Consider the following 142,455-nt stretch of genomic DNA (forward strand, 5'->3'; position numbering starts at 1 on the left):
TCCTTATACACAGTTGGACTTTCCTGAGAGATGAAAGCAACAAAGAGTCTTTTATCATGTGAAGGAAGTGAATAGTAAAGCCTCAACCTAACCCAAGAATGGGGATTTGTTACCTGGGGAAGCAACACTTGATTAGGGGGTCAGAATTTTCTTTCCCCCTTTCCCCTTCCCCTGCCTCCACACCTCAGGGTGGGGAGAGGGGCTAGAGGTTGAATCAATCATAAATGTCTAAAGATTTAATGCATCATTATTTGTGATGATGCATTACATAGTAATGCATAGTACTTCAACAGAGCAATCACTCATGTTATCAAGAGAACTGAGATAGACCCCGGGACCAACACAAGTACACACTCCATCTTGACTCACCTGGACCACTGCAGCAGCCTGCCCAGGGTCCTCTGTCTCTGCCTTTTGCTCCCTAGAGGTCACTCTCCACACTGCAGCCATGGGACCCTGTTAAAACTGGAGTCCTACCCCATTGTTTGGCTTCCATAATGGCTCAGAGGGTAAAGAATCTGCCTGCAATTAGGGAGACCCAGGTCCGATCCCTGGATTGGGAAGATCTCCTGGAGAAAGGAATGGTAATCCACACCAGTATTCTTGCCTGGAGAATTCCATGGACAGGAACCTGGTGGGCTACAGTCCATGGGGTTGCAGAGAGTCAGTCACGACTGAGTGAGTAACACTATCCCATTGTTCCCATGACCAATCCCTCATGATTTCCCAGCTCTCTCAGAGTCAAATTCTGATTCTTATGAGGTCTTACAAGGTTCCTCGTGACCTGCCCTCATGGCCTCTCTGCCTCATCCCCTTCCACTCCCCTCCCCTCACCCCCTCAGCTCCAGCCACCCTGGTCCTGGGCTCTGTTCAAACACACCAGGCTCATTTTTGGCAGCCTCTGCTCAAGGCCTCCTTATTACAGAGGGTTTCTTTGACTTCTACATCCTCCAGTATCCCCATCACTCTCCTTCTACAAAACACTTATCACTACCTGGCATGGGATTTTCCGGACTTTATTGTCTATCACCCTCTTATAAAGCATATTATCTTATTACTTTTTTTTTCTGCTGCTTTCCTACACCAAGAGATATAAGTTTTATGGGGGGGAAAGCATAAGTATTTGATGAATATTTGTCAAGGGGATGAATTTCCCATTTCATCCTCATGCCAAGTGCACAATCATTGAAGAGACTGGATTTAATAAAGCTCCTGTTAGTCTATTTGATGATGAGGCTTGTTTATATAATTATGAGTCTCTTCTAACATCCTATATCATGATAGGAAGATAAAAATAATAGTCTGACTGGAGGAAAGAAGATGAGCCTTGAGTTTTGACTAACATAGGGCCAGCCTGGAAAAAGCTGCCTTGGCCCCATGAGCAAATCACAGAAGTTCTGCATTTCCTACTCTGCCTGCAGTTGCCTCTAGAGGGAAGAAGCTCAGCTGTCACTCAGCTTTCTGATTGATTTCATAACAGACAAATGATTATTATTTCACACACAAATTTCTATTTGGGTAGATAGGAGACATAGGTAGACAAGTCTTCTGGACTAAAACACTTTGGTGGAAAATGGACTTCATTGACCATGACTGTGTAAACTCTTCATACTCATGACTGGTAACTCTTTCAAAAAGCTCATGTAGCCTGGTGCCCCATTCAGGTGAGGAAATTGCAGAGGACACACAGCATGTGAGTAGCAGGACTGGGTCGGGACAAGACACTCTCCTGTCACAACCCATTGTATAAACTACCTGAATATGCCAGAGATTCTGAAAATGCAGAGAAGTGGTAAGGGATTCTGAGTGCACTGTCCCTAATACAATAGTCCCCTCTCCAAACCTCAACACAGACACAAATAATAAAGAGTGGGGGGAGGAGCCAAGATGGCAGAGGAATAGGATAGGGAGACCACTTTCTCCCCTACAAATTCCTCAAAAGAACAATTGAACGCTGAGCAAACTTCACAAAACAACTTCTGATCGCTAGCTAAGGACATCAGGCGCCCAGAAAAGCAGCCCATTGTCTTTGAAAGGAGGTAGGACAACATATAAAAGATAAAAAGAGAGACAAAAGAGCTAGGGACGGTACCCATCCTGGAAAGGGAGTCTTAATAGAGGAAGTTTCCAAACACCAGGAAACCCTCGCACTGGCGGATCTGGGGAAAGTTTTTGAATCTCGGAGGGTAACCTAACTGGGAGGAAAAATAAATAAAACCCGCAGATTACGTGCCTAAAAGCAACTCCCAGCAGAAAAGTACCCCAGACGCCCGCATCCGCCACCAGCAAGTGGGGGCGGAACGGAGAGGAGCGGGCTGCATTGCTTAGGGTAAGGACCGGGCCTGAGTGCCCTGAGGACAATTGGAGGGAACTTTTGTGAGATAACAACTTAAACTGTGGGATAGCAAAAGAGAGAGAGAAAATTAACCGGCCTGAACACACTGCCGGCCGTTGGCAGAACAAAGGACCTGAGCAAGTCCAGAGAAGAGCTAGCCAGCTGCGGAATGGCCCAGTCCCGCCGGAGGCAGGAGGCAGGGGGGAGGGGAAAGGGGCAAACTTGGCCCCAAAGACCGCTTCCACTACCGCACTGCAAACAGGCCTCCAGTTTCTAACCAAAGACTTCCTGAGATTCTGGATGGTCGACATCCGCCGCTAGGAGGGTCGCGGCTAAACACAAGGCGCATGCACCCAACCGGCGCGGGTGGGGACCGAGGCTGGGGCTGCGGAGGGGAGAAGGCGCGCCACACCCGGGGGAAGTGCGCCTGTCAAGCTCCTGGCTGCCTGAGTTGCTCGGCAGGGGAAGGCACAAAACGCAGCCGCAGTCGCGTCCGCGCTTTTGTGGAACACCCGAGGGCTGGAACCGCATGCAACGCAGGGCACGCTCCATATAGAGCAGCCGGGAGCCTGAGCAGCATAAACGGGGAAAGCAGCGCCCCTCCCTCCCCGCAGCGCTACTGAACTAGCGAACCTGAACAAGAGACCACCTCCGGCCCGCCTGTGTCAGGGCGGAAATTAGACACTAAAGAGATCGGCAAACAGAAACCAAACAAACAAAGGGAACCGCTTCAGAAGGGACCGGTACAACAGGTTAAAATCCCTGTAGATAACATCAACTACACCAGAAGGGGCCTATAGATATTGAGAAGTGTAAGCTGGAACGAGGAGCTATCTGAAACTGAACCGAACCCACACTGACCAAAACAGCTCCAGAGAAATTCCTAGATACATTTTTTTTTTTTAATTAAAAAAAGGTTTTTTTCTTTTCTTTTTTATTTTTTCTCTTTTATTTTCTTTCAAAATCCCCTATTACTCCCCCATTACTCCTTAACTTTCATTCTCATATATTTTTATGATTTTTTTAATTAGGAAAAAAATTTTTTCTTGTTTTTTTCTTTTTTCTTTTTTTTCTCTTATTTTCTTTTAAAGCCCTCTATTACTCCTCTACTACTCCATAATTTTCATTTCATTTCACTATAACCTTGCAAAAAAAAAAAAAGAGAAGCCCTATTTTTAAACCAAACTTCATATATATTTCTAAAATTTTTTGTTTTTGTTTTTGTTTTTAATGTTGTATTTTTAAGAGTCTAACTTCTGCTGTAGATTTTTAATCTTTGTTTTTCAGTATGTGATATAAATTTTGGACATTTAAGAATCCAATATTCAGTTCCCGTTTTTGTTCAGGAGTGTGTTGATTACTCTCTCCCACTTTTGACTCTCTGTTTTCTACCTCAGAACACTTCTATTTCCTCCTTTCCCCTTCTCTTCCAATCCAATTCTGTGAATCTTTGTGGGAGTCTGGGCCATGGAGAACACTTTGGGAACAGACAACTGCATAGATCTGTATCTCTCCTCTTGAGTCCCCCCTTTTCTCCTCCTGCTCATCTCTATCTCCCTCCTCCCTCTCCTCTTCTTCGTGTAACTCTGTGAACCTCTCTGGGTGTCCCTCATGGGGGAGAATCTTTTCGCCATTAACCTAGAAGTTTTATTATCAGTGCTGTATAGTTGGAGAAGTCTTGAGACTACTAGAAGAATAAAACTGAAATCCAGAGGCAGGAGACTTAAGCCCAAAACCTGAGAACACCAGAAAACTGACTACAGGGAACATTAAGTAATAAGAGGCCATCCAAAAGCCTCCATACCTACACTGAAACCAACCACCACCCAAGAGCCAGTAAGTTTCAGAGCAAGACATACCACGCAAATTCTCCAGCAACGCAGGAACATAGCCCTGAACGTCAACATACAGGCTGCCCAAGGTCACACGTAACACACAGACCCATCTCAAAAACTCATTACTGGACACTCCATTGCACTCTAGAGAGAAGAAATCTAGTTCCATGCACCAGAACACCGACGCAAGCTTCCCTAACCAGGAAACCTTGACAAGCCAATCGTCCAACCCCACCCACTGGGTGAAACCTCCACAATAAAAAGGAACCACAGACCTCCAGAATACAGAAAGCCCACTCCAGACACAGCAATCTAAACAAGACAAAAGGCAGAGAAATACCCAACAGGTAAAGGAACATGAAAAATGCCCACCAAGTCAAACAAAAGAGGAGGAGATAGGGAATTTACCTGAAAAATAATTTAGAATAATGATAATATAAATGATCCAAAATCTTGAAAACAAAATGGAGTTACAGATAAATAGCCTGGAGACAAAGATTGAGAAGATGCAAGAAATGGTTAATAAAGACCTAGAAGAAACAAAAAAGAGTCAATTAAAAATGAATAATGCAATAAATGAGATCAAAAACACTCTGGAGGGAACCAACAGTAGAATAACGGAGACAAAAGATAGGATAAGTGAGGTAGAAGATAAAATGGTGGAAATAAATGAAGCAGAGAGGAAAAAAGAAAAAAGAATCAAAAGAAATGAAAAAAACCTCAGGGACCTCTGGGACAATTGAAACGCCCCAACATGCAAATCATAGGAGTCCCAGAAGAAGAAGACAAAAAGAAAGGCCATGAGAAAATACTCGAGGAGATAATAGCTGAAAACTTCCCTAAAATGGGGAAGGAAATAGCCACCCAAGTCCAAGAAACCCAGAGAGTCCCAAACAGGATAAACCCAAGGCAAAACACCCCAAGACACATATTAATCAAATTAACAAAGATCAAACACAAAGAACAAATATTAAAAGCAGCAAAGGAGAAATAGCAAATAACACACAAAGGGATTCCCATAAGGATAACAGCTGATCTGTCAATAGAAACCCTCCAGGCCAGAAGGGAATGGCAGGGCATACTTAAAGCAATGAAAAAGAATAACCTACAACCTAGATTACGGTACCCAGCAAGGATCTCATTCAGATATGAAGGAGAATTCAAAAGCTTTACAGACAAGCAAAAGCTGAGAGAATTCAACACCACCAAACCAGCTCTTCAACAAATGCTAAAGGATCTTCTCTAGACAGGAAACACAGAAAGATTGTATAAACGTGAACCCAAAACAACAAAGTAAATGGCAACGGGACCATACCTATCAATAATTACCTTAAATGTAAATGGGTTGAATGCCCCAACCAAAAGACAAAGATTGGCTGAATGGATACAAAAACAAGATCCCTATATATGCTGTCTACAAGCGACCCATCTCAAAACAAGGGACACATACAGACTAAAAGTGAAGGGCTGGAAAAAAATATTTCACGCAAATGGAGACCAAAAGAAAGCAGGAGTCACAATACTCATATCAGATAAAATAGACTTTCAAATAAAGGATGTGAAAAGAGACAAAGAAGGACACTACATAATGATCAAAGGATCAATCCAAGAAGAAGATATAACGATTATAAATATATATGCATCCAACATAGGAGCACCGCAATATGCAAGGCAAATGCTAACAAGTATGAAAGAGGAAATTAATAGTAACACAATAATAGTGGGAGACTTTAATACCCCATTCACACCTATGGATAGATCAACTAAACAGAAAATTAACAAGGAAACACAAACCTTAAATGATACAATGGACCAGCTAGAACTAATTGATACCTATAGGACATTTCACCCCCAAACAATCAACTTCACGTTTTTCTCAAGTGCACACGGAACCATCTCCAGAATAGATCACATGCTGGGCCATAAATCTAGTCTTGGAAAATTCAAAAAAATTGAAATCATTCCAGTCATCTTTTCTGACCACAGTGCAGTAAGATTAGATCTCAATTACAGGGGAAAAAAATATTAAAAATTCAAACATATGGAGGCTAAATAACATGCTTCTGAATAACCAATAAATCATATAAGAAATCAAAAAAGAAATCAAAATATGCATAGAAATGAATGAAAATGAAAACACAACAACCCAAAATCTATGGGACACTGTAAAAGCAGTGCTAAAGGAAAGGTTCATAGCATTACAGGCTTACCTCAAGAAACAAGAAAAAAGTCAAATAAATAACCTAACTCTACACCTAAAGCAACTAGAGAAGGAAGAAATGAAGAACCCCACGGTTAGCACAAGGAAAGAAAACTTAAAACTTAGGGCAGAAATAAATGCAAAAGAAACTAAAGAGACCATAGCAAAAATCAACAAAGCTAAAAGCTGGTTTTTTGAAAAAATAAACAAAATTGACAAACCATTAGCAAGACTCATTAAGAAACAAAGGGAGAAGAACCAAATTAACAAAATTAGAAATGAAAATGGAGAGATCACAACAGACAACACTGAAATACAAAGGATCATAAGAGATTACTACCAGCAGATCTATGCCAATAAAATGGACAACTTGGAAGAAATGGACAAATTCTTAGAAAAGCATAACTTTCCAAAACTGAACCAGGAAGAAATAGAAGATCTTAACAGACCCATCACAAGCAAGGAAATCGAAACTGTAATCAGAAATCTTCCAGCAAACAAAACCCTAGGACCAGATGGTTTCACAGCTGAATTCTACCAAAAATTTAGAGAAGAGCTAACACTTATCTTACTCAAACTCTTCCAGAAAATTGCAGAAGGCGGCAAACTTCCAAACTCATTCTATGAGGCCACCATCACCCTAATACCAAAACCAGACAAAGATGCCACAAAAAAAGAAAACTACAGGCCAATATCACTGATGAACATAGATGCAAAAATCCTTAACAAAATTCTAGCAAACAGAATCCGACAACATATTAAAAAAATCATACACCATGACCAAGTGGGCTTTATCCCAGGAATGCAAGGATTCTTCAATATCCACAAATCAATCAATGTAATACACCACATTAACAAATTGAAAGATAAAAACCATGTGATTATCTCAATAGATGCACAGAAAGCCTTTGACAAAATTCAACACTCATTTATGATTAAAACTCTCCAGAAAGCAGGAATAGAAGGAACATACCTCAACATAATAAAAGCTATATATGACAAACCCACAGCAAGCATTACCCTCAATGGTGAAAAATTGAATGCATTTCCCCTGAAATCAGGAACAAGACAAGGGTGCCCACTCTCACCACTACTATTCAACATAGTTTTGGAAGTTTTGGCCACAGCAATCAGAGCAGAAAAAGAAATAAAAGGAATCCAGAGAGGAAAAGAAGGAGTGAAACTCTCGCTGTTTGCAGATGACATGATCCTCTACATAGAAAACTCTAAAGACTCTACCAGAAAATTACTAGAGCTAATCAACGAATATAGTAAAGTTGCAGGATATAAAATTAACACACAGAAATCCCTTGCATTCCTATACACTAACAATGAGAAAACAGAAAGAGAAATTAAGGAAACAATACCGTTCACCATTGCAACAAAAAGAATAAAATACTTAGGAGTATATCTACCTAAAGAAACAAAAGACCTATACATAGAAAACTATAAAACACTGATGAAAGAAATCAAAGAGGACACAAACAGATGGAGAAACATACCATGTCCATGGATTGGAAGAATCAATATAGTGAAAATGAGTATACTACCCAAAGCAATCTATATATTCAATGCAATCCCTATCAAGCTACCAACTGTATTTTTCACAGAACTAGAACAAATAATTTCACAATTTGTATGGAAATACAAAAAACCTCGAATAGCCAAAGTAATCTTGAGAAAGAAGAATGGAACTGGAGGAATCAACCTGCCTGACTTCAGACTCTACTACAAAGCCACAGTCATCAAGACAGTATGGTACTGGCACAAAGACAGAAATATAGATCAATGGAACAGAATAGAAAGCCCAGAGATAAATCCATAAACCTATGGACACCGTATCTTCGACAAAGGAGGCAAGGATATACAATGGAAAAAAGACAACCTCTTTAACAAGGGGTGCTGGGAAAATTGGTCAACCACTTGTAAAAGAATGAAACTAGAACACTTTCTAACACCATACACAAAAACAAACTCAAAATGGATTAAAGATCTAAATGTAAGACCAGAAACTATAAAACTCCTAGAGGAGAACATAGGCAAAACACTCTCCGACATAAATCACAGCAGGATCCTCTATGACCCACCTCCCAGAATATTGTAAATAAAAGCAAAAATAAACAAATAGGACCTAATGAAACTTAAAAGCTTTTGCACAATGAAGGAAACTATAAGCAAGGTGAAAAGACAGCCCTAAGATTGGGAGAAAATAATAGCAAATGAAGAAACAGACAAAGGATTAATCTCAAAAATACACAAGCAACTCCTGCAGCTCAATTCCAGAAAAATAAATGACCCAATCAAAAAATGGGCCAAAGAACTAAACAGACATTTCTCCAAAGAAGACATACAGATGGCTAACAAACACATGAAAAGATGCTCAACATCAATCATTATCAGAGAAATGCCAATCAAAACCACAATGAGGTACCATTACACGCCAGTCACGATAGCTGCTATCCAAAAGTCTACAAGCAATAAATGCTGGAGAGGGTGTGGAGAAAAGGGAAGCCTCTTACACTGTTGGTGGGAATGCAAACTAGTACAGCCACTATGGAGAACAACGTGGAGATTTCTTTAAAAACTGGAAATAGAACTGCCATATGACCCAGCAATACCACTTCTGGGTATACACACTGAGGAAACCAGATCTGAAAGAGACACGTGCACCCCAATGTTCATCACAGCACTGCTTATAATAGCTAGGACATGGAAGCAACCTAGATGCCCATCAGCAGACGAATGGATAAGGAAGCTGTGGTACATATACACCATGGAATATTACTCAGCCATTAAAAAGAATTCATTTGAATCAGTTCTAATGAGATGGATGAAACTGGAACCCATTAGACAGAGTGAATAAAGAACATTACAGCATACTAACATATATATGGAATTTAGAAAGATGGTAATGATAACCCTATATGCAAAACACAAAAAGAGACACAGATGTACAGAACAGACTTGGACTCTGTGGGAGAAGGCGAGGGTGGGATGTTTCGAGAGAACAGCATGTATATTATCTATAGTGAAACAGATCACCAGCTCAGTTGGGATGCATGAGACAAGTGCTCGGGCCTGGTGCACTGGGAAGACCCAGAGGAATCGAGTGGAGAGGGAGGTGGGAGGGGAGGTCGGGATGGGGAATACATGTAACTCCATGGCTGATTCATGTCAATGTATGACAAAACCCACTGAAATGTTGTGAAGTAATTAGCCTCCAACTAATAAAAATAAATGAAAAAAAAAAGTGAATTCCCAGAGGTTCAGGAGGTCTGGGTCATGAATACAGCCAAGGATGAAATATGGATGTTTTTATTACACTACAGTGAGGATCAGAGACACTGACCAGGAATAGAGGTTCAAGGATGTGGTCCCTGACTGGGTACTTTAGGCAGGACATATATTTTTTTAATTTTAATTTTAATTTTTTTCCCCATGTTGAGAGTGGTGAAATGTTCCCAGAGTTAAAGCTAGCCAATTTCCGGGGAGAAATCCAGAAGCGGCTGGCAGCACCCACCCTACCCCTGCTCCCCAGCCCCTTCTATGGACTCCCCTCATTTCCCTCCAGTGTGTAGAGGAGAGGTGAGCCTGGACTTCCCTGGGTCCTGGTTATGGTATATATACCCCAGGGTGCTGTCCAGCAGGATAACCAGGAGGAAGAGAAGGGCTGCAGAGAGGCAGAGTCGGTTCATCTTTGTGGCTTTGCAGGAGGGCTCCTGAGGATGCTGGGGATGGACTGAGCTTTTAATATCCTGGCTGAGTGGTGGGGTCAGGCCATGAGGAGGGGAGTGGGCAAGGGGAGAAGCTGGGTCAGTCCCTACCTAACCATACCTCCTGTTTCTCTCTGTAGGCGCCAAATGTTGAAAAACAGCAGTTCTCAGACCTGATGATGCCTGTGGGTCTCATGTGAACATAGATAGTGATCTGACAGGTGGAATTTGTCCATCTGAGCACCTAGAGCCATTCCTGGCATATGATGGATGGTCAGTGAGTGGATGAGAGCCGATCAATGGGCAGATAAGTGATCAGCAGTGTGTTAGAGCACGTCCACCTTTTCAGCCTCCTGCACATGTCATCTCACCTGGATCTCAATGCCCTGACCCCCCACACCCACCTCAGATGACAGGTGTGACACAGGACACCTTCCTGCAACCATTGTCACAGCTCCTCCACTGGATGGATGTGTGCTATTTACCAGGCACTGGTCTACGTAGGAACTTAGGTGGGAAAGGTGACTGTCCTGGGCTGTAACCCTGTTTATGTTTCAAAAAAGGGGTAAAGAGGGGGCAGCAGAGGGGAAGCAGGGAGCTGAACACAGGTGGTGTCCACAGCCTGACCACCTGCCATCCCCCACCTGGCTTCACAAACAGGAGAGCGGTCTGCCTGAGTGGACTTCAAGGGACCTTGGAAGATCAGCTGCAACCTCCTCCTTCCTCCTTCTTTCCCTCAGTGGCGATGGGGCCACAGGACCTCGGCTTGGGTACCACCTCTGCATTTTCCTAACTTTGTTCCTGAGGATTTAAATCTCCCAGAGTCCTGTGTCCTCAGGTATCAGATGAGATCCACGCTGCCCACATCATGTGGTTGACATGGAAGCAATGGAGGTAACAAGCATAAATTCCTTCTCCCTGAGGAGCCAAAATCCTTTGCAGTGTTAATAATAACAATAATGAGCAATTATAGCATACAAAACCTAGCATTTCTATGTGTTACATGGTATCCTAAGTACTTGACATACATTAACTCAAATAGTCCACAAAAATCCTAAAAGAGAGGGTGAGAAGCTATTGATACTTTCTCATGTTACAGAGGAGAACCTGAGGTAAAAACAAGTAAAATAATTTGCCTAAAGCCCTAGAGTGGTCAGAGAGTTTTTGAACCCAGGATTCTGGCTTCAGAGTCTGTGCACATGCACTCTGCTGCATTGTAAGCTCTAAACTATAGTGCACACGTGAGGGGGTGACAGACCCACAATCCCTTCACTCCCATATATTCACTCCCAGTTACAATCATGAAGTACAAGTCTCTTTACTCATCCACACACAGACAAGCATTTCCCAATCTCTCTCTCTCTCTCTCTCTCTCTCTCTCTCTCTCTCTCTCTCTCTCACAGACACATACACACACACACACACACACACACACACACACACACACACACACACACACCGTTCTCCACTCCAGGCTCAGGGAGGAGGGAGCCGGGCTCAGTGCCCAGAAGCCCGAGGAGCAAGTCCAGCCAAACATCAAGCAGGCTCAGAGCTGGGTGATGAGCTGAGAGCACACGGGGGGGCTGCCTTCCTGCACACACACCCTTTCCCTTGAGAAGGGCAGGAGCTCTCAGTACCGAGCTGCCCCAGGACAGAAGGGCTTCGTGAGCCCGTGACTCACCAAACAAGCCACTGTTCGAGGAGGGTCTACTCTCTCCTCAGACATCCCACATACATGATTTCATGTAGCCTCCTGTCCATCCTACAGCATCTGCGATTCTCATCCCACTGTGTCAAGGAGAAAGCCAAACCTCAGAGAGGTGAAGCCACTTGCTCAGGACACATGAACAACAGAGGTTACAATGAGGATTCTAGTTCAGGAGGCCTTCTGATCCTGCCCCTCTTCCCCTCAGTTTCTCCACCTCAGACCAGGGAGCAGCAGAGACTCCCCCTAACAATGGAGACATCTCTTTTCTTCCCCCTTCCTCTCTCATCTGTCTTTCTCTCCCAATCGTCTCCTTTCCTGGTCCTCTTCACTCTGACCCAGGTTAGAAGCCCCCAGACCAGAAGCCCCCTGATGGGCTCAGCCTCCTTCTCCTCTCCCCTCCAGCTTGTGAGTGACTGCGGTCTCTAATTACAAACCTTCTGCGGTCATCTTCAGAGAAATAAGAAAGCGGGAACATCACAGGCATTGTATTCTGGATAAGATCCAAAACTGTGGGACTCCAGATATTATCTCTGCTTCTATTCCTTGGTTCTTCCCTCTGAAATTAAAGAATTTTAGATTCCATGCTATCTAACTGGATAGATAGACTGAAATGGATAGACTGCACTCAGAGTAGACACATGATGTTTAGATTTCTGTGACGTAATTCCCTCTGAGAGGGGCATTCATATCCATGTCATGCTTGGCCTCTTTCTTACTATGTGATATAACAATTTTTGGACCTACAGAATCTTCCTCCTTAAAAGTACTACCATGAATACTGTTATTTAAGGATTATTTTAAGCATTAAAAGGAAGTGCTTGCTGGGGGTGTTCTGTTGTGAATCCACCTCTCAGGTCACAGTAACTTGTTATTTAACCATGTTAGGAGTTAAGCTTCATTATTCTTATTTTAGAGATAAAGAAACTAAATTACAGCTAAAGAAATTGACTTGCTGAAGGAGAAACAGCAAGGAAGGAAGGAAAATTCCTTCAGAAATTTCTTCAGAAATTTCCTTCAGAAATTCCTTCTTTCAAAATCAGAAGGAAGACAATTGCCAGGAACTGTTAGTCACGTGGGTCCCCAGTTATTTCTACGTTACTAATAAAAAAAACAAAGAACATCTAGGCAATACTATCAGAAATTAACATACATGATGCATCAAAGAATTTGGAAGTGATTGTCTAATATTAAATTAGATATGGCTTCTCTGGTAGCTCAGCTGGTTAAGAATCCTCCTGCAATGCAAGAGACCCTGGTTTGACTCCTAGGTCGGGAAGATTCACTGGAGAAGGGATAGGCTACCCAATCCAGAATTCTTGGACTTTCCGGGTGGCTCAGACAGTAAAGAACACAGCTGCATTGTGGGAGACCTGGGTTTGACCCCTGGATTGGGAAGACCCCTTGGAGAAGGGAAGGGCTACCCACTCCAGTATTCTGGCCTGGAGAATTCCATGGATCACAAAGAGTCAGACATGACTGAGTGACTTTCACTTTCATCTAATTTTTTTTTAATTCATGTTGCTTTTTAAAGACAATTTTTTAATTTATTTTAATTGGAGGTTAATTGCTTTACAATATTGTAGTGGTTTTGCCATACATTGACATGAATCAACCATGGGTGCACATGTTCTCCCCATCCTGAACCCCCCTCCCACCTCCCTCCCCATCCATCCCTTTGGGTCATCCCAGTGCACAAGCCCTGAGCACCCTGTCTCATGCATCAAACCTGGACTGGGGATCTGTTTCACATGTGATAATATACATGTTTCAATGCTTTTCTCTCAAATCATCTCACCCTAGCCTTCTCCCACAGAGTCTAAAAGACTGTTCTATACACCTGTGTCTCTTTTGCTGTCCCACATATAGGGTTATCATTACCCATCTTTCTAAATTCTATACATATGCATTAGTATACTGTATTGGTGTTTTTCTTTCTGGCTTACTTCACTCTGTATAATTAGCTCCAGTTTCATCCACTTAATTAGAACTGATTCAAATGCATTCTTTTAATAGCTGAGTAATATTCCACTGTGTATATGTACCAAAGCTTTCTTATCTATTCATCTGCCGATGGACATCTAAGCTGCTTCCATGTCCTGGCTATTATAAACAGTGCTGTGATGAACATTGGATACATGTGTCTTTCAATTCTGGTTTCCTTGTTGTGTATGCCCAGCAGTGGGATTGCTGGATCATATGGCTGTTCTATTTCCAGTTTTTTAAGGAATCTCCACACTGTTCTCCATAGTGGCTGTACTAGTTTGCATTCCCACCAACAGTGTAAAAGGCTTCCCTTTTCTCCGCACCCTCTCCAACATTTATTGTTTGTGGGCTTTTGGATAGCAGCCATTCTGACTGGTGTGAGATGGTACCTCATTGTGGCTTTGATTGGCATTTCTCTGATAATGAGTGATGTTAAGCTACTTTCATGTGTTTTTTAGTCATCTGTATGTCTTATTTGGAGAAATGTCTGTTAGTTCTTAGGCCTGTTTTTTGATTGGGTTATTTATTTTTCTGGAATTAAGCTGCAGGAGTTGCTTGTATATTTTTGAAATTAATTCTTTGTCAGTTGCTTCATTTGCTATTATTTTTCCCCACTCTGAAGGCTATTATTTTCACCTTGCTTATAGTTTCCTTCGTTGTGCAAAAGCTTTTAAGTTTCATTAGGTCCCATATGTTTATTTTTGCTTTTATTTCCATTACTCTGGGAGGTGGGTCATAGAGGATCCTGCTGTGATTTATGACAGAGAGGGTTTTGCCTATATGTCCGTCTAGGAGTGTTATAGTTTCTGGTCTTACATTTAGATCTTTAAACCATTTTGAGTTTATTCTTGTATATGGTGTTAGAAAGTGTTCTAGTTTCGTTCTTTTATGAAGAACTGATTGACCAGTTTTCCCAGCACCACTTGTTTAAGAGATTTTTTTCTCCATTGTATATTCTTGCCTCCTTTGTCAAAGATAAGGTGTCCATAGGTGCATGGATTTATCTCTGGGCTGTCTATTCTGTTCCATTGATCTATATTTCTGTCTTTGTGCCAGTACCATACTGTCTTGATGACTGTGGCTTTGTAGTAGAGTCTGAAGTCAGGCAAGTTGGTTCCTCCAATTCCATTCCTCTTTCTCAAGATTGCTTTGGCTATTCAACGTTTTTTGTATTTCCATACAAACTGTGAAATTATTTGTTCTAGTTCTGTGAAAAATACCATTTATAACTTGATAGGGATTGCATTGAATCTACAGATTGTTTTGGGTAGTATACTCATTTTCACTATATTGGTTCTTCCAATGAACATGGTATATTTCTCCATCTATTTGTGTCCTCTTTGATTTCTTTCATTAGTGTTTTATAATTTTCTATATTAGGTCTTCTGTTTCTTTAGGTAGATATATTTCTAAGTATTTTATTCTTTTCATTGCAATAGTGAATGGAATTGTTTCCTTAATTTCTCTTTCTGTTTTCTCATTGTTAGTGTATAGGAATGCAAGGGATTTCTGTGTGTTAATTTTATATACTGCAACTTTACTATATTCATTGATTAGTTCTAGTAATTTTCTGGTGGAGTCTTTAGGGTTTTCTACATAGAGGATCGTGTCCTCTGCAAACAGTGAGAGCTTTACTTCTTCTTTTCCAATCTGGATTCCTTTTATTTCTTTTTCTGCTCTGATTGCTGTGGCCAAAACTTCCAAAACTATGTTGAATAGCAGTGGTGAGAGTGGGCACCCTTGTCTTGTTCCTGATTTCAAGGGAAATGCTTTCAATTTTTCATCATTGAGGATAATGTTTGTTGTGGGTTTGTCATATATAGCTTTTATTATGCTGAGTTATGTTCCTTCTATTCCTGCTTTCTGGAGGGTTTTAATCATAAATGAGTGTTGAATTTTGTCAAAGGCTTTCTCTGCATCTATTGAGATAATCATATGGTTTTTATTTTTCAATTTGTTAATGTGGTGTATTACATTGATTGATTTGTGGATATTGAAGAATCCTTGTATTCTTGGGATAAAGCCCACTTGGTCATGATGCATGATCTTTTTAATATGTTGTTGGATTCTGTTTGCTAGAATTTTGTTAAGGATTTTTGCATCTATGTTCATCAGTGATGTTGGCCTGTAGTTTTCTTTTTTTGTGGCATCTTTGTCTGGTTTTGGTATTAGGTTGATGGTGGCCTCATAGAATGAGTTTGGAAGTTTACCTTCCTCTGCAATTTTCTGGAAGAGTTTCAGTAGGATAGGGGTTGGCTCTTCTCTAAAGTTTTGGTAGAATTCAGCTGTGAAGCCATCTGGTCCTTGGCTTTTGTTTGTTGGATGATTTCTGGTTACAGTTTCAATTTCCATGCTTGTGATGGGTCTGTTAAGATCTTCTATTTCTTCCTGGTTCAGTTTTGGAAAGTTATACTTTTCTAAGAATTTGTCCATTTCTTTCAAGTTGTCCATTTTATTGGCATATAGTTGCTGATAGTAGTCTCTTATGATCCTTTGTATCTCTGTGTTGTCTGTTGTGATCTCTCCATTTTCATTTCTAATTTTGTTAATTTGATTCTTCTCTCTTTGTTTCCTGATGAGTCTGGCTAATGGTTTGTCAATTTTATTTATCTTCTCAAAGAATAAGTTTTAAGCTTTGTTGATTTTTGCTATGGTCTCTTTTGTTTCTTTTGTATTTATTTCTGCCCTAATTTTTAAGATTTCTTTCCTTCTACTAACCCTGGGGTTCTTCATTTCTTCCTTTTCTAGTTGCTTTAGGTGTAGAGTTAGGTTATTTATTTGACTTTTTTCTTGTTTCTTGAGTAAGCCTGTATTGCTATGAACATTCCCTTTAGTACTGCTTTTACAATGTCCCATAGATTTTGGGTTGTTGTGTTTTCATTTTCATTCGTTTCTATACATATTTTGATTTCTTTTTTTATTTCTTTTGTGATTTTTTGGTTATTCAGAAGCATGTTGTTCAGCCTTCATATGTTGGAATTTTTAATAGTTTTTCTCCTGTAATTGACATCTAATCTTACTGCATTGTTGTCAGAAAAGATGCTTGGAATGATTTCAGTTTTTCTGAATTTACCAAGGCTAGATTTATGGCCCAGGATGTGATCTATCTTGGAGAAGGTTCCATGTGCACTTGAGAAAAAGGTGAAGTTGATTGTTTGGGGGTGAAATGTCCAATAGATATCAATTAGGTTTAACTGGTCCATTGTGTCATTTAAGGTTTGTTTTTCCTTGTTAATATTCTCTTTAGTTGATCTATCCATAGGTGTGAGTGGGCTATTAAATTCTCCCACTATTTTTGTGTTGTTGTTAATTTCCCCTTTCATACTTGTTAGCATTTGCCTTACATATTGCAGTGCTCCTATGTTAGGTGCATATATATTTATAATTGTTATATCTTCTTCTTGGATTGATACTTTGATCATTATGTAGTGTCCTTCTTTGTCTCTTTTCACAGCCTTTATTTGAAAGTCTATTTTATCTGGTATGAGTATTGCTACTCCTGCTTTCTTTTGATCTCTGTTTGCATGGAATATCTTTTTCCAGCCCTTCACTTTCAGTCTGTATGTGTCCCTTGTTTTGAGGTGGGTCGCTTATAGACAACATATATAAGGGTCTTATTTTTGTATCCATTCAGCCAATCTTTGTCTTTGGTTGGGGCATTCAACCCATTTACATTTAAGGTAATTATTGATAATTATGATTCCATTGCCATTTACCTTGTTGTTTTGGGTTTGAGTTTATACACCCTTTCTGTATTTCCTGTCTAAAGAAGATCCTTTAGCATTTGTTAAGAGCTGGTTTAGTGATGCTGAATTCTCTCAGCTTTTGCTTGTCTGTAAAGCTTTTGATTTCCCCTTCATATTTGAATGAGATCCTTGCTGGGTATAGTAAACTTGGATGTAGATTTTTCTGCTTCATGACATGAAGTATGTCCTGCTGTTCCCTTCTGGCCTGAAGAGTTTCTACTGAAAGATTAATTGTTATCCTTATGGGAATCCCTTTGTGTGTTATTTGCTATTTCTCCCTTGCTGCTTTTAATATTCATTCTTTGTGTTTGATCTTTGTTAATTTGATTAATATGAATCTTGGGGTGTTTCACCTTAGGTTTATCCTGTTTGGGACTCTCTGGGTTTCTTAAACTTGGGTGGCTATTTCCTTCCCCATTTTAGGGAAGTTTTCAACTATTATCTCCTCAAGTATTTTCTCATGGCCTTTCTTTTTGTCTTCTTCTTCTGAGACTCCTATGGTCTCTGAGGTTGTCCTCATTTCTTTTAATTCTTTTTTCTTTTTTCCTCTCTGCTTCATTCATTTCTGCCATTCTATCTTCTACCTCACTTATCCTATCTTCTGCCTCCATTATTCTACTGTTGGTTCCCTCCAGAGTGTTTTTAATCTCATTTATTGCACTAGTCATTATTGATTGACTCTTTTTTATTTCTTCTAGGTCCTTGTTAAACATTTCTTGCATCTTCTCAATCTTTGTCTCCAAGCTATTTATCTGTAACTCCATTTTGTTTTCAAGATTTTGGATCATTTTTACTATCATTATTCTGAGTTCTTTTTTAGGTAGACTCCCTATCTCCTCTTCTTTTGTTGAAAAATGGGTATTTTTCATGTTCCTTTACCTGCTGAGTATTTCTCTGCCTTTTCATCTTGTTTAGATGGCTGTGTTTGGGGTGGCCTTTCTGTATTCTGGCAGCTTGTGGTCCCTCTTTATTGTGGAGGTTCCTTACTGTGGGTGGGGTTGAACGGGTGACTTGTCAAGATTTCCTGGTTAGGGAAGCTGTGTCGGTGTTCTTGTGGGTGGAGCTGGATTTCTTTTCTCTGGAGTGCAATGAAGTGTCCTTAGTTTTGAGATGTCTATGGTTTTGGTGTGACTTTGTGCAGCCTATATATTGAAGCTTAGGGCTATGTTCTGCGTTTCTGGAGAATTTGCGTGATATGTCTTGTCTGGAACTTGTTGGCTCTTGAGTGGTGCTTGGTTTCAGTGTACGTATGGAGGCTTTTGGATGAGCTCTTGTTGATTAATGTTCCCTGGAGTCAGAAGTTCTCTGGTGCTCTCAGGTTTTGAATTTAAGCCTCCTGTCTCTGGTTTTCAGTCTTATTCTTACAGTAACCTTAAGACTTCTCCACCTCCTTTTGAAGACAATGGGCTGCCTTTCTGGATGCCTGATGTCTTCTGCCAGAATTCAGAAGTTGTTTTGTGGAATTTGCTCAGCGTTCAAATGTTCTTCTGATGCATTTGTGGGGGAGAAAGTGGTCTCCCCGTCCTATTCCTCTGCCATCTTAGGACCGCCTCCACTTTCATCTAATACTAACATAGACGATGTGGCAAAGAATTTGGGTGTGACTTCATGAATGTAAAATCATATTTATCAAGAAAAGGAGGCAGGTCCCAGCAGTTCCAGCTGAGAGAGGAAGGGCAGGGTCCAAGCATCTAGGTTCCAGAAGGTTCTGGAGATGATGGTGGGGTGGCAGATGAGGATGCAGAAGGAGGAAGAAGATTAGGACCAGATCCTGGATTCACTCCAGTCATGAGGAGCTTTTCTCCTGCATTCCTTCCTTCCTTCCTTCCTCCAATATTCATGGACTGTAACCTTTGTGCCAGAAACTGTGCAAAGTTCTAGGGACAAAGAGAAGGCTTGCTCTCATGGTGCTTAGAGCCAACTGGATGAGACAGAAATAAAGCAAGCAGGCCCATAGAGGGAAGGAAAGAGGCAGATTTCTGCTGAGAAGGGGAGGGTTGAGAAGGAAGGGGAGGAGGCAGAACTTTTTCAGAAGCAGCCAGAGACCAAGCCTGGGAGGTTCTTCCTTGACCTTCAGCATCTCCGGGGAGCACAGTCCACAGGTTCTCTGAAAAGAGAGAGGATTTTGCTGACTTACATCTCTAAAGACCCAGATGTGGACACCATACACCCTGACCATCCCAGAAATATGCAACCACAGTCCTCCCAGGCCCGAGGTGACCAACAAAGAGGAAATGAATTTTGCAGGTTAGGTGGGGCACTCAGGAGCACTGTGACCTCCTCTGCAGAGTGACTGACTCAGTGTTCCCATCTGAAAAATGGGAGCATGTGACTAGAATCAGATTATGATGATGGGGCTTCTAGGGGTGGCCTTTTGTCACACTGGCCCATGGAGGACATGCCTTGTACATGGACACTACAGCCACTCCTCCGGGGAGGCATTGAGGGGAAAAGTCACTGGGGGGGGGGTGAGGAGTGTGTGGTCCCCTGAGCTCTATCTCTTTCCCCTGCCCTTCCCTCCCTCCTTGCCCTGCCCCGAGTCTTACCCCAGGATCCGATAGCACTACCACAGATCCTCATGCAGTCCTCCCCCATTTTAAAGTTTTTGTTCTTAGTGTTGCAGCCACCATGTACAAAGGTCTCACAGAACCTGGACTTGACAATGTAGAAATTGATTATTTGGGCCTTGCTGGGACTCTTGCAGAAGGCCAGGCAGAAGTTAGGTTGCAGGGTTGCAGACACGGAAGGTTCAAATAAGAGGATGGTCATCAAAGTTCAGTCTACAAGATGAACAACTGTTTGCAACAGAGCACTCTGTTGGGGTGCAGGGAGGTGAAATGTGAAAAGGTTGTTTGATACTCTACTTCCAGGACATTATTATTAATGTGGTTAGGCATGACAATGATAGGATGATATTGTAAATAATTCCATATTGTTACTGAATATTTATAGGTGAATTGGCATGATGCCATTGATTAGCATCAAAACACATCTAAAAAGAGGATACATTTTAAGACTATTCTCCATATGCTGATAATGATTGGAGCTGGACAAATGTCCATAGGTTTACAATACTATTTTCTGTACATATGTGTATGGTTGAAAGTTTTCACCATTGAAAATAAGTGAGAAGGCATGGGAGAAAACACACCAGAGTGTTCACTTTGGTTACATCATGGGCAGTGGAATATTAGAATATTGAGGAAATATTGATATTGCAACTTTGATAAGAAGCATTAATTTGGTCTTCGTCCCATTCCCACCGCAAAGCTCCTAAGTGTTAGTTGCTCAGTCACGTCTGACTCTTTTAAATCCCATGAACTGTAGCCCGCCAGGCTCCTCTGTCCATGGGATTTCCCACTGGAGTGGGATCCTCCTTCAGGGGATCCTCCCGAGCCAGGGATCCAACCGATGGCTTGTCTCCTGCAGTAGCAAGAGGATTCTTTACCACTGTGCTACCTGATGAGGTGGTCGTATTTTTCATTCCCACATTCCCCCTCTCCTCATCCCCACACGGGGAGGTTGAATCTATCACAAATGGCTAAATACTTAATGATTCATGAGGTGTGATGAAGCTTCCACAGAAACCTCCACAGAGCAAGTCATTCATGCTATTCAAGAGAACTGAAATCCACCCAGGGATCAACACAGATACACACTCCAACATGCCTCAGTGGACCACTGCAGCCGCCTGCCCAGGGGCCTGTCTCTCTGCCCTTCGCCCCCTAGAGGCCGCTCTCCATACTGCAGCCTCAGGGACCGTTAAACCGGAGTCCTATCCCATTGCTTGCTTGACCAATCCCTCAGGACTCCCCAGCTCTCTCAGAGTCAAATTTGGATTCTTACAAAGCCCTATAAGGCTCCTCACAACCTGCCCCCACGGCCTCTCTGCCTCATCCCCTTCCACTCCCCTCCCCTCACCCACTCAGCTCCAGCCACCCTGGTCCTGGCTGCTGCTCAAACACATCAGGCTCATTTTGGGCAGCCTCTGCTCAATATCTTCTTATCACAGAGGGTTTCTCTGACCCTCTACAGCCTCCTATATCCCCATCATGCTCTTTCTTCATGACACTCATCACCCCCCGCCATAGGATTTCCCCCTTTTTTAGTCTGTCACCCTCGCAGATGTCATATTATTTTAATATATTTTGTTTACAGCTGCCTCCCTGTTTCAAGAAATATGGCTTTTGAGGAAAAAAAAAAAGAAGGATTTAATGAATATTTGTCAAAGGAGTAAATCTCCTTTTTCATATTCAAGCCAAGTGTATTGAAGAGACTGGATATAATAAAATTCATATTATCTGATGATGAAGCCTGTCTATATAATTATGAGTATACCTATAACGTTCTATATCTTGATAGGAAAATAAAATAAGAGCCTGACTGGGCAAGAAGAAGGGCATTAGTGATGTGAAGTGAAAATCGCTCAGTCGTGTCTGACTCTTTGCAGCCCCATGGACTATATAGTCCACGGAATTCTCCAGGCCACAATACTGGAGTGGGTAGCCTTTCCCTTCTCCAGGAGATCTTCCCAACCCAGGGATTGAACTCAGGTCTCCCACATTGCAGGCAGATTCTTTACCAGCTGAGCCACAAGGGAAGCCCAGAAGGGCATTGAGTCTTGACTAATATTTTACCAGCCGGGAAAAAGCAGTCTTGGCCCCAACGAGCAGACTCTTGGAAGTACTGCATTTCTTGCTCTGCCTGCAAGTTACCTCTGGAGGGAAGACACTCAGCTGTCACTCAACTCTCCGATTAACTTCATAACAGAGAAATGATTGTTATTTGACATTTAAGTTTCTTTCGGGGGAGGTGGTAAGGTTTAGTCTTTCAGACTAAAACATTTTGGCAGAAAATGGACATCATGGACCATGACTGTGTAAACTCTATATTCATGACTGGCAATCCTTTCAACGGAGAAGGAAATGGTAACCCACTCCTTGCCTGGAAATGGGTACTCTTGCCTGGGAATCCCACGGACAGAGGAGCTTCACGGGCTACAGTCCATAGGGTTGCAAAGAGTCAGACACGACTTAGGGACTGAATACAAGCCTTTCAAAAAGCTTATGTAATCTGGTCCGCCCCCGCCCAGTTCAGGTGAGGAAACTGCAGATAACTTGCCCCAGGACACATAGCATGTAGGTGGTAGGATCAGAACAAGACAATATCCTGTCATAGCCCATTTAATAAACTACCTGATTTTGCCAGAAATTCTGAAAATGCAGAGAACCGGTAAAGGTTTCTGAGTGCACTGTTCCTAATACAGTAGTCCCCTGTCCCCGAATCTCACCTCAGACCCAAATGATAAAGAAGAGTAAGTTTGGGTTTTGTCACCAGACACCAGACATGTGGGGTCTCTACCAACAGCGACTGATTCCCCCACACCTACTGGGCATCCAGGAATCAATTCCCTTCTGACACTAAATCCACAGAGGTGACCCAGATGCCGTGGGGTGAGGACTCCCTCCCTGAGGGCAGCCCACACTTAATGATTACAAGTTCCAGGGTCTCTCATAAGGGTGACCAACTCACTATAAATTCATAGATTCCATGACCCACCTTCCAAGTTCAGCAACTTATTAGAACCATTCACAGAACTCAAGAAACTCCTTTTACCCAGGGACAGCCAAATGGAGAAGAATAGGACAAATGGGGAACCGAGGGTGCTGAGGTTCCAGGGCCTCACAGAACTCTCCCCACCTCACAGTCCCCTTGTGTGTTCAGCTCCCCTGAAGGTCTCAGAATCTAATGTTTTGGGATCTTAACTGAGGGTCAGAGCTAGGCAAGTTGATTGAATCATTGGCCATTGGTGATTGAACTCAATCTCAATACCCTCTTCTCTGCCCATAGGCAATGGAGGTTGATAGTTCTAACCTTCTAATCATTTGATGGTATCTGCTGGAATCCAGTCCTATCCAGACACTGTCTAGGATCCCATCCTTGACTCATATCATGACTTACAGAAAAACAGTAAATCCCAAGAGTTTCAGGAGGTCTGAAGCATTAACCAGGACCCAAAATAAATAAATAAATAAAGGTGGATCTTGTTATTATACAACACTGAGGTTTAGGGACAAGATAGTGAGCAGGAAAAGGGAGTCTCAGAAGTGGGGTCTCTGATCTGGTTCAGTGAGGTGGGATACTTTTGTTTAAAAGCTGAACACATGTCCATTTGTTAGGGTCCCAGAAGAAATCCAGAGAAGGTTGGCTGCACTCACATCAGCTCTGCTCCCCAGCCCCTTCCATGTACTCCCCTCATCACCCCCACCCCCCAGCCTAGAGAGGAAAGGTGAGCATGGACTTACCCTGGGCCTGGTTTCTGGTTTCACCCCCTGGGTTGCCCCCAAGGAATAGAAAGGCTGCAAAGAGACAGAGCTGGCTCAACTTGGTGACCTCGCAGGAGGAGGAAAGCTGGCGGTTGACGGAGCTTCTCAAACCTGAGCTGAGGAGTGGGGATAGCTGACAAGGAGGGGAGTGGGGAAGGGGAGGAGCTGAGGTCAGGCTCACACAGTGTGTAAACTCCCCACATGGCCCGAACTCTTGCTGCTTCCTGCTGGGGCCAAATGCCCCAATATCAGCATTTCTGAAACTCAGCTTCACCTGTGGGTCTTGTGAAAACAGATTGAGATTCCACAGGTGCCAATTTTGCTCACTTTGTCGCTGACGGAGCATCCCAGCACCGAGAGCAGCGCGTGGCGTGCGATGGATCATCAGTGAGCAGAGGAGAGCAGACCAACGGGCAGGTAGGCGCACAGCTGTGTGGGGACTCAAGTCCTCCTTTGCAGCCTCCTGCAGGACTCTTCACACCTCAACTCCACCTACTTTAGTAGAAGGTGTGATGCAGGTAAGGTTTCTGCAACCACTGTGGCAGCATCTCTACTGGACAGACACCAGCTCTTTAGCTGGCAGTGGCCCAGGCAGATGGTGAGTCGGGGGGAAGAGCGTGTCCATCTGGGGCACAGACTCTGCTTTTCTGGGGAGAAAAGACTAAGAGGAGCAGGACATGTCTCCACAATATGACCATCCCCTGCCCTTCACTTTGTTTGACCAAAAGGAGAGCTTGCCTGCCTGAGTGCACTGTGGGGGACTTTGGAAGATCGCCTGCAACATCCCCCCAACTCTGGTCTCCCCACCAGTGGCTTTGGGATCGGGGGACTTCGTTTTGAGTCCCAGCGCTGACTTTGCCTAACTTGGTGACCTGGGGCCAGAACTTTCTTTTGTCTTCACATGTTATGTGAGATCCTGCGGCTCATATCACAGGGTTGCTGTGAGAGCAGTGGAGGCTAGAGACATATATTCCTTCTCTGTAAAGTCAAAGTCTTCTGTAATAATAATAATAATAATGAGTCCCAGGCTGGGCTCCCTGCTGTTGTACAGGAGAAACCAACCACAAAATCTAAGGTAATTATCTTCCAATTAAAAATATAAAGTCACTATTTAAAAAAAAAAACCATGGTAAGACTCAATTTAAAAAAAAATGAGTGATCGTGACAGTTAACACTTACCTTCTTTGATCAGAGGGTTAGATAAAGGCAAGGTGGGGTGGGAAAAGGGTTGGACCTGGGTGAGGTCAGTCACTGAAACAACAGGGCTTTCTGAGGAAGAAGGAGACCTATTTGAAAGAGAGACTATGACTCTGGCACTGGGGGAACGTCCTGACCCTGTTATCTAGAAGATAACACTATAACAATCAGTGTTAGTTTTTCCTTTCTTTACAACAGTTGATAGAGCATTTAAAGAGCAGTCAGGAGCAGAGGAAACTAAAACTCTGTGTGCTTCTAGACAATTTGCTTTAGTCCTTGGTGTTCAAGGAACTTTAGCAGCGTAATCAACATGGTTCTCAAAAATCACCACAATATTATAAAGTAATTAGCCTCCAAATAAAATAAATTAACTAATTTTTTTAAGTACCCAAACCTGGGGATTGCTTAAAACAGACACCAGCATCCTCTTTCACAAAGAAAGAATCTGTGATTCAGAGAGGTGAAGTGACTTGCCGAAGATCACAGAGCAACATAGTGAGTTACAAAGCCAATCTTTTCTCCTTAATACCAAATCATTTTTATTAATTGTTATAAATTAATGATTTTTCACAATAACTAAGCAACTGATTTTTATGGTATTACTCTTATCAGATCTGACATTCATTAAAAGGTTACTCTTGTGAATACCTATACAAAACATTTAGCAGAGATAATATCTTTTCAGTCCTCACCACAATTTTACGAGATTGATAGAGACAGAGAAAAACAACCTCTGAGTTTTAAGACCTGACCAGGCACCCCAGTGGGCCTTATGCTCTCGTATTCAACGTAAACATTTCACAAAACTTCAACATCAGACAAGGCCTTTTTGTGTCCATGATGCATGCTAAGTTGCTTCAATCATGTCCAATTCTTAGTGACCCCAGACTCCTCTGTCCATGGGGACTCTCCAGGCAAGAATACTGGACTGAGTGGCCATGCCCTCCTCCAGGGAATCTTCCCGACCCAGGGATGGAACCTACATCTCTTATGTCTCCTGCATTGGCAGGCGGGTTCTTTACCACCAGTGCCAGATGGATTAAGACCAAAATAAGTCACTCAGTAATCATGTTTGAGCACAGACAAAAGGAGCTAAATTACACAAAGCACCAGTATGACTGAGCACTTTCCTATCTTAAATGACAGCTGCTTAGACCCAGTGAGCTCTAGCCTCTATCTAGTCTTCCTTTCTGAGAGTTAAGATACCCAGTCAGAGAATAGTCCCACTTCCTACCAACATCCAGAGCAAAGCCAGCTTCCTGAAACCCTCCCCAAAATAACCTAACACAAGCCCACGTCTTGTCAGTTCTTCCTAAAATCCTCTTAAAGAGAAACTACATGGTTTCCCAGGGTGTGTAATGAGTACAACTCATTCAGCTAGCACAGGAGCATTTCGGGTGATCTGTGGTTGGAAACACTGACAGGTATAAGCATTATCCTCTTTTATTACATAAGGAAAGTGAAACTCAGAGACATTGAGAAGTTTGCGCAAGACTTCAAAGTAGTGAGGACAGAACCAGCTCTGTAAAGGTCTCTCGTTTCTTTAAAAAAAAAAAAAAAAACAAAAAACTGCTGTTTGAAGTCTCTAGGCCTCGGTTGTCTCATCTCTAACGGGAATTTAGGTTTTGCTGTATAAATGTTGCTCAAGCTCATACTGCCCAGGGCAGTAACATGAAAACACTGTTAAACTGGCCTCACTTGGGCAAGCTGGGATATCCTTTAAATGGGTACCCAGTGGAGTCTTAAAAAGTTGTCCCATAATCCCTTGCACCCAGGGGGCCTTATAATGACCTAGAAGAGTGATGCATCCTGGGAAATACTTCCCTGAGCCATGGACCCGTGCTCAACGTCTACTCCTACCCCTTCCTCTCTGTCATCTTCATTCATTAGTTCACATTCCCACAGTATCTGATTTCCTTGTGTGTACTAAGTAACTCAGTCGTGTCTGACTCTTTTTGTGACCCCATGTACTGTAGCCTTCCAGGCTCCTCTGTCCATGGGATTCTCCAGGCAAGAATATAGGAGTGGGTTGCCCAAATCGGGGAAGCAACTCAGAGGGTGAATTGGGACCTCTAATCCTACTGATTAGCCTTCCCTTTTTCCACTAACCTCTCTCATCCAACTCAGTAATGGGGCATCCTGAGGGCCCCATGGGGCATCCTGTCAGCCTCTGCATAAATTGTCAGAAGTAGGGAAGAGGGATTCCCCAAACTTTGAGGACTAATATTCTGAAGCTGATAGAGGGGACTCAGCAAGTATTGCACAAAAATCTAAAAGATACATTTATTTTTTTGCCACACCACATGGCATGTGGGATCTTAGTTCCCCAACCAAGGGCTGAATCCATGACCCCTGCAGTGGAAGCATGGAGTCCTAACCCCTGAACTGCCAGTGAAAGTGAAAGTGAAGTTGCTCAGTCGTGTCAGACTCTTTGCGATCCCATGGACTGTAGCCTACCAGGCTCCTCAGTACATGGAATTTTCCAGGCAAGAGTACTGGAGTGGGTTGCCATTTCCTCCTCCAGGGGATCTTCCCAACCCAAGGATTGAACCTGGGTCTTCCACATTGCAGACATACACTTTGCCATCTGAGCCAAGACTGCCACTGAAGTTCCCCTAAAAGACCGTTGTGGGAGAGAAGGAAACTGCCTTGATTGCCATCTCCAAGTCTCTGTTATGGCTGTTTTAGGACAAAAACAGTAGAATGGTTCAATTGGTTTCCTGAAATTAGAGTCAAGACAGAAATGACAAGGTTGAGTCAGAGGGAAGGAGGGGTTTTTATTGGGTGAATGGGACAAAGGATTGTTCTCATGATGAATGCTGTCACCTGGCGCCTGCTGCCCACGTGATAGTCAGCTCCCTGTAAGAAGAGGTATCAAAACTGAGGCTGCCTGAGAGTTACCCTCAATGAAATGCTAGCTTTTAATTATTCAGAAACCTTCCTCAGATCGTCTTCCAGCACCAAGTCCCTCGTTATACCAACATCTCCACACCTATGTTACTCAACTCTGATGTGTCTGTTTCTCAGGAAGGCTAAAGGCAGGTGCTAAAGGCAAGCTAAAGACACCCTCACCCCACTCAGGCATTGGTATTGGAGGGGGGAGCAAGAAGTTCAAACTGTGGGGCCAGGGCTCTTGTGTAAGCAAGGTGGTTTCCCCACAGCCTGTGACATTCCCGCCATGTAATTTCTCCAAAGATGTCTGAGGCACTGGGAAGGTAGATACATCATCAGGGGAAGCTTCAGGGTCAAGAGGTCTCCAGCCTGGACTAGATGGAGGAGAGCCAGAAGGAGAGGAGGACACTGGGAGAGAAAGCCAAAGGCAGATGGACAGATGAGAGACACGCCAGGAGAAAAGAAGAGCTTCTGTTGTTAGGGTAGGAAGTGGGCTTTCTGCTGCTTCCTGGTCTCAGATGGACAGACTGAGGCAGGAAGAGGAGCAGGATCAGAAGGCCTCCTGAACTAGAATCCTCACTGTACCATCTGTTGTTTGTGTGTCCTGAGCAAGTGACTTCACCTCTCTGAGGCTTGGCTTTCTCCTTGACAAAATGGGATGAGAATCTCAGATGTTGTAGGATTGACATGAGGCTAACTGAAATCATGCATGTGAGATGTCTTAGGAGAGAGTAGACTCTCCACTCATAGTGACTTGTTTGTTGAGTTACTGGCTATTGATGCCCTTCTGTCCTGGGGCAGCTCGGTGTTGAAAGCTCCTGCGCTTCTCCATGGAAAGGGTGTCTGTGCAGGAAGGCAGCTCCCCATGTCCTCTGCAGCTCATCACCCAGCTCTGGGCCTGCTTGACATTTGACTGGACTTGCTCCTGCGGCTTCTGGTCACTGAGCCCATCTCCCTTCTCCTTGAGCCTGGAGTGGAGCACAGGGTGTGTGTGAGTGTGTGTGTTTGTGTGAGTGTGTGTGCGTTAGTGGGAAGATGCCTATCTGTGCCTGGATAGGTGACTGTGTAATGGTGGCTTGGTGCACCATGGCTCTAACTGGGAGTGACTAGATGAGAATGAGTGAAGACATTGTGGGTCTCACCCCTCATATGTGTCCTGAATCTTACATTTTACAAAGCAGCAGAGTGCACGGGGTGCAGACTTGAAGTTAGATTCCTGGGATCAAACCCTGTTTCTACCATGTAGGATTTTAAGCAAATTTCTTAACTTCTTGTTGCCTTCAATTTCTTCATCTGCAACATGAAGAAATAGTAACAGCTCTTCACCCCCTGTTTTAAGACTATCATGAGGATTAGGTAAGTTAATATGCAGCAAGGGCTTAAGGATAATGCCTGTATCTAGAAGGAGCTAGGTGTTAACTGTCACAATTACTTATTATTATTATTGCTATTACTACACAGGACTTTGACTTCTCAGGGAGAAGGAATATATATGTCTGTTGCCTCCATTGCTTCCACAGCAACCTTGTGAATGTGGTCAGCACTGATCTCATCTGACACATAAAGACACGGGGCTCTGGGGGATTTACATCCTCAAGTACAAAGTTAGGAAAAGGCAGAGCCAGGACTCAAACTGAGGTGCTCTGATCCCAAAATCCCTGGGGAGAAAGCAGGAGGAAAGCACCTGTGTTTACAGGTGATCTTCCAAGGTCCCCTGAGGTCCACTCTGGTAGACAACCCTCCTGTGTGTGAAGCCAGGTGAGGACCAGCAGGTGGCCTGGCTGTGGAGGCATGTTCAGCTCCCGTCTTCCCCTTTGCCCCCTCCCCTTACTCCTTTTTCTTCCCAGAAAACAGGCTTTGTGCCACAGATACAGGCTCTTCCTCTAGCTCAGCCTCTGCCTGGACCAGTGCCAGATAAGCAGTATACATCCAGGCAGCTGAGATGCTGCCTCAATAGTTGCAGAAAGGTGTCTCTGCAGTCTGAGTCAAGTGGTGGTGGGGGCACTGATGCCCAGAGGTGATGAATCTGCAGGAGACTGAAAAGGAGGACTTCAACTAACACACTGCTGTTCACTTATCCATCTTTTGATTTGCTCTCATCCACTCACAGACCATCCATCACAGGCCATGCACTGCCCTAGGTGCTGGGATGCTCCTGAGTGACCATATTGGACAAGATTCCACCTGTGGAATCACAGTCTGTGTTTGCACCAGACCCACAGGCAGAGTCAAGTCTGGGAAACACTGTTACTGGGCATTTGGCCCCAGCAGGCAGAAATAGGAAGTCTGGTTCTGTGGGGAGATTACAGACTGTTCAAGCCTGACCCCAGATCTTCCCTTTCCTCACTCCCCTCCTTATCTCCTGCTCCCACCCTTCAAGTGGGGTGTGTAAAGCACAGTCAGCCCCCAGCTTTCCACAGGAGCCCTCCTGCAAGGCCACGAAGATGAGCCGGCTCTGCCTCTCTGCAGCCCTTCTGGTCCTCCTGGGCACCCTGGTGGCCAGCATCCCAGGGTATGGCACCAGCAACCAGGCCAAGGGTAAGTCTTGGCTCACCTCTCCTCTAGAAGTTGGGGTGAAGTAGGAGGGTAGTCCATAGAAGGCACAGGGGAGTAGGGGTGAGGTGAGTGTTGTCAACCCTCTCTGGATTTCTTCTTATAAATTGGGCAGTTTTCACTCTAGGGACATTTTGTGACTCTCAATAGATATCATTGTGTGTTAAGTTTGGGGGGAAAAAAGCATTCCACCTGACTCTACCAGATCAGGGACCTCATCTCTGAGACTGTCTATTCCTGGTCACTGCCTTGCCCCTGAATCTCGCATAGCATCATAACAAAATCCATATTTGATCCTTGTCTCAATTCATGCCCCAGGTCTTCTGAAACTCTAGGAATTCACTGCATTTTTGTAAGTCATGAGATGAGTGAAGGATGGGACCTTAGATAGCATCTGGATGGGACTGGATTCTAGAACATGCCATCAGGTGATTAAAGGGTTAGAACTATCAATCCTGTCCCTCTGGGGAGAGGAGAAGTATTGTGTTCAGTCAACAATGGCCAGTGATTCTATCAAATTACCTACCTCCAATCCTTAATCAAAACTCATAAACATTGGGTTCAGAGAGCCTCAGGGGAGGTGAAAATATCAAGGGATTGGGAGGGGGGAGAGTCCTAAGAGGGTCTGGAGGATCAGCACCCCCAAGTTCCCATTTGACTGATATTTCTTCTCCATTTGTCTGTCCCTGGATTTTATGCTTTATAACAACTGAGGACAGTAAGTAAAGGGTTTTTTAGAGTTCCATGAATGACTCTAATAAGTTATTGAAAATGGGAGGTGGGTCATGGAACCTCTGCTTTTACAGCCAGTTGATTACACATGTAGGCGACTGCAGAAATTGTTATCAACACTTGAGGTGTGGGTGAAACTCAGGGAGCCAGCCCCCACGCTGTGGGGTCTGGGTCTCCTCTGTAGATTTAATGTCAGAAGTGAATTGACTCCTGGATGCCCAGTGGGTATTGGGGAACTGGTTGCTGTTGGTAGAGACATATGCGTTAGGGTCAGGGACAAAACCCAGACTCACTCTTTTCTATCATTGGTGTCTGGGTTGAGGTTCAGAGACAAGGGTCTATATTACGTGGAGCAGAACAGTCATAACTCCTTACCAGTTCTCTGCATTATCAGAATTCATGGTAGAATCAGGTGAGTGAGTGAGTGAGTGAAGTCGCTCAGTCATGTCCGACGCTTTGTGACCCCATGGATTGTAGCCCACCAGGCTCCTCCGTGGGTGCTTGATTAAATGGGTTGTAACAGGATAGTGTCTTGTCCTGATCCTAGCATTCATATGGTGTGTGTTCTGGGATCTGCAGTTTCTTCACCTGAACAGGGGGACCAGGTTACATGAGTTTTTTAAAAGATTATCAGTCATGAGTATAAAGACTTTCCTGATCAATGACGTCCATTTCCTATCAAAATATTTCAGTCCAAAAGACTCATCTATCTACATTTCCTCACCATGCCTCTAAAAAATTTATCTTTCAAATATGATCATTTCTCTATTATGAAATTAATTAGAGAGCTGAGTGACAGCTGTCTTCCCTCCAAAGGCAACTGCAGTCAGAGCACTCCAAAAGCAACTGCAGTACTTTTCTATGAGTTTGCTTGTGGGGCCAAGACTGCTTTTTCCAGGCCGGTACAATATCAGTCAAAACTCAAAGCTCTTCTTCTTGCCTCCTGGACAGACTATTATTTTATTTTCCTATCAAGATATAGAAAGTTAGAAGTAGACTCATAAGTATATAGGAAGGCCTCATCATCAAATAGACTAACAGGAATTTTACTACATCAGCCTCTTCAACGACTGTGCACTTGGCATGAGGATGAAATGGGAGATTTATTCCCTTGATAAATATTCATCAAATACTTATGCTTTTTGCCCCTAAAAAGCATATTTCTTGGTATAGGAAAACAGCTGTAAACAAAATATAGTAAAATAATATGCCTTCTAAGAGGAATACAGACAACAAAGATGGGGGAAAATCCTATGCCAGGTCATGATGCATGTTGTGAGGAAGGAGAGTTATGGGGATTCGGGAGGCTGCAGAGAGTCAAGGAAACCCTCTGTGATGAGGAGACATTAAGCAGAAGCTGCACAAAGGAGCCTGGCGCGTTTGCGCAGCTGCCAGGACCAGGGTGGCTGGAGCTGAGTGGGTGAGGGGAGGGGAGTGGGAGGGGATGAGGCAGAGAGGCCGTGGGGGCAGGACGTGAGGAACCTTCTAGGACTGTATAAGGACAAGAATTTGACTCTGAGAGAGCTGGGAAGCCACTGAGGGACTGGTCATGAGAGCAACGATACAGCGCTCAAGTTTTAACAGGGTCCTGTGGCTGCAGTGTGGAGCGTGGCCTCTAGGGGGCGAAGGGCAGAGACAGAGGCCCCTGGGCGGGCTGCCGCAGCGGTCCAGGGAGCCAAGATGGAGGACATACCTGTGTTGTATCCTGGGTTGATTCCAGTTCTCTTGAAACACCTGAATGACTTGCTATGTTAAGATACCTATGGAGGCTTCATCACAAATCGTGATTCATTAAATCCTTAGTCATTTGTGATTGATTCAACTTCCAATCCCTCTCCCCCTCCTGAGATGTGGGGACAATGAAAGAGTGGGAAGGTAGAAATGAAAATTTCCACAGCCAATTCAGGCAGTCGGTTCCCCTAACAACTTATCCCCATTCTTGGCTTTGGCTGAGGCGTTACAAAAGTCATCTCCCTCACATGATAATAGACTCCCCTTTGCTCTCATCTCTTAGGAAATTCCAATGTTTTAGGAGATCTGTGCCAGAAATGGGATGCAGACCAAGTTAATATTTCTTTTATAAGTCACAGTGTCAATATTTCCTCAACACTCTATCATTCCAGTCTCCATGTGGCAACTGAAGTAAACACCGGTGTGTTTTCTACCATGCCTTTCTCCATTTACGGCAGGATTTCCTCACACTTTTGTAATAGTGATGGGTCACGCAGCCCTACTCGACCATTGGCTGGCATCCAGGTGGGCACCTTCATCAAGGGATAACTGCAAATGAGCGACCCTTGGTGGTCCACTTTAGCCATTGCCACCATCGTTGCCACCGTGGGCTCTTCGCCCTCCCCCTCTTTTGTGTAAAAGGAACAGGAATTCATGCTGTGGGAAGGTGGTTTTCTTGAGACAGTAGCATGCCATCATCTCTGTGGGCTCAATTTCCAATTAAAACATTATTCCTAGTTTCAGCAGCTCTTCTCCAGATTATTGGCTGGTCCTGAGGTGAGCAGAATGAGACTGGGCTCAGTAATGCTTTCTTTTTTATCGGTGGAAGTTTCAACTACACACATATGTAGAAAACACAGTATTGTAAAAGCCATGGATCCATTGTCCACCTCCAATAATTTTTATACATGGAGAATATTTTTATATGTGTCCCCCTTTTGTGTAACTTTTGAAACTAATCAGTAGCATCATGTGAATTGATCCATAAACATTCATTAATGGCACGTAATTATTTATACTGTTGCCCTGTCATTGTCACACCTAACAACATTAACAATAATGTCCTGGAAAGCAGGGTATCAAAAGGCCTTTTCACATTTCACACTTCTGCCCCCCCATCACTCTCTATCACAAACTGGTTGTTTTAGTTGTCTCTCTTGTAGACTGAGCTGTGATGACCTTCCCTCTCTTTAACTGAGATCCTCCCATCCCTGCAGCCCAGCGGCCTGACTTCTGCCTAGAGCCTCCATATACGGGTCCCTGCAAGGCCAAAATGATCAGATACTTCTACAACGCCAAGTCCAGGTTCTGCGAGACCTTTATATATGGCGGCTGCAGAGCTAAGCGCAACAATTTCAAGAGTGCAGGGGATTGCATGAGGACCTGTGGTCGTGGTACCAGGCCCTGGGGTAAGACGGGGGCAGGGCAGAGGGAGAGGGGAAGGGCTGGGGAAAGTGATGGCGCTCAGAAGGCCACACACCTTTCCAAAAAAAGTGATTTTTTTCCTTGCTGCCTCCCAAGAGAAGTGGCAGCAGTATCTATGGATTGAGCGTGTCCTCCATGGACCAGCTTGGTGAAAGGTCACCCCCTAGAAGCCCCGTCATCATAATCTGAGCCTACTCACATGCTCCCATTTTTCAGGTGGGAACCCTGAGTCAGTCACTCTGCAGAGCAAGTCTGGAGTGCTCCTCAGTGCCCCACCTCGGCCTGGAAAACTCCCTTGCTTTTTGTTGGTTACCCTGGTCCTGGGAGGACTGTGGTTGCACATTTCTGGCATGGTCTAGGACCTGTCAGGGTGTTCAATGTCCAGGTCTGGGCCTTCAGAGATGTCAATAAGCAAGTTCCTTTCCTTTTACAGAGAACCTGTGAACTGTGCTCCCCTGAGATGCTGAAGTACAAGGAGGACCCACCCAAAGCTGGGCTCTAGCTGCTTCTGAGAAATTTCAGCCTCCTTTTCTTTCTTCTCAACCCTCCTCTCCTCAGCAGAAAGATCTGTCTCTCTCCTTCCTCCACAGGTCCACTTACTTTAGCCCTATCTCATCCAGTTTGCTCTAAGCACCAAGAAAGCAAACCTTCCCTTTATCCCTCACATTTCCCACAATTTCTGGCACAAAGGAAACAGTCCAGAAATACTTGAGGAAGGAAGGAATGAATGCAGGAGTAAAGTTCCTCCTGACTGGAGTATCTGTAGAGCCTGAGATTTGAATCTGGAATTCTTGTCCACAGCGTCCTCACCGTCATCCTCCACCCCACCATCACTGCTCTCCCTATGCTGGCAAAAGTAGAATTTCCGTCATCGAGCTTTCAGCTCAATGGTGGAGAGGTCCTTTCATGAAAGAAGCCTCCTCCTCACATTGATTTGAAGGTCTGTGGCTTCAAAGAGTCTGGCCTTATCTTTAAATAAATTCATATTTTAGTTAAACTAACTGGAGTGGATTGTGTTGTTTGCAACTAAGAACCTTAACCCATAGGTTCCATGGAAACAGTGGTCTTTCTCATTTATGCAGATGGGTGGGCACCTCCCCACCACCTCTCCTCAGACTGAACCCTACCAAGTATAAGGCGCCAAGCCCTCATATTGACATCTACCTCTTAGGCCACGCCAGTGTACACGAAAAACTGGATGAGAGACACCTCAACAAGAAAACTTTTGTCCTTTACTTCTTGGGCCAGGTCAAACTTTAGAGCATGTTATTTTCCTGGATTCTCAGGAGAAAGGAAGGAGCATGAGGCTCAATTGTCAACTTGTCCTTCAAACCCCCTTCCCTGTCGTTGTGTTGGGGTAGGGGACTTCCAACTCTAACTAAAGAGGACCAAGTTCACATTTAGTGAGCACTGGCCATTTGCCAGGCTCTGTGCTTGTCAACGCCCCCAAATTATTATTCCTTCCCCTTCCTTTCCCCTTTGGTAACCATAAGTTTGTTTTCTATGTCTATGAATCCAGTCTTATTTTCATACCACATTTCTTAAGCCAGTCATCTGTTGATAGGCACTTGCATTGTGCACATGTCTTGGCTATTCGTAAACAAGGCTTTTATGCACCTTGAGGTGCATGTATCTATCCAAATTAAAGTTTTCTTTTTTCCACATATATACCCAGCATAATATAGTAGTTGATGATGTAGTAGTTCTATTTTTAGCTTTTTAAGGAAATTCCATACTAGTTTCATGGGAGCTGCACCAATATACATTCACACCAACAGTATACAAGGTACTTCCCTTTTCTTCACTCTCTCTTCTGTATTTTTTATTTCTAGAATTCCCAATGATAGCCATTTTGACTGATGTGATGTGATCTCACTGTCATTTTTTAAATTTATTTATTTTTAAATTTAACGATAATTGCTTTACAGAATGTTGTTGCTTTCTGTCAAACATCAGCATGAATCAGCATAGTTGTACATACGTCCCCTCCCTCTGTGCTGTGCTTGGTCACTGATTCGTATCTGACTCTTTGCGACCCCATGGACGGTAGCCCGCCAGGCTCCTCTGTCCATGGGGATTCTCCAGGCAAGAATACTGCAGTGGGTTGCCATTTTTTTATTCAGGGGACCTTCCAACCCATGGATCGAATCCAGGTCCCCCGCATTGCAATTGGACTCTTTACCAGCTGAGCCAAGAGGGAAGCCCAAGAATACTGGAGTGGGTAGCCTATCCCTTCTTCAAGGAATCTTCCCAACCCAGGAATCAAACTGGAGTCTCTTGTGTTGCAGGCGGATTCTTTACCAGCTACCAGGGAAACCCTTCCATTCTTCTAAGAATTAGAAATGTTGATATCTTTTCATGTGCCTGTTGGCCACCTCTATGTCTTCTTTAGAAAAATGCCTCCTTAGGTCTTCTGCCCATTTTTAAATTGGATTTTTTTTTTTTTTCTCAATGTTGAGTTGCAAGAACTGTTTGTATACTTTTGATATTGACCTCTTATTGGTCCTGCATTTTGCAAATATTTTCTCCCACTCGGTAGGTTGTCTTTTTGTCTTGTCACTGATTTCTTCCTCACTGCCAAAGCTTTTAAGTTTGATTAGATAGGGCTTCCCTGATAGCTTAGTTGGAAAAGAATCCGCCTGCAGTGCAGAAGACCCCGGTTCAATTCCTGGCTTGGGAAGATCCCCTGGAGAAGGGAAAGGCTACCCACTCCAGTATTCTGGCCTGGAGAGTTCTATGGGCAAGTATAGTCCGTGGGGTCGCAAAGAATCAGACACAGCTAAGCAACTTTCACTTCACACTAGATCCCATTTGTTTATCTTTGCCTTCATTTCTTTTGGCACCGGAGACTGATTCATGAAAATATTGCCCTGATTATGTCCAAGAGTGTTTGGCCTGTGTTCTCTTCTAGGAGTTTTGTGGTATCTTGTCTTATATTAAGGTCTTTATTCCATTTTGAGTTTATGTTTGTATATGATATGAAGGAGTGTTCAAATTTCATTGACTTACATTTAGTTGTTCAGCTTTCCCAAAACCATTTGCTGAAAAGACTGTATTTTCTCCATTGTATATTCCTTTCTCCTCTGTCATAGCTTAACTGACTCTAGATGCATGGGTTTATTTCTGGGCTATCTAATCTGATCTATTCCACTGATCTCTATGTCTGGTTCTGTGTTAATAGCATACTTTTATTGCTTTAGCTTTGTACTATAGTCTGAAGTCCAGAAGAGTCATAACTCAAGCTTTGTATTTTTCCCCCAGGATTACTTTGACAATTCTGGGTCTTTTGTGGTTCTGTACAAATTTTATGATTATTTGTTTTAGGTCTGTGAAAAATAACTTGAATATTTTTATATGATTTGTCATTGTAATCTTCATTTTCCAGTTGTTTTTGTAGTTATTCTCTGTTCATTTCTTCTTTTTGTTTTTCTTTTTGTGGTTAGTTGATTTTTCTTTTAGTATGCTTAAGTTCCTTTGTTTTTAGTTTTTGTGACTCTATTCTGTTTTTCATTTGTGGTGACCATGGAGTTCAAGAATGTTGACCCATAGCTATACCTCCTTGCTTTAAACTGAAAGTCACTTGAGTTCAAACACATTCTCAAAGATCTACTTTTTACAACCCGTCTCTCACATTTTGTGATTTTGATGTTCTACTTTACATTTTCGTGATGATCCTTTTGCTGTTTATCCTGTCAGGATAGCTTCTACAATTTTTAATTGTTTTTTAATATATGTACTGATTCATTTAAATGAGCTTCCATTCTTCTATATATTTGTTTTTCTTATTGTGATTTTTTCCCTTTCCTTTAGATTCTTCCAGCCTCAGTTTTCAACCACTTCTTATCGAGAGCTCACTTTCTCTTGGATATCAGGTGCCAGATAGCAGCATTCATCAATAGAACACTGGCTTACTCCACTGAGCCAAAATAATTCCGTCTCACTTTTAGTTCTGGCATTCAACATCAGTCTAGACACAGCTCCCAGAAAACCTGTTGACCAGTTCTGCCGCCTTTGTCCTGACAGTCCTACAGACACTGGGAGATGGCACTCAAGGGACTTCTGTATCCCACCAAGTGTCTTTTTGGTTCTTGGAAAATGTTTGCTAAATTCCCACCACCAACTTTAGATTCTCAAACCTGAAGATTCAATGAACCCAATATTGGCAGCTCACAACATTTTATTCTGAGGCTGTTAGAGTTACTGGCACCCCCACAAGGGAATCCCTCCCTGGGTTGGAGGAGAGAATTTAGAGTAAGAAGAGGAAGATGGTCAGTAAGATCAGAGCTTCTAAGTCACCCTCCCAACTTATCTTCCCCTGTTGAGCAACAGCTGTGGCAATCATATAATGTGGAAATTTAAATAACTGAAGAATAATGGTTGAGAGGAGAGGGTAGGAGGTAAGTGGTGGGCAACAATCCAAGACTTATCAAGGCATTTCCCAGGATGCACTGTGTTCATTATTAGACCTTCCCAGTTGCAAGACATCATGGGAATGATTTGTTCATAATCTAGTGGCTCCTGAGGCAAAGGGATGTCCCAACTTCCAAAGTAGAGCAACTTTAACACTGTCTTCATACTTTCAGTTCTGAGAAGCAGTAAGCTGGAGGAACCTTTGGGCAACAGAGCCTAACTGCCTTACTGTATATAAAGCATAGAAAACTCAAAAAATAGAGGTAGTGTAATAAACCAAAACACAGATAGATCTGGTTCTGTAGTGCAATATCTAGTAGCCCCAGGCAAATGCCTCAGCATCTCTGAATTTTGCATTCCTTAATCATAAAATAAGGGAAAGACTTATACTTGTCAATGTTTCCAACCACACACCACTAGAAACAGTCCTCTTCCAAACTGAACGAATTGGGTTTATTACTCGCTTCATCAAGGGACAATGAATAATATGACATCTCATTAAGAGGATGTTTGAAGGACTTACAGGATGTGGGCTTCAGTTAGGATATTTAGGGGAGAGTTTCAGGAAGCTGGCTTTGCTCCAGATGGATGCTATCAGGAAGTGGGGCAGTTCTATGCTCCGGTGTCTTAATCTTACTCTGAAATGAAATTTCACCTGAAAACTGAGGAGTTACAACTCACAGATGTTACTGTGAGATTGCTTGCAGAGGGTGAAGAAAAGTTAAAGTGAAGGACAACACTCAGCTTTCTGGGGGAAGGTAAGGGAAGCAAGTCTGTAGGGGGAAGGACAGTGAATTCAGCTCAGTCAATGTTGAGTCCGTGGTGCTTGTAGAACACTTAGGCAAAGATGTTGAGAGAGGGGGCGGGAGACATGCTCAGTCTTGTCCCCCATGGACCCAATGGACTGTAGCCTGCCAGGCTTCTCTGTCCATGGAATTTTCCAGGCAAGAATACTGGAGTGGGGTTGTCATTTTCTTCTCCAGGGGATCTTCCCAACCCAGGGATTGAACCTGAATCTCCTGTATCTCCTGCGTTATAGGTGAATTCTTTACTACTGAGTCACCTGGGAAGCCCATAACTAGACATTAACTCATTCATGCACTTGTTCATGAAATGTTTATTAGGGATAAAATACGTGGTGATTGAAACTTTTGCTCAGACTCAAGGGCTTCAAGCTGTGGCTCTTCCAATTTACTAGCTGTGTGGCCTGTTCAATTTGCTAGTGATTTACATTTGTCAGCGTAGACAGACCCTGAACTGTGTCCACAAGGAGACAGCTATCCTTCCTTTTACACTAGAGAAACCTGAGTCTCAGAGGAGATAGGGATTGCTGGTAACTTCAAAGAGCAGAGTGAATTTCCTGTCTTGATGTGCTGGTAAAAGTCACTGAGTCAATAAGAATCCCTCAGTAATTCTGAGAGAAGTAGAATTAACAATATAAAATATCCATATTACTTACTGACAAGTAGTACAAGTAAGTACAAGTAAGTAATCTATACCGCTTACTGACAAGCTACTATGTGCCAAGCAAGCCCTGCATATACATCTCCATCTTTAAACATCACAATAATCTCAATAGATTCTTCTTCTGTCTTAAAGTCTTACAAGCTGGGACTTCCTTGATGGCCCAGTGGTTAAGACACCATGCTTCCAAAGCAGGGGTCCCAGGTTCAATTCCTGGCCTGGACTGAAGTCCCACATATCACACGGTTGGGCCAAACAAGAAATTTTTAATTTTTAAAATAATTTTATTGATTTATTTTTGGCCGTGCTAGGTCTTCCTTGATGCATGGGCTTTTCTCTAGTTGCGGAGAGTTCGGGCTACTACCTAACTGCAGTGCTTGGGCTTCTCATTGTGGGAACTTCTCTTGTTGCAGAGCACAGGCTCTGGGGTGCACTGGCTTCAGTAGTTGGGGCTCATGGACTCAGTAGTTGCGACTCCTGGACTTAGTTGCTCCGCAGTATGTGGGATCTTCCTGGATCAGGGGTCAAACCATGTCTCCTGCATTGGCAGGTGGATTCTTTACCACTGAACCACCAAGGAAGTCCCCCCAAAATATTTTTTTTTAATTTTTTCAAATAAAGTCATACAAATGGAAGCTCAGAGGTTTCATCTCTTTCCCCAAGTTCACATAATGGATACAGGCAAGGGTTAGAATTCAGACACAAAACTTTGTGACCCCATGGACTATAGCAGAGGACTAGGTTCCTCTGTTCATGGAATTCTCCAGGCAAGAATACTGGAGTGAGTAACCATTCCCTTCTCCAGGGGATCTTCCTGACTCAGAGATCGAGCCTGAGTCTCCTGCATTGCAGGCAGATTCTTTACCATCTAAGCCACCAGGGAAGCCCCTCTGTCTCCCATGATTTTCCTTAAAAGAGGTTTATAAGCTATGCTTTCAAAAGTCCCCAGAGACTCACCAGAGGGGACTCAAAAGTCTTCAAATAGGGAAGCTCTGCTTTTCATCCAGGATTTTTTGGCACTGAGACCAACTGGAATCAAATTTTGGCAAAGACTTTTGTTCACATTTTTGCCATGAGGCCTTAACTGTGAGTTGGAGGAGGATGAGGACAGAGAAGAAGCCATTGGACTTAAAAGTGAGAAACTTGGTGATGACCATGGTAAAGGCATCAGCTCTCACCAGTAGGAAGCAGAGAAGAAAGCTTGAGAACAGTGTAGGGCTATAATGGGAATCCACCCTTCCTTCCTGATGGTACCCTCAGGTGAGATCCTTTTGGAATCGTGTTGGCACCCATAGCACCTATTGATTTAGTTTAGCTCACACTGAAGGGAGTGCTAAAACATCCCAGCTTGGAAAGGATGGTAAGCAAAGAAGAACTAATGTCTCCCCTAGTCACCTCTCAATAACCTCTATTTTTAGGTCTTTTGTCATTCTTTGATCAAGATCAAGATTAAGTTCCAGGGAGTGCATCTGGTTTGTTACTCTTGGTCTGAGGGTAGGGCAGACACTTCTGTTGACAGGCACCTCAATTCCACCTGTCCTGGCTCCTCAAGCAAAATCAGGCTACTGTTACCAGAAAAAGGAACAGATCGAGGTTAGATGACAAAACAAGTTAGCCCATATACTCAGAGAAGTTCCCATGGAGAGAAGGTAGTTTGAATGGGTTCAACAGATCAGCAGGAGAAAACTCCATTGTGTGGTTAAAGGCACCCCATTTGCTTCTGGGAATTTCTCAGATCTTCCATGTTGACTTGTTTCTAGTCACCTTAGATGGACATGTCTACAGCTGACTTGTGGCACCTCCAATTATAACACTTCCTTGTTCCCTTTCTGTTTTCTTGCTTCCTTTTCTTGATAAATGTGACTTACATTCATGAAGTAAAGATTCAAAACCTTTGATGCATCATCTATGTTAATATCAGATAGATTTGCCCAAGAGTTGTTTGTGTGTTTGTGTATTAGTAACATTGAAGTAACTGGGGACACATAGCCAACAGTTTTTGGCAAATGTCTTCCTTCTAACTTTCAGCTGTTTTTCCTCCAGCAAGTCACTTTCCCTTACCCAAAATTCAGTTTCCTCATCTGTAAAAAAAAGGAATAATGAAACTTAACTCATCAGATTATAAAATAAGAGCAAGCTACCTTTTCCTGAATGCTTACTGTGAGCGCACCCTACAGGTCACAATTTTAAATACCCTCCAGGTCAAGTGAGTAGTGTGGATGAAAGCATTTGGAGCCAGGGTGGTACAAGGGAACCATAAGGAATGGTGGGGATTATGGAAACTGGAGAGAACGGTCCCCTCCTGAGAAGAAACCACTCTTCTTAGCTTAGTTCACGGCTTTCAAAGTGTGATCCCTTGAACACCAACCTCAGTGCCTGGGGAACCTTGTTGATGCAGCTACTCAGGTCCCAACCTGTGCTCCTGAATCAACATTCTGGGGATGAAGATCTCAAATCTGTGTTTGATAATTGCTAAGAGCTTCTGATGCTCACTCAAGTGTGAGACCCACTGCCCGTGCAGGACTGTGTTGCAATCTTGTTTATTTTGCGCAGCAGTGCTAGAAATTTCCTTTTTATTAAATCCTCCACCTTTAAATGCTGGCAAATGATTCAAAATTATAAAATTTACTGGGTGGGCTAACAGTATTCTAACCAGATTTGCAACTTCCAGTTTATCCTTTTCCTTTTAATCCTTACAATAACCCTAAAACTCTAGTACTCATGCCACCACTTCATGGAAACAGGCTACATACATCCAAAATGAGGCTCTGTTATGTCTCGTGGCCAGAAAGTGGTCACCCATGACTTAGATATGAATGTCCATCTCAGAGGGCTCGGCATCACAAAAATTTAAATCTCTTCTGCTTGCCACAAGTACATTCCATCCATTTCAGGATGTAGTCTTAGATAGCATGGTATCCATGCTTCTCATTTTTCAGAGTGAAAAACTAAGGAATAGGAGCAGAGATATGATCTGAGTCCCACAGTGTTCAGATAACATGCCTTTATCCAGAATACACACTGTGTGATGTTGCTACCTTGTAATTTCTCTGAAGATGCCAACAGGGGCCAGGAAGGCTTGTAATCAGATACCTCAATCACTGTTGAGCAGGGAGCGGGGAGAGGGAGGAAACACAGGCCCAACCGGGGGCTTCTGGATCTGGGGGCCTCTAACCTGGACCAGAGTGAAGAGAACCAGGAGAGAAGGACATTGGGAGAGAAAGATGGACAGACGGGAAGGGGGCAGGGGAGAAAAGAGGAGTCTCTGCTCTTAGGAGGAGTCTCTGCTGCTCCCTGGTCTCAGGTGGACAGACTGAGGCAGGAAGAGGGGCGGGGCAGAGGGCACCTGAACTAGAATCCTTCTTGTTCAATTTGCTGGTGGTGGGGTCTGAGCAAGTCACATTACCTCTCTGAGCCCGTACTTTCTCCTTGACACAATGAGATGAGAACCCAGATGTTGCAGGATGGACGTGAGGCTAAATAAAGGGGCACATGTGGAATGTCTCAGGAGAGAGCAGACCTTCCTCTCACAGTGGCTTGTTGGTGAGTCACGGGCTCCTGGTGCCCTTCTGTCCTGGGGCAGCTCGGTATTGAGAGCTCCTGCTCTTCTCCAGGGAAAGGATGTTTGTGCAGGAAGACAGCCCCCCGTGTCCTCTCAGCTCATCACCCAGCTCTGTGCCTGCTTGACGTTTGGCTGGACTTGCTCCTGGGGCTTCTGGGCACTGAGCCCAGCTCCCTCCTCCCTGAGCCTGGAGTGGAGCACAGGGTGTGTGTGTGTGTGTGTGTGTGTGTGTGTGTGTGTGAATGGAAAATGCTTGTCTTCGTGTGGATGAGTCGGCACAGGGGTCTTGTGCTACATGATTGTAACTGGAAGTGAATATACAGATGTGAGTGAAGGAATTGGGGGTGTGTAACCCCCTCATGTGTGCACCGTAGTTTACAGCTAACAATGCAGTAGGATGTGTGTGCACAGACTCCAAAGCTAAATTCTGGGTTAAATCCTCTGTCTCCACTCTATGACTTTAGAAAAATTATTTATTTGTTTCTACCTCAGTTTCCTCCTCTGTAACACAAGGAAATATCAACAGTTCCTCACCCACTCTTCTAAGATTTTTGAGGATTCAGTGAGTTAAGATACATGCTTAGGATAATGCATAACACACAGATAAAGCTGTTTTATCTGTTATATTACTCACGATTACAGTATTCTTGCCTGGAGCATCCCATGGACAGAGGAGCCTGGCAGGCTACAGTCCATGGGGTCGCAAGAGTCAGACATGACTTAGCAACTAAACCACCACCATTATTAGAACGACAAAGGACTTTGACTTCTCAGGGAGAAGGAATATACGCCTGTTGCCTCCACTGCTTCCACAGCAACCCCGTGATCATGAGGGTTGGGGGCAGATCATGAGGACTCTTGTAGGTATTTAATAATCAGAACTTGACTCTGAGAGAGCTGGGAAGTCACTGAGGGATTGGTCATGGGAGCAAATGGGATAGGACTCCGGTGCTAGCTGGATTCTGCGGCTGCAGTGTGGCGACTGGCCTCTAGGGGGCGACGGGCAGAGACTGGGGCCTAGTGACAAGTTGCAGCAGGGGTCCAGGTGAGCCTTGTTCCCTCGTGGATCCCAGGTCTCTTGAATAACATGAATGTCTTGTTCTGTTGGGGTTCCTATGCTGGCTTCATCACCGAGTCATGATGCATTAAATCATTGGCCATTGCAGTTGTTCAACCAACAGCTCCACTTTCCTTCCTGAGGTGGAGGGGTGGACAGATGGCCATGGGGGAGGGTAGGAATGAAAGTTCCAATCCTCCTGTCAGACAGTGGTTTCCCTGGCAACCAGGGCCCATTCTGGGTTACTAAGGTCCTTCCAAACCCCCCTACTTCACACACCAGAAGGAGAAAGGAAGGAACATGATGTTCAACTGTCCACTTTTCTGAAGAGTCCCCTTCCCCGGGGTCACGTCCAGGGAGGGGGCTTCTTTGGTTAAAGAAAGGCCACCACACTTTGAGTGAACGTTGGCCATGTGCCAGGTTCTGTGTTAGCATTTTGCCTGCATGATTTTATTTAATCATCCTGAGAATCCTGTGAGGGAGGAAATGGGAGCATGACAATGTCATTTAGCAGGAGGACTAGTTTCCTGGGGCTGTGGTGGGAGCTGAGGTGGAGACGCTGGTTGTCACCTGAAGTGGTCAAGGCCAGCCTCCCAGAAGAGGCGATGTCTAAACTGAGTTTGGAAGCATGAGTTGCATTCCATCAGAGAGAAGCAGGTGAACAGGAGCTTTGGGGCACGACAAAGAGGTGGAGAGGAGAACAGAGATCCTACCTCCATCCATTTCCCAGGTTGGAGTCTATATTTGTTTCCAAGTAGCCTTTGAGCATCATGAGGAGACCTCAACTTGTTCCTCAAAGGCCACCCAACCCTGAATACAATGAACCTGGAAGTCCCCTCTGGACAGAGAAAGGGAAAGGAGATACTTGGCAGGGTAGAGGCAACTACCTCATCTACATGAGAGCCCTGACGCTAAAGCTTGACATTCCTGCCTCCTCCTGCTAGTCCCCAGTCCTGAGGGGAGTAAGGCAGCCGCCTTTAGCATCTCTAAGCAAGAGACTCCTCGGGCCTGAGTGACATAGGTGAGTGGGTGTTTGGACAGAGGAGAAATTTCATGTTGGAAAATAAATTGGAGAAAGCTACTGAATACCGCTTCCCTAGTGTCTCAGTGGCAAAGAATCCATCTGCCAATGCAGGAAATGCAGTTTCATCCCCTGGGTCAGGAAGATCCCTTGGAGAAGGAAATGGCAACCCACTCTAGTATTTTTGCCTGGGAAATCTAATGGACAGAGGAGCCTGGCGGGCTACAGGCCATCAGGTCTCAAAGAGTTGAACAAGACTAAGGGACTGAACAACAACAAACTGAATAATTACTAACATTTCATAGAAGACAGTCACTCAGTCTCAGTTTTTCTACCTCCCCCAACAGGGACCTCATTTTCCCTTGGGCATCAGGTGCCAGCTCAAGCATTCATCAGGAAAACACTCATACCATTTAACCATAAGAGTTCCCTCCCCTAGGCCTTGGCTTTCCACATTGTGCTCAGTCTACTCCCAAGAAACCTACCAACCGATTTGACACCTTTGTCCTAGGAGATCCTACAGACATTGGGAGATGGCAATCAAGAAGTACGCCCCTCCCCTACAAAGTGTATTTCAACTCTGTGTGCAAAATTTTGCTAAGTCCCCTCCACCAGCTTTCAGAATCTCAGGACCCAACTTGAGGGAACCCATCTTTTTCACTTCCCACAATTTATACTGAGAGGAGGCTGATAGGGTGGTGGCCACCTTCATGAGATGCTTGCTCACTGGGTTAAAGGAGACAGGATAGTGTAAGAAGAGGAGGGTGGTCGGTAGGGTCAGAGCACCCAAGTCACCCTCCCAACTTCCCTCCCCAAGTTGGGCAAGAGCTGTGGTAACAGGATGTATGGAAATGTGAATAACCAACAGAGGATGGCTGAGAGGCAGGACAGGATGTAGATGGAGGTCGGGGGTCCAAGACTAGTGCAGGCATGTCCCAGGATGTGCCATATTTCAATTTTATATTAGACCTTCCCAGCTGCAAGGCCTTGTGATAAATGCCTTGTTCAGAATCTAGGGAGGCCCCAGGGGAGGTGCCAGTTCTCCCAAGTAGAGCCACTCTGACAGTGTTTCACGGTCCTGCCTCTAGGAAGATGTGGGATGAAGGGAACTTTGGAGGACAGAGTCTAACTACCTTATTACACCTGAGGGAACTGAGGCAGAGGGAACTCAAAAATCATTGCGGTTAAATGAACGAGGACACAGATGGTGCTCTTTCTGTTACTCACTGTCTCATCGTCCTGGACACATTTCTCAGCGTCTCTGAGTTTTACTTTCTTTCATTATAAAATAAGGATAATTCTTATACCTGCCGATGTTTACAGCCACAGACCTCTGGAAATACTCCCATTGCTGGTTGAATGAGTTGGGCTTATGACTTACTACAGCAAGAACCAAGTCACTACCCTTATGAACCACATGATGTCTCATTAAGAGGATGTTTAAAAGGACTTGTAGGACTTCCCTGGTGGTGCAGTGGATAAGAATCTGCCTGCCAATGCAGGGGACACGGGTTCGATTCCTGGCAGAAAGATTCCACATGCTGCAGAGCAACTAAATCCATGTGCCACAACTGCTGAGCCTGCCCTCTAGAGGCCGGGAACTGCAACTACCGAAGCCTGCACGCCTGAGCCTGCGCTCAGAAGTCACCGCAAGGAGGAGCCCACGCACCGCATCCCCGCAACTGGAAAAGCCCCGGGCAAAGCAACAAAGACCCAATGCAGTCAAAAATCAGTCAATCAATTAAAAAGAATTTTAAAAGGACTTCCAGAATGTGGGCTTGTGTTAGGTGATTTGGGGGTAGGTTCAGCAAGTTGGCTGTACTCTGGATGGATGGTGATAGGAAGTGGACTGTTCTCTGGATATCTCAATGCTAATTCTGAAAAGGAAAGACTAGATAGAGGTTAGAACTGTATTGGTAAAGAAGTAGCAGCCACTCAAGATAGAGGTATGCGAGATCATTTTGGTGATTTGTGTAATTTAGCTCATTTTGCCTGTGTTCAAACATGGTTACAGAGTGTTCTCTTTTTGTTTGGGTCCCTCCTAGACACAGAACGGCTTTGTCTGCTGTTTAACGTCTTTCGAAATATTTATGTTCAACAAGGGAATAAAAGGCCAACTTTTGGTTGCCAGGTCAGCTCCTAAAAGTCAGAGATTGCTTTCTCTTTCTTCATCATTCTCTTAGCATTATGGTAAAAATTTAAAGGAAGTGATATTTGTAAAATACTTTGCACAAGTGTTGGTAGAGTACCCCTCAATGAATGACAGTTCTGATAACTAATAATAATACTATTAGTGATAAGTCATTTAATTATTATTGATAATTATTCACTTATAACTGTTTAATGGGAAAGAACCTGGTGCTAATTTGAAGAGATTGGCTCTGGCAGCTCTGGCTGATGCTGGGTGATCTTGGGAAAGTCCTTTCACCTCTCTGAGCCAAAGATCCTTTCTTTGCAAAATAAGAAAGAAAATTTCTTCTGCCTTAAGAAACTCACGGGTTTGTTTATTTTTGAGGACTACATTGATTACAGTGCTGAAGTGCTTAGCTGAAGTGCGTACCATAGACCAAAGCACTTGCCTAAAAGCACATGGAATTTTAGTTTCCTTGGCTTCTGACTGCTTTTTAAATGTGCCGTCTACTGCATTAAAGCAAGGAACATAACATTTTGTTTGTAGTGTCACTTTTCATAAGTTCCCTTGGGAAGTTCCTCAGTGCCCAAGGAATATCACAGTCTGCGTCCTAAAAACGTCCCTTTCTTCCTCAGAGGTAACCGAAAGTCTTCTTACTAACAGAGGTAGATCTCACCCATGTCCAGTCCCTTGCCCGCCCCACTATGCCCTTTTTTTTTTGACCCTCTGTTATCTCAAAGGAGAAGGAAATGACTACCCACTCCAGTATTCTTGCCTGGAGAATTTCATGGACAGAGGAACCTGGCAGGCTATAGTACATGGGGTTGCAAAGAATCGGGTCTCTCAAAACTGTAGGCGGAAAGTAGGAGTTTCTGCTAATTCTCTTTGGGATCAAGCAACCTATCCCTGGTGTCTCAGACGGTTAAGAATCCACCTGCAATTCAGGAGGCCTGGGTTCGATCCCTGGGTCTGGAAGATTCCTTAGAAAAGGAAAGGGGAACCCACTCCAGTATTCTTGCCTGGAGAATGCCATGGACAGTGGAGCCTGGTGGGCTAGAGTCCATAGGGTCGCCGAGTGTGACACGACTGAGCAACACACACAGACACGGCGATCTGTTCCTCAGCCATTGGGAACCATTCTTTAGGGAAGACACTGCCCGCCCCTGGAGAATCCATGGATAGAGGAGCCTGACAGGCTACAGTTTGCGGGGTCGCAAAGAGGCGGAGACTGAGCCACTGACTCTGCTACTCTGCTTGCCTGCCCCCTGGCGGCAGTATGAGGAAATGCGGTCTTCACTGGAAGCTTCACACCCCTCTATCTCTACTGTGTGATGTGCGAAGACTGAACTCCTAAATCTCGTTTTTTCAAAAGGGGCTGGGCGGTCGGTGCGGGGATTGTGGGAGGGAGGGGGGCGGGTTAATTCTCTGGCAGTCCAATGGTTAGGACTCTGCACTTCCACTTCAGGGGCCACAGGTTAGATCCCTGATCGGAGAAGTAAGATTCCCACAAGCCCTGGGGCATGGCCAAAAATTTTAACAACAAAAAAGATTATGTGTGTCCCTGTGTCTGTGTGTATCTTATTTAATATGAACAATTAATATCAGATCTTTACTAAGCATGTGTAATACATGGGACAAACCCAATTTCTGCTCTCATGAGTTCACTTTACTAGAAATCCTACGAGATATTTAGCAAGTGATTAATGAGAACTGTCCATTAGAGAGACGGAAGCACAGGATGAGATGGGAGAGTTGGCTGGAGACTGGCCAAGTGTGGAGGTGGCAGGAGTTGGATGGGAGGAATCCTCCTGAGGACTTGGAACAGGGAAATATCAGGATTCAATTTAATTTCTAAAAGGTCACTGGCCAACAGGAGAGAATGGAACTCACCAAGAATGAAGGAGGTCAGTTGGAGATGGAGGTCAGAAAATTTCACCTAATGGAAAATAGTGTTAAGAGGAATGGTTATATGGACCAGGGAGGGTGCGGAATCACAGTGATAGGGAGAATACGTCTCTGCTCTTGCCTTCCCACGTGACCCTGGAGGTGGGTCCGCTTACAAGGGAGACCGGTGCCTGGTACCATGTAATGATGGAGATGAATAACAACCACTGCAAAAATCTACTTTACATGCATGCTCCTCCCTTACACAACTCTACGAAGCAGCCACACTAATTCTTGGAGTACTTGCTGGCTGTGTGTGCATTCTGCCCCTGCCCGTCCTGTGCTGTTCTGATTCAGCCTCAGTCTTCTCCTCTATTAAGTGGGCATGATGAAATCCACCCTGCCCATCTCTTGTGACTGTACAAAGGATGAGATTAGATAAACCCTGGGAAGGGATGTTGAAAGGAGAGAGGTTCTTTCTTTCCTTCATTTTTCTTTTTCTTTTTTCTTTCTTTCAAGTACTTTAGATCATGGATTACTGTTTTCTATCTGTTTAGCTCTGTTTTGGTATATGCTCTTTATTTACTCATTATCAGGTTTCATTGGAATCATTCACCAGTTTCCAAGAATTTCATGTTTGATTCTTACTTGTTAATAGTTTACTCTTAAAGTGCTAAATATTTATTTTTGATCTCCATCCTAAGAGCGCACAGGTAGCCTGACACTGACAGATTTCTCACATGTATATTTAATGGCTATTTTTAGGAGAGAATTTGTTGCCACCCACAACATTGAGCTTCTTTCTCACTTGAAGGAAGAAAGAGAAAAGGCTATTGGGCAGATACCTGGGAGTGTCTGTTACAACTTCTCTCCCTGAGGCAGAGAAACCATATAACACCTGACTTCTACAGACAAAGACAAAGTACTTTCAGGCACCATGAACTGTCCGTGGTGCAGGCACAAAGTATCTTTGGTCTAGGACCTGAGCTGTTGGATCACAAAGGTAGACAATGTCCTTGGAGTCGCTGGGATGAAGCAGGGCTGGGTAGACAGAGCTCAGAGCATCTTGGGAGCATTTTGACAACAGCTGTTGATGGTGAGTTGGCACTTTTTTTTTTTTTTTTTTTTTTTTTTTGCTGCTCCTTGAGGCTTGCAGGAACTTAGCTCCCCAAGCAGAGATCGAACCCACTCCTCCAGTGGAAGCGAGGAGTCCTAACCACTGGACCACCAGGCAAGTCTTGAGTTGGCGCTGTCTTGATGCTTTGCCAAAAAAAATTGTCTCCTAATCCATGTTAATTTTATGAGTTTATGAGGCTAGAAGTATTATATCATATTATTAATGAAGAAACTGAAGATTAGAAGGGTTACATAGCGTTGCCAAGGTCTTCCAGCTAAGAAATGGTGAGATTTGAACTCAAGACTCTCTGACTTCAAAGTTTGCCCTCTAAAAGAGGTTTGAAAGCAATGCCATCAGAGACTCTGTAGATTCACAAGATGGGACTCAAGTTACATCACATATGGATGCTCCTTTTCATAGTTTTTAGTACTGAGACGATGTAGAAAAAAAAATTTTTTTCTATGGCTAATTTGTTTGCATTTATGCCATGGAGGACCTTAACTATGAGCTGGAAGAGGATGAGGGCTGAGAAAAGACCACTGGACTGTAAATGAGGAACTTGGTGATAATCCTGGTAGAGGCATAGAACCTCCCTTGTAGTGAGCAACAGAAGCTGAGTCTGGCTATTGGAAGCAGAGAAGAAATTGCTGAGAATGGGGTGGGGACATAGTGGGTGGGCATCCATCCTCTCTTCCTGACTGTGACCTTAAGTGACCTCCTGTTGGAGTCTTTTGCTTGTGAGCAATACTGCTAACTGATCTAGTTTATCTTTTGGAACTGATGGGCATGCTAAAAAGGACCCAGCTTGGAAAGGACGGCAAACAAGATAGCACCAAGGCCTTTATAGCCCACCTCCAAATGAGCTCCGTGCATCTGCGGGTTTTGTCATTCATTGGTCAAGATGAAAATTCTTGGTCTGGGGGTAGAGCAGGAACTCTGATTGACGAGTCCCTCAACCCCACCTGTCTTGGGCAGAGGAAGAGTCATTCCTCAAATCAAAGTCGGATTATGGTTATCAGTAAAAGGACAAATGGATGCAGAATAGTCAATAAACTCAGAGAGACAGAGGTTTCTCAGGGAGAGGGGAGCTTGAATGGGTCCAAATTCCAAGTGAACAAAGCCCTATTATATGGTAAAAGACACCTTGCTGTTCCCGAGAGGTTTTCAAATCTTCCGTGTTCCCTTGATTACAGTCACCTTAGAGTGAGCTTGTCTGCAGTGACTCATGTCACCTCCCACTAAGCAAAACTTTGTTTTCTATTTCCTTTCCTCCCTTTCTTCATGATAAATATGACTTTATACTTAAGAAGTCACCTTCAAAAATTTTGATGCGTCATCTGAGAAGACTCTGGAACAGCAAGGAGATCAAACTAGTCAATCCTAAAGGAAATCAATCCTGAATATTCATTAGAAAGACTGATGCTGAAGCTGAAGCTCCAGACTTTGGCCACCTGATGTGAAGAGCCAACTCATTGGAAAAGACCTTGATGCTGGGAAAGAGTGAAAGCAAAAGAAGATGGCAGCAGAGTAGGAGATGGTTAGATGGCATCACCAACTCAGTGGACATGAATCTGAGCACACTCCAGGAGACAGTGAAGGACAGAGAAGCCTGGCATGCTGCAGTCCACGGGGTCTTAAAGGGCTGGACACGACTTCGTGACTGGACAACAACAGCTATGCTAACCTCAGATTTGTGTGTGTGTGTGTGCATAACATTGAAATAACTGGGAGCCTGTGACTTGCTTTGTCAAGGCCTTATTCTGATTTTTCTGCTGTGTTTCCTCGAACAAGTCACTTTGCCTAGCGGAACTTCCTCAGTTTCTTCATCTGTAAAATGGGAAAAATAATACCTGGTGTGTGTGTGTGTGTGTGTGTGTGTGTGTGTGTGCTCAAGTGCCTGCTCAATCGATCATGTCCAATTCTTTGCAGCCCCATAAACTGTAGCCCTCCAGGTTCCTCTGTCCATGGACTTTTCCAGGCAAGAATACTGGAATGGGTTGCTATTTCCTTCTCCAGGGGACCTTCTCGACCCAGGGATCAAATCCCTCTCTTACGTTTCCTGTATTGGCAGGCAGGTTTCTTCACCATTAGCATCACCTGGGGAGCCCAACACCTAAGGCATCATGTTAAATAATGACAAGTTATCTTTTCACTGAACACTTTCTCTGAGTCCACCCCGCAGGTCACCATTTTAAATGCCCTCCAAGTCAGGTGAGTAATGGGAATGGAAGTGTTTGGAGTTGGGGTGGAGGCATGGGGACAGTAAGGAATGGCAAGGATTATGGAAACTGGAGAGAACACTCCCCTCCCGAGAAGAGAGCAGCCCCCCTTAGCTTAGTTCATGGCTTTCAAAGCACGGTCCCTTGAACAGCACCATCAGCGTCCCTGGAAACCCTAGGATGTGGATTCTCAGGTCTCTCCACTGTCCTATTGAATCAAAACTCTGGGGGTGGGATTCTTGAAATCTATATTTTAATATGCCCTCTAAGTGATTTGATACTGACTGAGGTTGGAAACCCACTTCTTTAATGAACTTCGCCATGGGAGTTTGATTGACCTGTGTTACCAAATTGTTTACTTTTTCCAACAAATGCTAGAAATTTACTTTTATATGAAATTTCCCAATCTTAAATATTGGCAACTATTCCAAAATTTTAAAATGTACTATGTGGCTAATAGTACATTTTAGGCTGATTTCCAACCTTTGGTTTATGCTTTTCCATTTAATCCTTAAAATAAGGCTACAAAAGTTATCATGATACCACTTCTAAGGAATAAAATGTGGGTTCAAAAAGTGAAGTGCCTCTCTCCATTTCACATAGACAGGAAGTAGCCAATTCCTGATTTGGATCTGAGTGTATTTGGTTTTAAAGCTCTTATCTTTTTATGCAGAAGCAGAAGTATGTGACTATATCTAGCACAAGGGCTTCCCAGATGGCTCAGAATCTGCTTGCCAATGCCAGAGATGCAGGAGATGTGGATTCCATCCCTGGATCAAAAAGATCCCTTGAAGGAGGGCATGGCAACCCCTCCAGTATTCCTGCCTGGGAAAGTCTGTGGACAGAGGAGCCTGGTGGGGGCAGTCCATGGGGTCGTAAAGTAAGGCAGGACTGAGTGACTAAGCATGTATCTCTAGCACAGAGCCCAAGGGCACAAAAGCGAACTGGATTTTCCTACCTCTGACCTTCGATCTAATAAATTTCTTCTCCAACCTTCTGCCCCACCCTATCCTCTTAACTAATCTACATTCCTATCAGAGAGAGTCAGTCCCCAGGAGAGCCCAAGAGGGCTGGAGAGGGGTGAGGCTGGGCAGTTTCCTGGCGTGGGCAAGCTGGCCAGGTGCCAGAAGAAGGTTGTGGGCAGCACCGCCCGGGGCTGAATGTCCAGCAGGCAGCTGGATTCACAGGCGAAAACCAGCTGCCCGTCAACGTGTCCTCTGCGTGTCCTGGACTGAGGAGCCGCCCTGGGCTGAGCCCCCACCTGACTCCAGCCACTGTTAACTCTTCTCTGTGCTCAGAGTAAACAGCCCTGGACCCTCCAACGAGGACCTGTCTCCAGTCCCCAGGCTGGACGTGGGAAGTGGGAGAGGCATTCGCAGCCTCTTTTCCCCGGGGCATCTGTGGGGACAGTGGCTGGACATATTTCTGTCATCAAGTCCTGCTCACCTGTCATCCCCATGGCCACTGCTCTCCACCCCTTCCACCCCCCAGCAGCAAAGACCTCCTGGGGCTTACTGACCTCAGATTTAGATCAGTAAGGATGTTTGAAGGTACTTCTTGCCGGGTAACCGTGCTTTGGCATTTACCAGCCTGCATGTCAAACCTCGATGTCTACTCCCCAGTCGCCTTACTAACAGCAGACATCATTTCTCGAGAGCTCACAGCCCCTGAGTTACAACCAACCAGAGCTGGGGTACTTGTGTCAATCAATGTGTGCCAAGCCCTGAAGGACACAGCTCTTCTACCCGCGGAACACCATTCGTGTTCTCATGGACTTCTTACATCACCATCATCTTCCATAGATGATAAAATGGCAGCACATAGAAGGGAAGTAATTCATTCAAGCTCACTCAGCTGGGAGGTGGGGGAGGTGGGGGCCAGGGCTCCTTTAATTACTTTCTCTACATCAACTACGTGCCCTAGATGTGTCATAAAGAACGTACATTTATGATGGAAAGAAAAAACAAGGGCTGGTAGGGATGGAGACCTGGGATCAAACCTTTTATCTACAACTTCACATGAGACTTAGGGAGTTGGAAGGGCCTCCTGCACAGTTCATCTGTCACAAACGGTTGGCGATGACAATATCGCTCTGCTCACAGGTGTCTGGGACCATCCGTGGCTGCACAACACACTGAGCACAGACAGAGTGAGTGAGCCTGAGTGTCTGCGTGGAAAAGAGAGCGAGGGAGAAACACACATCCCGAACGGCTCCAGATGTTAACAGGTGTCTTGAGTCCTCTTTGGCCTTCAGTGTCTTGAGTCCAGTGGGTTCATGTATAAATACACTTTCCTGTAGCTCCTTCTGGGTGCTGTGTATCACTACACAACACACCCACCAGGTATCCCTAAAGGGAGATCCGAACTCTGATCTGCTGACCCCGAGTCCAGCCACTTCGGGACTCTGCAGTCTCTCCCAGTGAGTCCTGCCCTCCTCTCTCCTACCGCAGTGGGCATCACAGGGAGACCCCTGGGTCTTGGAATGGGATCCCGGGAGTCCTGGGTCTAGCCCTTGGCTTCCTGCTGCCCTGCCCCCAGGGCCCAGAGGGAGGTGGGGCCGGGGGAGGGGACAAGGGTCCCAATGCAGCAGGTTGAGCTGCCCCAAGCCTGGAAGCCGCTTAGGTTCCTGGTTCCCTCTGGGGCCAGAGTGCCACCTGATCCCGGGGATTGTGAAATGACAGGAGGTGGCAGCAGTAGGCCTGGGTGCCTGTTGAGCCCTCTACCTAAGCTAGCTCAGCCCCGCCCACACCCCAGCCTCCAGTTCAGTTGCGACCTCACAGACTGCAGCACGCCAGACTTCCCTGTGCATTACCAACTCGCGGAGTTTACTCAGACTCACGTCCATTGAGTCGGTGATGCCATCCAAGCATCTCATCCTCCATCGTTCCCTTCTCCTCCCATCTTCAATCTTTCCCAGCATTGGGGTCTTTTCAAATGAGCCAGTTGTTTGCATCAGGTGGCTGAAGTATTGGTGTCCAGCCTCCAGGCAGACATTAACCCTTCCCACCCAGCAGCGCCTCATTCCTACACCCTAAGAGCGCTGTGCCTACCTGCTGCCACCTCTGGGTGCTGTTGCCACCCTGCCCCTCCTCTGGTCCCAGCTGAGTGGGGCGGGGGGAGGACTGTTTCCCAGAAGGGGTGGAACCAGGAGTGCCCTGCTGAAGACTCCTAGCCTGTCTGGGGACAGAGAAGTGGAGATTCCTGGGGTGGAAATGGGGAGACCCGTGAAGACAAAAATGTGGAGATTCCTGGTGCTTAAAGGTGGTCAGGGTTAGGGGGTAGGATGTCATGTGCTGGGGAGCCCACAGAAGACTGGCGTTTGTGGGGAGCTCTGTGCAGAGGATGGAGACAGCGGCAGGAAGGGAACTCTGGGCGACATGGGGAAGTTCAACTATGCGGGGGTTGGAGAGGGGGTCCCTAGGCACTGGGGGCTCTGAGACCAAGGGTTTGGTCATTCCAGCCCTCCCAGATGTTGAGGACCATAGAGATGAGACTGAAGGCTGTAGAGGGCGCCAGTGTGTTAGTCACTCCGTCGTGTCCAGCTCTTTGCAACCCCATGGACTGTAGCCCACCAGGCTCCTCTGTCCATGGGATTATCGAGGCAGGAATTCTGGAGGGGGTTGCCATCCCCTTCTCCAGGGGATCTTCCCTATCCAGGGATTGAACCTAAGTCTTCTGCACTGCAGGCGAATTCTTTACTGTCTGAGTCACCAGGAAGCCCAGAGTCAGAGACGAAGATATCTTTGGAATTGAGATTTACGGCCCTAGTGATCTCGGAGAGGCAGCAGTGAGCAGTGGTGTGAATCGAGATCTTAATTTCCTGCCCTGGAATTGAACCTGAGTTCAACAGAATGGGAAAGACTAGAGATCTCTTCAAGAAAATTAGAGATATCAAGGGAACACTTCAGGCAAAGATGGGTTCGATAAAGGACAGAAATGGTATGGCCCTAACAGAAGCAGAAGATATTAAGAAGAGGTGGCAAGAATACACAGAAGAACTGTACAAAAAAGATCTTCACGAGCCAGATAATCACAATGGTGTGATTACTCACCTAGAGCCACACATCCTGGAATGAGAAGTCAAGTGGGCCTTAGGAAGCATCACTACGAACAAAGCCAGTGGAGGTGATGGAATTCCAGTTGAACTATTTCAAATCCTGAAAGATAATGCTGTGAAAGTGCTGCACTCAATATGGCAGCAAATTTGGAAAACTCAGCAGTGGCCACAGGACTGGAAAAGGTCAGTTTTCATTCCAATCCCAAAGAAAGGCAATGCCAAAGAATGCTCAAACTACTGCACAATTGCACTCATCTCACACGCTAGTAAAGTAATGCTCAAAATTCTCCAAGCCAGGCTTCAGCAATACGTGAACCGAGAACTTCCAGATGTTCAAGCTGGTTTTAGAAAAGTCGAGGAACCAGAGATCAAATTGCCAATATCTGCTGGATCATCGAAAAAGCAAGAGTGTTCCAGAAAAACATCTATTTCTGCTTTATTGACTACGCCAAAGCCTTCGACTGTGTAGATCACAATAAACTGTGGGAAATTCTGAAAGAGATGGGAATACCAGACCACCTGACCTGCCTCTTGAGAAACCTATATGCAGGTCAGGAAGCTACAGTTAGAACTGGACATGGAACAACAGACTGGTTCCAAATAGGAAAAGGAGTACGTCAAGGCTGTATATTGTCACCCTGCTTATTTAACTTATATGCAGAGTACATCATGAGAAACGCTGGGCTGGAAGAAGCACAAGCTGGAATCAAGATTGCTGGGAGAAATATCAATAACCTCAGATATACAGATGACACCACCCTTATGACAGAAAGTGAAGAACTGAAAAGCCTCTTGATGAAAGTGAAAGAGGAGAGTGAAAAGTTGGCTTAAAGCTTAACATTCAGAAAACTAAGATCATGGCATCTGGTCCCATCACCTCATGGGAAATAGATGGGGAGACAGTGGAAATAGTGTCAGACTTTAATTTTGGGGGCTCCAAAATCACTGCGGATGGTGACTGCAGTCATGAAATTAAAAGACACTTACTCCTTGGAAGGAAAGTTATGACCAACCTAGACAGCATTTTAAGAAGCAAAGACATTACTTTGCCAACAAAGGTCCGTCTGGTCAAGGCTATGGTTTTTCCAGTGGTCATGTACGGATGTGAGAGTTGGACTATAAAGAAAGCTGAGTGCCGAAGAATTGATGCTTTTGAACTGTGGTGTTGGAGAAGACTCTTGAGAGTCCCTTGGACTACAAGGAGATCCAACCAGTCCATCCTCAAGGAGATCAGTCCTGGGTGTTCATTGGACGGACTGATGCTGAAGGTGAAACTCCAGTACTTTGGCCACCTCATGCGAAGAGTTGACTCATTGGAAAAGACCCTGATCCTTGGAGGGATTGGGGGCAGGAGGAGAAGGGGATGACAGAGGACGAGATGGCTGGATGGCATCAATGACTCGATGGGCATGAGTTTGAGTAAACTCCAGGAGTTGGTGATGGACAGGGAGGCCTGGCATGCTGCGATTCATAGGGTTGCAAAGAGTCGGACACGACTGAGTGACTGAACTGAACTGAACTGAGTCTAGACGAAAACCAGGAATCCTAGCCACCAGCAAGGGCTAGAGGCTAGAAACTATTTTTCCCTGGATCTTGGCCCCCAGTGAAAAATGCATTTATCAAGGAGGCAAATACTGCAGATGCAGGTACAAAATTTATTACTAGATCAAAGCACAATAACAGGTGGGAGGGCACACAGAGAAACAGTTTGTTTAGTTAAGATAGAAGCAAGGCAGAGATGCACACCCAGAGAGAAAGGGTGTGGGCGTCCCCCGCAGTGAGGAGGAGCACAGTAAAGAGATGGTTAGGTCATTTATATAGGTCGGTTCTTCCAGGTCTTTGTTTACCTTTAGCCAAACATCTGGGTGTTTTGGTTTTTTTTCCCCACACCTGACCTACCCTGGGACCCTCCCCTAGGTGCACACACACCCCTCAGCCAAGATGGATCATGAAGCGAGGGCTTCTGGGAGGAGCAAGACTCATTATCGCCTGGTGCTATCCCCTGACTTTTGACCCCCAAGGAGTCTTTCTGCACATGTGTAGAGTCTCCCTTGACCCAAAAGAGCAGGGGGGGTGGGGGGGGGGTGAAGGTCCCTTAATCTCTTAATCAAACATGATTTTGCCTGTCTTTGTCCTTGCCGTGACTATTACCTTAAGGTGTTTATGAGAAGCAAAGACTGGCTGTTAATCCTGGCTGTTTCTGTTGTCACTTCCATTTCAGAGGGCAAACAGAAGGCTGACTGTAAATGCCTCACCTGGAGCCCATCTACATCTTGTCTCAGGAAATGCCAACAGTTGTAAGTGTCCAGACTGAAGCCCACTTCTTCGTGCCCCAGAATAGAAACAGAAACAGGAGGCCAGATGTAAATGTCTAACCAGGACCCCATCTTTTCCCTCCCTCGCTAGGACAGCAGGCAGGCATGCTCTGACTCTAGGACTCTGGTCCCCCACTGCCCATCCACCTCCCAGGCACAGGAGCAGAGAAATCAGGCATGCGCCCCACGCTAGAGGGGCACCTGAACTGCACGCAGCAGTGCCTCTCCGATGGGAATGTGCCCACCAATTCAAGTGCAGCCCAGGCTGTGTTGTCTGCCAGGTGCCCCATGCTAACCCCAGGGAAACCGCCTGGGAGCAGGTTGGGGCAGGGGCTGGAAAGTGGCTGGAGCTCCTGGTTGAGGAACGGGGGGCGCTCCTAGCCTAGGAACCCCTGGCCAGGTCAGGTCAGATGGAACCAGATCGGCTCTTTCTCCTGCAGCCTGGGAGACAGAGGCATCTCTGAAGTGCAGCAGGGGAGAGAGCTTCAGTGCTCTAGAGCAAGACAGGCTTCCAGGACACACCCTGGGGACGTCATTCCCAGAGGTCAGAGGACCTCCTTAGCCAGCAGGAGCCACAGGCAGTCTCAGCAAGAGAGCTGGATCCCCAAGCCTGGGGAGATGGTCCTTATCAGTGCCTTGCCCCGGGGCCTCCCCCAGCCCTGGGGGTAAGACTTGGCGGAGCCTGGCCTGGCAAGATGCCCAGATTCCTCTGTCCAGGTAAAAACAGACTTTACAGATTGAAGAGCATGCCCAGCCCATCTTAAAGATGTGGAGTGAACATCTGAGAGACAGATGTCCAAGGTCACAACGCCATTCCTGGCTGCATAGGAGTCCAAGCAAGGAGGTTCAGCTTTTGTCTGAGTGGTTTGGAGAAATCAGGACCTCTCCCCGAGCACCTCTCCCATTTCTGCCTCTTGAAAATGCTCTCTTCCACTCTCAGGAGTGAGTGAGAGAAAGTATGTGAAGCTCGGGTGTCATAAAAAGCACCTGCTCCACAGAGAAGCAGACTTAGAAAACAGACGTGAACACGGCAGGTGGGGAGGAGAGGAAGGTGTGATGAATTGGGAGTCACACGGACACATGTAACTGCCATGTGTAAATTCATAGCTGGCGGGAATCTGCTGTCGAGCTGAGGGTGGCTCAGCGCTCTGTGATGACCTGGAGGGGGGGGATGGTTCCAGGGGGAGGGATGTACGTGTACATATGGCTGAATCGCTTCACTGGAGAGCAGAAACTAACCCAACGTTGTAAAGCAATTATACGCCAATCTAAACAAATAAACAAGTACCTGCCCAAGCTCAAGGCTGGGCAGCAGGTCACGGGGGCTCCCATCAGAGCAGAGGGGGCCTTAAACCCCGTGGAATCCAAGCTCCTCACTATTCAGAGGGAGAAACTGAGAACTAGAGACTGGCATATGACTTGGGGTCCCAAGGTGTTATGATCACTGGTCTTTATCCAAATCCAGCCCCTGTGATTTTCCTTCTTTGTGATTTCTCTGAAAACGCCCACAGGGGCTGCGAAGGTGTGTAACCAGAGACCTCAGTCACTCACGAGCAGGGAGCACGGAGGTGGAGGAGGACCGGCCCATTAAAGGGGCTTCTGGTCAGGGTGGGGGGAGAGGAGGGCTCTAACCCGGGCCAGAGTGAGGAGGACCAGGAGAGGAGGACATTGGGAGAGAAACTGGACAGACGAGAGAGGAGGGGGAGAAAAGAGGAGTCTCTGCTGTTAGGAGGAGGCTCTGCTGCTCCTGGTCTCTGATGGATAGACTGGGGCAGGAGGAGGGGCAGGGCCAGAGGGCTCCTGAACTGAAATCCTGTCTAATTTGCTGGTTGTGGGGTCTGAACAAGTCACTTTACCTCTCTGAGCCCATACTTTCTCCTTGATACAACGGGATGAGAACCCAGATGCTGTAGGACTGACTTGAGGCTAAATGAAATCATGCATGTGGAATGTCTCAGGAGAGAGCAGACCTTCCTCTCACAGTGGCTTGTTGGTGAGTCACGGGCTCCCGAAGCCCTTCTGTCCTGGGACACCTCGGTATTGAGAGCTCCTGCCCTTCTCCAGGGAAAGGGTGTCTGTGCAGGAAGGCAGCCCCCCCGTGTCCTCCCAGCCCATCACCCAGCTCTGAGCCTGCTTGACGTTTGGCTGGACTTGCTCCCGGGGCTTCTGGGCACTGAGCCCGGCTCCCTCCTCCTTGACCCTGGAGTGGAGCACGGGGTGTATCTCTGTGCTGTGTGTGCGTGAGTGGAAAATGCTCATCTGCACGGATGAGTGAGAGGGAGGCTAGTGTTACATGATGGTAACTGGGATGAATATGTAGGAGTGACTGACGGGATTGTGGGGGTGTCACCCCTCACACCTCCCCGATTGTTAACAGCCAACAATGCAGCAGAGTGCATATGCACAGATGATGAAGCCAGATTCCTGGGTTCAAATCCTATCTCTACCTTGTAGGACCTTCCAAAAGTTACTTACCCTTTCAATTCCTCAGTTTCCTCATCTGTTACATGAGGAAATAATAACAGCTCCTCACCACCTATTTGGGACTATTGTGAGGATTCGATGAGTTAATATACATCAAGTACATAAGATAATGCCTGGTACATAGAAGGAGACAAGTGCTAAATGCTGTCATTCTGCCGTTCAGTTCAGTTCAGTTCCATTCAGTAGCTCAGTCGTGTCCGACTCTGCAAATCCATGGACTGCAGCACACCATGCAGGCCTCCCTGTCCATCACCAACTCCTGGAGTTTACTCAAACTCATGTCCATTGAGTTGGTGATGCCATCCAGCCATCTTATCCTCTGTCATCCCCTTCTCCTCCCGCCTTTGATCTTTCCCAGCATCAGGGTCTTTTCTGAGTCGGTTCTTCGCATCAGATGGCCAAAGTACTGGGGTTTCAGCTTCAGCATCAGTTTTTCCAACGAATATTCAGGACTGATTTCCTTTAGGATGGACTGGTTGGATCTCCTTGCAGTCCAAGGGGCTCTTGAGAGTCTTCTCCAACACCACAGTTCAAAAGCATCAATTCGCTGGGAGAGGTGGAGGCGTGTACACAGAGGTCCTGTGCCAGGGCCCTGGACAGGAGATCTACACAATCTAAACATTAAACAGAACAGCCGCTTCCAACCACTGAGAATCTCAGAATGACTGACACTTCTGAAACTGTTCCAAATTTTGAAGAGATGTTTGCCAGTAGAGTCACAGAAGATGACAAAGAATACCAAGAATACCTAAAACGCCCTCCTGAGCCTCCTCCGATTGTTGAGGAATGGAATAGCAGAGCTGGTGGCAGCCTGAGAAATAGAAGCAATCGGTTGCAAGATAACAGACAGTTTAGAGGTAGGGATAGCAGACGGGGGTGGCCAAGTGACAATCGATCCAATCAATGGCATGGATGAACCTGGGGTAACAATTACCCACAGCACAGACAAGAACCTTACTACCCTCATCAGTATGGACACTATGGTTACAACCAACGGCCTCCCTATGGCTACTACTGATACAAGTGTCAGCAACTTTTAGTAAAATTATTTACTTTGTTAACATGACAAAAGTTTACGTTGTATCTTTTGTTGGTCATAGTATTACATCTGATTATAGAAAATGGATTATTAATTTTTTGGAACTTGGAACTTTTTAAAAATTAGATTTTACTGGAGAGGCATGATGGTTGCTGGAAATAAATACTCCCCTAAAAAGGTTGTGGGTTATATTGCTTGACTTCTACCTCAGATTCATCTTTGTTTCATGACTTAACAGTGCTTTGAATGTTGTATATAATTTTCCTTTTTAGACCTTCAGGAGTTGTCTTCGTTTTACACAGAAATAAAAATTTCATATAGAAAATGCTTGCTTTTAATTTGTAATAGAAGGAAGTATACCTACACGCGTATGTACACATTCCTAAAATGTTACACAGAGTACAATCAGCTCCTAAATGCACCACTATGCCTACTTATGATGTATTGTACACAGTAGTAATTGAAAGGTAAAACAATTGTAGAATATTTCATTTGGCTTTTGTCGTTATGTGAATGTGGAACTTTGTAATTACTCTATAGGTATGAGTCATCTTCACAATCATTTTTGGTCTCTTTTTAGAGGGATATCACGAATAAAGCTGTAAAATCAGGAAAAAAAAAAAAAAAAACAAAAGCATCAATTCTTCAGCACTCAGCTTTCTTTATAGTCCAACTCTCACATCCATACATGACTACTGGAAAAACCATAACTTTGACTAGATGGACCTTTGTTGGCAAAGTAATGTCTCTGCTTTTTAATATGTTGTCTAGGTTGGTCATAACTTTCCTTCCAAGGGGTAAGCGTCTTTTAACTTTAAGGCTGTAATCACCATCTGCAGTGATTTTGGAGCCCCAAAATAAAGTCTGTCACTGTTTCCACTGTTTCCCCATCTACTTGCCATGAAGTGACAGGACCAGATGCCATGATCTTCATGATTCTGTTGTGACTTATTATTATTACTACAAAGGACTTTGACTTCTCAGGGAAAAGGAATGTATACCTGCTGCCTCCAAAGCTTTCACAACAACACTGATGTGGTCAGCGCTGATCTCATCTGACACCTGAAGACACGGGGGCCCTGGGAGATTTCTGGCCCCAGGTCACAAAGTTAGGAAAAGTCATAACTGGTACCCAAACTGAGGTCCAATAATCTCAAAGTCATTGCTGGAGAGACCAGGGGAGAGAAGTCTGTGGATGATCTTCTTGCTCCCCTGAAATCCACCCAAATAGGCAGTTCTGTTTGTGAAACCAGGTGAGGGGCAGTGGGAGGCCATGCTGTGAAGTGTTAATCCCCCTGCTTCACCTCTGCCCGAATCCCTTACTCTTTTTTTCCACCCAGAAATGCAAGGTTCTTGTTCCAAGTTGGATGTCACCTGCCCCCAGCTCAGCCTCTGCCTGGGTCAGTGCCAGATAAACAGCATGGGTCTGGCCAGCTGAGAAGTTGCCAGAGTGGTTGCAGGAAGGTGTCCTGTGTCACACCTGTCTTCTGAGGTAGGTGACATTGAGGTGGCGAGATAAGGGCATTGATGTTTTGCAGACACCTGCAGGAGGCTGAAAAGGAAGACCTGAGCTAACACACTGCTGATCACCTACCTGTCCGCTGATTTCCTTTCATCTGCTCAGCAGATATTCACTGAGTGTCTATCACGTGCCATGCACTGTCCTAGGTATTAGGATGCTCTGGGACCGAGCATTTCGGACAAAAATTTCTCTCTGTGGGGTTTATATGCTACTGGACAATAAACAAAGTAAATAAGCAAGTATATTCTGTAGGTGTTAGAGGGAGGTCAGAGTTCTGAAGAAGAAAAGAAAACAGAAAGGGTATAAGGAGTACTGGGGTGGTGACAGGGGCAAGGAGCAGTGTTATAACTTCTACCTAGGACCATCAGTGAGGGCAACTCCAGGAAGGCAGCTTATGAACAAAGACTTGTGCAAATCCCGGAAGGAGCCATGAGGCCATCAGGGGAGAGAGTTACAGCCGGGGAGACAGATAGTACAGAACTGGAGTGTCTCTGATGAGTTTCAGGAAAATCCAGGAGGCTGAATTTCTTTTCTTCATTAATTTTAGTCTTGTTATTTTGTATTGGGTATGGCAGATTAACAATGTTCTGGTAGTTTCCGGTGAACAGTGAAGGGTCTCAGCCACACAAATACATGTATCCATTCTCCCCTAACCCCACCCTCCCATCCAGGCTGCCACAAAATATTAAGCAGTTCAGTTCCCTCTGAAAAGGCTGAATTTCTTTTCCCAGAACAACTGTGGATATGTCCACTGAATTCTGCCATGGAGTGTCGATGAAGTGGCCTAAATATTTTTCTCCCTTGGAGGTTACTTTTTCGTACTTGAATGACTAAAAACCTTTTTGCTTATCCTTAAGCTTCAGTAACTTAACAAGGCTATTTTGGTATCATTCTGCATCATTTTTTGTACTAGAACATGGAATGATTTTTCAGCCTACAGATTTCAGGGTGGAGAGGTGGATTTTCTTGTATTACATCATGAAATAAATTTTTTGTTCTCGGGAATTTCCCAGTGGTCCAGTGGTTAGAACTCTGAGCATTCATTGCCAAGGATACGGGTTCAATCCCTGGTCAAGGAAATAAGATCCCACATGACATAGCAGGGAAAAAAAATCTGTTCCCATTGTCTTCTTTTTCTATTTGAGACATCACTTACGTTAAACTATCTTCGTTTGTGCTCCAGTAGTTGTTAAAAGTATGCCTTATGCCCTCAAGAAAAGACCTTCCTGTCCTGGGCTCATTCTTATGCCCCTCATTCCACAATCAACATAACTGCTGGGTCTTAGAACACTCCCTTCCTCATCAATTGAAGATTTCCCATGATGAGTTTCTCCACTTCAAAGAAATGACTTTCTTCAACTCTGAGAACACCTTCACCAACAACAATCGATGTGACTCCTCTTCTTGATCTGATGACATCTAACACTCCTAAGATGGACTGATGTAACTATGGACATAATGTAACTTTTAATTTTTATTATGTTTTAATTTGGTTTAATGACTATTTTGCCTTACGTCTGTAACTGTAAAACAGGGTTTGTTTCTAACTGTCTGAAAGCTTTTAAGTTACAAGTGGTTATCCAAGCTCCTACGAGTGCCACAACCTCCTCCAACTCTTACTTGGGGCCCCTGGATCAGAGATTCTCAATATGAGGGTTAGGGGAATATGATGCCTCAACAATCTAGGAACCACGCCCCTCAACAGCAGGAAGTAGTTATGGAATGAAAACGACGCCCCTTTCCCTTGGCAGCATAATTCTCTTCAAAGAAAAAGAGGGAATGAGAGAGTCAGTTCCTAGGCAGGTTGATAAAAAGTTCAGGGTCCCCAAGGAGGAGAAAGGGATCTGGGACTCTCAAAGCAGAGACAGGGATCTGGAATTCTCAAGGAGGAGGAAAGGACAAACATCTCAAACATCTTTTTTTTTCACTCTACATTCCTTAGTCTTAGTCACATAAAACATTTTTTTCTTTAAGCCTGAAACTGATGATTACACAACAAACAACTCAGTTTAAACTCTGTACTAAGGATTATATGACAACAATGTACCCTGCTTGAGGACAGTTTCTCCTTCCTGAAAACCTTCTGGCTAATCCTGTTATCTTAAAATGTAAATTGTGGGAGTGGGTCTGGTAAGGTCTTTACAAACTTGAGACATTCTTTTGATTTACTATAATAGCCAATTTAAAAACTATGTAACTCCCTTGCTAACACTAACAAGGGGGGCATTCTCTGTCCATCTTCTGATGTCTAGTCAGAAGATTTCTCTGTCTCTTTTCACTTTAATAAAACTTTGCTATACAAAAAAAAAAAAAAGTATGTCTTGTGGAGTCAGAAAATTTTAATTTCCAGCTTTGCTAGTCACTATCTGTGTGATCTCAGGCAAATTATTTAACCTCTGTGGATACAGTTTCTCTTTGGGGGTAACAATGGGAAAGTGAAAGTGTTAATCTCTCAGTCATGTCCCACTCTTTGCGATCCCACAGACTGTAGCCCGCCAGGCTCCTCTGTCCATAGAATTCTCCAGGCAAGAATACTGGAGTGGCTTGCCATTTCCTTCTCCAGGGGGATCTTCCTGACCCAGAGATTGAACCCAGGTCTCCTGCATTGCAGGTAGATTCTTTGCCATCGGAGCCACCAGGGAAGCCCCAATAATGGTGACTACTTGTGTTTGGAATGTCCAAGACCACTCAGGCTTAGTTCATAAAAGGACTCACAGAATACTAACATGTTGTATTGATACTTAAGTTTACAGCAAATGGATCAAGCGTCCAGTCAACAAAGGGGGAAATGCAGAAGGGGGAAAATGCAGACGGTGAAACTGGAAGAACACAAACACAAGCTTCCAAATGTCTCCTCCCTGTCCAGATGTCCAAGAAGCTCAAACGGTAAAGAATCTGCATGCAATCCGGGAGACCTGGGTTTGAACCCTGGATTAGGAATATCCCCCAGAGAAGGGCATGACAACCCACTCTAGTACTCGTGCCTGGAGAATTCCATGGACAGAAGAATCTGGTGGACAACAGTCCATGGACTCAAACAGTCGGACACGACTGAGCAACTTTCACTTTCACTTTGCTCCCTGTCCAGTCACACAGAATCTGCTTGATTCCCTAAACCCAAGCTGTTGCCAACCAGGGAAGTTTACTCCTGTCTGAGAGTCTTGGGGTTTTTTTACTGTGGTCAGTCACATGGGCATATACCACCTACACGGCTGACCTCAGTCAGGGAAGCCCCAGACCCCTAGAGGGAAAGAGGCAATTCCCTTCTTTAAAATCATCAAAGGACTTCCCTGGTGGTCCAGTGGTTAACAGTCCACCTGCCAAAGAAGGGGACATGGGTTCGATCCCTGCTCTGGGAAGATTCCACTTGCCAACGAGCAGCTAAGCCCGTGTGCCACAACTACGGGGCCTGAGTGCTGCAGGTACTGAAATTCGTGTGCCTAGAGCCTGTGCTGCACAAGAGAAACCACTGCAATGAGAAAACCACGCACCGCAAGGAGGAGAAGGCCCTCACACAGCAACGAAGAGCCAGTGCAGCCGGAAATAAATAAACAGAGCAAAATAAAACACCTAGTTTAAAAAAAAATGGTCGAAGAACATAGAAACTCTATTGAACACTTCATAAAGTGGGCAGTCTCTATCCCCAAAGGTCCAGAGAACCTCAGAGCATTTACAGGGACAGAGTGGGTTTTGGTTTGCTGACACGGCACCCCAGACTGGAGTGGCTCATCTTTTTTTTTTTTTTTAAATGCCCGGGCCTGACTGCCAGGTCCGGGATGGGAGAGCCGGGGGCCGGGGAGCCGGGCGCCCAGCGGGGAGGGGGCTGGGCGGGGGCTGGGGGGCGGAGCGGCCTAGGCCCCGCCCCAGGAGCGCGCGACAGGGAAGAGTTGCGGGCCGGGGTCCGCCCCGCTTTCTCTTCCACCGCCCACCCGGCCGGGGGTCGCGGCGGCGGCTTCTTCCATTGTGAGGGGGAGGGGAGGCGGCGGAGGCGGAGGCAGGGGCCCTCCGCTCGCTTCGCCGCCAGCCGCCCCAGCCCTGGCTTCCTCGGGAACCGGCTATCCGGCATCGCCCCCGCTACCCCAGGCCGGGCGGCTCTCCCCTGGTCGGTACCTTCGGAGTCGCTGCCAAGCGGCTCCTGCTTCTGCTTTTTTTTTTTTTGTAAGATTTATTTATTTGGCTTCATTGGGTCTTAGTTGCTCCATGGCATGTGGGAGTTTAATCTCCCAACTAGGGGTCAAACTCATGTCCCCAGCACTGCAAGGTAGATTCTTCACTGAATCACTAAGGAAGTCCCTGGAGTGACTCATCTTGAGTCTAGATATTTATTTCAACACAGGCCTGAGATCAGACCCAGAAGTTCCTACTGGGAGTTGGGTGTCCCATTGACGATCATAAGAGGAGGCCTGAATCTTTGATCATTTACTTCTTAGAGGCATAGAGCTAAGCATTCTGTGTTCATTAGTCTCAAATGCATTCACAGCATCCCAAAGACATGGGCTGATTTGATAAATAATCCCATTTTACAGATGAAAGCACCAAGGCCCAGGAACAATGGGTAATTTGCCAAACCTGGGTCCTCCTACTATTGTAGGGGAGGAAACCTTTCCCTGTTTCCCTTCTAGGGTCCTTGGCTGGTGTGGAAATTTTTTTTTTTAAGGTGCTTTGATTTTTTTTTTTCATTTATTTTTATTATTTGGAGGCTAATTACTTCACAACATTGCAGTGGGTTTTGTCATACATTGACATGAATCAGTCATGGTGGTGTGGTAATCTAATTGACATAAGACAGATGAACGGGAGAAAAACAAATTTCATACGTACATCATCCCCAAAGACATGGTTGGGCAATTGAGGTTTATATGCCACTCAGAGTGAAGGAGAAGGGAGTGAGGATTGGGGCTCAAAGGGGAGGAAGATAAATTCCAGGAAGATGGGAAAAGCAGATATTTGGTTAACAAATGATTACCATGCCATGCAGCTAGATAAGTGTTTTTGATACTAAAAGTTATCTTTGGAGTTAGTTCCCTTCCAGATACAGGCCCTCTAACTAAATCTTTTAGGCAGTTAAGGGAGTAGTAATCAGCTCTTCCTGAGTCTTTTGGGTCTCAAATGTCTTCAGTTCAAAATAACCCGCACACCATGTAGCCTGTTTGTGGGGGAGCATATGACATGTTTCCCCTCACTGTGAAACATGCAGTCATCACACCCTGGGATCCAACATCTCAGCTGAGTTTATCTCCAACATAAAATAAGCTGCTGCTGCTGCTGCTAAGTCGCTTTAGTCGTTTCTGACTCTGTGCGACCCCATAGACGGCAGCCCACCAGGCTCCCCCGTCCCTGGGATTCTCCAGGCAAGAATACTGGAGTGGGTTGCCATTTCCTTTTCCAATGCATGAAAGTGAAAATTGAAAGTGAAGTCACTCAGTCGTGTCCAACTCTTAGCAACCCCATGGACTGTAGCCCATCAGGCTCCTCCGTCAATGGGATTTTCCAGGCAAGAGTACTGGAGTGGGATGCCATTGCCTTATCCAATAAAATAAACATTGAGGTCTAAATGGAATACTGGTGGTGGTGGTTTAATCACTAAGTTGTGTCCAACTGTTTCCACCCCATGGACTGTAGCCTGCCAAGCTCCTCTGTCCATGGGATTCTCCAGGCAGGAATACTGGAGTAGGTTGCCATTCCTTTTGCCAGGGGATCTTCCCAACCCAGGGATTGAACCCATGTCTCCTGCATTGCAGGCAGATGCTTTACTGACTGAGCCACCAGGGAAACGCCCATGGAATGTTACTCAGCCATTGAAAAAGAATGAAATAATGCCATGTGCAGCAACATGAATGGGCCTAAAGAGTGTCATAATGAGTAAAGCAAGTCAGACAAAGACAGAGAAATACTGTATGACAGCCCCTGTATGTGGACTCTAAAATGAAAGGATACAAATGGACTTACTTACAAAACAGAAAGGGACTCACAGACTTCGAGCACAAGCTTATGGTTGTGTGGGAAGGATGGGGGGGAGGACAGTTAGGGAGTTTGCAATGGACCTGTACACACCACTATATTTAAGGTGGATAACCAACAAGGACCTACTGTATAGCACATGGAACTCTGCTCAGTATTATGCAGCACCCTGGGTGGGAGGGGAGTTTGGGGGGAGAACGGATACATGTGTCTATCCAGCTGAAACTCTTCACAGTTCACCTGAAACTCTCACAATTGTTTGCTAATCAGCTGTACCCCAATCTAAAACAAAAAGTTAAAACAAAAAAGAACTGAGGTTTTCATCTTCCGAGGGTGTTTGCCACTGCTTTGAGGGTCCTGGCAATTCACTCGAATCCAGACCCAAGGGTCTCGATGGTAACTGGGTGGGGGTGACGTAGTTGTTTGGAGACTGCACACTTGTGCACCCAGCAGGGCGTGGCGCCAGCACATGGAAATCTGACGGATCACTTCATCTTCAGGGGGCGGGGAGGCACTCGTGTTTCTTTTTTGCAACAGAAGACAAATGCTTCCAGTGTGCAGGTTAGGGGAGAGAATGTGGGGTTTTCTGAGAGTCACCCCTTCCTGACCTTGGCTCCTCTTTCACGTTCCCAGGGTGCATGGGGAAGGCAGCTTTTCTCTGCCTGCTGCCCTTCCCTGCCTGCCCCGGTGAGGGCTCCTGCAGGCTTGGTTTCAAAGTGCAGTTCTGAGGACCGTTTAATAGGAGAGGAAACGGCCTGGGGACCCACCTGTAACAGGGAGCCTGTTAGGAATGCTGCTTCTCAGGCCTCACCCAGACCTGGGGAATCATAATGTGCATTTATTTCCACAAGACCCGCTGGCAGAACGAAGTCTGAGAAGCGCTTTACTGGGCGTTGGGCCCCAGCAGGCAGATGCAGGAAGAAGTCTGGTTAGGCGGGGAGGTCGAGCGTGGAGAGGACTGACCCTAGCCCCTCCCCTTTCCCCCTACCCTCCCCTGCTCATCGCCTGATCCCACCCCTCACCAGGGGTGTGAAAAGCCCAGCCAGCCCCCAGCATCCTCAGGAGCCCTCCTGCAAGGCCACGAAGATGAGCCGGCTCTGCCTCTCCGCAGCCCTGCTGGTCCTCCTGGGCACCCTGGTGGCCGGCACCCCAGAGGGTGACGACAGCAACAAGGACAGTAAGGCCCAGCTCCTGTCTCCTCTACAGACCGGGTGGAGGGAAAAGGGGAGTCCTTGGAAGGGGCTGGGGAGCAGGGGTGGGGCGAGCGTTACCAACCCTCTCTGGATTTCTCCTGGGAAACTGAGCAATTTTCACCCCAGAGACATTTCATGACTCTCAAAAAGAAAATCATGCTTTCAGCTTAAAAAATTATCTTGCATGACTCTACCAGATCAGGGGCCTCATCTCTGAGACTCTCTATTCCTTGTCACTGCCTGGTCCTCGAACCTGACTGTCGGGTAACAAAAAGATCGCTATTTGACCCTTGTCCAAGTTTATGGTCCAAGTCTCCTGAAGCTCTTGGAATTTGCTGCCTTTTGCATGCTAAAGAAAGTGAAGTTGCTCAGTTGTGTTCTGACTGTTTGCGACCCCATGGACTGTAGCCTACCAGGCTCCTCCATCCATGGGATTTTCCAGGCAAGAATACTGGAGTGGGTTGCCATTTCCTTCTCCAGGAGATCTTCCCAACCCAGGGATCAAACCCAGGTCTCCTGCACTGTAGACAGACGCTTTACCATCTGAGCCCTCAATAGCTTCTGGGTGGGACTGGTCTCCAGGACATCCATCAGGTGATCAGAGGATTAGAATTTTCAGCCCCCAGCTCCTCCGTGGGGAAGGGAGGGTACTGAGATAGAAGTCAAGTCACCAACAGCTAATGAGTCAATCCATTTGCCACTCTAGTGAATAAAAACCCCTAAACATGAGGGATCGCAGAGCTTCCTCGGTGGGGAACATTCAAGAGGGCTTTTCTCTAATAGCAGAGAGCAGGCTTCTCCCTGCGGTGAGCAGACACAGGCTCTAGGGCACCTGGGCTTCAGCAGTTAGGGCACTTGGGCTCAGCAGATGCAGCTCCTGGGCTCTAGAACGCAGGCTCTGTAGCTGTGCCGCATGGGCTTAGTTGCCCCGTGGCACGTGGAATCTTCCTGGGTCAGGGATCAAACCCATGTCTCCTGCATTGGCAGGCAGGTTCTTTCACCACTCAGCCACCAGGGAAGCCCCTGAGTTTTATCCTTTATCCACTAAATAAAAGAGTTGTGTGAGTCATTATAGTCAATTATTGGAACTTGAGAGTGGGAGTCACACAGCTCCTGAATTTCTAGCCAGTTGCTGAGAGGTCTGTGGGACCCCAGGGACATGTGGCTGGCATTTGAAGTGGGGCTGTCTTGTGGGGTTGAGCCCTCACCCTGGGGAGTTGAGGCTAACTCTGAAGATTTAGAGTCTGAAGTGAGTTGACTTAAGGGACACCGCATTGGTCCAGAGAACTGGTTGGTGTTGGAAGAGATGCCACATGTTTGGTGTACAGAAGAAACCCAGACTCGTATATCCCTGGGCTTTGATGGCTGGAAGGAGGCTCAGATACAGGTGAGTAAAAGTGGAGGGCAGTGTTCCCAGAAACTCTTACCAGTTACCTAGATTGTAACAATTCCCTGCAGACGGCAGGTGCTTCGTCACATGGGTTGTAACAGGATTATACATTGACCCGACCTTACCACTCGCCTCCTCTGTGACCTGAGGTCAGTCACTTTGCTGCAGTTTCCTCACCTATATAAGGGAAAACTACCAAACAAGTTCTTGCAAGGAATTATCAATCATGAATATAGAGTTTTTTCACATTTCATGCCTGATAACGTACATTTTCCACCAAAATGTCTTAGTCTGAAGAATTTTTGCCTACTTACCCCCAAGAAAAAAATATGTAGGGGTCAAATAATGATATTATTGGGCTTCCCAGTGGCTCAGCTGTAAATAATTCACCTGCAATGTAGGAGACATGGAGATGTGGGTTCGATCCCTGGGTCAGGAAGATCCCCTGGAGGAGGAAATGGCAACCCACTCCAGTATACTTGCCCAGAAAATTCCATGAACAGAAAAGCCTGGCAAGCTACAGTCCATGGGTGGCAGACTTGGTCAGACACCATTGAGTGCTTCAACAACAATGATATTATTTCTCCATTATTACTGCAAAAATGCAACACTTCCATGACTTTGCTCATGGGGACAAGGTTATACTTCTCCCAGGCTGTTAGAATATTTGTGATGACTCAAGGCCCTTCCCTTTATTCCCTTGCCTATTATTTTATTATCATCTCAGGATATGGAATGTTGGAGTAGATTCATAGTTTTCTAGATGTGCTGCTACCAAAGATAAGTCCATGTGCCTGACTCACAGTGAGGCTAAGCAAACCGAGAAGTCTGAGTCTGAAGCTGAGAAAGGTTTATTGCAGGGCCATGCAAGGAGACTAGAGTGGCTCAGGCCTTAAAAACCCCTAACTCCCCCAGAGAGAAGCTTCTACATGCAAGATTTGGGGTGAAAGCTGCAGATGTGTGATTGTGTGACTTTCTTCTGAATGGTTGGTGTTCCAAGAACCTTGTGCTCAGCCAGAAGTTACCTTCCTCCATAGGGGTGGGGAATTTAGTTGCTGCAAAAGAACTCAAAGATACTGATAAGTATTCATTCTGGAGGAGCCTGGACCCGACTCTGCCCTGCCCCATTGCTCACTATTGTTTCTTGACTGCTTCTCCTTTCTCTCTGCTTCCCCTCCCTTTCTTGATTAGCTACTGCTTGAATCTGCCCTTTGGTATTCCGGAAAGTCTAGTTGGCTGAAGTCTTTTTCCTGCAAATAAGAAACAAACTGGGGTCTGGGAAAGGCTTTTGTGCCCAGAACTCCATAAGCTCCTGCCCAGCTTCAGACATTTCAGGAATTTAATTATATTCATTCTACTCAATGACTGCACCCAGCAAGCCCCTGAAGTGGGAGATTCATTCACTTGACACATATTTATCAAGGCCCGGCAAACCATTGTTCTTTGTGTGAGGACACAGCTAGGAACAAAATGTAGCACAAGAACCAGTGCACCCTAGAAGGGAGACAGACAATTGAGTAGGTGAAATACTATGGCAGTTCAGGACAAGTGTTTTGATTGTAGAGATTGATGGGGGAAAGAAATCCATGCTCTTTCTGCAGACCCGTTAGCAAAACCCTCAGTGATAAGGAGGTGTTTGAGCGGCAGCCAGCACCAGGATGGCTGGAACTGAGTTGGTGGAGCAGAGGAGAGAGGAGGGGGATAAGGCAGAGATGCTTCCTATGGTTTTACAAGAATCAGAATTTGATTCTGAGAGAGCTGGGGAGTCACTGAGATTGGGAGTGGTCACAGGAGCCACTGGTAGGACTCAAGTTACGATTGGATCCCTGTGGCTGCAGTGCAGAGAGTGGCCTCTAGGGGGAGAAGGGCAGAGAGAGAGAGGCCGGGTGAGCAGCTGCTGCAGTAGTCGGTCCAATGAGCCATGACAGAGTGTAGCTGAGTTACTTCTTGGGTTGACTCCAGTTCCCTTGAGTAACATGAATGGCTTGCCCTGTTCAGGATAATTCTGTTGCTTAATTAAACAATTAAGCATCTTTGCTGTTTTCTGATACACAAATGCATTAGTATACGTTCATTATACTAGAAAAACGTTCATTATACTAGTTTTATACATAAACCTTAGAAAATAAAAATATCAAAAGGTAAATCAAGGTGGTCCAGTGGCTAAGGCTTCAACAGGGGGCAAGAGTTCAACCCCTGGTCAAGGAACTAGATCCCATATGCCACAAGTAGAGAAGATCCCGAGTGCCTCAACAAAGGCCTGGCACAGCCAAATAAATACAGTAGCAAGGATATGGGAGCATCTTAGATGTCCATCAGCAGATGGATGGATAAGGAAGTTCTGGTACATATACACAATGGAATATTACTCAGCTGTAAAAAGGAACGTGTACAAGTCAGTTCTAATGAGGTAGATAAACCTAGAGCCTATTATACAGAGTGAAGTCAGAAAGAGAAAGACAAATATCATATATTAACACATATATATGGAATCTAGAAAGATAGTACTGACGATCCTATTTGTGGGGCAACAAGAGTGACACAAAGAACAGACTTTTGGACACAGTGGGAGAAGGAAAGGGTGGGATGATTTGAGAGAATAGCATTGAAACATACACATTACTGTATGTAAACTAGATAGCCAGTGGGAGTATGACGTAAGACAAGGGAACCCCAAGTCAGTAACAATCTAGAGGGGTGGAATGGGGAGGGAGATGGGAAGGGAGTTCAAGAGGGAGGGAATATATATATACCTATGGCCAAGTCATGTTGATGTATTGCAAAAATCACCACAATAGTGTTAAGTAATTATCCTCTAATTTAAAAAAAAAATAAATGTTAAGGGTAAATCAAGAATTCAAATCTAGAAACCCAAAGATTAGGGATAAATCCTTCTACTTTGAGGTCTTAATGTACATGAACCCACAACCTTGTTCATCCAGAGATGAGGAGGGAACAGTACAGCCTCAGGCAGAGTTTGGGGCTTCCCCAGTGGCTCAGGGGTAAAGAACCCACCTGCCAATGCAGGAGACGTAAGAGACTCAGATTCAATCCCTGAGTTGGGAAGACCCCCTGGAGAAGGAAATGGCTACCCACTCCAGTACTCTTGCCTGGAGAATCCCATGGACAGAGAGGAGACTGGAGGGCAATGGTCCATAGGATCAAAGAGTCAAACACAACTGAAGCGACTTAGCATCTAGCATCACCTAGGCAGAGCTACCCCGCAGGTAGGGCTGCCCTCCGGAAGCACAGCCTTCCCTTTCCTCAGCTCCTCAGCCTCCAGAGAGGACAGGCTCCACCTTCGCCACGGGGCTGCAATTTGGGTGAGGTGAGTGAGGCCCTCACTCAGCCCAGGATTTAAAGGAAATCTAAAAAACTTAATAATGCAGATAGATCATAAATGATTTGCAATGTTGCTGTTGAGTCGATTAGTCTTGTCCGACTCTTTGCAACCCCATGGACTGTAGCCCATCATGTTTCTCTGTCCATGGGGTTTTTTTCCAGGCAAGAATACTGGAGTGGTTTGCCATTTCCTTCACCAAGGGATCTTCCCAACCCAGGAATCGAACCCGAGTCTCCTCTTCTCTCTGGGCATTTATGTGATCTTTTTTAGCCTGAGTTTCACAGGATTTTCTTTTTCCTATTTATTGGTGGTTTATTTAAGGGATCAAGAAGTCTGTAGATGTATAAACATATTGAATAACTCAGAGACTTTTGAGTTCCCATCCTAAATGTTCATCAAGATAGTTTACATTTTGACAACTTACATCTAAACTACATATTAATTATTTTTCCAATTTCTGAACCAATACATATTTTAAAACATTGCAAAGAATAAATATGTGTTCTTGATATGCTTGAGTGTTATAATGAAGGTATTTACTTAATCTGAAGCTCCAGAAAAGAAGCATCACTTTTCCCAGTGTTGGGAAAACTGGCTGTGTTGGTGTCCAGCGTGGTCCCTGGGGACTTCTCTCTTGTGCATAGATGGGGGAAGCTTAAAGGGCTTTAATGGGCAATTGTGTTCACGAGTGATTTTTTAGTTTGGATTCTGCCCTGCCATTACATTAATTTAATGAGCACATCTAACAATTACTGTAATAACTAGTGTTTATTGAGTATTGATTGATTACCAGTTACTTGACAGACATCATCTCTAATTCTCTCAACAAGTTCCTGAGGTTGGAGTTATTGTTCTCATTTCAATGATGATGATGCTGTGGCTCAGAGTGGTTACTTGTCTCACCTCAGGTCACACAGCCAAAGAGTGGCTCCTCTAAGACTTTAAAGAATATAGTCTAGGGGTTTGCACTAGATGTTCCTTGAGACTTGGGTGTACTGGGGTAAGAAGGGGTGGGAAAATGACTCTGGGGGGTGGGTAGTGAGAGGGCTAAGGATGGGGCTCTACCCAAAACCCAGATTTCTTCTAAGTTTCCTTTTGAAAGAAGGGATCTGTTGCTAAAAAGGGATTAAAATCCATATCCTCAGGACAGGAGTTTTATCCTTAACAAAACACATCACTTGATGGAGTGCTTTTACTCCACAATACACTTCAACCATTTTCTGAGGTCGATAAATATTCTTGTACAGCATTACTTGCTTATAAAAATTGTGGTATATTTTATTTTAAATATGTCTTCTTTCATAATTGCAAAAGGAATACTTGCTCACAGGAACTTGAGAGGATATAAAGATGTGTAAGGAAAGTTTTTAAGACTCCTCCTCTTGCTGTGTGTTTGTTTTCCCAAGCCACTAACCAATTGTCCAGTTCTCAGGGAACACTGACTGGCTGTCTTTGCATCATACCAGTTCTGACGTTAGCAACCTGGAAATAGTGTCAGATTTCCACCAGTTAATGACTGTGGCCCACAAGTCTCCTCCCATCTTCAGACTCTAATTACAGGTTCAGACTCTAATTACAGTCCGTGAGCCTGTCACTCATGCTTCTACCAATAGCTGTATATTAGAGCTTCCCACGACCCCCCTGGAGTTGTGAATTTGCTAGAGCAGCATAGGTTTGGGGAAACATGTTACTTACAAGATTAACAGTTTATCAGGGCTTCCCCAGTAGCTCAGTGGTAAAGAATCTGCCTGCAATGCAGAAGCCCCAGGAGATGCAGGTTTCATCCCTGGATCTGGAAGATCCCCTGGAGGAGGGTTTGGCAACCCACTCCAGTATTCTTGCCTGGAGAACCCCATGGACAGAGGAACCTTGGCAGGCTACACTCCATAGGGCTGCAAAGAGTCGAACACGACTGAAGCGACGTAGCACGCAGGCACACACCAGCTTATCATAAAAGGATAAAATTCAGGACAACTTAGAATATGGATCCAGCACAAGGCAGGATATGGAGAAAGGGCACAGAGCTTCCATGCTGTCTCTTGCTCATACTCCCTGAACCTGCTCCTGTTTAGTAGTGATTGAGTGAAGTCGCTCAGTCGTGTCCTACTCTTTGCGACCCCATGGACTGTAGCCTACCAGGTTCCTTCGTGCACGGAATTTTCCAGGCAAGAGTACTGGAGTGGGTTGCCATTTCCTTCTCCAGGGAATCTTCCCGACCCAGGGGTCGAACCCTGGTCTTCTGCATTGCGGGCAGATGCTTTATCATCTAAGCCACCAGGGAAGCCTTGCTCCTGCTTATCAACCTGGAAACTCTTCAGATGCAGTCCTTTTGTGTTTTTGCTGGAGGCTTCCTCATGCCATCACGATGACTCATACAATCTGTGGCTCAGACAGTAAAGCATGGCTTTACCCTGGTGGCTCAGACGGTAAAGTGCTTGCCTATAATGCAGGTAGACCCAGGTTCGATCCCTGGGCCGGGAAGATCCCCTAGAGAAGGAAATGACAACCCACTCCAGTACTCTTGCCTGGAAAATCCCATGGATGGAGGAGGCTGGCAGGCTACAGTCCATGGGGTCAGAAAGAGTCAGACACGACTGAGCAACTTCACTTTCACTTTTTTCAGACAGTCACAATTGATTAAATCATGTACTATTGGTGACTGATAAACTTCCACCCATTCTCTTCTCCCTGGAGGTGGGGGCTTCAGAGAGCCAAGGAAACAGTTCAACCATCCGATCAGGCAGTTGGTCCCCCTGGCAGCTGGCTCCCATCCTTGGGTCACCTGGGAGCTTTCCAAAGTCACCCTCTTCACATTACTGAAGACACCTTTATCACTCTCCTCATTTAGAAAATTCCCAGGAGCTTTGTGCTAGGATGGAACTAGCACCAAATATATATTTCTTTTTTTTTATATTTCTAATTATATTATAAATCACAACATCACACCCCCTCAAAATTCTAGTATTCCCATCTCCAAGAGATAGCCAACGTTAATACACTGTAGGACTTCCTTGGTGGTCCAGTGGTTAAGAATCTGCCAGTCGAATGAGGGGACATGGGTTTGATCCCTGGTGCGAGAGGATTTCACATGCTGTGGAGCAACTAGTCCCATGGGCCACAACTACTGAGCCCACGCAACTAGAGAGTAACCCCTTCTCGCCGCAACTAGAGAAAACCCATTTGCAGTGAAAAAGACTCAGAGCAGCCAATTAATTAATTAAAATAAAAAAACATTAAAATAATATGCCGTATGTTTTTCCATGACTTTCTCCATTACAGCATGATTCTTTCTCACTTTTTTTAAATGCTGGAAACTTTCAACCTTACTCAGAAGAACAGAAAAGAGTAATTAAACCCTATGTACCATTGTTCACTTTCAGCAATTATCAACATAGAGATAATATTGTTTATATCTAAGGCATCATGCCAATAAATCCATAAATACTTCATGAAGGGTATATGGGTTTTTTTTATACCATCAATGAATCATCTACACACCTAAAAGAATTAATAATAATGCCTCATAACGTAGGTCCTCAAGCGGAGGCTTCGCAGTTCAGGCTTTCCTCACCACCCCTACTGCCACCCCACCATCCTCTGTTCCATTTGCTGACCCTGTAGCCCGAGCTGTGATGACCATCCTCGTAAGTGACCCACTGTCCCTCCCAACCCCTCAGGCCTGCGCCCTGCCTTCTGTCTGCAGCCTCCATACACTGGCCCCTGCAGGGCCATGTTCACCCGGTACTTCTACAACGCCGTGTCCGGGCTCTGCCAGACCTTTACTTACGGCGGATGCAGAAGGAAGCAGAACAACTTCCTGAATGAGAAGGAGTGCATCAGCGCCTGTGTTGTCGGCAACAGGGCCCAGGGTAAGACCCGGCAGGGCAGGGTGGGAGGGGGAGCTGCTGGGGAAAGGGGCGGGGCTCAGGGGCTGGGGGAAGGGGCGGGGCTCAGGGGCAGGGGAAAGGGGCGGGGCTCAGGGGCTGGGGGAAGGGGCGGGGCTCAGGGGCAGGGGAAAGGGGCGGGGCTCAGGGGCTGGGGGAAGGGGCGGGGCTCAGAGGCTGCGGAGAGGGGCGGGGCTCAGTGGTTGGGGAAAGGGGCGGGGCTCAGGGGGCCACACACCATTCCCACCTGCCGGGTCTTTTCCTCCCCGCTGCTGCCAGAAGCGGCTGCAGTGTCCTGTGAAACCACACACTGAGCGAGTTCTCCAAGGGCCAGCTTTCCAGAAGCTCACCCCTAGAATCACCCTCTAGGTAATCTAAGCCACTCACAGGCTTCTCTTTCTCAGATGGGAACACCGAGTCAGCCACCCTGCCCAGCGGGTCCACCGTGCTCCTGAGCAAAAAGGCTTTTCTCTTCCTGGTCATCCTGGTGTCAGGAGTACCACGCTCGCTCATTTCTGGGGTTGTCAAAACTCTGTCAGGGTGTACGCTGTCAAGGTCAGGGACTTCGGTGATGACCGTCAACAAGTTCCTTTCTTCTTTCTACTTACAGAGAGTCCGGCAACTGTGCTCCCTGAGATGCTGAAGTCCTAGGAGGCCCCACACAGGGCTTGGCTGTGGCTGCTTCTGAGCGATTTGAGTCTCTTCTGCTTCCTTCTCAAGCCTACCCTCCTCAGCAGAACCCTGCCTCTCTCTTCACTGCAACCTCACCCTCACCCCACTCCCCAACGTCACTGCTCTCCTTGGAGGGGGCAGGGGGGAATTTTCTGGTCCAGCCCTGAGCATCAGTGGTGGCAGAAGTTTTCAGTAAAGAAGCCCCCTTGCCCCACGGTGATGTTGCATATTTGTTTGTGGCTTCAACCTCTGGCCTTATATCTAATACATTCATTTTCTAATTAAACTAACAGGAGTGAATTCTGTTGTCTGCAACCAAGAGCAGTAACCCATTGGGTCCATGAAAATGGTGGTCCCTCTCACTATTTGGCAGTGTGGAAGGCACCTCCCCTTTTTCTGTCCTCAGACTGGGCCCTACCAGGTGTAGAAACCATTCCAGCCCCATCTACCTCTTAATGGTCACCCCAAGCAACACAAAAAAACTGGGTGACAGATACCATGCTGTGAAAGCATTTGTTTACTTTTTGGACCAGATCAATCTGGGGACTGGTCATCCTCCTGGACTTTTGGGAGGAGAAAGGAAGGAGGGTGAGGCTCACTTGTCCACTTGCTCAAGGAAACCCCTCGCCCGAAATACTGTGGTGGGGTTGGGACTTTTATTTCTTCTGAAGAAAAACATCCACCCACTTAGCACCTGTCATGTGCCAGACTCTGTGCTTAGCATTTTCTGGCATTATTTCATTTAATCATCTGAGAATCCTTTGAGGATAAAACAGGGGTATGCAGATGTCAGCTGGTCGGTGGGTTTGTTTCCTGGAGTTCCTATAACAAAGCACTATGAACTGAGTGGTTTATTTACTAATATTTATTTAGCCACGCCATGCAGCTTTCAGGATCTTAGTTCCTTGACCAGGGGATCAAAGCTGTGTCCCCTGCAGTGGAAGCCTGGAGTCCTAACCATTGGACAGCCAAGGAATTCCCTGAAAACCAAATATTCTTTCTCACTTCTGGAAGCTAGAAGTCTGAGATCAAGGGGTCATCAGGGCCATGCTCCCTCGGAAGGCCCTGATCCATTCCAAGCATCTCAGCTCCTGTAAGGCCTGGCTTGCTGCCGCATGAGTCCAGTCTACGCATAACATTCTCCCAGTCTGTCACCTAATCTGCTCTTTTTGTCAGGACACCAGTCATACTGGATTTGGGCCCATTCTAATGAACGCTTAACTTAATCCCCACACTAGAGACCCTATGGCCAAAAAGCTCACATTCTGAGTTCCTGGGGGTTAGGACTCCAACATCTCTTTATTGGTGGGGACACAGTGGCAGAACCCTAACCATGACAGCCTAGCGGACTGTTCCAAAGCTTTTGTCCTTTGCAAGGAGAAAGAGAGTTAAGAGCCCACCTCCCCAGCCAGTCTGTAAAGATCCAGAGCCTGGGTTTATTTTAATTTGGGGTTCCCAAGAAGCAAAGGGGATATGATTTATTGGGTATGAGAAAGGACAGGAAAGGTGGCCAACGAACATGGAGGAGCAAGCCCACTGGCACTGTTAGTGATGCCCTCCACCCCATGGGGGGGGGGGCAGGTGGGGTACAACACCTTCCTTGTAGTTGCCTCCCCTGAGAGATTAAAGGGCAATTACACACTAACTCCCTGTCACTCAGTGATTGGGGACTTCTGGCTCCCTCGGTGCACAGGCTTCTTGTGTGGCCCCAAGGAATTCTTCAGGCAAAGAACTGCAGATACTGGCAGCTGGAAGCCAGCTAGCAACACCGAAGGTGGTAGTAGTTGGCGGGCACACATCTACCACGCTATGTGGCTTTGAATAATTTACTTAACATCTCTGCACTTGTCTTCTTCCTACCTGGGACTGTTGTGAGGAAAGTGAATTAGGACATGCTGAGCCCTAAGATCAGAGAGCCTGGTATGTAATTAGTGCAATGTAAACACCTGTTAGGATAATTATTGACTAAATCATATGGGTCTTCCCTGGAGAAGGAATGACTGACCTCACCAAGGAAGCACAAGCTGGAATCAAGATTGCCAGGAGAACTCTCAATAAACTCAGATATGCAGATGACATCACTCTTATGGCAGAAAGTGAAGAACTAAAAAACCTCTTGATGAAAGTGAAAGAGGAGAGTGAAAAAGTTGGCTTAAAGCTCAACATTCAGAAAACTAAGATCATGGCATCTAGTCCCATCACTTCATGGCAGATAGATAGGGAAACAGTGGAAACAGTGGCTGACTTAATTTTTCTGGGCTCCAAAATCACTGCAGATGGTGATTGCAGCCATGAAATTAAAAGATGCTTATTCCTTGGAAGGAAAGTTATGACCAACCTAGACAACATATTAAAAAGCAGAGACATTACTTTGTCAACAAAGGTCCGTCTAGTCAAGGCTATGGTTTTTCTAGTGGTCATGTGGATGTGAGAGGTGGACTATAAAGAAAGCTGAGCGCCAAAAAGTTGATGCTTTTGAACTGTGGTGTTGGGAAGACTCTTGAGAGTCCCTTGGACTGCAAGGAGATCCAACCAGTCCATCCTAAAGGAGATCAGTCCTGGGTGTTCATTGGAAGGACTGATGTTGAAGCTGAAACTCCAATACTTTGGCCACCTGATTCGAAGAGCTGACTCACTGGAAAAGACCCTGATGCCAAGATTGAGGGCAGGAGGAGAAAGGGATGACAGAGGGTGAGATGGTTGGATGGCCTCATCGACTTGATGGACATGGGTTTGGGTGAACTCTAGGAGTTGGTGATGGACAGGGAGGCCTGGTGTGCTGCGGTTCACGCGGTTCAAAGAGTAGGACATGACTGAGCGACTGAACTGAACTGAACTGAAGAATATTCATGCTAGAAGTCATGTGGAATTGAAGCTGATTCAGAGTCCTTATTTCATATGTGAGGAATTTAGAGTCAAAGAAAGGGGAATATCTTGCCCGGTGTCACCCAGCTAACAACTATGAGACATTATAATAGACTAAACCCAGGCAACATCACTCATTCTTTCAATCATTCATCACTCTTATCTTGCACTTAGTGTTTGTTCTGTGATAGGAGGCAGGGAAACAGTAAAGACTAAGATAGTAGCTTTCAAACCTATGTGATTACTCTCATTCACACTAGTAAATATTTTGAATATGTATTTGTGCATACACTCACACGCACATTGTTGTACTAGTATGCACACTTGAAATGTTCAATACTATATATTTACTAAAGAATAGGCTAGAGAAAGGGCTTCCCTGGTAGCTCAGCTGGTAAAGAATCCACAGGCAATGCAGGAGACCCTGGTTCGATTCTTGAGTCGGAAAGATCCCCTGGAAAAGGGATAGGCTACCTACTCCAGTATTCATGGGCTTCCCTTGTAGCTAAGATGGTAAAGAATCCACCTGCAATGCCGGAGGCCTGGTTTAATCCCTGGGTTGTGAATATCCCCTAGAGGAGGGCGTGGCAACCCACTCCAGATTTCTTACCTAGAGAAACCCCACCAACAAAGGAGCCTGGTGGGCTACAGTCCATGGGATTGCAAAGAGTCAAACATGACTGAGTGACTAAGCACAGCACAGGCTAGAGGAAAAAAAGCAGAAGTTTGTAGATGTTTTCTCCTGTCCCCCCGGGGCACCCCACTTTGAACACCTCTAGACCAGGACAGGCTTTACCTGCAAAGAACTCCCCACCTGGCCTGGAAGGCAGACATAATTTCAGAAACATGCACGCTGTGGGAGCTAAAGAGGAGACCCTAACTGTCACCTGAAGAGGCAAGGTTTGAGCTGAGTGTGGAAGGGTGAATTGGATTCTATCAGGTGGAGAGAAGAGGTAAAACAAAGACGTGGAGATGAGAGCAAAGGTTCAACTTCCATCCAGTTCCCAAGTTGGAGTTTATATCGGTTTCTATGTAGCCTTTGAGCATCACAAGGGAGACCCCAACTGGTTCATCAAAATCCACTCAACCCTGAATACAGACAGATCTGGGAGTCCCCTCAGTAGAGACAGAGGAAGAGGAGATACCTAGGAGATGTGAGGCAAACACCTCATTTGCAGGAGAGCCCTTGTCCCAAAGCTTGAGTTACCTGCTTCCTTCTGCTAGTCCCTGCTCCTGGGGGAGTGAGGCAGCTGCCTTTAGCGTCTCTAAGAAACAGACCCATCTGAGCTGAATGACATATATGAGTGGATGTTGGAATGAAGGATTTGGTGGTGAACACGAAATTGAAGAAGGCATCTAAAAAATTAAATACAGGGATATTTAGCTGTCAGATACTCAGCCAACCTCAGTTTTTATACCTCCTTCCATGGGGAGCACATTTCCTTGGGCAGCGGGTGCCAGCTGGCAGCTTTCATCCATACAAACTCTTTTGTCCTAATGAACCAGTAAGGGCACCCCTCCCGTCTGGGCCTGACTTTCACATTGGTCATTACTCTGCTCCTAAGAAGCCTATGGGCCAATTCTGCTCTCTTTGTCCTAAGACATTCCTAGAGACACTGGGAGATGGCTATCAGGGAAGTACCCCCATCTCCCCCAAAGTGTCCTTTAGGTTCTCTTGCAACATTTGCTAAGTCCCCTCTCAGGCCTCAAAGATGTGGACATCCCTTTGGTTCAGCTTCCATCAGTTTATGCAGAGGCTGGTAGGATGGTAGCCACCCTCAGGAGGTACGGTACCCCTTTACTGAGTTGGAAGAGGGAAGTTGGTGTAAGAATAAGAGAACAGTCATCATGCAGGTCACCCTCCTGTTTTGCTTTCCCTAACAGGTCAAGAGCAATGATCATCAGAGACTGTGAGCTACATGAGGGTGGCTGAGAGCAGAGGGTAGGAGACTTCCCTGGTGGCCCAGTGGTTAAGAATCTGCCTTCCAATGCAGGGGACCTGGGTTTCATCCTTGGTCAGGGAACTAAGATATCATATGCCACAGGGCAACTGAGCCCAAGCCTCGCCATACAGAGCATGCCACAACTAAGACCTAACACAGCCAAAAATAAATGATAAATATTATTTAAAAAGAGGAAGGGGTAGGAAGTAGATGGGGGCAGGACTCCAAGGCTCATGGAGGTATTGCCCAGGATACATCATACTTCACATTCATTATTTGAGCTTCTCAGCTGCATAGCATTGTGGGAATATGTTCAGAATCCACTGTCCCCAGTCAAGGGAGAGCCCTACTCTCCCAGGTAGAACCATTTTGACATTTTTCACGCCCCTGTCTCTGAGAAAACATACGATGGATGGATCTTCGGAGAGCAGAAATTAACTGCCTCACTACAGATGAAGTAACTGAGGCATCGAGGCTGTAAATACCAGAGATAATTAAATAAAGGAAAAGAGAGAACAAGACCCGTCCATCTTGGTGGCCCCACACGGCATGGCTCATAGCTTCACTGAGTTACGCAAGACTGCGCTGCATGTGATCATTTTGGTCAGCTTTCTGTGATTCTATTACTCACTACCTTATAGTCTTGGGACTATTCCTCAAATCTCTGAGTTTTGCTTCTTTTAATTATAAAATAAGGATAATGCTCATACTTGTTAATGTTTCCAGCCATAGACCACTAGAAACACTCCTGTTCCTAGCTGAACAAGTTGGGTTTACTACTCACAGCAACACCTCACAGAACATCTCCCTTGAGGAATGATATGGCTTTCCAATAAGATGTTAGAAAGAACTTTACAGGATGCGGTATGGTTAGCTTAAGGATTCAGGAAGCTGGCTTTGCTCTGAATAGGATGCTGTCAGGAAACGAGCAGTTCTCTGACTGGCTGTCTTAATGTTTAAGAAGGGAAGACTAAATAGAGCTAAGAGCTGTACTTGGTAAAGCAGCATCAGCACCACTCATTTTAGGCAGGATAACGGGATAATTTAGCTTGCATTGCCTATGTTCAAACTTAACTACAGAGTGTCCTATCATTGTCTTGATGCATCATAAACACAAAATGGTCTTGTCTGACATGAAAATTCTGTGAAATACTTATGTTCAGCAAGAGAACATAAAGCCAACTGTGAGTGCCAACTCGGCTTTCAGATTTCAGGGGCTGCTTTTCTTTTTCTCATAAGTTCTCATAGAATTAAGGTGAGAATTAAGGATACAGTATTAATAAAATGCTTGGATAAGTGCCTGGCAGAGTACCCCTCCATGAATGGCAGCTTCAATAAGAGAAATTATTAAGAAATACTATTAATAAAGAAGTTGTGGGTGTGTACTCACTCAGTCATGTCCATCTCTTTGTGACACCATGTACGGTAGCTCTCCAGGCTCCTCTGCCCATGGGATTCTCCAGGCCAGAATACTGGAGTGGGTTGCCATTTCCTCCTGCAGGGAATCTTCCTGACCCAGAGATCAAACCTGAGCCTCCAGCGGCTCCTGATTAGCATGTGGATTCCTTACCACTGAGCCGTCTGAGAAGCCCAATAGATAAGTTATTTAATTATAATTAATAAATATTAATTAATAGCAGTATAATGGAAAAGTACTTGGTTCTAAATAGAAGAGATTGACTTCAGTAGCTCTGGGTATTGCTGTGTGACCTTGGACAAGTCCCTTCACCATTCTGAACCACAGTTTCTTTCTTTGAAAAATAGGGTGATTGCACCTGCCTTAGGAAATCTACTCCTCTGACTTGCCTGGGGGCCTAGTGGCTGGGACTGCACACTTCCAGTATAGGGGGCCCAAGTTCAATCCCTGGTCAGGGAACTAGATCCCACATGCCCAACCAAGAGTTCACATGCCAAAATTAAAGATCTTGCATGCCTCAAGGAAGACTAAAGATCCCACATGGTGCAACTAAGACCTGGTGCAGCCAAATACATAAATAAATTCTTTTTTAATAGAAGACGAAAGAAATCTTCTCCTTTGGGTATTTTTGAAGACTAACAGATTATGATGCTGAAGTGTTTTGAACACCACAGACCAAAACAAGTCGGCTAGAAACACATCAAGTTTTGGGCTTCCCTGGTGGCTCAGTGGTAAAGAATCCACCTCCAAATGGAGGAGACACAGGTTCAATCCCTGGGTCAGGAAGAAACACAGAAGGAGATGGCAACCCACTGCAGTATTCTTGCCTGGGAAATCTCATGGGCAGAGAAGGCTGGTGGGCTACAGTCCATGGGGTCACAGAAGAGTCGGATACAACTCAGCAACTAAACAACAATATCAAGTTTTAGGGGGGTTTTGGCTCCTGACTGCTTTTTAAGTGTGCTATCAACTCCATTAAAGAAAGGAACAAACAGCATTTTTCTTTGGGATTGTCACCTTCTAGAAGTCCACTATGAGGAATTTCCCCATTGTTTAAGGAATGTCAAAGTCCTCTTCCAAATTTGTTCCATTCTTCTTCACACTGAATTTAATTCCCTCTGGCTTCGGTAGTAGGTCTCACCCAGATCCACTCTCACGCCCATCCCATGCAAAAATATTTGACCCCCTGGTCTCTCAAAAATATAGGGGGAAACTTTTGACTTTCTGCTGGTTCTCCTTTCAATTAAAGCCCCAAGGAACCAGCATTAGGAACTGCTCTTTAAGGAAAGCACTCTCTGCCCACAGTGGCTGCCTCTTGGATCCAAACAAACCCTCTTTACTATTAGGAGGGAAAATTCAACTCTTTGGGTATGTGTGTGTGTGTGTGTGTGTGTGTGTGTGTGTGTGTGTGCGCGCGCGCGTGCACACGCACACACATAAAGTGGGTTTATAAATCAGTTAATACGAATAATTATTAAAATATATTTACTCATCTATGATGTACATGAAAGACATGGTCTCTGCTTTCTTATAGTCCATTTTCTAGCAGAAAATTCCATGAGCTATTGAACAAGTGATTACTAAGGAATGCAATGCACAGGGTGTGAAGGGAGAGTTTGTAGGGGAATGGAGGTGGTGGGAGTTGGATGGAGGGATGCCCTGAGGAAGTGACTTTCTGTTGAGACCTGAGAGATGAGATAGAGTCCCTAAGAGGAAGGTGAGGAAAGGGCTCTCAGCAGATGGAAAAGCTAGAGATGGAGGAGGAGGTATGTGAGAATGAGTGGGAGGATGGGACAAGGTAGCACTGGGTATAGAAGTGGGAACCAGACTTGAGGAAACTTGTGAGATGAGTTAAGAGTTTGGGGCTTTATCTGAGGTCAGAGGGAGGACCTGCTCATCTTAGGAGAAACTGGCAGAGGATGGAGGGGAGGGTGGGGGGTGGGGGCAAGGCAGGGGGGTCATGAGGAAACCGTGCAACTCAGGCTGGGACTTGAACCATGGTCTTTTAACTGAGGTCACAGACCTATTCTGGGACCTCAATAAAGCTCAGCTTCTTTAAGTCTCATTGCATAAAGAATTCAGTGAGAGACAAAGTGATTAAGAAGTGAATTTATTTATTTAGACAGATATACACTCCATAGACACATTGTGGTCCATTTCAAAAGATGAGAATGGTCTTGGAACAAACACACTCCACCGACAGAGTATGAGCCATCTCAGAAGATGAGGGGCCCCAAAATATGGGACAGTTACTTTTCATGGGCTGGGTAATTTCATAGACTAAAGAGTAGGAGGATTATTCCATCTATTTTGGGGAAGGGGTGGAGATTTCCAGAAACTGGGCCGCCACCCACTTCTTGGTCTTTGATGGTTGCCCTCAGAACTGTCATGGGTCTGTGTTGAGCTAATGTATTACAACGAGCATATAATAAGGCTCAAGGTCTACTGGGAGTAGAATCTTCTGCCAAGTTGGTCCTAGTTGATTCTAACCAGTTTTTGTCATGTCCTACGGCTATCTCATTCTTTCAAAATGACATATGGCTGTGTCATTCTGCCCCTTCCCTCCTGTTTCAGTGACAACTGTCCAGAGGGGAGATGGGAGTGGCCTGGATACAGCAGAGAGCAGTGGCTACAGCAGAGACAGAGGAGGGACAACCAACAGGCTTTGCTGGGAGACTGCTCCCAGGGGTGAGAGAGGGAATGCTGGGAGACTGTTCCCAGGGGTGAGGAGAGGGAATGCTGGGAGACTGCGCCTAGGGGTGAGGAGAGGGAATGCTGGGAGACTGCTCCCAGGGGTGAGGAGAGGGAATGCTGGGAGACTGCGCCCAGGGGTGAGGAGAGGGAATGCTGGGAGACTGCGCCCAGGGTGAGGAGAGGGAATGCTGGGAGACTGCGCCCAGGGTGAGGAGAGGGAATGCTGGGAGACTGCGCCCAGGGTGAGGAGAGGGAATGCTGGGAGACTGCTCCCAGGGGTGAGGAGAGGGAATGCTGGGAGACTGCTCCCAGGGGTGAGGAGAGGGAATCCTGGGAGACTGCGCCCAGTGGTGAGGAGAGGGAATGCTGGGAGACTGCACCCAGGGGTGAAAGAGGGAATGCTGGGAGACTGCTCCCAGGGGTGAAAGAGGGAATGCTGGGAGACTGCGCCCAGGGGTGAGGAGAGGGAATGCTGGGAGACTGCACCTAGGGGTGAGGAGAGGGAATGCTGGGAGACTGCTCCCAGTGGTGAGGAGAGGGAATGCTGGGAGACTGCGCCCAGGGGTGAGGAGAGGGAATGCTGGGAGACTGCACCTAGGGGTGAGGAGAGGGAATGCTGGGAGACTGCGCCCGGGGGTGAGGAGAGGGAATGTTGGGAGACTGCTCCCGGGGGTGAGGAGAAGGAATGCTGGCAGACTGCGCCCAGGGGTGAGGAGAGGGAATGCTGGGAGACTGCGCCCAGGGGTGAGGAGAGGGAATGCTGGGAGACTGCGCCCAGGGGTGAGGAGAGGGAATGCTGGGAGACTGCGCCCAGGGGTGAGGAGAGGGAATGCTGGGAGACTGTGCCCAGGGGTGAGGAAAGGGAATGCTGGGAGACTGCACCTAGGGGTGAGGAGAGGGAATGCTGGGAGACTGCACCTAGGGGTGAGGAGAGGGAATGCTGGGAGACTGCTCCCAGGGTGAGGAGAGGGAATGCTGGGAGACTGCGCCCAGGGATGAGGAGAGGGAATGCTGGGAGACTGTGCCCAGGGGTGAGGAGAGGGAATGCTGGGAGACTGCTCCCAGGGGTGAGGAGAGGGAATGCTGGGAGACTGCTCCCAGGGGTGAGGAGAGGGAATGCTGGGAGACTGAGCCCAGGGTGAGGAGAGGGAATGCTGGGAGACTGCGCCCAGGGGTGAGGAGAGGGAATGCTGGGAGACTGCTCCCAGGGGTGAGGAGAGGGAATGCTGGGAGACTGCTCCCAGGGGTGAGGAGAGGGAATGCTGGGAGACTGCACCCAGGGGTGAGGAGAGGGAATGCTGGGAGACTGCGCCTAGGGTGAGGAGAGGGAATGCTGGGAGACTGCTCCCAGGGTGAGGAGAGGGAATGCTGGGAGACTGCTCCCAGGGGTGAGGAGAGGGAAGAAGCATTGACAGCAGTCTGGTGCCTGGGAGAAGGGAGGGGGAGCAAGTCTGAGGGAAGGACAAAGAGTTCAGCTTGGTCAATGTTGAGTCCGTGGCACCTGTAAAACATTCATGGGAAGATGTTGCGTAGACATTGATTCATCCAACCACTTGATCAGAAAATGCTGGTTAGGGATAGAACACAGAGTGATCAAAAGTTCAGACCAGACTCTATGACTTCAGCCTCTGGCTCTGCCAACTTTCTAGCTGTGTAGTCAGCTCACTTCTATCATCATGTGATCCTCTGCACAATGGGAGCCGTAATAACAGCACCTACTTCTTTGGTCAATAGTGACACCAAGGGGATGAATCCTTGTGAAGACCTTACAATAGTGCCTGCACCCAGGAAGGAATAACCATGTCCTATCTCAGCGCCTGCTGTGTGTGCCAGGCACTGTCCTAGGCTCTGGATCACAATGGAGAACAGCTTACAGCTCCCTACTCTGCCGGAACTGACATTGTAGCTAGTGGTTACAGTCAGTGATTATGAACAAGATACATTTCACAAAGAGATCATCTAGGCAGAAAATCATGCAGAATCAGGGCAAAGCAAATCACAGCAATTTTAGGCAGATGATTGTGAATATGGAAGGAAGAGCGAGTGGAAAGGCCCCAGGGCAGGAACAAGCTCCATGAGGTGAGAAACAGAAAGGTCTGTGCAGCAAGAGAAACTATGGGGGAAGTAGGCGGGGATTTGTTCAGAGGTGATTTTAGGGCATCTAGGTTGTAATTCCAGGTGCGGTGGGAATCCTTGAGAAGACTTGAAGCAGGGACACATCATGGTCTGATTTCATTTTTAAAAGGTCGGTAGCCAACAATAAGAAAATGTAACACACCAAGAGTAGAGAGAGAGGGAATTCCCTGGCAGTCCAGTGTAGGACTTCATGCTTCCAATGCAGGGGGCACAGCCTCCATCCCCAGTCAGGGGACTAAGATCCCACAAGCCACACAGTGTGGCAAAAAAAAAAAAAAAAAAGAGTGAAGAGAAGTCCACGCTGGAGATGGAGATCTGAGATTATTCACCTAATGGAAAATGGTGTTAAAACGAGTGTTTATATGGACCCAGGAGGGTGCAGATTCACAATAAAATGGAGAACACGGCTCTGCTCTTGCCTTCCCACGTGACGCTGGAGGTGGGTCCACTTACAAGGGAGGGTGGTGCCTGGTACCATGTAATGATGGAAATGAATAACAACCACTGCAAATGTCTGCTTTAGATGTACGCTCCTCCCTTACACAACTCTAAGAAGCAGCCACACTAATTCTTGGAGTACATGCTGGCTGTGTGTGCATTCTGCCCCTGCCTGTCCTGTGTTGTGCAATTCAGCCTCATTTTTCTCTATAATGTGGGCATGATGAAATCTCCCATCCCCTCATGACTGTACAGAGGATGAGATTAGATAAACCCTGGGAAGGGATGTTGAAAGGATAGAGAAGAAGGTTCTTTCTTCCCTTCATATTTCTTTTTTTTTCTTTCAACTACTTTACATACTGGATTATGTCTCTTTTAAGTCTGTGTTTTGATATATGCTCTTTATTGACTAATTATCAGGTTTCATTGAAATTATATGTCAGTTTTCTAGAATTTCATGTTTGATTCTTACTTAGTTTACTCTTAAAGTGCTAAACATTTATTAATGGTCTCCATTCAAAGAGCATGTAGATAGCTTGACACTGACAGATTTCTCACATGCATATTTAATGGGTATTTTTAGGAAAGAATTTGTTGCCACCCATAACATCAAGTTTCTTTCTTGGGAAGGAAGAAAGAGAAAAGGCTGTTGGGCAGATACCTGGGAATGTCTGTTACAGTTTTTCTCCCAGAGGCAGAGAAATCAAATATAACTCCTGACTTTTCCAGGCAAAGACAAAATATTTTCAGGCCCCATGAACTGTCGAGGGTGCAGTCACAAAGTACCTTTGGTCCAGGACTAAGTTGTTCGAGCACAAAGGTAGACAACATCCCTGCAGTCACTGGGATGAAGCAGAGCCAGGTAGACCAAGCTCAGAGCATCTACAGGGCATTTTGACAAGAGTCCTTTGACAACATTTTGACATTAATTAAAAAATGTTTGACAACCACATTTGACATTAATCACATGTGAGCTCTATCTTGGTTGCTTTTAAAAAAAAATTATCTCCTAATCCAAGTTGATTTTATGAGGCTAGAAATACTATTTCATGTTATAGATGAAGAAACTAAAGCTTGGAAGGATTAAATAATGTTGTCAAGGTCACCTAGCTAGGAAATGATGGAGCTGGGATTAACCTCTTCTCCAAGGTCACATAATCAATAATGGCAGGAGTGCGATTTGAACTCGACTCTCTGAATTCAAAGACTGCCCTCTAAAAGAAGTTTGAAAGCGGTATAGTCTAACGCCCTGGAGATTCACAAGACAAGACTCAAAGTTCTCAAATAAGGAAGCTCTGCTGTTCACAGTTTTTTCAATTAGATGATATAGAAACAAATTTTTGTATAAAAAATTTGGTTTACATTTATGCCATGAAGACCTTACCTGTGAGTTAGAGGAGGATGAGGGCTGACCAACCTAGACAGCATATTAAAAAGCAGAGACATTACTTTGCCAACAAAGGTCCATCTAGTCAAAGCTATGGTTTTTCCAGTAGTCATGTATGGATGTGAGTTGGACTATAAAGAAAGCTGAGCACTGAAGAATTGATGCTTTTGAACTGTGGTGTTGGAGAAGACTCTTGAGAGTCCCTTGGACTGCAAGGAAATCCAACCAGTCCATCCTAAAGGAAATCAGTCCTGAGTGTTCATTGGAAGGACTGATACTGAAGTTGAAACTCCAATACTTTGGCCACCTAATGCAAAGAACTGTCTCATTTGAAAAGATCCTGATGCTGGGAAAGATTGAAGGCAGGAGGAGAAGGGGACGACAGAGGATGAGATTGTTGGATGGCATCACCAACTTAAAGGACATGAGTTTGAGTAAACTCCAGGAGTTGGTGATGGACAGGGAGGCCTGGTGTACTGTGGTCCATGGGGTCACAAAGAGTCAGACGCAACTGAGCAACTGAGCTGAACTGGACTGAGGCCTGAGAAAAGGCCATTGGATTTGGAAATGTGAAACTTGCTGCTGACCGGTAAGGGTATCAAATTTCCCTGGTTGTGAGCAACAGAAACTGACTCTGGCTACTAGAAGAAGAGAAGGAATTGGTGAGAATGGTGTGGGGACGTAGAGGGCATCTATTCTCTCTTCCTGAATGTACCCTTAAGTTACATCCCATTGGATCCATCAGTTGGCAACCAATAGCACTAGCTGATGTAATTCAGTCTTGGAACTGAAGGAAATGCTAAAAAGAATTCTGCTTGGAAAGGATGGGAAACAAGAGAAATCAAGGTCTTCTCAGGCTGCTTTTGAATGAATACCATACATCAAGATTTTTGTCATTCATTAAGAAGTGAAAGTGTTAGTCACTCGGTCATGTCCATTTCTTTGTGAACGCGTGGACTATAGGACGCCAGGCTCCTCTGTCCATAGAATTCTGCAGGCAAGAATGCTGGAGTGGGTAGCCAGCCCCTTCTGCAGAGGATCTTCCTGACTCAGGGATGGAGCGAAGGTCTCCAGCATTGCAGGCAGATTCTTTACCCTCTAAACCACCAAGGAAGCATTCATTGGTCAACATTAAAATTCCAAGGAGAGCATCTGATTGGCCACTCTTGGTCTGAGGGGTAAAATCAAGAACTCTGATTGGCAAGCCCCTCAACCTGCCTGTCCCATCTGGGGTGGAGGAAGGGTTGTTCTCTCAAACAAAAATCAGGCTACCTTTTTTTAAATTATTTATTTCTTTGTTTATTTTTGGTTGTTCTAACTCTTGGTTGTTGCTCTCAGTCTTTCTCTAGCTTCGGTGAGATGGGGCTACTCTTCGTTGCATTGCACAGGCTTCCCACTGCAGGGCCTCTCTTGTTGTGGGGCACAGGCTCAGTAATTGACTCACAGGCCCTAGTACAGGAGGGCCTCAGTAAGCTCCATGGCATGTGGAATCTTCCCGGACCAGGGATGGAACCCATGACCCCTGCATTGGCAGGCAGATTCTTATCCACTGTACCACCAGGCAAGTCCAAAATCAGGCTAGTGTTATCAGAAAAAGGACAAAAGGATGCTAGGTGACAAAACAGCAAAATAGCCAATACACTCAGAAAGACAGGTTTCCTCTGAGTTAGGGAGTTTGAAAGGGTCCAAGAGGACAAAGGGCCATTGTTTGGTTAAAGGTACCCTGTTTCTTCCTGGGAATTTCTCAGATGTCTGACGTTCATTTGTTTAGTCATCTTAGAGTGGGCAAGTCTGCAGCTGACTCATCGCACCTCCCATTTCAACCTTGTTAAATAAGAACAAGCTACCTTTTCCTGAACACTTACTGTGAGTTCACCCGACAAGCCACACTTTTTAAATGCCCTCCAGGCCAGATGAGTAATGGGGACAGAAGTATTTGGAGTTGCGGTGGAGGCAGGAGGACAGTAAGGAATGGGGGGGATTATGGAAATTGGAGAGAACACTCCCCTCCCGAAAAGAGAGCAGCCCCCCTTAGCTTAGTTCACGGCTTTCAAAGTGTAGTCCCTTGAATAGCACCATCAGCGTCCCTGGAAACCCTTAGATGCAGATTCTCAGATTTCTCCCCAGACCTACTGACTCAAACCCTGGAGGCAGAGATCTCAAATCTGGGTTTGAACAAGTGGTCTAAGTGATCCTGATGCTTGCTCAAGTTTGAGGCCCAGTGTTCTAGTTGACAGTTGCCACTGTGCTCCCAGATCATTTCCTTTTACTGAAATTTTGATACTAGAATTTTACTTTTATTTGAAATTACTCACTCTTAAATTTGACAACTAATTCAAACTCTTAAAATGTACTGTGTGGGTTCACAATACAATATTCTATCCAGATGTGCAACTTCTGGTTTATGCTGTTGATATAGAGCAGGGCCCTGTGGGGCTCCTGAGCACAAGGTCTTTCTGTGTCTCCCATTTCTTTGATTATAGAAAACAGCCTTCATTCAGGCTCCATGACCTTCCTTGAGGTCCAATCAGCAGATTCAAGCAATTGTTAGTTAGGGGAGGAAGGGGATGGGAGACAAAGGAGAAACAGTCAAGAACAGCCTTGGGGCAAGGTTCTGCTTCCCCATTAACAGATACATACAACAATATTTTTGTGCTATTTGCGGGTATTGAAACCCCTTCCAGGTGGGAGAAGTAAACGATTGATGATGGTAACCTGCCCACAAGCATGTCAACCCCAGACCCACTGGACCTACCTGCAAGTTGATGATGCTGTCTCCTACTATGTCACCACCAACCCATCAGAAGAATATCCATGAGCTGATCATGTCCTCTTTGCACAATCACTGTAAAACTTCTCATTGTCTTCTCCAAGTTGGGATGCATGGTTTTGAGGGCATTAGATTGCTCTGGCCCCGTTTGCCTAGCAAAGTAACATAGCTGCTCTTTTCTACTCCATCCAAAACTCTGTCTCTAAGAATCAATTCAGCATCAGCATACAAAGAAGCTGAATTTTGGACCTTAGTCTTCCCTTTGAACCTTAAAATAATCCTACAAAACACTTCACCCTCCTTCTTTTGCACTCACTGTGCAAAGGATCTTAGTTCCTTGACTAGGGATTGAACTTGGGCCCTCAGCAGTGAAAGCACAGAGTCCTAACCACTGGACAGCCAGGGAATTCCCTCGTGATACCCCTTTCAAGGAAGAAGAAGATGTAGGTTCAAAAAGTGAGATGCTGTTATGTCACATAGGAATTAACTTCTGCCCTTTTTAGATTGTATGTAGAAGCAAACTGCATGAACACACCTAGCGCACAAGCTAACATCAGAAAAGCTAGACACCTTTAGTGTGCCATGGGCCATGGACCTCTGACGCTTTCTCCTCCATTTGTGTGCCCCACCCCATGCCACTCGCCTCAGGCTAATCCCCATTCCTATCAGAGAGAGTTAGTCCCCAGGAGAGCCCAAGAGGGCTGGAGAGGGGTGAGGCCGGGCAGTTTCCTGGCGTGGGCAAGCTGGCCAGGTGCCAGAAGAAGGTTATGGGCAGCACCGCCCGGGGCTGAATGTCCAGCAGGCAGCTGGATTCACAGGCGAAAACCAGCTGCCCGTCAACGTGTCCTCTGCGTGTCCTGGACTGAGGAGCCACCCTGGGCTGAGCCCCCACCTGACTCCAGCCACTGTTAACTCTTCTCTGTGCTCAGAGTAAACAGCCCTGGCCCCTCCAACGAGGACCTGTCTCCAGTCCCCAGGCTGGACGTGGGAAGTGGGGGAGGCATTCGCAGCCTCTTTTCCCCGGGGCATCTGTGGGGACAGTGGCTGGACATATTTCTGTCATCAAGTCCTGCTCACCTGTCATCCCCATGGCCACTGCTCTCCACCCCTTCCACCCTCCAGAAGCAAAGACCTCCTGGGGCTTACTGACCTCAGATTTAGATCAGTAAGGATGTTTGAAAGTACTTCTTGCTGGGTAACTGTGCTTTGGCATTTACTAGCCTCCCATGGATGGAGGAGCCTGGTGGGCTGCTGTCCATGGGGTCACGAAGAGTCGGACCTGACTGAGCGACTTCACTTTCACTTTTCACTTTCCTGCATTGGAGAAGGAAATGGCAACCCATTCCAGTGTTCTTGCCTGGAGAATCCCAGGGATGGGGGAGTCTGATGGGCTACCGTCTATGGGTCACACAGAGTCGGACATGACTGAAGCGCCTTAGCAGCAGCAGCCTGCATGTTAAACCTCAATGTCTACTCATCAGTCTCCTTACAAACAGGAGACACCATCTCTGCCCATTTACAGATCTCTGGAAATGACAACTTGGCCGCTCAGAACAGAGAAGAGATTCATTTAACCCGCAGCTAGGAAGTGGGAGAGAAGGGAGTCAAAGCCAGACTCTGTCACCACAAGGCCAATGTTGAGAGCTCCTTTAATGACTTTCTCTACAGCAACTGTGTGCCCTAGATGTGTCACAAAATCATACATTTATGATGGACAGGGAAAAAAACAGACTTGGAGAGATGGAGACTAGGAATCAAACCTTGTCTCTACAGCTTCACTTGGGACTTGGGAAGTTGGGAGGGCCTCCTGCACAGCTCATCTGTCACAAACGGTTGACGATGACAATATCCCTCTGCTCACAGGTGTCTGGGACCATCCGTGGCTGCACCAGATACGGAGCAAAGACCGAGTGAGTGAGCCTGAGTGTCTGCGTGGAAAAGAGAGTGAGGGAGAAACACACATCCCGAGCGGCTCCAGATGTTAACAGGTGTTTCACCTTCTCTGGCCTCAGTGTCTTGAGTCCAGTGGGTTCCTGTATAAGTAGGCTTTCCTGTAGCTCCTTCTGGGTGCTGTGTATCACTACACAACACACCCACCACGAATCCCTAAAGGGAGATCCGAACTCTGATCTGCTGACCCCGAGTCCAGCCACTTCGTCTGCAGTCTCTCCCAGTGGGTCCTGCCCTCCTCTCTCCTACCACAGTGGGAGAGGCTCAGAGAGGCTCTCTGTGATGCACAGGGAGACCCCTGGGTCTTGGAATGGGATCCCGGGAGTCCTGGGTCTAGCCCTTGGCTTCCTGCTGCCCTGCCCCCAGAGCCCAGACTGAGGTGGAGAGGGGGGAGGGGACAAGGGTCCGGGTGCGACCAGCTGCACCCGGCCAGGAAGCCGCTTAGGTTCCTGGTTCCCACTGGGGCCAGAGTGACACCTGATCCTGGGAGATTGTGAAATGACAGGAGGTGGCAGTCGGCCCGCCTGCCCTGTGTGCTGAGCCCTCTACCCGCAGGGCTTCAGCCCCGCCCCTACCCCACGCCCCCCAGGAACCCAGTTAAATCTTGCTGGCGGCGCCTCATTCCCGCACCCCGCCCTGGCGAGCACCATGCCTGCCTGCCGCCTCGGTCCGCTCCTCGCCGCCCTCCTCCTTGGCCTGCTGCTGGGCCTCCCCCCGGTCACAGGTGAGTGGGGCGGGGAAAGGCTGGGTGCCCAGAGGGGCCGAACCAGGAGCGCAGGAACGGAGCGGGGCAGGAGCTTAGAGCCTCTCTGAGCAGTGAGGATTCCCTGGGGCGGAAGTGGGGAGTCCCCTGCAGACTAAAATGTGGGGATCCCTGGTGCTCTGAAGGCGGTAGCCCTTGAGCTTCAGATGTGTGGTCCAATGTGCTGGAGGTGCGCGGAGACCACTGAAGACTGACCCTTATGCCCGGGATGGGGCGGGGGGCGGCGGGGGTGGGGAGGTTCTTTGCTGATCGTGGAGATGCAATGGCCAGTGGCAGGGACCCTCTGCCGGGACATCGGAAGCTCCTAGAAGCTCAGTTGGGCTGGGGTCTCCTAAAAATTGAAGGCTCAGAAGCCAAGGGTTTGGTCCCTCCTATCCTGGAGGACCCGGTCCCTGGAGGTGGGGTTCTCTGAAGGCTGTTAGGGCGGGGCCTAGGAACAGAGACTCAGAATTCGGGGGTGGGGGGCGGATTGAGATTGGGGGCCATCAGACACGAGGTGGGCATCCTCTGAGAGCGGGCCCGGGTCCCCCACTGCCCATCCACCTCCCAGGCGCAGGCGCAGAGAAGCCGGGTGTGTGTCCCGAGCTGGAGGGTGACGTGAACTGCACGAAGGCTTGCGTCTCGGATGAGAACTGTAAGGACAACCTCAAGTGCTGCCAGGCCGGCTGCGCCACCGTCTGCCAGATGCCTAATGGTAACTTGAGGGACCCGCGCGGGCCGGGGCGGGGCAGCGGAGGTGCGGCAGAAGCGAGCGCCCGGTTTCGGGCACACCAGCGCGACCGACCCAGGGGTCCAGGACCAGGTCGAAGTGGCTGGAACCGGATCAGCCGTGCTCTCCCTCCCGCGGCCCCGGGGACACCGAGGCGTCGCTGACATCCCTCCGAGGGGAAGGGAGGTCCCCCACTCCCAGCCAGATTCATCGCTCTGGTGCATGACGGACTTCCGGGACGCACCGCGGGGATGTGGTTCCGGACCATTGTTCCCTGAGATCTGGGTGCTGGGTCGAAGCTTCCTCCCGGCAGGGGGTTTAGCCGCGGGGCAGCCCAGGGCTGTCCAGTGGGCTGAGTCCCAAGGTCTGGGACTCGATCCCGTTCCAGAACCCCTTTCCTGTGGCCTCCCTGGCCCTGGGGGAAGGCTTTGGGATGCCTCCTGGCCCGGACTTCCCAAATTCCTCTGTCCAGATGGAGGCTTTCCAGGTTTAGGAGAGCAGTCCGCCCATCTTAAAGATGTGATGTGAGCTGCGAAAAGAGAGAAAGATTCTTGTCCAAGGTCACACTGCCATCCTTGGCTGAACAGGATTCATAACACAGGGGGTCCCTTTTTTGTCTGAGTGGCTTGAAGAAAGTCAGGACCCCATCCTGAGCAGCCCTCCCCCTTCCTCCTCTTAACACCCTCTCTTCCGCTCTGAAGACTGAGAGTGTGTGAAGCTTACCCTTCATAGAAAGCACTTGCTGGAGCTCAAGACTGTCCAGTAGGTCCTAGGGACTCCTAGCTGAGCAGGAAGGGGTCTTAGACAGCTTGGACCCTGAACATCTTATTTTTCAGAAGGAAAAACTGAGGACTAGAAGCCAGGATCCCACTGTGTTGGGATCGCTGGTCTTTACCCAGAGAAAAAGTCCCTATGATGCTCCCTCCCTGTGATTTCTCTGAAGATGCCCAGGGGGCCAGGAAGGCCTGTAATCAGAGACCTCAGTCAGAGCTGGGTGGTGGGAGCTGGAGGGAGGAACAGCCCATCAGGGGGGCTTGTGGATCTGGGGATCTCTAACCTGGACCAAAGTCAGGAAAACCAGGAGAGGAGGACACTGGGAGAGAAAGACAGACAGATGGGAGGGGAGTGGGGAGAAAAGAGGAGTTTCTGCTTGGGGGAGTCTCTGCTGCTCCCTGGTCTCAGATGGATAGACTGAGGCAGAAAGATGGACAGGGCCAGAGGGTCTCCAGAATCAGAATCCTTGTTGTACCATCTGCAGGTTGTGTGTCCTGAGCAAATGGCTTCCCCTCTCTGAGCCTCTGCTTTCTCCTTTATACAATGGGATGACAATCTCAGATGTTGTAGGACTGACATGAGGCTAAATGAAATGGTACACGTGAGATGTCTCAGGAGAGAGTATAGCCTCCACTCATTGGCTTGTTTGGTGAGTCACGAGCTCCTGGTGCCCTTCTGTCCTGGGGCAGCTCAGTATTGAGAGCTCCTGCCCTTCTCCAGGGAAAGGGTGTGTGTGCAGGAGGGCAGCCCCCCCGTGTCCTCTCAGCTCATCACCCAGCTCTGTGCATGCTTGACATTTGGCTGGACTTGCTCCTGGGGCTTCTGGGCACTGAGCCTGGCTCCCTCCTCCCTGAGCCTGGAGTGGAGCACGGAGTGTGTGTGTGTGTGTGTGTATGTGTGTGTGTGTGTGGACATTGAAAGGCTGGACTCAAGTCTTGGTTTTACTTCTGATCAGCAGTGTGATGTTGGGTGATGCCTTCACCGCTCTGGGTTTCATTTTCCTCCTCTGTAACAAGAATACAGTAATAAGGACTATCCCCTACAGAAGAGAGGTTTGATGTGAAAATTAAAGGACAAGATGGATTTGCACTAAGGACTTTGTAATTGGCACATCTCTGTGGTTTTGTGTGTGTGTGTGTGTGTGTGTGTGTGTGTGTGTGTGTGTGCACTAGTGGAAGAATGCTTCTCTGGGTGTTAGAGTAAGAGTGTAGAGGGGACCTTGGTTCCACCTAGTTGTAACTAGGAGTGAGTATATGGGAGTGAAAGCATTGTGGGTGTGTCACCCTTACATGGGCACTTTGGTTTACAGCTTAATAAAGCAGCAAAATGCATGGTGCACAGACTTGAAGCCAGGTTCCTGGGTTCAAATCCTGTCTCTACCCTGTTTGACTTTAAGCAAATTATTTAACTTCTTGTTGACTCAGTTTCCTCATCTGCAACATGAGGAAATTGTTACAGCTCCTTGTCCCCGGTTCTAGGATTACCCCGAGGATTAGATGACTTAATAAATGTCAAAAGCTTCAGATAATGCCTGCTACTTAGAAGGAGCTAAGTGTTAACGATTGCCTTTACTCATCATCATTATTATTGCTACAAAGGATGTTGACTTCTCAGGGAGAAGTCTGTTGGCCTCCATTGCTTCCATAACAACCCTGTGGTGTGGTCAGCACTGATCTCATCTGACACAGGGCTCTAGGGGCTTTCCATCCTGAGGCCACAAAGTTAGGAGAAGGCAGCACTGGGACTCAAACTGGAGTCCAGTGATCTCAAAACCCCTGGGAGGAGAGAACAGGAGAAAGGAAGGTTGCAGACAAACTTCCAAGCCCCCTGAGACTCGCTCAGGCAGGCAGCTGTCTTGTTTGTGAATCCAGGTGGGCAGACGTGCTGTGGAGACATGTGCAGCCACCTGCTTTGGCTCTGCTCACCACCTCTTACTCCTTTTTCTACCCAGAGAAGAAGGGCTCCTGCCCTAAGGTGGACAGCGCCTTCCCCCAGCTCGGCCTCTGCCGGGACCAGTGCCAGGTGGACAGCCAGTGTCCTGACCTGTTGAAATGCTGCCGCAATGGTTGCGGGAAGGTGTCCTGTGTCACCCCTGTCTTCTGAGGTAAGTGCTCTGGGGTGGGGGGAGGGATACACTGATACGCAGATGTGACAACCCCTGCAGGAGGCTGAAAAGGAACCCCTGAGCTAACACACTGCTATTTGCTTATCCATCCTTTGATTTGTTCTCATCTGTTCAACATAGTCACTGAGCATCTATCACATGTGGTGCACTGCTCTAGGTGCTGGGAAGCTCCCTGAGTAAACAAACCCAACAAAAATTTCTCTCTGATGGGTTTTATATACTGTGCATGCATGTATGCTAAGTCATTTCAGTTGTGTCTGACTCTTTGAGACTCTATGGACCTGAGCGCACCAGGCTCCTTCAACACCTTCATTCCCAGTAAAATGTTAGCAGGAAATAAGTAACCTGGAGAAAAAGAAAACAGGAGGATACGGAGTAGGGATGGGGAGCAGCAGGGAGCTGTGTTGCAGTTTTATCACGGGACCTTCCAAAAGGCAGCATTTGAACAAACTTGTTGGAGATGATGAAGGGAACTGGGAGCTTTCAGAAAGACTGTTATGGCCAGTGGGGGCAGCGGATATAAAGCAGTAGAACCCCTGGTGTGTTTTAGGAAAAGCCTCCTATGATCAAAGAGAAGGCAATAGAGGAGAGGGTCAGAGAGGCAGGTGGTTAGTGGAGAGACCTGACAGACCATGTAAGGACTGCAGTCTTTTTTAAAATATATTTTATTTATTTATGACTGCACTGGGTCTCACTGCTATGCACAGGCTTTCTCTGGTTGCAGCAAGCTGGGGCTACTCTTTGTTGCATTGCACGGTTTCTCATTGTGGTGTCTTCTATTGCTGCGGAGCCCAGGCTCTAGGCAAGCAGGCTTCAGTAATTGCAGCACGCAGGCAGTAGTTATAGCACATGGGCTTAGTTGTTCTGTGGCATGTGGAATCTTCCTGGACCAGGGATTGGACCCAGGTTGCCTGTATTGGCAGGCAGATTCTTAACTACTGGACCACCAGGAAAGTTCAGGACTTTGGTCTTGACCCAGAGATGTTGGGCCCTTGGAAATGGACCTTCTCTTGACTTGTTTTTAAAAGGATTGCTCTGGCTGCTGTGTGGAGACCCTAGAGGGGGCAGTGGCAGAAGCAGGGAGACCAGCATGGAGGCTCCTGCAAGAAGCCAGGTGGGAGGTGATGGACCAGGTGACCTAAGAGGCTGGGTTTGCAACATACATGAAGGTGGATGGGACAATATTTGCTGATTATTTGGGCTGTGAGATTTACTCCTTTTCCCCTTCACTTGTGCACTTACTCTGTGGCCGACAGGACTACATTCACCTGCTTTGAGTGGTTCCCATGCCTAAAGATAAGATCGTGGAGCCTCTCCTTCCCCACAGATAATTAAAAATAAAACAGTGTTAAGTCATAAAGCAAGCATCAGGAAGTAAAGAGAGGGACTTCCCTGGTGGTCCAGTGGCAAAGAGTCTGAGTTCCCAATGCAGGAGGCCTGAGTTCGATCCCTGGTCAAGGAGCTAGATCCCACATGCTGCAACTCAGACCCAGTGCAGCCAAGTGAATAAATACATAAAGATTTTTTTAAAAAAAAAGAAAAAAAGAGAAACAAAACCCAAGGCACATGCATCTTCAGTCCATTGAGGGATCCAGCCCTGTGCCGTGTGCTGGGACAAAAGGTGACTACTGCCCTTCCTCACCAAGCTTGCAGCCAGGTGGTTGAGGCAGACAGATGGACAGACACTCCCAAGGCCTACAATCAGTGCGGCAGTGGAGGGCAGGGCTGGGTGTGGTAGGAACACAGGAGGAAGCCTCACCTTCCCGAGGGTGGGGGAAGGAGGGAGCAGGGCTCTGAGCCAGTCCTGAAGGGGGTGAAGTACAGTGGTAGGGAAGCTGTTCCGGATGGAGGGAACGGGACAAGCAAGCCCCCGGAAGGACCCCCTTGTTGTAATCTTATTGCTAATCGTGCGCTGCTGTTGATAAGCTCTCAGTCAATAGACCGGCAGGCCAGTGATGGAACCTATTGCCCAGATGTGAAGACTGAGACCAAGAGAGAGGGGAGGACATGCCCAAGGACCCAGGGTTGCTAACTCAGTGCCTGAAAGAGAAGCGCGGTCTCCCCAGGGCCCGGAGCTCTCCAGCGATGCCCGCTGCCTCTTGCCTCCATGTGTGCCAACAACATGGGCTGGCGCTGCAGTCAGGAAGACCTAGGTTCAGATTTCAGCCTCTGACAATTAACTAGCCTTTTTCACCTCCCTGAACTGCAAATATTTTGTTTATAAAATGGGATATATAAGATCTTTTTGATCAGTTAACTCAGCTTAACCAAAGGAATGGGGGCATAGTGCAACTTCCTAGTGGTGGAAGGATTCTTAGAGAGGTAAATGACAGTGACCCCTCAAGAATGGTCACAGTGGTCCGTGGGGACCATGGTATACCCCGGTGTATCCAGGGAAGGTCAGAGCAGAAGAAGTGAGTCTAGGACCTCTGGAAAAATGCCAGCAGAGCCCCAAGGCCTTGAGAAATTGAGGCTTTGCTGGGGGGTAGGGGATAGGAAGGTAGCGGGGGATGTGATGGAGTGGGAGGAGCTTTGGATCAGAATTTAAGCTGCAAGCGCTCTTGTCTAGTGTCCCCGGTATTGTTGTTGATGGTATTGTTATGATTTTCTTCCTCCAGCTCCAGCCACCGCAGCCTGTGGACTGAGGGAGCAGCAACGTCTGCCTGGCCCTGTCTGGCTGCAGCCCAGCTGCACTCCTCCCTGGCCTCTTCCCTCCCTCCTGAGCTGACCACAGCTGCTTCTTTTTCCAACCAATAAAGTGACTGCTTCCAGCACTGGCGGGCCTGTGGCCTCTGTTCTTATTATTCCGGCACATTCCATTCCTGCCTGCAACCGTGGGCTGGGGAGGCGGGGGAGTGGGCGTGGCCACCAGATCGTCCAGGCAGAGTCCCAGAAGAGGTGAGCTGTGACGGGTGACACAGTGATGGTAACTCAGGCCTCTGTGTGCCGAGGCCCTTCCCCGGTTAATCCGCCCACCAGCCCTGTGCAGTTGCAGGTTATTCTCCCAGGGTGGTGGAGGAGAGAACTGGGGCTCAGAGAGATGCTGGAGTCCTTCCAGAGTTGCTGGGAGTTCTGACAACAGCAGCAGGTACTGTGTGCCTGACACAGGGCTGGGAGATTCGCTTGTGAGATCTCCTGGACCCCCCAAATAGCCCTCAGATTGTGATAAGAGCTTCCTTGGTGGCTCAATGGTAAAGAATCTGCCTGCAATGCGGGAGACCTGGGTTAGATCTCTGATCTGGGAAGATCCCACATGCCATGGAGCGACTAAGCTCCTGGGTCTCAACTATTGAGCCTGACAGGTCTCCGCCAAGTTACTTCCTTGGGGCCACACAGAAAGAAGGTAACAAAGTCAGGGTGCTTTGTTGTAGGTTTTTGTTTTTGTTTTAATCAAGTTGTTATTTTGTAGAAACAACACATGGATCACAGCTCAAAAAGTAAAAAAAGGATATACAATATATGTCCCACATCTTCTTTAAAATGAATAGCCAGGCTTCCCTGGTGGCTCAGTGGTAAAGAATCTGGATGCCAGTGCAGGAGACCAGGGTTGGATCCCTAACCCGGGAAGATCCCACACGTCTCAGAGCAAATAACAGCCCAACTGTGGCCTAGGTGGGTGGGATGAGGGGAGAGGGAGGTGATATATATATATATATATATATATATATATATATATATATATATATACATATAGCTGATTTACTCCCTGGTAAGGCAGAAACTAACTCAACATTCTAAAGCAATTATACTCCAAAAAAAGAAAAGAATAGACAGTGAAACATCCTTCACCCTTGACACTCTTCCTCCACTCCCAGCTACTCTGTTCCTTTTTTCTTTAAGAATTCCTTTTTTTAAAAAAAATCTTTATTTGTTACCATATTGCTTCTGTTTTATGATTTGGTTTTCTGGCAGCAACACGTGGGATCTTAGTTCCCCAGCCAGGGATGAAACTCACACCTTCTGCATTGAAAAGCAGTCTTAACCAGTGGAACATCAGAGAAGTCCCTACTCTGTTGTTTTCTGTGGAGGCCATGAATGCTATCAGTTTCTTGTATCTTCTTTCCAAGCTAGAGCTCAAGCTCACTCCCTCTATCCTTTCTTCTCTTTGTACCCTTCTCTTTATTCCCTCCTCTCTATCCCTTCTTTCTATATTTATTTATTCTCTCCATCTCCTGGCTCCCAGGGCCAGAATCCTGGTAAACTGCCACCCCCTCCAGAACTCAGGGCAGGCTCTCTTCTTGCACTGACCTCCCATCTCCAATAACAGGCTGCCTTGCCGTTGTCTCTAAACCCCACCTCCAGTCTAGAGGACTGTGTACAGTAAAACTGATGCAAAAACAAATATCTGCTCTTCAGTAAAGGGCAGGTTGGGGTTGGTGGGATAATAGAAAGCTACATTTGAGGGAGCCAGAGCTTAAGAAGTGAAGTTCTGAAGCCAGACCAGTAGAGGAAAGCCCTGTCTGAGGAACAGCTTAAGAAGAGGTATTGCTCATTTGGGAAATCCTTTTTGAGTTCTTACTGTATGTTCTGTTCTAGGTGGGGTGGATTTGAGATCAAGGAGGTGTGTGGTGTATGCATGTGCATGTGTGTGTGTAGGGGGGAAGAACAGTCAATAAATGAATGAAACAGCGCATATAATCATGTCAGGTGGTGGCAAGATTATGGCAAACTATAAAGATGAGTAACATGACAAGTGGGTCCAGTGGATGGGGGTGAGGTCGGGGTAGTTGCTTAGCAGAGCGTATTCAGGGAAGGTCTTTCCTAAGGTGTCATTCAAGTCATGAGCTGAGTGAAGAAAGACATGAGCCATGTGAAATCCATGGAAAGAGCTGTCCAGACTGAGGAAATTTCTACGGCTGAGAACCTGAGGTCAGAGTGTGCCCTGGGTGCTTGAGGATTGTGGCTGGAGTGGTGAGGGGTCAGGAGCACCAGGGGAGATAATCAGAGAGGTATATGGGCACAGATTACGGAGGGTCCTGTGGTCACTACAAGGACTTTGCCTCTTATTCTGAGAAATTTAGGAGCCCTGATGGGGGTTTGAGCAGAAGGACAACGTCATCTTACATTTGAAAAAGATCCTTCTGGCTGTTATGTTTATATAGACTGTGGGACTTTCCTGGTGGTCCAGTGATTAAGAATCCTCCCACCATACAAGGGACACAAGTTCCATCCCTAGTCTAGAAAGATCACACATGCCATGGAGTAAGTGAGCCCACATCCCACAACTACAGAGCCCCCACTCTAGAGTCCAGGCACCTCGAAGAAAAGCCCCCCCTCAATGAGAAGCCCAGCACAGCCAAAATTAAATTTAAGAATCGACTCTGGGGGCAATGTGGAAGCAGAGAGAGCAGTTAGGTGACCCAACAGGACATGGAAGAAATTACTTTTTTTTGCCTTTTCATCTACTAACATGTATGAGACCTCAAACTGTCAGCCCTAATGCCCTGGGAGCTAGGGCTGTACCAGCTGGTGGCTCCTATGACTCCTGTGTGGTTCTTTGTGTCCTGTCTATTGATGGAGCTTTGGGAAATTAGCTCACGAAATAATCACATTGCAAACACAACAAATATTACCCTTCCTGCCCCATGACCACGTTTACCCAGTTGATCAAAAGTGAGGGGGTGAGGAAAACATAAAAATAGCAATGGCTGAGGAGCTGTTAGTCTTCCATTCACAGCTGCAATCTGGTGAGTATCTGGTTTCGTTAGCTATTAAAGATGGTACTTGGGGGGAGCTGCAGTGCCCCCTTCAGCCACAGAAAAGCATAGCATTTGAAGGTCCCGCCTGCAGAGCACGGAGATCCTGGACCCAGAAGTCTCTGTGTATCCCCTACAGATGGGATATCAACCCCACAGAAGCCCAGCACCCAGCCAAACCAAGCCTACTGGGGTCAGCTTATTATATAAAAGATGGAACCCCCTAGAGCTACAGTACCCCCCTATCCCTTTATTTGCAAGCCTCACATCTTGAACAGCCCTCTGGAAATTTTTCTCCAGATGAATGGTCCAAAGCCTGTGGTTTATTACAGGCTAGGATTAGGCTTAGGGTTATGGTTAGAATCTTGGCACCACCAGGGGAACAGACTATGGAAGCAGCCGCCCTTTGCAGTCAGTCTGAAAACAACAACCCCTCACTGATGGGTTCACTCTGCAGGCCGAGCTCCAAGTGGCCTGGATGGTGCCCAGAGGACCCTCCTTTAACCACCTCCAGGAGGCAATACAGACAGACACAGCCAGTTACATTTTCTACACTGGTTCACTCATGATCTCTGTTGGCGGGCTGGAGACTCTAGTTTGAAATAGCTAAATCTCTCAACATATTAATGCACAAGGTAGGCACGTTCATGCTTATCTCAGGGTTAGTTCTCCATTGGTCTCATATGGTTCAGCTGTCGTATACTTGTAAGGTCACCTTGTTATTTCTATGCTGTTTTTTGTCTGTTTGTTTTGGCCATGCCATGCATTCCCAGACCAGGGGTTGAACCCAGGCCCTCAGCAGTGAAAATTCAGAGTCCTAACTCCTGGACCACCAGGGAACTCCCTAATCTCTCAATCTTATGTATTTATGGCTTTATTCTCTAGTTTGGGTTTATTGCTTGGGGCAACTAGCACCCAGATATCACATTCTGCATTTCCTTTCCCCTTTTATCTTAGTTCAGAGGATAAAAGTCATCCCTGGTAGGTTTCTGTCATTTCTTTGGAGGTCCTTCGATAGCGGGTGGAGGCTTTCACTCTTGAGGTTTTTTTCCATGATTTTTTCTGGGCTCCCTCCTCACAGCTCTTGATTTTATTGTCTGCAGTTTAATTTGATTAGCACTGCTTCTCCCTCCCTCCTTCATTTCCTTCCGTCTTTCCTTTCTTCCATAATTCAAAGATGACAAGAATCATAGAACTGGCTGAGAGCTTAAAACTTTACCTCTGAAAAATAAATCCCAGGCCCCTCCTTTCCTCCACAGTGTAATTTTGACAAAACAAATCAATAGGTACTTGAAGAGTATTTACTCTGTACACACGTCACCTCCCTTGGCTGGGTGCAGAAATGTGTAACGCAACATCCCAGCTTTCAAGAGCCCACAAAATACGAACATCAAAAGGTAGAAGCAGGCAGGCCCAGAATATCCTTGTATAGTCCATATGGAGAGGTCGGGGGATTTTATGGGATGGAGAGGTAAGCAAGGACTGGGCTGCTCACACAATAGAGCTGAACTTTAATGAAAGCAAACAGATTAAGAATATGGGTTCCAGGGACTGCGCTGGTGGTCCCATGGTTAAGACTCCATGCTTCCAATGTAGGGGGTGCGGGTTCAATCCCTGGTTGGGGAACTACAATCCGACATGCTGATTGGTGTAGCTGAAAAAAAAAAAAAGAGAGAGAATATGGGTCCTAGAGTCCCACTTCAGTTCAAACACCAGCTTTACTCCTTGTCAGTTTGCTGTTTGGATCAAGCCATTTATCTTTCTGACTTTCAGCTTCCTCATTTGTAAGATATAGATATTCATAGAATCTTCCTCTTTGGGCTGTTGGAAATATTAAAGGACAGTGTATATGTAAAGTACTTAACTTGGTTCCTGGCATATCGTAAGTGTTTCATAAGTGGCAATTATGAAAATTTTAATAGACGGTATTATGTATTGAAAGCTTTTAAAATGCATGTTTCTCTGACCCAGAGGGTCCCCTTCTTATAATCTATCCTAACTAGTCAGAAATGCTCACAGTGACTTATTATCCTTGTACCATTGCTTAATTTTTTTAAATATTTATTTATGTATTTGGCTGCATCAGATCTTTGTTGCATCATGCAGAATATTCCATGGCAGTGCGTGAACTCTCTAGCTGTGGCACATATGCCCTCAGTTACTCCGAGGCATGTGGTCTTAGTTTCCCGACCAGGAATTTAACCCAAGTCCCCTGCATCGCAAGGTGAGTTCTTAACCACTGCACCACCAAAGAAGTCCAAACAGCATTACTTATTATACTGAGAAATCGTAAACTCTCTTCATATTTAATCAAAGAAGTTTGCTTAAATAAATTATCATCCAGCCATACCAAGAAAGCTCTACCCCTTTGAATGATCCCATTGAAGAATATTTAACAATATAGGAAAATTTTCACCAGATATTGCTAACTGATAAAAACAGGTTATAAATCTGTATTAATGTATGCTCCTGAATTATTCTCTTTCAGTCTTCCCAGGAAGTTTTTTTAAGGCTTGTGGAGCTTGTTCATTTGAAGGATTTTCCTCCAGCATATGTGGATTAAGAAATTTAGAAAGATCTCAACACCATGTCAAGAGTGTTATTTCCAGTGCCCCTGTAGCTTATCTGGCACTCACTGGTCTTCTGGTAGTTTCTTCTTTTTGATAGTTTCTGTGTATCTTCTCATCTAAGCAACTTTTGTATCACAACAGTTCTCATCACCCAGACTTGGTGATGTAAGGCCTCTTGGATATTTGTACTCATAGGAACCAGGCACTGGAAGTCTTCAACTTTTCACCTGTGAACAAATATCAGAGAAGAACGAGGGAGAGGAAGGAGACTAGAGAACTGAGTCTTTTTAAATTTTATTTTATTTATTTATTTATTTTTGGCCACATGGATTGCAGGATCTTCGTTCCTGAACCAGGGATCATACCTATGTCCCCTGCAGTGGAAGCGTGAAATCTTAATCACTGGACCACCAGAAAATTCCCAAGTGAATCTTTAGGCGGTCACTGCTGTGGGACTCTGGCCAAGCTCCTCCTCCCTGTGGCAGTCAGACTGCCCAGGGGGTCCAGTGATCCCCACTTCCTAGGATTCACGCTCTGGTGTAATCACTGCCTTGATATGGACAGGACTTAGTGACCTGTTTCTCAGGAGCAGTACTGTAATGAAAAGTGATGCAGTGTCACTTCCAAGATTAAGTTACAAAAAACTGGAACTTCTATTTTGCCAGCACTTGTTCTGGTTTTTCCCCACTGCTCGCTCTGATGAAGGCCATTGTCATGTTTGTGAGCTGCCCCCTGGAGAGGCCCAATTGTCAAGGGCTGAAGGTGGCCCCTGGCCAACAGCCTTTGAAGAACTGAATCCTTCCAACAGCCAGGTGAGTGAGCTTGGAAGTGGATCCTTCCCCAGTTGAACTTCAGATGGCAGAACAGCCTCAGTCAGTCACTGACACCTAAACTGCATCCTTGTAAAAAAAAAACTTAAGCTCAGGAGACAGTATTTAAGTAACCCTGAGAGAACTGCTCCGAGGAGGCAGGGGGATGAGTCAGGTTATATAGAAGTTTGCAACAAAGGGCAGGTAGTCTAAACATCAAAAGTATTTTTGTGAAGTAAAGAAAATCAGATATCCCAAGTTAAGGAATTCAGCACATTTCTGTGTATGGGAAGATGCAAGAGTCTGAACTCACAGAATCATTCCTTTCATTTGCATCTCAGCTATATGGGGCCAGCATCATGTATTTTTTACATCTTGAATTCCTCTGGGTTTACCATAGGGAGTGGCTACAGCCTAATGGCTGCTAAATTGCAAGTGTTTCTCTCCTTCCTGGGTGCCCTTAGGACTCAGGAATTCACATTTGGAGGGCTGGGATTGCTGAGGATTGTGAAAACCTTGTTTACTGATGTGGCAGGAAATTTTCCATTTCTCAGTTTTTGTGGTGTATGGGCTTAGCTGCTCCCAGGCATGTGGAATCTTCTCCAAACAGGGATGGAATCTGTGTCCCCTGCATTGACAGGTGGATTCTTATCCACTGTTCCCCAGGGAAGTCCTCAGTGAGTTTCCTTAAGGTGATTATTTTGCAGTCTTTGACAGGCAGATTTTAGATCTGCATTTCTTTGGAGCCAGTTACCAGAGCCTTATTAGTTCCTTTGGGTGTGCCATGTTTGATTCTTCATGATTAATGTGGCCTTGTGTCAGTGTCTCTGCATTTGAAGGAACAAACACCTCTTCCAGTCTTGATATACTGGTTTTGGCATGTGAGAACTTTCTATCAGCTCCCCAGGCTTCCAGGACTACCACTAGAATCAGAGTGCTGGCTTAGAGCTGGTTTTGAGACTGTCACTGCGTCATCTGCAGTGGGTTTGTGATCGGCATTGATTTCAGAGGCTCAGGTAGGCATGGATTCTGTCCAGTCCTTGGGTGGCTGAGACTGTCTCTAGAACCTGGTTCTGTAGGGAGGTGCTGGGAAAGGGGTCTGCTTTAGGGTCTAAGGTCAGGTCCTCATTCAGCGAGCCTGTTACCAGGTACAAGGTGGGTGTGGCTCCCACCAGGTCCTTGGGAGGGCTGCTGCTGAGTCACTGGATGAGTCCCTGGGTGGGTGAAACTAGTCCTGGACCATGGCTGAGAGGGACTGAAATGGAGCCCCAGGACTTTTTCAGGTTCAACAGCCAAGATTGAATTTTGTATTCCTGGTTCAAGAGGCACAGACGAGTGTCGCCTGCTGGGTCCCTGGCTGGGCTGGGCTGAGCTGTTCCCTGACTGTGACTGGAAGGACTGGAGCCAATTCTAGGGCCCTTTCTGTATCTCCCAAAGTACAGATGTGTCTCCTGCCAAGTCTCTGTTCTGGCAAGACTGCTCATAGTCTGTGGCTGGAAAAGGCTGGAACCCAGCCTAGGGCCTTTCGGGACCTCCAGAGTTGCAGATGGGAGTGTCTTCTCTTGGGTCCCTGAGCCAGTGGGCCTGTCTGCAGACCATGGACAGAATGAGACAGCTCCTATTTTAGGGCCCTTTCAGAATCTACACTCTGAGTAAGTTTGGTGGCTTTTCCTCCAGGGGCTTCTAGGCAGGGGCTGGAGGCAGTTCACAGGCTAGTTCAGGGCTCACTAGTTCTCTAGGCCTATTATCTGATGCGTGGGGGAGGTTGACTCTGCCTGGGTCCCTTGGCATATGGGGCTGGTGGCAACCAAGCTAAATGGGACTGTAAGCAAGTCCTCGTGGGTATGGAGCTGTCTCTGGGTCTCTAGCTGGAACCATGATGGGTCTGTCAGCCGCCTGGGTGTGGGCCTGCCTTCTCAAATGGTTCTCCTAGATCTAGGGCTACCCTGGGCTTCACAGTCTCCTTCCTGGATCTGAAAACTTCCATAAAGGCATTTTTGTCTATGAATTGATGCCAAACAATTATTTAGAAGGAGTATGAGAGGGGACCTCTTATTCAGCCATCTTTCTGGTGTCACTAAGGACGTTACTTTTCAAAGGTATTAAAAATCATTCTTAATGTTTAACCTTGTGTTATTTTGCAATAATGGGAAAATTGGAAGCACACATTTAGCCACAGATGATTAGCTAAGTAAATTATGATGCTTTGTAGGTTAGAATATTACGTAGCCATTAACAATGATGCTGAAGAATGTTCACTGATCTGGTAAAATGTTTAAATGTTTACAGTAAAATGTTACATAAAAATCCTGATAGAAAATACTACATAATTCATACAGAGAGACAGAGAGAGAAATGGGGAGGAGAGAAAGAGAGAAAGTAAGTAAAGGCATACACAGAGGAATGTTATTTTAAGATGATAATTGAATGTTGCCCTTGTGGATAAAATTTAATTTAATTTAATCTTTACCCCAAAGATCTACTTCCCTGTCTAATGTGGTTTCTTCCAATACCACGCCCCAAGTTTTAAAATTCACCATCCATCCCCCAAAACCTTTATCCTCCAAATCACTAAGCAATAACTCATACTAAGTGTGTGTGTGTGTGTGTGTGTGTGTGTGTGTGTGTGTGTGTGTGTGTTAGTTGCTCAGTCATGTCTGACTCTTTGCAACCCCATGAACCGTAGCCCACCAGGCTCCTCTGTCCATGGGATTCTCCAGGCAAAGATACTGGAGTGGGTTGCCATTTCCTTCTCCAGTAGTAAGTGTGAATGACTCTTAATCCCCACAGTATATTAATATTTGTATGTATGTATATATTTTAAAAATAAAGTCTTGAGATTTTAAACATTTTGGCAATATTTGTAGAATTTCAGGCACAGAGGTGGGTAATCTAAAGACACACCAAACTCTCTTGCACTGTTGATGGGAATGTAAATTGATACAGCCACTATGGGAGGCAGTTGGGAAAGTCCTTTAAAAACTGGAAATAAGACCACCTTACAGTGCAGCCATCCCCCTTCTCGGCATACACCCTGAGGAAACCAAACTGAAAAAGACACGTGCACCATAGTGTTCAGTGCAGCACTATCTGCAATAGCTAGGACATGGAAGCAACCTAGACGTGCATCAGCAGATGAATGGAAAAGAAGCTGTGGTACTTGTATCTGTGGAATATTGCTCAGTCATAAAAAGGAAAGCATTTGAGTCAGTTCTAATAGGTGGATGAACCTAGAGCCTATTATACAGAGTGAAATCATTCAGAAAGACAAATATCATATATTAACATGTATATATGGAATCTAGAAAGATGGAACTGATGAACCTGTTTGCAGGGCAGCAGTGGAGATGCAGACATAGAAAACAGCCTTATGGACAGGGGTACGGGGGAGGAAGGAGAGAGGGAGATGAATGGAGAGAGTAGCATGGAAACATGACTACCGAATGTAAACTAGATCACTGATGGGAATTTGCCGTATGACTCAGGAAACTTAAACTGGGGCCCTGTAACGACCCAGAGGAGTGGGAATGGGTGGGAAGTGGGAGGGAGGTTTGAGAGGGAGGAGACACATGTATACCTATGGCTGATTCGTTTTGATCCACAGCAGAAACCTATGCAATATGGTAAAGCAACTATCCTCTAATTAAAAAATAAAGAACACACCAGGGGGACTTCCCTGGAGGTTCAGTGGCTAAGATTGTGTGCTCCCAATGCAGGGAGCCCAATTTCTATCCTTAGTCAGGGAACTAAGTCCCGCATGCCGAAACTAAAACTTGGCAAAGCCTAATTAATTAATTAAAAAAAAAAAAAAGAACACGGCAGAGAGAAGGAGATGGAGGAATGCACTTCTTATTCACAAAAATACCTTCTATTGCCCTAGAGCAAGCCTGACTCCAGGGAGGGCTGACTTCTTATTGGAAAATCAGGTTTCTTGCAGGTTTCTTCACATTCTGTTTTCTTCTCAAAGTTGTTGCCATTGCCGTAACAACCTCCAAAATTAACAGACCCACATTCAGAAGTTTTCCAGTTGTAAAACCAGCGCTGGGTCCATTCTGCGCAGGGGCCAGTGTTTATGGGATATCTGCAAACATTTGCAACGCCCATTCTGATTAAAGAGAGAAGGTGGTTGAGAAAGGCTCACTTCTTGTTTCCATGTGCAGAGGGGGTCGGGGCAGGGGACGGCCCTGGCCACAAGCGCCAGGCTGTCTGTAATAGCTAAGCTCCGTGTTTCTTCCCACTCAGCCCACCGGGTCCACCTAGCCCCTTCTCCATCTACACAGCAGTTGAGATTTTCATTTCTGGGAGTAGCCTGATGTGGTGAAAACCCAAGACTTAAGACTTCCACTCAAGTGGCTGCAAGTCCTAGCCCTGCCACTTACTGTTAATACCATGTGATAGTCTATCAATTTAATGTCTTCAAATTGCAATCTGTAAATTGCAATTTGTAAAATTAGGGAGCTGAACTCCGCCATCTCTGAGCATCTTTCCATGTCTGATTTTCTAGGATTTGATGAGGAAGATCTCTCAGGCGTCCACCCCCATCTCACTGTCTTTCTAGAAAAGATATCTGATCGTGAGACAAGGACCAACTTCAATCTGAGAGCAGGGTTGAACTTGACTCAATCATTTCCAAGCTTGGATAAATCACCTATCTCTTTGACACTCAAATATACAAATATACACTGTAAAACGGGTGTATATGAACATTTTGGGCTTCCCTAGTGACTCAGCAGTAAAGAACTCACCTGCCAATGCAGGAGACACGAGACGTGGGTTCAATCCTTGAGTCGGGAAGATCCCCTGGAGAAGGAATGGCAACCCACTCCAGTATTCTTGTCTGGGGAATCTCATAGACATAGGAGTCTGGTGGGCTACCAAGGATAGCCAAAGAGTCAGACACAACTTAGCAACTAAAATAACAAAATAGGCACATTTTAGACTTACTGAAGGGTGACAGATGACCAATGGGAAGCTTGATAAATAGAAAAGCATCAGTAAACCCTGAAAAGTGAAAGTCGCTCAGTCGTGCCCGACTCTTTGCGACCCCATAGACTATACAGTCCATGGAATTCTCAAGGCCAGAATACTGGAGTGGGTAGCATTTCCCTTCTCCAGGGGATCTTCCTGACCCAGGAATCAAACCAGGGTCTCCTGCGTTGCAGGTGGATTCTTTACCAACTGAACCATCAGGGAAGCTGCTCTCAATCACTCTTTTCCTTCCTTGACCAAGAAGACTCTGAAAACAGGGACCTCATAATACTCTTTTCTGCAGTCTACACACCTAACACACACCTGGCTCTGAGTTGTCAGTAAATATTTGTTAAAGGGGTTGTGGTGGGGAGGGGACAACCTTGAATCTAAGGCAGTGTTAAAAGTTTCTTGTAAAAAAAAAAAAAAAGAAAACATAAAACTCCTTTTATGTTAAAAAAGCATAAATTTCCTTTTATATTCCTTGTAAGTGAATAACTTTATCCTCGCAATTACTCTTCAAGGTAGATATTGGGACTTTCGACTTTACATGAAAAAAGTTAAAAGTCAAAGAGGTGAAGTCTCTTTCCTAAGGTCAAGCTAGAAAGTGTTGGTCCAAGACTTTCTCTGTGTTGCTGCCCCTCCCCGCCGTGCCCACCCTATTCCCAGGCTATTCTTGGAGCTCCCATGTTCTATACTAACCTCGCCCTTGGCAGAAGTTGAAGAGTTGGAGAAGTACGAGAGAGACCCGGATCTGCATGGTTGCCTCCTAGTCAGCAGCCCAGCCTGGGGTTGGCATTTTAGAGAGAAAGGTGACCAAGGAGGAGAAGTCTGATCCCAGATCCAAACAATTCATCCCTAACTTTCTGCAGTTCAGAAGGCTGGTCCACCCTTGAAACAGAGTGTCCATCCAAAGCACAGTTCTGCCTTTCTCCTTTGACCTTACCTGATCTGAATTTATCAAAGGCTTCTTTACTACACTTTATGGTGCAAGCCCCTCAAACAATTAGTAAAACAACAGCTACCATTTGTTGAGTGCCTTTACCTTTCCAAGCACCCTATAAATACTCTTCATTAATTAGCTCCCTTGAATCCACACAAGATCCCAGCAAGGCTTGTTGCTGTTTAATCACCAAGCCATGTCTGACTGTTTCGGGGACTCCATAGACTGTAGTCCACCAAGCACCCTTTGTTCATAGGACTTCCCAGGCAAGAATACTGGAATGGGTTGCCATTTCCTTCTCCAAGGGATCTTCCTGACCCAGGGACTGAACCCTTGCTTCCCTGGTAGCTCAGCTAGTAAAGAATCTGTCTGCAATGCAGGAGACCCCAGGTGGACTCCTGGGTCGGGAAGATCCCCTGCAGAAGGGCTAGGCTATCCACTGCAGTATTCTTGGGCTTCCCTTGTGGCTCAGCTGGTAAAGAATGTGCCTGCAATTCAGGAGACTCCGGTTGGATTCCTGGGTTGGGAAGATCCCATGGAGAAGGGAACAGCTACCCACTCCAGGCCAGTATTCTGGCCTGGAGAATTCCATGGACTGGGGATCCATGGGGTCACAAAGAGTGGGACATGACTGAGAGACTTTCACTTTCACTTTCTCCTGCACTGGCAGGCGATTCTTTACCACTGAGCCATCAGGAAGCCAAAGGTACCTTATGTTCTTGCAAAATCCTATGTGCAAATGTTTGTAAGGGGCTTACTCATAATTGCCCCAAACTGGAAATGAGAGCGCCAGCGGGATCAGCACCACACTTGGTCTCTATAGAAACGGGTTACCCATCTTTACACATTAGTGGTAACTCTTCCTTCCTTCTCTTTAAATTCCCTGAAGCCATGATCCTCACTCACTGGCATTGCTTCTCCCAACTATAGTTCACACAGTGACTGGTCAATCTTCTCATCACCTTCAGAGTTTCACTGTATTCCCTTGAAGGCTTCTCAAAAGCCTGCATTTCTGCATCTCTATGGGTGCATCCTCTTTTGCACCTTGCTGGGTCTAGTAGCATTATTCCCGGTATCTCTTTTCTTAGCTCTCTTAGGTGGTCAAATCAGTTCATCAGAAACCAAAATCATGGCAGAAGGAGGCTCCCAGGAAGTAAACAGACAGACATTCCAGTCAAACAAAGGAAAGGCAGGATTGCCGACAGGTTTACTGCAATGATCCCTCGGCTGAGAGCTTCACTACAATGTCCCCTCTTCTAGAGTGAGAACTGGCCTCTAAATTCAGAAAAGCAATTTTCAGGAATTCCCCACTAGTCCGGTGGTTGGGACTCCAGGCCTTCTCTGCCATGGGCCTAGTTTCCATCTCGGGTAAGGTCCCACAAGCTACAAAAGAAAAATGTTTATCAGAAAACTTTTTCAGAAAAGTTTCTGCCTTCCCAGAAAAGCAGTTTTCATCTGGGGAGGGGATAATTCTGGCCTCCCAGGGACAATATCTAGAGATGTTTCTGAGTGACACAACTTAGGGGTGAGGGGCAGCTGGTAAAGGCCAAGGATGCTGCTAAACATTCTACAAGATGTAGGGCATCCTCAACATAAAGAAGTATCTGCCCTCAAATGTCAACTATTGCTGAGCAACCTGCATAAAAATTATGGATATAAACACTTCCAGACCAGAGATCTAACCCAGGCCCCCTGACAGTGAGAGTGCAGAGTCCCAATCCCTGGACCTTACATTGTTAGCATGCAATGGATTCCACAAAGTAAATGCAGTGCTTGATGAGCTGTGTCTGTACTTACTGACTGAACAAGCCTTGTAGGTGGGTGTGGGAGGCACTGACCTTTCCAAACCAGGCACTCAGTACCTGGTTGCCCTGGGCGATCTCTGGCGAGGACTCAGTGACTCGGCCTTTCTTCAGGTGACTGATGACTATAATTCCAGAAGCTGGAGGGCTAGTGCAAGATTTATTAAAAGCCCATTGGAGAAGCTAGCAGGAAGTTCTTGCTAGTTACTAGTACTTATACTCATCAAAGGAATCTTACCAATCAACTATACTTCAGTAAAAATAAGAAAATTGATTGATTACTTCTGATGACATAATAAATCTTTATATTAACTTCCTATCATTTCAGGATTACCTATACAGTTTCAGTGATCTCTACAACTATTTTGAATAAATATTTGGTACTGTCTATCTTTAAAAAAAAGTGAACTTAAAAAGAAAAAAAAAAAGTGAACTTTACTAACCCCATGTCAACCATGTATACATGTTTGTGTATGTGTGTCTGTGTATGTGTGTGTACGCATGTATAAAGAATTAATTAAATTACTATTAATTGAGACCTGATGATTTTGGGTAGTGTAGGGACTTTTGTTGTAGTCACATCTGACTCTTTTGTGAATCCATGGACTGTAGCCTGCCAGGCTCCTCTTCCCATGGGATTTCCCAAGAAAGAAAATTGGAGTGGGTTGTCATACCCTTCTCCCAGGGTATGGATCTTCCTGACCCAGGGATCAAACCTACATCTGCTGCACTGACAGACAGATTTTTATACCACTGAGCCACCGGGGAAGTCCAGTGTAGGGATAGGGGAAGTAAATAAGGGTGGAATATTGGAAAAGTAAAATCTCCTCATTCAGACTAAAACCTCCATGTAAAGTTTATCTTTGTCTTTTCTAGAAAGGGGAAGGAGACCAGCATCACCTGAATACTGGCTACACATCAAGGAATTTTCCGCCTTGACTCTTCATGTTCTCATGAAAAGACCTTGGGACAGATACTATCATCATCCCAAGATAATGGACACAACAGAGAAATGAAGACTTAGAGAGATGACTTGCTTGTACATATAACAAATACGTTTACCACACATGCACACATACCAGGAGTTTTTATTTTTGTTTTCACCTTATTTATGTCTAAAACAAATGTCCAGAGGGGGGAAATAAACTTGATTACTTTAAAAGCAGAGTCAATTTATTCTTTATATATATATTTTTTATTTTTAGTAGTGCTGGGTCTTCGTTGCTGTGCAGGCTTTTCTCTAGTTGTGGAAAGTGGGGGCTACTCTCTAGCTGCAGTGTGTAGGTGTCTCTTGTTGCAGAGCGCTGGCTCTCTGGCACACAGGCTCAGTAGGTGTGGTCACAAGCTTGATTGCTCTGCGGCATGTGGGATCCTTCAGGACCAAGCCAGACTTGTGTCCCCTGCATGGACAGCTGGGTTTCCATCCACTGTGCCACCAGGAAAGTCAATTTATGTCTTCAGAAAGACAAGTGAAAATTTTAGCAGGGGATAATTTTTAGCCAAATTTTCCATGCCAAATAGCTTGCATATGAATAGGGTCTTCAGTGCAGGGAAGAAAATGTCCCTAAAACTCAGGAGGTTCAAATTCTCCCTGAGACACAGTGAATTCCCACAGCTCCAGACTGACCATTTTCCTGGGAGTTGCGACTCTACATGATTTGCATCTGAGTGGTTGACACCGTGAAGCAATGCTTGCATTTTGCATTGTTTGTTCTCATACTAATCCTTTTTTGGTCGTAAAATATCTCCAACATACCAGGGAGTATGCTCACATAAATCATCTTGTGTGACCTTCACAAAAACTCTGTGGCTCAGATTTTATCACTTTGCATTTTTCACAGATGAGAAAACCATGACCCACAGACGTTGTGAGACATGCCAAGTTTATTTAGTTCATAACTATCAGTCTGGGGTTTAACTGATGTTTCTCTGACCCAAACCTTTGTTAAACCATTATACTGTGTCATTCTACCACTACCCTGCCAAGGACCTCTGTCCTTCAGAAAGGACATTCCCCTCCATTACTTTCATACCCCAGAGAGACCATCAATTTTCCATGAACTCAATGCCTATCCACTTCAGGGCTTTATTCTTTGGGAAATGAAGTCATGGAGTAGAGGAACTCATAGAGTCATGTTTGGGGTGACAGAGAGATCTTAGAGACCCTGAGTTTAGGATGTACATAGGATTGCGTGTATATCTATTGACCTAATTCCGATAAAATTTGAGTCAGTTATAGTGAGGTGGATGAACCTAGAGCCTGTTATATGAGTGAAGTAAGTCAGAAAGAGAAAAACAAATATAGTATATTAACTTATAAATACAGGGTCTGGAAAAATGGTATTGATGAACCTATTTTCAGGGAAGGAATGGAGACGCAGATATAGAGAACAGACTTGTGAACACAATAGGGGAAGGAAAGAGTGGGACGAATGGAGAGAGTAGCATTGACATATATACACTACCATGTGTAAGACAGACAGCTAATAAGAAGTCGCTATATAACAACAGGGAACCCAGCCTGGTTCTCTATGATGACCTGAAAGGGTGGGATGGGGGGCAGAGGGGAGGAGAGGGAGATTCGAGAGGGAGGTACAACAGTGCAAATCAGTCATGGTTATATGGCTGATTTAATAGCTAAGTAACAGCAGATTATTACTCAGCCATAAAAAAGAATGAAATGATGCCTTTTGCAGCAACATGGATGGACCTAGAGATTATCATACTAAGTGATGTAAGTCAGACAGAGAAAGACAAACACCATGATCTTTCTTATGTGTGGAGTCTGAGAAAATCATACAAATGAATTTATCTGCAAAACATAAATAGGCCCACAGACATAGAAAATAAATGTATGGTCACCAAAAGGGAAAGGGCAGGGAGGGGTAAATTAAGAGGTTGGGATCAACATACATTCACTACAATACATAAAATAGATAGCCAACAAGGACCTATTGTATAGCACATGTAACTATACTCAATATGTTGTAATAACCTGTAAGGGAAAAGAATCTTAAAAAGAATATATGTATTATATACCTGTAAAGTATAGATGTAATATATAATAATACATGTATATATTAATCATTTGGCTGTACACCTGTAACTAACACAACATTGTAAATCAACTATAAGTGCGTGCTAAGTCACTTCAGTCGTGTCCAGCTCTTTGCAACTCTATGCCTATTGCCCGCCAGGCTCCTCTGTCCGTGGGGGTTCTCCAGGCAAGAATACTGGAGTAGGTTGCCATGCCCTCCTCCAGGGGATTTTCCCAACCCAGGGATCGAGGCTGAGTCTCTTCTATCTCCTGCATTGGCAGACGGGTTCTTTACTACTAGTGCCACTTGGTAAGCCTTGAAGTGTTAGTCGCTCAGTCGTGTCCAACTCTTTGAGCCCCCATGGACTGTATAGCCCGCCAGGCTCCTCCATCCATGGAATTCTCCAGGCAAGAACACTGAAGTGGATAGCCATTCCCTTCGCCAGGGGATCTTCCTGACCCAGGGATCGAACCAGGTCTCCTGCATTGCAGGCAAATTCTTTACCATTCTTTACCATTCTTTACCACCAAGGAAACCCAAATCAACCATATTTCAATTTTTTTAAATATATAGCCTCATACCATGATAAGGGCCATCACAGAGAAGTATAGAATGCCTGAAGACTCAGAGGGAGAGGAAGCCACATAATATGGACCAGCTTACATGGATGCTTTGGGATGGGAAGGAGCTCTGCACATTTGAGAAACTGAAATAAGACCAGTAAGGCTATAGGTCAGGGAATGAGGGAGAGGGGAGTCTGACTCGACCAGGCTCGGCAATGGATTAGCTTTGGGTAGGGGGTTGAGGGGAAGAGAGGGAGCCTCTCCAGCCATGAAAAATAAAGTTTACTGAAGCTTAGCCTTCTTCTGATGTCCTCTTTTCACTTCCTCAGTGATCTTGAAAGAACACTGAGTAAGTCTGTCTTCATTTTGCTTGATGAGTTAATATGCCAAAAGTAGGTGATAAGGAGAAAAAGGGAGGGAAGGTTGTGCAAAAGATAAATATGATGAAATAGGTATGAGATGTTCTGTACTGGACAATACTTATCAGGAATGGCAGATCAAGAAGGAAGAATCTTTAGTGTCAAAATTAATAGCAGAAGGAGTGCAGAAGTATAAATATGATGAATTAGAAATGACACGCTCTGCACTTAATAATATTTTTCAGGAATTGTGATATTAAATGCAGAAGGTGCTAGGCCAGTAGTTCCAAACTTGTAACATATCAGAATTACCTGGGGACCTTTCTTTAAGTTTGTTTTTCTGTTTGTTTGTTTTGTTCAGAAAAGTCTAGAATATCTGAGTTCTCATTGTATTAATGTTGGTGAGCCACTGCCTTAGATATGTGGCTTAAAAAAGAAAACAAAAAAAACTTGACCTACTCAAAGGCAGATAAGGTATTTAAAAGGCATTTAGAAATGTTTGTTCATCTTCTTGACAGAGCCTGCTGAAGTTGTGTCTGGGATGTCTTAGAGCAGCTCAGATGTCAGTACTTATGGATACTGAAGTATACATCCTGTTGATCGAGAGTGAAAACTGCCCTCCACACCCAAAATCCAGGTCTTGATGACAGTTATAGGGGCTCAGCTCTCCCCTCCCAATATGATACTGCGTGGGGGTGCAGCTCGCCTGACAAGAGGCAGATGTAGGACAAGGGTTTGGAGCCCCAGGCCTTCGTGGAAGGTGTGTGGTCTACAGGGTTTTACTGGATCTCCTGTTGCTCTACCAGGCCCACCCTTCTCCCATCACTACCTCTGTTGATATCGCTTTGAACCTCACTAGGGGCGGGAAGGATTCGCGCCAAGGCAGTGCCCCAGGTGAGTCTATAGAGGAAGGTCCTCTATCTTTTCCCAGTGGTGCAGGTATGGTAATACCAGGGCCCAGAGAGAATAGCAACTTATTCACTGTCACATAGTTCAAGGGCTGGGGCCAGCATTAGAGACCAGTTCCCTAAGCCCAAAGCTCTTTCTACTATTCATGGAAGTAGTCTTTCTTTATTTACCCTGTTATTTTGAAGAGAATATTCTTTCTGATTTCCACTCAAGCCCCAGTTCTTTCATCATATCCATATCCTTGCAATGAGAAAGTAAGAGGGTAAATGACCTCAGTGTTACTCACTTCTGGGTATTCATGTTCTAAAGGACACCCATTCCAAAGAAAAACCTAACCCAGAGGAATGTGGGGCCATAGCATAACGACAAACTTCAGGAACTGGTTGTTGGAAGGACTTCATTGGACCACATCACGTTAGGCCGACAACCTGTCGTGAGAAAAAATGTTCTCTCTGCTCATTGAGATTTCCGGGTGGTGCTAGTAGTAAAGAGTCTGCCTGCCACTTCAGGCAATGAAAGAGACTCAAGTTACATTCCTGGGTCGGGAAGATCCCTGGAGAACCCACTCGAGTATTCTCACCTATAAAATCCCATAGACAGAGGAGTCTGGCGGGCTTCAGTCCATGGAGTCACAAAGAGTTGGACACAACTGAGTGACTGAGCCCTATGCTCGTTGGGACTTCTAGACTCTTCCAGGTGCCATCCTCACGTGTCAGTCAGGGTTTCCAGACACAAATGCAATCCTGGTTATTTTAAACATAATGGAAATCTACTTTTCAAATTCTGGGTGGCTCTCAGGATACCCAACAGGACAGGAAAATAAGATTAGGGGAATGGATGGGAACAAGGAAGGCGACAAAGCCAGGACCACAATCAACAGAGTCCTGAACACTGGGGATCCATCTTATACCAACACCTTCACCATCATGCCCACTGCCCCCTAGAAACAGGATGAGGCTCTCTGCTCTTGCTGTCCCTCAGAATGAATTCTCTCTTATCCTTGCTTCTTGCTTTGTAGCTCTCAATTCAGTGTTTTGAGTGAGGTGTCTGATTGAACCCAAGATTAGTGCCTATTTACCAGCTGCAAGACAGGTTGAGAGAGAGAGTATGCTAGTAATAATTTCCCCTCTTCTAGCTCCAAGTCCTTCCTTGCTCTGCTGGGGATGGCACTCTCTACAAATGAAGTTTTCCCTTACTCTTTTGCCAGTTTGCTTTCAGTTAGACTCTGTGAATGGGAGACTCTGAAAGAAAACTGACAGATGAGATGAAGGGAGATTTTCTTCCTTTTTCTGTCTCCCGTCAGCATCTTTCCAGCAGCAGAAAAGAGCTAGAGCTCCACTCTCTGGATCACCTTTCAAGCCAGATACATTTGCCCCTCCTTGGAAATACCAGCACCAGCTGGCTCTGCCTGCTGACACAGTAGACCAAATGCCATTGGAGCCAGCTTCCCCTCATTTCAGAGGGCCAAATACCAGCCGCAGGGCATTTTAGAAGATTGAGTGCCCACCACGCGGCCCCAGCTCTGTCCTTCCAGAAGTATGAACCCCAGTTGTGTCTGGGCCCCTTCTATGAACTCCTAGGTCTAGGAATTCCAAATCTTTTATTCTCCCAAATCTAGGAGTGATGGATGTCTCAGCCCCTCCTCCTTTTGGCCATTCATCCTCCCAATACTCATGTAACCAATTTATATTTTTTAATTCTCTCTGTTTGAAATACAAAACATGGTGGTTTCAGTGTCCTTTAATGAACCCTGACTTATCAAGTGTCTGACCCTCTCAGCTTTTACATTGGAATGCTGGTTTTACCTCATTTCAAGACTCCCCTGGATAGGGAATTCTTCATCTGTAAGATTCATCTGTAGGAATGAGATTAAGATGTTGAATGTTAAAAAAAAAAAAAATATGACAAATAGCCATTATATCCACCTTGATTTCCCATTAGGCTGTGGGATCTGGCAACACCTTGTGTTAGTCGCTCAGTTGTACCCAGCTCTTCGCGACCCCGTGGACTATGGCTTGCCAGGCTCCTCTGTCAATGGAATTCTCCAGGCAAGAATACTGGAGTGGGTAGCCATTCCCTTCTCTAGAGGATCTTCCCGACCCAGGAATAGAACCTGAATCTCCTGCATTGCAGGCAGACTCTACCGTCCGAGCCCCCAAGCAACACCTTGCTACCCTTCAAACCTAGATTTTAGATCCAGATGTGTTATTGATTTGCTGTATGACTTTGGAAGAGTCTGTTTCCTGCTAGAAGTTTCTATTTGTACATGTGTTTAAAAAAAAAAAAAGAGGGGAAAGTTATTGGGCTGTGAGACCTCTCTAGTCTCCTTTACCTGTTCATTCCCAGAGGTTCCAAGCCATCCACATCTTCCTCTGGGCATTTCTGGATCTGAAGGCAGTTTTGAAAAGAGAAGGAGAAGAGAGATAAGGGGTCCTGGGTCTGCCTGCTAGCATGAGTAACACCTAAAAATCCTACTCAAGGTATCCTCTTGAGTGGGGTTCTCAGGGGCAGAGAAATGAGCAAATAGTTGACAACAAGGAGACACAGCATCTTCCATATAAGGACCTATGCTCAACGCTGAGGGCTCTGTTCAGGAGTGTCTGAGCACAGAGTACAGACGCTGTCATCCATAAAGCACACTTGGCCATTTACAAGGACCTCTGTGGTCCATGAGGGCAGAACGAGTCTGTTCCAATCCCTCATGCATGTAAACTTCAGTCAAGAACTGAGAGGTACCAATGGGATGGACAAGCATCAGTTGCTTATCATATTTGGCAGGGTTCCTGAGCTTTCATATTTTCTCAACTTTAGAAATACTCTTTGAATATTAGTCCACCACTTTCATCTAACAGATGGGAAACTGAGATCCTGAGAGGAGTACCTCTCCACCCTATCCTGTCCCAACTGGGTCATACATTCAACGAGGGGCAAAGTTTAGACTCATATTTCAACGTCTTCCTTCCCAGAGAAATGCTCTCCCCAGAGGGTGTAGACCAATGATGACTTTTTAGTAATTTGCCCTCCATCACAAAGATGCACAGGACTGGAACAGGCTTCCCGGGAGAACAGACATGTGAAGGCAAGAGCAATGTAAATGTGGGAGACACCACACACGAGGACCACTTGGCCAGATGGTCACTCTGCAAAACTGCCACATTAGCAGTGTTTTGGAGATCTGTGGCCCAACCCTGCCTGATCCTCCCCAGCTTTCAAAAATTCTAGTAATTTCTCCTAATGTCTTTCTGTACCGGCAGCAGGCACCAATAAACGTGTTAAGCCTCTTTTTTTTTTTTTCCTCACTGATGGATTGCTGCTTAAGTATCATCCCATCCACAGATTCTGATAAAATCACTTAGATCTTAAAGATTTCTGGACTCTCCTTCTGGAGATGACAATTTCTTAGAGGACAATTTCTGGAGGACCCACACTTTAGACAAGCTCCTCCCTACTCTATGTGACCAGCCAGGCTCTTCTGTCCATGGGGAGTCTCCGGGCAAGAATACTGGAGTGTGTTGCTATACCCTCCTCCAGATCTTCCAGACCCAGCGATCGAAACTGCATGTCCTGTGGCTCCTGCATTGGCAAACAAATTCTTTAACAGTGAGCTGCCAGGGAAGCCCCATAAGTGACCCTAAGTGACCCTAATGTGGGTGTTTGCTAACATCATTTTCAGAAATAGTCATAAATTTAAGCAGCCCTTTTTAAAGAGGGAGAAACTGAGAGTTGAGAAGACGATGGGTCTTACTTGACCAGTAAGTGTACCCCAGACTCTCTTTAGAAACTCTTGGTGCAAGTCAAAGCAAACAAGGAGTTTATTCAAAAGTGATGTCCAAGATGTGTGCTGTGGGGGCTCCCTTCTCAAGCCCTGTGCCCTCTTATCTTGCCCGTCTTTTGGGGACCCCTTTTTTCTTCACCCAGTCTTCTCCTCTTCCTCTCCCGACCCCGCTTCCTGCTTCCATTCTATTCACTTCCTTATCTCATCTGTTCCAATTATCTACCAATTGCTGCAAATAAAACTTCCCCAGGGACTTCCCTGGTGGTCCAATAGTTAAGATTCTGCCTTGCAATGCAGGGGACGCAGACTATCCCTGGTCAGGGAACTAAGACCCCACAAGCCACGAAGCAGCTAAGCCCACGCACCGCAATGGCTGAAGCTCACAGGCTCCAGAGTGCTCCAGCCACAACTAGAGAGTCCAGGGGCCACAACCAAGATCCTGCATGATGCAACTAAGACCCGATGCAACCAAATAAATCATTTTTTTTAACTCCCCAAACTTGGTAGTTTAAAACAAGCATTTTATTTTTTGTGGGTGAGGAAATGGGAAGGAATCAGCTGGGTGGTCCTCTCTTGGGGTCTTCATAGGGTTGACGTTTGCTGGAGGCTCTGATGTGTTGGGAGCTCATTCATGTGACTGGAGACTGATGCTGCTCCTTAGGCAGAGCTTTTCTGGGGCTGTGGACCAGAGCACCTACAGGGGCCTCTTTAGCATGATCATCTCAGCGTAGTTGGTCCCCTCCCTCTCTGTGGCAGATACATGAGCCCTTTTTAAGATGGAGCTACCCTCTATTAAGCCTCAAGCCTTAGGACCCCTCACTTGAACAGACCCCTTGTAAGACTCTGAGAGTGGCCCAGGTAGTATTAGAATGCTCTGTATCATCTCTGAAAGCAAGATCTTCTAACCGATCAGCCTGCTTTCTCTTTCCACTCCATCTTTCCCTCTCCTCCTGTGTCCAGTGATATTTAAAAGGCTGCCAGCACTTATGGCATCCAGCTAAAAGGAAGTTGAGTTGGGGAAGCAACTGAGTTTGGAATTAGTGGGATGTATTTACATGTGTGCATGCTAAGTAGCTTCAATCATGTCTGACTCTTTGCAACACTCTGGGCTGCAGCCCTCCAGGCTCCTCTGTCCCTGGGATTCTCCAGACATGAATCCTGGAGTGGGTTGTCATGCCCTCCTCCAGGGGATCTTCCCAACCCAGGGATCGCATCCCCATCTCTTATGTCTCTTGCATTGGCAGGCTGGTTCTTTACCACTAGAGCCCCCTGGGAAGTCCCTATATTTAAGTAGTCATTCATGTATGTACGATACATCTATGTATTGTGTATCAGTTATTTCTGTTAGGTAGTTAGAATAGGAAAAAGGAGTCCAGAATGGCGGTGGCTAAAAGACAAGGAAGGGGAAAGTCCATGAAAATAGAACAAAGGAATGTCCGAGGACTGGAGTGAGGACCTCAGGTAGAACAAATAGCACTCCTGCTAACCCAATTTACACAAGGCAGGCCCAGGGGGAGGAGAAAAAACATATAAAGAGGAGCCAAAGGGCCAGGCTCCTCATTCGCTCGCTCGCTCTCTCTCTCTCCCCAGCTGTCTCGCTCTCTTCTCTTCACGTCTTTTGGGTCAGCATGCCTTCAGGCCTCAAGGATGTGTTTTCCTTTTATTTTCTAAATAAAACTGAGCTGTAACATGGTGCTGTGACATGGTCTGTCCGAGAGCTTTAATGTCCGTCTCTTCAAATTTTTGTTGTGATGAGACAGAATTGAGGAAATTACACACTCCCACAACGTTTCTATGTATCATAAGTTGCTGCCATCTGTCTTGGTGCAAGAATGGTGCTAAGCAACATTCCTATCACCCACATGACACTAAGGAATGGGGCTAGAGGTTGTGTTGTAATAAAATATACCTAACGTACCTAGAAGGATGGGATAGTGGAGGAGAAACAAGGTTTAAAATGTATGGAGCCAGAAAAATCATTCTGCAAAAAATTCTTCCAAATATCAGAAAAATAAATCTATAAAGAAGAAAAAATTAGTTCTTAAGGAAGCCTGTTCAGAGCAGGTGCTTGTTTTTTTTTAATTGGAGAATAATTACTTTACAATATTGAGTTAATTTGTTGCAGAAACCAGTATTCGAGAAACCAAGCTCCACACTTGGAGAGTTGGAGAACTCAGGTTTATTATGCTGGTGGGCCCAGAAGAGTTAAGACTCCAAGCTCTGAGCCTCGAGCAAAGGGATTACAGAGTTTTTATAGACAGACTGTAGTGGGCAACACTAGCTGTTAATAGGCTGGTTTAAACTAAGGGGTTTCGTGTACACAGGAACAGCAGTCAAGATGGGGAGGGGGTGCCTGACCTGGACAGGCATGATTAAGCAGGTTTGCAGGGGCTGGGCAGTTGCAAACAGCAGGATAAGCGTGAGTGAGATAAACTCCAGTTCCTACTATTGCAAGTCCCCACTTTCCGAAACTATGTGACCTACATGATCTACAATTTGCAAGGGGCAAGCTGAGTTACAGAGGCAGAGGGAGAAAGAGGTTATGTTAAATTTTAACTTTTCTTCTTCTGTTTCTGCCATGCATCAACATGAATCGGTCACAGGTATACATATGTTCCTTCTCTCTTGAACCTCCCTCCCATATCCCATCCCAAGAATAGATGCTCTTTACTAGCAAGAATATATTTGATAATTCAATATGCACAATTTTAAATGCACCATGCATTTTCTTTTTTGATGGAATTGTACAAAGAGAATTTATTAAAATTCCTGTATCTTTAGGGCACAAACCTGCAGGAGAACCAGAACTATCACATATGGCTGTGTTATTTATGCATCCCCTCCATAACCAAAATAGAAAAATAGTCATCTTTTGATCAGCCAGAGTAAATCAAAGACTGAATTATCTTTCCATAGACATTGACTTTTACAGAAATAACGTCCTACATTTTAAAAAATTGATAATTCATCTAAATGGATTTTGTGCAATTAGTAGTACTAGCTAGCTTTTCAAACTTTGCAATTGGTGCAATTTCCTTTCCCACTTGAAATAATACTCACTTTTAAATTTAATGTGCATTCCTTTTCAAAGGAACTTCTAAGCTTTAGTCCAGACAAAACCTGGACCTGCTCTGTTTCCATTCTTAAGCAAATTTATGGCAATTGCACCAGGACAAAAATATCACCAGCCCTCTACAGGATTTTCATACTCTTCTGTCCTTCTGTTGGTGTCACTGGGAGATCAAATGACATGTTCTCTGCAGAGGGAACAGATGTGAATTATTTAGCCACAGACAACTCAGACCTCACAGAGCGCTTTATTGGGGGGCAACTGGAGGTTTCCAAAAGATAAATGGGGGCCCTGAAAGTTGAAGGAATAGGGTCACATGCTGAGAAGGGTTCAACGGGCGAAGGGCATTATGTTTGAGAGTAGCTGAGCTGGAGGAAAGGACGTCAGCAAATCATGGGCTCCTCAAGAGAACCTCCAAGGTCTTCGCAGCTGAGATTCGACCTGTGGAAGCCAACACGGAACCTCTGTCAGGCACACCTGGAGAGATCCTTGGAATAAGAGCCAAATCCTGGAGGCTGTTCCAGCTTTCTTTATCCCAGCCAGCTGACTGACCCTGCAAGACAACAGGATGAAAAACGATGTCCTGGTGAGATGCTGGGGCCCTTCTCACCTTCAGGACCATAGCTTGCAATTAATGGAAGAAAGGAGATGGTGTCATTTTTATATCATTTCACAGGGAGAAAAAACAGAAGTGGAGTGTCTTCAGGGGCTCATAGAGTGATCATGTGTTCTGGTTTTTCCAATAGTCCCAGTTTATGCCTGTTGTTCCCAGTGTAATAATTAATGGCATCTCCTTTCACTCTTAAAAGTATCTTGGTTTGGTCAATAAAGCATGTGGTTGTCCTGGCTATAATCACCCTTAGAAAAGAAAAAGAATCAGTGGCGAGGTTCGATAGAAGTTAAGGCTGGTGCATGGCGCCCAGCTCTGGGTCAGTTCAGTGGGCCTTCTTCTGACTTGATCTCAGCTACTCCACCACCTCTGCTTACTCTGTCTATACCCACCATTTATTTCATATTCACCCACATCCCTTTGACCACTGCTACCTTTCCCACCCTCTCTTTCCCAAAACATCCTCTACTTACCCTTCTGTGAGCTGCATTCTTACCTCTCGATTGTAAGCCCAAAGACTGCCAGGCTTCTGAAATGGACCAGTCAACACCAGGCCTCCCAGGGTGGCCCAGGTTAGCATGGAGACTGGGACTTACTTCTCCGGGGGCAGATAGCACGGCAGACACCTTCAGATTGGAAGTTGTTATTGTTCCCTTGGCAACCTCCATAGATAAATGAGGAGCAGATTTCTTTTTGCTGATCATACCACCAGCGCACAAAGAAGGCGTTGCAGGGGCCAGGAACCTTTGGCAAAGTGCACACATCTGCAGGGAGATTGAGGGGCAGAGCTGTTTGGATGTCTGCCTCCCTAAGGAACATTCCAAGCTCGTGCAGTGGCATGGGGTGGGAGGGCAGCGGAATGCAAATGCATGAAAATTTTAGCGCATGGCACAGAACTCATCCTGCTTGGATGCTTCAGGAATGTTTACAGTAAAAAATCCTGAACGGAAGCATTTACTGAGCAACAGTTTTGTGCACAGTCCTAGGAGGTACAAATAGAGTTCTTTAGAACCTCATAGTCTGACGCACGCTGAGCACACAGTTATTAAATGGTCAGGCACTGTTCTCAATACTTGACATATATTAACACATAGTCTTATGAGGTAGATCCTCTTATCATCTTCATTTTTCAAATGAACAAACTGAGACTCAGAGAGGCTAAATCACTTCCCTAAGGTCACATTATAGATGGTAAGGGATTTGAATATAGATAGTCTGTTGCTTTTAACATTGAGACCAGACCCTTTACCCTGACTGGCAAGGCCCTGCCTTGTCAGAGCTTTCTCTACCTACTGTAGCTTTATTGTTCTCCTCTCTCACCATCTCATGCCCTTCTCTGTTCTCTGGGCTTCCTAGCTTGCGGATGGTGTCTTCTCACACAGGGCCTTTGCACATGCTGTTCCCTGTGCCAGAAATGTCTTCCCTTCCAGTTTTCCTACCTTCTACCCATCTTTCAGATCTTAAATCATGGATTCCTTTCCTGTCCCCCCTAGCTACACTGAGCAAGTGGAGCCCATCATGGGTGTCAGGGCCACTAGTAAATGTTTGTTTAATGAATGAATAACCCTTGATGAACTAGGTCTTCTTTAGAGCTCAACGATGTGAGCAGAAAGAAAAGAGTGTAGGAGATCACAGACGTCTAGGAGAGGCATCCAGAATTTCTACAGACAGAGAGGCCAGAAAAGAAGCTAGGAAATACAGATCATATACCTGCTTTTTATAGCTATCATGTCACCTGCCACCATGCTGGCATTTGATGAGACTTCAATAGCTACTTAGCATCTCAGAGGATCACAAAATACTCACACCTTTCTTAGAAACAGGAAAACTAAGCCCCTTAGAGGGAAAATTGTACTACTCACATCACACACCTAAATAGAGGCAGAAATGAGATAAAACCCACATCTGTCAACACCCTCCCTAGCCCAGCATCAACAGGATTTGTGCCAAGTTGAAGATGCACCCAGTCTCTTGGTCAGAGACCAGTCATCAACAAACCAGGGGAGGAGTACAGCAATACCAGCACAGGTGGTAGAAAGTAAGGGTAGGGGTGAGCGTGTCAGATAGCCCAGGGGATTGGTGAGTTACCTTTGCTGACATCTAAACATTTCTTTCCACAGCTAAACATGCAACACTTCATCTTCTTTGGGCAATCTCTGCTGTTCGTACATAGGTCTCTTTCTTGTATTTCACATCTTACCCTGTTTCGGGGACACTGCCCTGAGGGGCAAAAGGATATACTCGTCGGGAACCTTGAAGGGGCTGGGCCCCTCCCTTCCCAGGGCCAGGACACCATCACCAAAGGAAGGAAGCTCTTTTCACTTCACCTCTCACCTTCAGGGAGCTCAGAATTTTCCCAAAGATACCCCCTCTCCCAACCACATAACCACTCAACATCTGATCTCTAAACCCATCATCTATAAGGTTCCAGGGACAGAGATGCTCGTCCCAGGGCTATTCTGGTCACTTGGCCTTCCTGTATTTGGATGTTCCCTGGCTGGGGGCGGGGGGGGGGGGGGTTTGCAGCTCTCAAGGGTTGCGAACTCCCTTTCTGGAAGCAGGGCTTTTGAATTCTGTGCATCCCTCGGTGTGGCAGGAACTGTTCCTGAACCTTGATTTTCTTCATTTGCTGAGAGGGCTGTTTTGAGGATTCATGTGACAAATCTTGTAAAGCCATTGTCAAGCTGCCGGGGACATCTTCAGCATCCCCATCCAACATCCCCATCCTCCTCCTGCTCATCATTATAACCAGTATTGATTAAGTGTTTACCGTGTCCCTGTTCTTTTCTCTTCAGTCCTCCTTACAGCTCTTCTGGGTAAGCTTTGTCAGCATTCACATTTTGTAAAAAGGAGGTGCTGTAACCTTGCCAAGTTCACACGGCTACCAGGGAGTGGAACAAGATTTGACCCAGCCATGTGTGGCTCCGCTGCTGTCTGGGGGCTGCTTCTCTCTGCTGCTAATGGCAGAGGTCTTCATGTCAGCATTTCAGGGGACTTTCAAAGACCCTTCTTTACCCCAAAGGCAAAGATCCCCTGTAGGTGCAGAGGTGGGGGTGGGGAGACTTTGGAAGGCTACAGGGAGAAGACTTAGAAGTTGATGGAGGTGGTGCTGGGGGGTGGGGAGTGGCCTTTCTTATGGGGAATTTTCCCAAGTTCCCTTAGTCTGTTTCATCCAAACCCTTAGGAAGAAGCCCTCTCATAATGATGGTGGGAAGTCAGTCGCCACAGGCTCAGGTTCCCGCATTCACCAAGGACATCTTAACCAGGAGGAGAGGGGCTAAAAGGAGGTCTCCGGATACCGTTCTTCTTTCTCCCCCCAGGATCCCAGACAGAGGTGGGGGAACATATTTCTAATCAGCAAAAATTTTTGTTCCTTCCTCCTAGCCAAGCTCCGTTTCTCCACTAGGAAGACTGAGTCTTCAATTCTTGCTTTGATATTTCCTTTCATACTTACTTAGAAAGAATGCCTCCACCAGCCCAGGCTCCTGGACACCCCCCAAGAGAATGAATAGTATCAGAATGGGCAAAACTCTGAGGAACCCCATTTCAGGAGGGACTCGCCTGGCCGGCGGCACCAAAACCAGGAACTCCTGCTCTGCAGCTTCTGCTTCTGAACTTTGGCTGCCCCGGCCTAGCTTGACACTCCAGGAAACCACACATCTCTGGAGCCAAGCCAGCCACACTCCCTCTTCTGGGCAACGGCAAGCCCCAGAGGCCATCAGTGGGACCAGCTGACTCCCACAACATCAACCCCTGCGGGGAGGAGCTCTTTGATGGGCAGCTCCCTCTTCTCATCTCACTGAGGCTCTCTGGCTTTCTGGTCAACCAGAGAGAAGAACAAAGCTTGTCAGGGGCTTCTAGACCCCCTAGGCAGAAGGGCATATTTGATTTCAGGATCTTCTGTTTTCCAGGGGCAGTTTGGAGATCACGAGGATCCTAGTTCTCTTGTCTCTTTCTAATCTTACTCTTCTCCTGACGTATCTATTTTGGTCTGCTTATTTTTCTCATACTGCTTTGTTTGTTTGTTTTTCCTTCTCTGATCACCTTTCTTTTATACTGCCTATCTTTCTCTCTTTTTCTTTGCATTTCCCTCTGTCTGGGTCTCTTTCTCCCTGCCATTCATCTCTCTTCTGTCTTTCTCTTCCTTCTTTTTGGGCCACCCCTTTTCATTGTGTGGGTGTGCTCAGTTGTCCAGTTGCATCTGATTCTTTGTGACCCCATGGACTGTAACCCGCCAGGCCCCTCTGTCCATGGGATTTTCCAGGCAAGAATCCTGGAGTGCATTACCATTTCCTTCTCCAGGGGATCTTCCTGACTCAAGGATCAAAGATCCCTGCATCTCCTGCAATTGATGGGTGGGTTCTTTACCACAGCACCACCTAATTGGATAGGTACCATTTTTTTTAACCATTGTCAAAAAGTAAAGGTATTGTCATGATAGCATGTGGGGGAAGAAACAGGCTGATCTGAAAATGAACCAAATCTTCAGAGCGTGCCTGTTAAAGTTGTCGTGCTTTGAAAGCAGGAGACGAGGTTATAGCTAACGGAGAGCTTCTATCACCTCTGAGTGTAACCTGGAATCAGTGATGCAGGGAGTGGGGTGGAATAAATGTCAGTTATGACCTCATAGCTAGCTGCAGCAGTGGGGCCTGAAGAATGTTCTGTTGAACTTTCCAGTTGAAGGCTTGCAGCATCTGTAGTTCATATTCTTGGCTTGTCTCTGATTTTACCTGCAGCTGTAGGAGACAGTTCTAGTTCGTTATTTTTTTTTTCTAATCCATTTCTTAAAACTGAGGTGGAATTCATGTTACATAAAATTAAGAATTTTAAAGTACTAGTGCAGTGGCTTTTCAGTACCTTCATAATATTGCACAACTTCCACCTTTATTAATTCCAAAACATTTTCATCACTCCCAAAGAAAACCTCATACCATTAGCACTCACTCTACACCCTCTCCAGCCTATTCCAGCAACCACTATTCTCTTTTTATCTTTATGAATTTACCTGTTCTGGATAGTTCATGTAAGTAGAATCTTATAGTACTTGACCTTTTGTGTGACTTCTTCAGTTCTGTTCAGTTACTCAGTCGTGTCTGACTCTTTGCGGCCCCATGAACTGCAGCATGCCAGGCCGCCCTGTCCGTCACCAACTCCCGGAGTCCACCCCAACCCATGTCCATCAAGTCAGTGATGCCATCCAACCATCTCATCCTCTGTCATCCCCTTCTCCTCCTGCCCTCAATCTTTCCCAGCATCAGGGTCTTTTCAAATGAGTCAGCTCTTCACATCAGGTAGCCAAAATACTGGAGTTTCAGCTTCAGCATCAGTCCTTCCAATGAACACCCAGGACTGATCTCCTTTAGGATGGACTGGTTGGATCTCCTTGCAGTCCAAGGGACTCTCAAGAGTCTTCTCCAACACCACAGTTCAAAAGCATCAATTCTTTGGACTCAGCTTTCTTTATAGTCCAGCTCTCACATCCATACACGACTACTGGGAAAACCATAGCCTTGACTAGATGGACCTTTGTCAGCAAAGTAATGTCTCTGCTTTTTAATATGCTGTCTAGGTTGGTCATAACTTTCTTTCCAAGGAGTAAGCATCTTTTAATTTCGTGGCTGCAATCACCATCTGCAGTGATTTTGGAGACCAGAAAAATAAAGTCTGCCACTGTTTCCACTGTTTCCCCATCCATTTGCCATGAAGTGATGGGACCAGATGCCATGATCTTAGTTTTCTGAATGTTGAGCTTTAAGCCAACTTTTTCACTCTCCTCTTTCATTTTCATCAAGAGGCTCTTCAGTTCTTCTTCACTTTCTGCCATAAGGGTGGCGTCATCTGCATATCTGACGTTATTGATATTTCTCCCGGCAATCTTGATTCCAGCTTGTGCTTCATCCAGCCCAGCATTTCTCATGATGTACTCTGCATATAAATTAAATAAGTAGGGTGACAAAATACAGCCTTGATGTACTCCTTTTCCTATTTGGAACCAGTCTGTTGTTCCATGTCCAGTTCTAACTGTTGCTTCCTGACCTGGATACAGGTTTCTCAAGAGGTGGGTCAGGTGGTCTGATACTCCCACCTTTTCCAGAATTTTCCAGTTTATTTTGATCCACACAGTCAAAGGTTTTGGCATAGTCAGTAAAGCAGAAATAGATGTTTTCCTGGAATTCTCTTGTTTTTTTGATGATCCAGGGGGTGTTGGCAATTTGATCTCTGGTTCTTCTGCCTTTCCTAAAACCAGCTTGAACATCTGGAAGTTCATGGTTCACATATTGCTGAAGCCTGGCTTGGAGAATTTTAAGCATTACTTTACTAGCGTGTGAGATGAGTGCAATTGTGCAGTAGTTTGAGCATTCTTTGGTACTACCTTTCTTAGGGATTGGAATGAAGACTGACCTTTTTTAGTCCTGTGACCACTGTTGAGTTTTCCAAATTTGCTGCCATATTGAGTGCAGCACTTTCACAGCATCATTTTTCAGGATTTGAAATAGCTCAACTGGAATTCCATCACCTCCACTAGCTTTGTTTGTGGTGATGCTTCCTAAGACTCAGTTGACTTCACATTCCAGGATGTCTGACTCTAGGTGAGTGATCACACCATCGTGATTATGTGGGTCGTGAAGACCTTTTTTGTATCATTCTTCTGTGTATTCTTGCCACCTCTTCTAAATATCTTCTGCTTCTGTTAGGTCCCTACCATTTCTGTCCATTATTGAGCCCATCTTTGCATGAAGGTTCCCTTGGTATCTCTAATTTTCTTGAAGATCTCTAGTCTTTCCCATTCTGTTGTTTTCCTCTATTTCTTTTCACTGATCACTGAGGAAGGCTTTCTTATCTCTCCTTGCTATTCTTTGGAACTCTGCATTCAAATGGGAATATCTTTCCTTTTCTCCTTTGCCTTTCACTTCCTTTCTTTTCAAAGCTACTGGTAAGGCCTCCTCAGACAGCCATTTTGCTTTTTTGCATTTCTTTTTCTTGGGGATGGTCTTGATTCCTGTCTCCTGTACAATGTCATGAACCTCCATCCATAGTTCATCAGGCACTGTGGCTATCAGATCTAGTCCCTTAAGCCTATTTCTCACTTCCACTGTATAGTCATAAGGGATTTGATTTAGGTCATACCTGAAGGGTCTAGTGGTTTTCTCCACTTTTTTCAATTTCAGTCTGAATTTGGCAACAAGGAGTTCATAATCTGAGCCACAGTCAGCTCCCGGTCTTGTTTTTGCTCACTGTATAGAGCTTCTCCATCTTTGGCTGCAAAGAATATAATCAATCTAATCTCAGTGTCGACCATCTGGTGATGTCCATGTGTAGAGTCTTCTCTTGTGTTGTTGGAAGAGGGTGTTTGCTATGACCAGTGCATTCTCTTGGCAGAACTCTATTAGCCTTTGCCCTGCTTCATTCTGTACTCCAAGGCCAAATTTACCTGTTACTCCAGGTGTTTCTTGACTTCTTACTTTTGCACTCCAGTCCCCTATAATGAAAAGGACATCTTTTTTGGATGTTAGTTCTAGAAGATCTTGTAGGTCTTCATAGAACTGTTCAACTTCAGCTTCTTCAGCGTTACTGTTCGGGGCGTAGACTTGGATCACCGTGATATTGAATGGTTTGCCTTGGAAACAAACAGAGATCATTCTGTTGTTTTTGAGACTGCATCCAAGTACTGCATTTCAGACTCTTTTGTTGACTATGATGGCTACTCCATTTCTTCTAAGGGATTCCTGCCCACAGTAGTAGATATAATGGTCATCTGAGTTAAATTCACCCATTTCAGTCCATCTTAGTTCACTGATTTCTAGAATGTAGATGCTTACTCTTGCCATCTCCTGTTTGACCACTTCCAATTTGCCTTGATTCATGGACCTAACATTCCAGGTTCCTATGCAATATTGCTCTCTACAGCATTGAACCTTGCTTCTTGCTTCTATCACCAGTCCCATCCACAACTGGGTATTGTTTTTGCTTTGGCTGCATCCCTTCGTTCTTTCTGGAGTTATTTCTCCACTGATCTGCAGTAGCATATTGGGCACCTACTGACCTGGGGAGTTCATCTTTCAGTGTCCTATCTTTTTGCATTTTCATACTGTTCACGGGGTTCTCAGGACAATAATATTGAAGTGATTTGCCATTCCCTTCTCCAGTAGACCACATGGAGGTCTGACAGATCTCTGCCAGACTTCTCCACCATGACCCGTCCATCTTGGGTGGCCCCACAGAGCATGGCTTAGTTTCATTGAGTTAGACAAGGCTGTGGTTCATGTGATCTGATTGGCTAGTTTTCTCTGATTGTGGTTTTAGTCTGTCTGCCCTCTGATGCCCTCTCTCAGTGCCTACCATCTTATTTGGGTTTCTCTTACCTTGGACATGGGGTATCTCTTCACCACTGCTCCAGCAAAGCGCAGCCACTGCCCCTGACCTTGGACATGAGGTAGCTCCTCTTGGCCGCTGCCCCTGTGTGACTTCTTAGTTGAATGTTTTTGAGGTTCATCCACAGTGTAGCATGCATTTGTGCTTCATTCCTTTTTATGGCTGAATTTTGTTTTGTTTTGTTTTTGGCCACGTCACACAGCACACAGGATCTCAGTTCCCAGACAAGGAATTGAACACACATCGTGTGGAGTCCCAACTACTGGGCGGCCGCGGAAGTTCCAAAGGCTGAATAACATCCAATGCACACCAATAGCTTCCCACTTCAAGTCTCAGAGTCTCTGCTTCTCTGCTCTGAGTTCTCTCTGACTTTCTAGGAACTTGGTCTGTTTGCATGCAGAAGAGTCTGGAAGAGTGAGGGATTTAACAACCAACATGCATTCAATAGAGGATGAAAATCAATGACTAAACACCTTAGCTTCCTCATGAATGAAGAAAATTCAGAGGCAGGTTTTACAAGGTTCTTTGAAAAGTCCCTAGTGGGATTAAGCTGCATTTTTCCACCACGGTAACCAATACATAATCAACTCCTCTCTTCCTTGTATCACTTATCCCCCTCCTCAACTTGTACTTCTTGAAAGATCCCAAATAAACTTATGTTCACCCATGTACTTCTCCTAGAAAGGAGCAGCACCCAAGAGCCCTTGCCTTAAAAGGGTCATATGATGCTTTGGAAAAATAGAGGAGTAGTATAACAATGTCCCTAGAATCCTCAACTCTCAAGGTTCTGATTATCTTCATTCCCTTTAATGATGTCACCAGAAACCTCAATGACCCTTTACTCCCTGCAAAGTGTAATATGCTAGTAGATGTAAATTATTCAACCTCAGAGGCACAGGACTAAATAAAGTGCTTTATTGGGAAAAATGAGAGTTTCACAGATATAAATAAGCGGTTCTAGAAGTTGGACATAAAGGTAAGAAGCATAGAGATGGGATCAAAAGAGAAAGATTATGTCTAAAAACAGGCTGCGATGGAGAAAGGGGAGACAGGTGCCAGGATTCAGTTTAGGGAAGCTCTAAGGCCTTGGAACACTGAAGTGGAAGAGTGGAAGCCAGCCTGGATCATCTGCAGGCACATGGACAGTGCTTGGTCATGAGCTGAATCCCGGTGGTGGTTGCAGTGTATCCTTTCGCATTCAGGAATTAGAGCCTGTTGAGAATGGAGGATAGGACCAACTGAGCTTCTAGGACTCAGTTTATTTTCCAAACTAATCTTGAAGTTATATTTGTACATCTTTTCACAGGAGACTAAAAGGAAGTGGGTTTCCCTGGAATGCTCTGAATGGGGTGTGGCCGGGAGTGGGTTGCTGGCGAAGAGTCGTGAGGGGAAATCGATGGCCTGGAAGGGGTGATTGGTCCACCTGTCCAGCTGGATGTCCTGTGATCTCACTGAAGTTGGTCTCTGAGACCTCACCATGTCTGCATCCTCTCCCACTCCTAATACTTGCCAGCTTTGATCCACAACCACGTCCCCTCCCAACTTCAGTTTCCCAGCAAGCCATGGTCCCACCCTCTGCAAGGCTCATTCTTACCTGCTGATTGGAGTTGGTCAGTTCTTGGTCTTCACCTGGTCTGTCAAGGATGCAACTATCCTGGAACGGGCCAAGAAACACCCAGACTACCCCCTCAGAGTGGCCCTGGCAAGGATGAGAGACTGGGGCCCCTGTGACTCACCCTTTGCGGAGCAGGCACTCTGGCATACAGCTTGGGATTGGAAGTTGTTATTGTTTCCTTTACAACCACCATAGATGAAGCTGGAGCAAGTATTATTTGTCTTATCATACCACCAACGATGGAAAAGAGCCATGCAGGGGCCAGCTTCTTTGGGCATACTGC

The 142,455-nt window shown here is 45.8% G+C and overlaps 5 protein-coding genes, 1 long non-coding RNA gene and 1 pseudogene across 8 annotated transcripts in view; 4 read left to right on the plus strand and 3 right to left on the minus strand.

The window, feature by feature from the left end:
- Positions 1-19,523: 19,523 nt before the first annotated feature.
- On the minus strand, positions 19,524-80,400 carry LOC136159639 (uncharacterized). The gene is made up of 3 exons (XR_010661491.1): positions 80,333-80,400; positions 20,067-20,170; positions 19,524-19,627 (listed from the first exon to the last, which is right to left on the minus strand). It is a non-coding gene; the product is annotated as an uncharacterized lncRNA (long non-coding RNA).
- Positions 30,313-35,193, plus strand: LOC136158021 (serum basic protease inhibitor-like). Its single transcript, XM_065919805.1, has 3 exons — positions 30,313-30,473; positions 34,169-34,360; positions 34,810-35,193. The coding sequence occupies exons 1-3, from the start codon at positions 30,380-30,382 to the stop codon at positions 34,818-34,820; spliced, it is 297 nt and encodes a 98-aa protein (XP_065775877.1). The 5' UTR covers positions 30,313-30,379; the 3' UTR covers positions 34,821-35,193.
- On the plus strand, positions 62,651-63,265 carry LOC136158022 (RNA guanine-N7 methyltransferase-activating subunit-like protein; annotated as a pseudogene).
- On the plus strand, positions 64,185-81,184 carry LOC136159637 (pancreatic trypsin inhibitor-like). 3 transcript variants are annotated; one of them, XM_065922074.1, is made up of 6 exons: positions 64,185-64,389; positions 64,477-64,628; positions 67,405-67,544; positions 71,645-71,796; positions 80,223-80,414; positions 81,040-81,184. In XM_065922074.1, exons 3-6 carry the CDS (start codon positions 67,447-67,449, stop codon positions 81,078-81,080), a joined length of 483 nt encoding a protein of 160 aa, XP_065778146.1. In that variant the 5' UTR covers positions 64,185-64,389; positions 64,477-64,628; positions 67,405-67,446; the 3' UTR covers positions 81,081-81,184. The 3 variants fall into 3 exon arrangements, 1 of the variants encoding a protein (XP_065778146.1); XR_010661490.1 differs by lacking the exons at positions 67,405-67,544; positions 71,645-71,796; positions 80,223-80,414; positions 81,040-81,184 and adding an exon at positions 65,845-66,945 and having other exon boundaries at positions 64,193-64,389; XR_010661489.1 differs by lacking the exons at positions 67,405-67,544; positions 71,645-71,796; positions 80,223-80,414; positions 81,040-81,184 and adding an exon at positions 65,842-66,945 and having other exon boundaries at positions 64,206-64,389.
- Positions 81,185-99,271: 18,087 nt separating this feature from the next.
- On the plus strand, positions 99,272-105,846 carry WFDC2 (WAP four-disulfide core domain 2). Its single transcript, XM_065922075.1, has 4 exons — positions 99,272-99,425; positions 100,015-100,158; positions 102,899-103,051; positions 105,691-105,846. The coding sequence occupies exons 1-3, from the start codon at positions 99,350-99,352 to the stop codon at positions 103,048-103,050; spliced, it is 372 nt and encodes a 123-aa protein (XP_065778147.1). The 5' UTR covers positions 99,272-99,349; the 3' UTR covers position 103,051; positions 105,691-105,846.
- Positions 105,847-133,813: 27,967 nt separating this feature from the next.
- On the minus strand, positions 133,814-135,729 carry LOC136157198 (WAP four-disulfide core domain protein 6A-like). Its single transcript, XM_065919193.1, has 3 exons — positions 135,639-135,729; positions 134,273-134,404; positions 133,814-133,845 (listed from the first exon to the last, which is right to left on the minus strand). The coding sequence occupies exons 1-3, from the start codon at positions 135,727-135,729 to the stop codon at positions 133,814-133,816; spliced, it is 255 nt and encodes an 84-aa protein (XP_065775265.1).
- A 5,884-nt stretch (positions 135,730-141,613) lies between these two features.
- LOC136158023 (WAP four-disulfide core domain protein 6-like) overlaps positions 141,614-142,455 on the minus strand; it is a 6,903-nt gene continuing 6,061 nt past the window's right edge. Inside the window, exons 3-4 of the mRNA XM_065919807.1 lie at positions 142,294-142,455; positions 141,614-141,769 (exon numbers count right to left, since the gene is read on the minus strand). The exon at positions 142,294-142,455 is cut by the window's right edge and continues 17 nt beyond it. Coding sequence (XP_065775879.1) covers positions 141,620-141,769; positions 142,294-142,455 — 312 coding nt within the window. The 3' untranslated portion in view covers positions 141,614-141,619. The remainder of the gene's footprint in view (positions 141,770-142,293) is intronic.

Source organism: Muntiacus reevesi, chromosome 2 (genome assembly GCF_963930625.1).
Source record: "Muntiacus reevesi chromosome 2, mMunRee1.1, whole genome shotgun sequence".
NCBI lineage: Eukaryota > Metazoa > Chordata > Mammalia > Artiodactyla > Cervidae > Muntiacus > Muntiacus reevesi.

What these genes read in the sequence shown, in the direction of transcription:
- LOC136158021 (XM_065919805.1), top strand. Translation starts at nt 30,380, where the DNA reads ATGAGCCGGCTCTGCCTCTCTGCAGCCCTTCTGGTCCTCCTGGGCACC. An exon ending in CACCAGCAACCAGGCCAAGG is followed by an intron (nt 30,474 to 34,168) that starts GTAAGTCTTGGC and finishes CCATCCCTGCAG; the next exon opens with CCCAGCGGCCTGACTTCTGC.
- LOC136159637 (XM_065922074.1), top strand. Translation starts at nt 67,447, where the DNA reads ATGCAGAAGGGGGAAAATGCAGACGGTGAAACTGGAAGAACACAAACA. An exon ending in TGACGACAGCAACAAGGACA is followed by an intron (nt 71,797 to 80,222) that starts GTAAGGCCCAGC and finishes CCAACCCCTCAG; the next exon opens with GCCTGCGCCCTGCCTTCTGT. An exon ending in TGTCGGCAACAGGGCCCAGG is followed by an intron (nt 80,415 to 81,039) that starts GTAAGACCCGGC and finishes TTCTACTTACAG; the next exon opens with AGAGTCCGGCAACTGTGCTC.
- WFDC2 (XM_065922075.1), top strand. Translation starts at nt 99,350, where the DNA reads ATGCCTGCCTGCCGCCTCGGTCCGCTCCTCGCCGCCCTCCTCCTTGGC. An exon ending in GGGCCTCCCCCCGGTCACAG is followed by an intron (nt 99,426 to 100,014) that starts GTGAGTGGGGCG and finishes TCCACCTCCCAG; the next exon opens with GCGCAGGCGCAGAGAAGCCG. An exon ending in CGTCTGCCAGATGCCTAATG is followed by an intron (nt 100,159 to 102,898) that starts GTAACTTGAGGG and finishes TTTTCTACCCAG; the next exon opens with AGAAGAAGGGCTCCTGCCCT.
- LOC136157198 (XM_065919193.1), bottom strand. Translation starts at nt 135,729, where the DNA reads ATGGGGTTCCTCAGAGTTTTGCCCATTCTGATACTATTCATTCTCTTG. An exon ending in GGTGGAGGCATTCTTTCTAA is followed by an intron (nt 134,405 to 135,638) that starts GTAAGTATGAAA and finishes TTTGCCCCTCAG; the next exon opens with GGCAGTGTCCCCGAAACAGG. An exon ending in ATGTTTAGATGTCAGCAAAG is followed by an intron (nt 133,846 to 134,272) that starts GTAACTCACCAA and finishes CTCTGTCTGTAG; the next exon opens with AAATTCTGGATGCCTCTCCT.